This window comes from Pempheris klunzingeri, chromosome 5 (assembly GCF_042242105.1).
Source record: "Pempheris klunzingeri isolate RE-2024b chromosome 5, fPemKlu1.hap1, whole genome shotgun sequence".
NCBI lineage: Eukaryota > Metazoa > Chordata > Actinopteri > Acropomatiformes > Pempheridae > Pempheris > Pempheris klunzingeri.
The window spans coordinates 10,496,206-10,620,635 of record NC_092016.1 but is presented as its reverse complement, the minus strand read 5'-3'; the positions used below and the strand labels follow the sequence as shown (position 1 = coordinate 10,620,635).

At 40.1% G+C, this 124,430-nt stretch overlaps 10 protein-coding genes and 2 pseudogenes across 12 annotated transcripts; 9 read left to right on the top strand and 3 right to left on the bottom strand.

The window, feature by feature from the left end:
* Positions 1-3,148: 3,148 nt before the first annotated feature.
* ube2q2 (ubiquitin-conjugating enzyme E2Q family member 2) lies at positions 3,149-13,654 on the bottom strand. The gene is made up of 13 exons (XM_070830634.1): positions 13,436-13,654; positions 10,935-11,039; positions 10,658-10,780; positions 10,507-10,563; positions 10,259-10,411; positions 8,249-8,333; positions 8,082-8,142; positions 7,905-7,995; positions 7,753-7,811; positions 6,897-6,945; positions 6,701-6,796; positions 6,211-6,277; positions 3,149-6,117 (listed from the first exon to the last, which is right to left on the bottom strand). The coding sequence occupies exons 1-13, from the start codon at positions 13,592-13,594 to the stop codon at positions 6,086-6,088; spliced, it is 1,137 nt and encodes a 378-aa protein (XP_070686735.1). The 5' UTR covers positions 13,595-13,654; the 3' UTR covers positions 3,149-6,085.
* Positions 13,655-16,087: 2,433 nt separating this feature from the next.
* On the top strand, positions 16,088-18,917 carry LOC139201445 (UDP-glucuronosyltransferase 2C1 pseudogene; annotated as a pseudogene).
* A 6,573-nt stretch (positions 18,918-25,490) lies between these two features.
* On the top strand, positions 25,491-39,346 carry LOC139201509 (neuroplastin-like). Its single transcript, XM_070830840.1, has 8 exons — positions 25,491-25,757; positions 32,471-32,639; positions 32,754-32,848; positions 33,782-33,915; positions 34,906-35,179; positions 36,757-36,778; positions 38,127-38,203; positions 38,365-39,346. Exons 1-7 carry the CDS (start codon positions 25,667-25,669, stop codon positions 38,185-38,187), a joined length of 846 nt encoding a protein of 281 aa, XP_070686941.1. The 5' UTR covers positions 25,491-25,666; the 3' UTR covers positions 38,188-38,203; positions 38,365-39,346.
* Positions 39,347-43,218: 3,872 nt separating this feature from the next.
* LOC139201529 (potassium/sodium hyperpolarization-activated cyclic nucleotide-gated channel 3-like) lies at positions 43,219-56,252 on the top strand. The gene is made up of 8 exons (XM_070830867.1): positions 43,219-43,874; positions 47,997-48,420; positions 49,269-49,430; positions 50,352-50,570; positions 51,721-51,867; positions 52,695-52,935; positions 54,002-54,166; positions 54,706-56,252. Exons 1-8 carry the CDS (start codon positions 43,219-43,221, stop codon positions 56,250-56,252), a joined length of 3,561 nt encoding a protein of 1,186 aa, XP_070686968.1.
* Positions 56,253-59,593: 3,341 nt separating this feature from the next.
* pkmb (pyruvate kinase M1/2b) lies at positions 59,594-67,296 on the bottom strand. Of its 2 annotated transcripts, none has more exons than XM_070830066.1 (11): positions 67,198-67,296; positions 65,300-65,478; positions 65,055-65,146; positions 63,510-63,641; positions 63,187-63,373; positions 62,798-63,068; positions 62,567-62,717; positions 62,332-62,484; positions 61,174-61,340; positions 60,363-60,544; positions 59,594-60,203 (listed from the first exon to the last, which is right to left on the bottom strand). In XM_070830066.1, the coding sequence occupies exons 2-11, from the start codon at positions 65,448-65,450 to the stop codon at positions 60,097-60,099; spliced, it is 1,593 nt and encodes a 530-aa protein (XP_070686167.1). In that variant the 5' UTR covers positions 65,451-65,478; positions 67,198-67,296; the 3' UTR covers positions 59,594-60,096. The 2 variants fall into 2 exon arrangements, with proteins under 2 accessions (XP_070686167.1, XP_070686166.1); XM_070830065.1 differs by lacking the exon at positions 67,198-67,296 and adding an exon at positions 65,895-66,064.
* A 4,756-nt stretch (positions 67,297-72,052) lies between these two features.
* On the top strand, positions 72,053-78,130 carry LOC139201221 (protein mono-ADP-ribosyltransferase PARP6-like; annotated as a pseudogene).
* Positions 78,131-80,107: 1,977 nt separating this feature from the next.
* Positions 80,108-80,776, top strand: LOC139202015 (ribonuclease P protein subunit p25-like protein). Its single transcript, XM_070831476.1, has one exon. The coding sequence runs from the start codon at positions 80,108-80,110 to the stop codon at positions 80,774-80,776; it is 669 nt and encodes a 222-aa protein (XP_070687577.1).
* A 2,617-nt stretch (positions 80,777-83,393) lies between these two features.
* Positions 83,394-86,429, top strand: cox5aa (cytochrome c oxidase subunit 5Aa). Its single transcript, XM_070831339.1, has 5 exons — positions 83,394-83,530; positions 84,374-84,490; positions 85,846-85,967; positions 86,069-86,190; positions 86,281-86,429. Exons 1-4 carry the CDS (start codon positions 83,458-83,460, stop codon positions 86,180-86,182), a joined length of 426 nt encoding a protein of 141 aa, XP_070687440.1. The 5' UTR covers positions 83,394-83,457; the 3' UTR covers positions 86,183-86,190; positions 86,281-86,429.
* A 2,249-nt stretch (positions 86,430-88,678) lies between these two features.
* LOC139201076 (AT-rich interactive domain-containing protein 3B-like) lies at positions 88,679-98,715 on the top strand. Its single transcript, XM_070830297.1, has 9 exons — positions 88,679-88,705; positions 89,370-89,987; positions 94,450-94,524; positions 94,631-94,703; positions 96,112-96,295; positions 96,773-97,023; positions 97,408-97,680; positions 97,778-97,867; positions 98,576-98,715. Exons 1-9 carry the CDS (start codon positions 88,679-88,681, stop codon positions 98,713-98,715), a joined length of 1,731 nt encoding a protein of 576 aa, XP_070686398.1.
* A 3,097-nt stretch (positions 98,716-101,812) lies between these two features.
* On the top strand, positions 101,813-105,252 carry syt18b (synaptotagmin XVIIIb). The gene is made up of 5 exons (XM_070830485.1): positions 101,813-101,957; positions 102,262-103,274; positions 103,759-103,915; positions 104,832-104,992; positions 105,106-105,252. Exons 1-5 carry the CDS (start codon positions 101,813-101,815, stop codon positions 105,250-105,252), a joined length of 1,623 nt encoding a protein of 540 aa, XP_070686586.1.
* An 884-nt stretch (positions 105,253-106,136) lies between these two features.
* On the bottom strand, positions 106,137-113,134 carry LOC139201217 (uncharacterized). The gene is made up of 23 exons (XM_070830484.1): positions 113,102-113,134; positions 112,952-113,016; positions 112,558-112,843; positions 112,294-112,388; positions 112,072-112,207; positions 111,842-111,967; positions 111,571-111,696; positions 111,305-111,409; positions 111,057-111,206; positions 110,750-110,976; positions 110,368-110,632; positions 110,210-110,277; positions 110,052-110,115; positions 109,812-109,920; positions 109,634-109,676; positions 109,474-109,543; positions 109,057-109,194; positions 108,915-108,990; positions 108,741-108,823; positions 108,553-108,651; positions 107,601-107,744; positions 106,693-106,753; positions 106,137-106,339 (listed from the first exon to the last, which is right to left on the bottom strand). The coding sequence occupies exons 1-23, from the start codon at positions 113,132-113,134 to the stop codon at positions 106,137-106,139; spliced, it is 2,772 nt and encodes a 923-aa protein (XP_070686585.1).
* A 1,313-nt stretch (positions 113,135-114,447) lies between these two features.
* edc3 (enhancer of mRNA decapping 3 homolog (S. cerevisiae)) lies at positions 114,448-117,478 on the top strand. Of its 2 annotated transcripts, XM_070831118.1 has the most exons (7): positions 114,448-114,490; positions 114,726-114,891; positions 114,996-115,222; positions 115,307-115,645; positions 115,740-115,893; positions 116,347-116,564; positions 116,673-117,478. In XM_070831118.1, exons 2-7 carry the CDS (start codon positions 114,728-114,730, stop codon positions 117,005-117,007), a joined length of 1,437 nt encoding a protein of 478 aa, XP_070687219.1. In that variant the 5' UTR covers positions 114,448-114,490; positions 114,726-114,727; the 3' UTR covers positions 117,008-117,478. The 2 variants fall into 2 exon arrangements, with proteins under 2 accessions (XP_070687219.1, XP_070687220.1); XM_070831119.1 differs by lacking the exon at positions 114,448-114,490 and having other exon boundaries at positions 114,677-114,891.
* The last annotated feature ends 6,952 nt before the right edge of the window (positions 117,479-124,430 follow it).

The window sequence follows — 124,430 nt, the reverse complement described above, 5'->3', positions numbered from 1 at the left end:
TGTAGTTGTTCCTACTCAGCTGCCAGATCTTACAAACAAAATGTCCTGAAAAACTTAATGAATGATTTCCCATTAAAGGAATAGTTCAACAATTTGGGAACTATGCTTATATGCCTCCTTGCCGAGAGTTTGGTGAGAAGACTGACACCACATGAAGCATATTACTATATTAGCCAAGGAATTCATTGCCTTACTCTGTATGTAAACTTTGTTAAACTTGGCCAAAATCTCGACAATAGAATCAGGACTTGAAAATAGAAAAAGATGAGTTAAAAGTATCAAGTAATTTCCCATCTCTGTGAAGTTTTAAATCTGTTTGTTTTTTCTTTTTTACTGATGGGAAGTTGCTCTGCATCAGTGAACGTTTCAGTCTAATTCAGCATTTTTTTTTTACATTCTCAGGAAAGGTGTGATAACTGCTTTTAAATTCTACCTGTGAAGCCCTTTAAGTGTCATCATGTCGGGCTTTTGTCTCCTCTTATGACCTTTATTCAACCATTCGGTGTGTTGGGTTTCGTCATCACGTGCTGATTATGTGTTTAGCAGGTTGATTTCAGTGAAATAAATTAGCATCAACATGTAAAAAGGTGAAGCACATGCAGTGTTTGGGATTGCGGTTCATTGGATAAAACATTCCAAATCAACGTTATACAGGTCAAAAGTGAAAGAAAACCAAATCACTTGCAGCTTGGACATGCAGTAAATATTAATAATCATTGTTGTAGGTGGTCATAGCAGTGTATGAAGTGATGGATGTTTTCCCCCCTTCGGCAAATTCTCCCACTCACCCCTCCATGTCAATGCTTAAATGACTACTTGTTTCTGAAGCTCTGGATTTCAGGCCTTAGTGTGTCATTTCGTGGCTGTTGGTGTAATTCTATGAGTAGCTGTTGTATGATATTTATATAAAAAGAAAACAGAATATAAAACTCAAGCAAATTATTTCTTTATGAAGTGAAACGGAGAGAGAGAATAACTGTGTGTTGCCCTCGTGAGGCCTGACGGTGTCATTGATTTCAGTGAAAAAATTTCTGCCTCGTGTCACTCGAGTCTTCTTTGGAAACCTCTTCGAGATTAGATGGTTATTACATTAATACAGTGTTAGACCTGAAACAGATGTGATGATACGTGTCTGAATGCTCGTTATTTCAAAACCTGTGAGTTGTCTTGTCTGATTGTGATGATGTGGTATTCAGTAGACTGTTTGTTGTTTTTTTGTACCAACCTTTTTTCTTTTTTGTTTGTTTTGTATTTTGGATGATGACGTGCGAATGAAGTTCAAGCACATGTTCGTCGTGTCTTTCCATGGCTGTGGGTAACAGATTTGAGTTGTCTTTTTTTAATTCTAATACTTTGACATTTTTAAGTAATGTTTGCACTGGGTTGACTGTTGACGTCAATGCAAACTATATTCACAGAGAATCACAGTGGAGCAATACTAACATACATGTATTAAACAGTAGAAATATTAGGATCAAGTGGGGTCCCGGTGTGCAGGCTTCACATATAGACATGAATAGTAAGTAATCATAACGTAAAGTGTTAGGGAGTGAAAAATGGGCCTGTTTTCAAGTTGGACACCACTGGTATAATTTTACATAACATTTTCACCAGCAGATGCACATACAGTAGTCATGGAGTATAACCCTGCAACCCGTACCATTCACTCGCTCATCTGTTAGTAAATGCACAAAGTTTAGCCGAGCGGTTCTATAAATTACGTGTAAAATATGCACAAAGGTGAACAAGCAAGCTACTTCTCTCTGTGTGGAGTATGTTATCGTGGTTTTGTGGTGAATTTTGGATCAGTCCAAACTTTTTGCCATGTGTACATACAGCACAGTTGACATGACGATGGAAAGAACAGCTGTATAGTTATCGTGTAGCGCGAACTGCAGTGCTAATACTCTGCATTTCATGTCGCTGTATCAAAGCTTCTGAAAGCCATTTCTCATTAACTCCCCCATGTTCCCACATGTACCGTATGTTGTTTGATATGTATTATCATGTACTATATCATAACTAGATATAAATATATAATTACTTGAGGTGAGGTAAATATCTGCCATGGATAAACACGTTCAGTAGAAACATGCTCTAATTAGGTGAATGAAACGTTCGAGGAGGCTGTGTCTCCATGAGTGAAGTAAATGAGGAATACATTTTTGTGTATTACTTTTGTATTATTTGGTCTTACCCTAATAGATATTAAACAGTTCTTGTTGCATCCTGTTTTGTTATTTTATGAGCACCAGGGTGTTCCACACACACCAGCCACCAGCTACAGCTACACTGCTGTGGATGTGGAACCTTCAGTCTCCATATGAAGTTGAAGTTTGAAAGAATAGAAAAATCTCCTGCACACTGTCCTTTTACTTCCATTCATTTATCCGATGAAGGTCTAAGGACCGAAATGTATCTATTCAACTTTATAGCAGTGTCCATGAGCCTTAAGTGAAGTATAAGTTTGAAAGAATGAAAAATAGAGCAAAAACAGTAAAAACTAAACTTTCTTATATTTTGGAGATGTACAGTTTTCATGGACACAGCTAACCTAGACACCCTCCAGTCTGAACAAGGTTCCTAAGCTTCATTTGCCCTTCAACCTAATCTGAATTATTACTTGTGCCTTTGGTTAAAACTTAAAGTGTACACTAAACTGAACAGAGACTCCTACTCATAATCAACGCTGATGTTTAAGTGTTGAATCACTGCGATAACCTCAACAGCTCTTGTGAATAGAGGACAGGAACATCTGTTTTGCAAATAAGGTAATAAAATTTAAGAAACATTTTCCCTGAGGACAACTCTCTTCATCTGATGAATCAGCCTGGCAACATATCCAGTTACTTCTCTTATTTTTCACAAGTTGGGGTTGAACACAGCAACAAAATGCAGACAAATCTTAACCTCTTCTTCAAAGGAAAGATTTGGGCTGATGCTCCTTATTGTTGTCAGTGGTGAACTAAGGATATTTACTCAAGTGCTGCACTTCAGTTCGGTGCTGACGGAGCTTCTAAAATCATAATTTTCTTAAGAGCCACAAGCGGCCTTATTCTTGTCTCAAGATACAGACAATTTTATACAAAAGGACTTAAAAGGCAGGTTGAAGAATTCACACGGCACTGCAAAATAACATTTTTAGGACTCAATTATAGACAGAAACGTCTTTATTGAGAATGAGGGTTTTGCTTTGCTCTGATCACACTTCACAAATGCTGCTCACACATGAATCCTTTCCTCTATATACATATATATTTAGTTATTGTTCCTTTAATTAGTACCAAATTATGTAGTTCATTCCAGAGAGCCTTCTTGGAAATCGCAAAAAATATATTACTCACAAAGTCCTGAAAACTTGACTGTTGAAAGTGGATTTGTAGCTGTGAGACTGAACACATGACTGAAACTAATAACTGTGTGATCCATTACTCACTTAAATTGACAGCATCATACATTATCAAATTAGTACAAAACTTGTGTCAGCAGTAAATTATGTTATTCATTTAATAAAATATCAGCATCGGCCCAATACACCTGCATCCATTAAGAGACAGGGAAACCAGTAAAACAGCAATAATCTTAAAATTCTTTATTTATAAACTTGATGCAAGTTTACAAATTTCTGTACATGGTCAAAATTTCTTCAAATGGAAAATGAAAAATAAACAAAAACCAAAGCCAGCCAACGGCGCGAGACCTCATCATGTGTTGGTTGGTGCCAGAAAATGAATTGACAATTGAGATAAATGAACCCTTTCAACACACAGTCCAGTTAGAGAAGCGTGCAAGTCTATTCACCACGGCATGACTATCAAACTTCAACCATCTCTTAATGTCCCCTCTGACCAGAGTTTTGGCATTTTGGAGGGAGGCGATCACACAGGTGGATAAAGGCTGTGTAGCGGGGGAAGATGTGCTCAAAACTTCCGAGAGTTTACGGTCCAGCGTTTCCAGACACAGCAGGCCTTCTAGAGGTGACGACACTTCTTGATACCTGATAATTCCTCCCCCCTCAGCTGTATCAGACATGTAACAACAGGATGTGGAGGAGTGTGCTCAGAGAAAAACACAAAACAAACATTTTCCTGATATTAAAATATTTACCCCAGAATTTAATTTGTTATAGTTGACCTCTCCAGGCACATTGTTGCCAGTTATGCAAACATTTTCATCAGGAATATTTAAAGATCACAGCCTGAAATCAATTCTACTTCAGTACTTGAGGGGAAAAAATAGTCAATAAAATAAAAAAATAAAAAATGTACTACAGTTGGTATTTATGAGCCATTAAATAGGGGGGGGGGGGTGTCATCATGCTACTGCAATCCTGTTAAAATGGCATCTTTCTGTAAATATCCTTCCACTTACATTGCTTCATTTTAACAAACATGTGGCTCATATTATTGTAAAGCTCATTACGATTTTTTTTTGTTTCTGACATCAGATCAGTGGGGTGAGTAAGTTCAAACGTCAGCGTTACAGAGCGTAAATTAATCCAAGAAAACGACCCAAAACCCAACGTGTGCATGTACAGATTCACCTCCTACGTATTGTTTGTTACCTGAGTTGCCATTCAAACGTACTTTTGCAGACAGTGTTTACAAATAAACTGCAAAAGAGCCAACAGATAGATAGAGAGATACAGTGTGTGTCCTGTAGTACGGGGAGCAGCAGTACTGATGGTGTACTGCCCTATATTGCATGGTCAAAGTCAGAGCAGATTGTTTCAGGTCAGTTCTTATCGCACTACAATTGATCCTCCCGGATCCACATCTGTGGTATACTGTTGTGGCAAAGGAAGCCCTGCAAGTGGTGGGACGTTTAAAAGCTGACTGAGAAAACGGAGACAGCAGAGAGAGGGGGGGGGGGGATTGTTAGTCCAGCTGTAACAGGGTACAGCCACCTTGTAACTGGGTAGCATTTTCAAAATCTAAACTGGGCAGATGCAAACCACTGCAAACAATGTATGTCAGGAAGATATGACACACAAATCTGCTGCAAAACTGGGCAGAATGATGGAAAACCCGTCCAAACGCCTTAATGTATTCCCTCTGTAAAGCCTTTCCCAACTATGTTTATGCCTGCTGTTGAGACGACACTCCTGTGCAACATGCTGTTGACTTTGCACACACGGGAGTCCGTTTTCAGCATCAAACTAGCCGTGAACCTCTACAACTATAATCAACAGAAAGACCAGTAGCCATACTGAACTCTTTAGCTTCAACATCAACTCTGTTAGACCGTCCAAAATGGTGTCACGATGCTCAACTTATTGTCTTCTGGTGAAAATATATACTGAGTTATTTCGTGTCCTTTGGCCCTTTCATTGTTAACCACCGGTGGATTTGTTCACCGACAACTTAGTTCACAAAAAAAAAAGGAAAAAATAACGCAGCATTTGGAATCTGCTTGGCCCAATATTCTTCATGCGCTATAAAAAGTAAGGGCTAAAAGATGCCGAGTGGTAGGTCATCTCAATTTTAAGATAAGCTTCCAACATATGAAAATTGGCTCATTTGTTGACTAGGATGCTCAAATAATAAAAACAATCCCCAATAATATTTCTAAAACAATACTTGCATTTATGTACCAGGTAATTTCCAAAAGAAAAAAAAAAAAAAAAAAGGAAAAACAAACTGCGCTCAATAAAAACAGGTGCAGTGAGGTGCCACTTTAAGAGCTTCAGTATCAATCTTGTTTTAAATTCCTGTTTAAAGAGCAGTAACTGACTGTTTGTGAAGCCCACTTTGTCAAAGCAGCTAAAGAAAAAAAGCATTTCCCCACATTTAAAGGGAGAAAAGTTTTTTTTTTGTTTTTAAAGACAAATGAGCATATTTAGAAAACAGGACTAGTGATACCCTCATCATCTTCACTAAAACACTGAGGGGAGAAGCCAAGTGATACCAGAACAGAGTCTTTCCCGGAGCGGGGCGAAGGAATACTTGTCAGATGAGCCAACGAGATGGTTTCCGCGAGAAAGATGATATATCCCCAGTTAAGTCAGAGGGGAGGGAAATATTCCAAAGAAAACAAGATACTTTGACCCAAAGACATGTTCTCAGTGCATAGTGGTAGTAGCTCCTTATCCGTCCTCTTTAGGTGGTGTGTACCAGCCTGTGAAAACAGAAAAGAGAAAACCCCCTTTGCCAAAAGATCCAGACCACTGTGTCTCTGCTGAGCCTCAACCATTTAGAAATGTTTACTCACCATTCTTTTCATGAATCTGCACGAGGGATTTGTACGACTGTTGTGCTCTGGCAAGATTGTACTGGTTCTGAAAAACGAATGATGCTCTGTTAGTTGCACTGAAATTGCTCGTCAAGTATTAACAACTATATAAACGAAACATAGAAACATTAAATTAAGTTCGAGTTGAGTTGGGTTATGGATTTTTAAAGGAAATAGAATTTAAAAGTAGTCTGGGAAAGAACAAAAGGAATCTACTGAGCTCATGTTTTATTTGAGAATTAGTCTTGTGAAGTCAGACTAATGTTTAAGGTAGAAATTGACAAAAATACAGCGCAGGTTTCTTCTGTTTTTAGAGTGAGTGGTGAGTTATTTGAGCGGGGCGGGGTGAAATCCGAGTTAGGTGTGGACCGATATTGAGCAGAGCTGCCTGAAGGGAGGGAGCAGAGGGAGCGAACAGCCCCGTGAGCGGAGAGCAGAAATTCTTGCTGCCCTGAATGACATCAGTTACCTTATTGGCTCCGAACTGCACCCTGGCTTTCCCTTTAACCAGAGTTGCATTTATCTGCATAATGACAGATTCTATGGAATAGGCACTGCTCCAGCCCTGAAAACACACACACACACACACACACGCAAAACCATTAATTCTGCTGTTAAAGTTTAGCTAAATTATGTCAGAAGATGCATCAAACTCATCTACGTGCCTGTTTCGTGAGAAGTTCCATGCACAAGGCTCCTCCTCCTAGAACATAACTGAAATAAAAAGTAAAAACTTCAGTATCAAATATTGTATATTAAGGCAGTTATGAACATTTGGTTGTTTGATTTGTTCACTTGACTTTTTACAAATTTATTGTGCTTCAAACTTATTTCACAATGTCTTAATTTACCTTGTGGGAGAGATTTTCATTTCCGCAAAGATGCAATTTGAATCTAGAAACTGTTGTGCAATGACATTTTGGATGTACCAAGAAATGCAGGCAGTAATTTTCAGGCATCTTTTTATACCTATTATTGATGATCAGAACAACAGACAGTATGATTTGAGATGTGTGATCGATAGGTAGCACAGCGTTAAAACATTGAATCGACTGCCACAGATTCTTGTTTAAATGCATTTGATAGCCTACCTGCGGTGGCGTATGGTGATGCTTTATTTACTTTTAAGAGTCACAGTCAATAATTTGCAGCCAGTCATAAGCAAATCACAAAGCCTGTACTACATAGTACTGATGTAGCATAAAATCAAGCCCAACCATCTAAAGCATTAAGTGATTCATCAAAGCATCTGACGTTGGCTTTGTAAGCAAGCAGGGCGCAGTATCAACACATCTGCAACAGCTTCAACAACCACATATGATGGGAAACATTTGGAGTTATTTATTTCAAATCTGTGTTTTCTGTTTCCATTAATATTATGAGTAAATCTCTCCCAACGATGTCCAGAACCCATCTCCAAATTCTGCGCACAACAAATGTGGGCCAAGTCCCAGTGAGTCAATACTTTCTCCACAGTGTTTCATATGCAAACTGGGCAGGTGGAGATCACCACACACTCACCCTCCGGAGAGCACAGGTGAGACAACCCGTACAAAAGGTGGGTCAAAAGGAAAATTATCCTGTCATATGAAAAAGAAAAAAAAAATTGAGTGTCAAGAAAACTCTGCCCCCGGCCCAAAAGAACAATTGACAAATATTATCACAGGACTCACTTTATAAGAGAAATTGAGCAGAATGTAGTCCACTCCTTCTTTTTCTTTTAAGACCTGCAAGTCGCTATGTAATGGACTATCCGGGTCTACCCTGTAATAAAGAACAAGTCAAATCTGACAGAAAACACAATACATCAAAATATTTGCAAAGTTGAAGAACTGAATGTGAGTACTTACGTCCTTAACTTGACATGCCATTCATAAAGGCTGTCGCTGACTAGTTCGACTGAATAAATACCTGTGAAATAAGCAGCGCACACACAGAGAGTTTTTACTACTATCTGTTGATGAGATGCTAGAACGACAAAAGTCACTACTGTAGGGAAATGTGTCATCGTAGTCACCTGTCTTGTAACTCTGTGATCTGTAGATCTCCCTGAGTTCCTTCATTAGGCGGTCTGAGGCTTGCACAGAGCCAGACACTGCGCCCTGCAACATTAATCACAAAGGTGAATTACACAGATGGTCGGACACCTGGTCAAATAATCAAACAGACCGTGCACTGTAGAGATGGGCAGGGCTACATCAGGGCAATCACAGACCTTGAGGTGAAAGACCTGTTCATTTCCATCCATCAACAATGTTGCTGGATTATTGAGACTTGAAAGGAAAACCAACTCTCCAATGTGGAACAGTGATCTTTTCAACTGTATACCCATAACAGAAACCTTGGATCATAAAGCAACTCAATGCTCAATGCAGTAATGACACCAGTGATTTAAAGATGTTTTAAATTATAAAACCAATTGCTTCTGGCAGGCTTAGATTGCTATTTTAAGTGCCTGACAACATTATGGAAAAGCAGCCTTGCCGAGACAGACGTGTAAGATCATTTCTGTCTAACCAGAAGCAGTTGTTATGTTGTCGGTTCAAAGCCACCACCAGACTCCATTGACAAAAAAAATAATTTTACCTCACAGAACACAATGTTGCTTCACTGGTGCCTCGGTTGGTTAGTTGGTTTGTGTTATTGTGCGACTCTGGGTTGTTGTTTTTTTAACCCTTTAACCTTCTGCTCAACCATATGGTAGAGCACATTTTGACTCACTATATCTTATTGAAAACATGTTTTCAATAAGATGCTCATAAAAAATGTTCATAAAAAAAACATTGATTTTTGTAATTAGTGCCCCAAGGAAATAAAATAAGAATAAATTTTTTCATTGCTTTTTTCTTGGTGAGGACGTTAAAGGGTTAAACACGTTAGTCACAGCAACTACACCAGCAACTCATGTGTTGTTTGAGGTATAATTGCATAGTTTTTGTCAGTGAAGCCTAGTGGCATTGAAGAGAGCGATCTTATGGCTGTTTCTGTTTAAATAAAAAGGATCTAATAGTTCAATTTCTGTATGGATCCTTTTCTGTAATGTTGTCAGAGACTTCAAATAACAATCTGAGCCTGTCTGCGGCAAAAACAAGCACTTTTACTGGATGTACTTAGACGGCGTGGGTGCCCAAAGGATTACATTACAGCCACTGTAGCGCTTTCTCTGAAGGCTGAAGCGATCTACAGGAACAATTTAAAAACTTCTGGTCATTTCAAACCCAAAACATAGAAAAAACAGGGCCAGATGATGATTTAGATGATGACCTTTATAGAAGGTGAATAAATCCAGCTATTTGAATTGGTTTACTTTTGGATCATTTCACCAATGTATCTGGTGTTTAGTTCCTGATTGCAAAAGATCAGATGCTCTGATTTCATGATTCCAGCTGAAATCTTTATCATCACTGAGGCCACGTCGCTGCCTGATGATGTTGGATTGTGCTGCTGCGAAAAGTTGACAGCCAACTTAACTTTTTGCTGGACAGCCTAGCGGTTCTTTCCTAATGGAGCCCTCTGCGGCAGCAGCCACAGTGTCAGCAGTCAAAGGAACGCTGAGTCTGCATTTTGAACGCAGTGCTACTGTTGATCTGAGCACGGCCAAACTGACTGAAAAAAAATTTTAATTTGTCAGAAGGAAAAGAAGAGACTAATTCATGAGCCGGTCTAATCATCAAACTATCCAGGAGTGGGTTTGTGATCCAATAACTGGTTCCATTTTGCCAAATGGTTTCTGATTGGAAAAATATCCACATTTGCTAAACTCCAGCATGAACAAATCGCCTTTTAAACCTTTTTTAGTGCAAAAACTTAAGTACCTTCAATTGTGAAATCTAATTAGATTTGAGAAGACATTTGAAAGAATTTTGATTAAATTAGTAGATTTTATACTAGATTCTGATTCACTAAAATGCTCTTTACTTTCAAAGAGAAATTAAAGGGAAAAGTAGCTCCGCTGTTTCTACACTCTATTAGTCACTAACTCAGAAAAGAAAAAATGGAAGAACGGAAGAACTAAATGTGCACCCACATTCAAATGATCTTGTCTCTGGTTTTTACGAATCTTCTCCAAGATGGCCAGATTTTCTTTCTCTATTCCGTCATCTTCTGACTTTTTTCCATTTGCTGGCTCCTCTTCTTTCATGTCGTAGTGGTCCAGGTCTTGGTCCAGGTCAATGTCCTGCTGTAAATGTATCAATTGTGTTTAGAAACGGCACATAAAACAAAATGAGCCATTAAGCTATAAATAATATGAATCCTCTGAGCTGAAACTAATACCTCTGCCATTTCTTCCTCCTCTTCCTCTTCAGACGTCACCTCATCTGATGGCCCGTGCTGTAGAGTAGTGAAACATTGTGAGCTGACAAACACACAAGTTCTCACACACAGCAAAAACACATTGAATTTTACCCTCGTTTTAGGTGAGTACCTTGCGCTCTTGGGTAATCGGTCCAGCAGGAAGAGGCTGGTCGAGCATTTCGACATCTGGATGTTGTGGCAGATTGTAAAGCCGACAGAGATCACAAATGAGGCGCTTCAGCTGCTGGAGAAGCTGCGGGTGAAATCAGAGATGTAAAACAAATCAATAATGAAAACCAAACTACCATTACACCGCTCTACAACATTTCCACTGTTATAGCGCTAAACTTATGAGACATTATCATTAGTTAGTGTCTGTGACGTTGGATGCACATCAGTCAACTTACCAAAGTGCTGCCTTTTCTCACATCCTCTAAGCGCTCCAACACTTCCGCCAGACTGGGATCATCGGAGTCAACAAACCATATTGGGGGTGTTGAGGGATAAGATTCCTGCAATCAGAACAGTTAGACATGTAAATTCAGCAAATCATTCTTGTACGTCAATGGCTGAAGATTATATATTAACACCTGAACTCTGTTGCTTTTATGAAATCAAAATGGTGCCCGGGGAAATATCATCTGCATAAAAAGTTAAAGTTTATTCTGAAGCCACAAATGAAGACAGACCAAATGTCTTAGCCCACACAGCCACCCACTGAGCAAAATGACTTGTCCACTGCCAGATGCAGAGCAAGAGCATCTCCAGCACTGGATGACGAGTGGCTGAACCTTCAGTTAGGCCTTAATCCAGTTGGCAAATCATGTGTGGACTTCAGTTTACGTGACTGAAGACACAAGAGACAATTCAGAATTATAAAAGGCCTAATTTATCACCAAAAACTGCTGACCACACTGCCACTTAGAAATTGTGTGTATCATATTCCTGGGTCACAGACCTTCTTCCTTTCTCATGTCTATTTACCCTTTTAATCTTACAGCTATGCTCGATACTTTTCTTTCATGCTTATAATTCATATCTACATTTCATCTCTGTAGCTTGCTACTGCACACTGAATCTCACTGTACAACTAGAATGACAATAACGGCATTTGTATTTGTGGGGGGTTATGGTATAGTAGAGGAAAAGCTATACCCGGACCGTTGTGTATTCTAGCAAGCAGGCTCAAATGTGTGTGGTACATATGAATAATTTTCAGTGGGACAGATCCTGTCAAATTTCCAGAAAGAAAAATAAAACACATAATTATACTGCAGTGGTGATGTTTCATATTAAGTTACAGGTGAGTCAGGGTTTGCCAATACTATGAGATTGAGGCGCTGACAATAAAGTGCTGTATCCATTAAATTTGAGTGCACTTACTTTGGCTAACACAAAGCACCAATGTTTGTCAAGTTTTCAGACACTTATGTGTTATTAAGTGTCAAGAGAAGATACACTGGAGCTTTCAGAAAAAATATAGGCATAATTATGTAAGCAAGATTTTTATGTTGAGGTAAATGCTCTCGCCAAGTTGGAAACTGGCCTTAACAGTAATTCATATATGATCAAGCCATGAAATGTGTTTTGTGCACACTGTTGTTGCCTAGCACCTGTAAAAATGTGTGCATGTACAAGTGCCTCCCTATGATTGCATGAACAAGGCGTGAGTCTTTGACATTTGCATCACTACAGATAACAAAGGCAGTGGTTCTCAATCCTACACTTGGCAAACACACGTCCCGCTTTTCCTATTACTGCTCGACTAAATAAGCTGGTTTTCTAAAGGGGAAGACCGTAATTCTGGTTTCTCTGACAATGAGCTGTCTCAAAGGCGATGCAGACTGACTCAGCTTGAGTCCCATGACATCTCCATCATAACATTTAATCCGTAACCACGTAAAGAAAAAAAAAAACGAGACTAAGGTGAATCATGCATGTGGATGTTTTTCTTACAGATGAGGATGTGCTCGTGAGGACATTTAAGATGGTAAAGTGAATGATCTGCACCACACAAATACAAGTGCCACCACTAGACTGACCCTCAGTTGTTGGTGACATCGCCTTTACATTGTGACATCCTGTGTTTTGCACATGTTTGGAGATAATTCACCTTACTAAAAATGCATATGCACCGCTTCAAAGGAGTTGGTGTTTAAATGCATAAAAATACCAGGCCCACACGACGATATCCACGTTAACAAAATATATATATATACACAACTAAGCTCACATTATTAGTCTGTTGAAAGCAATGCAGACTCCTTCGTCACTACGTCGTATCGCTTTTTACATAATTTGTTGTCCAGCTTTAATATATGTCAGTAAGTTCGCCAGTGGGATCGGTCTATTTACTGAAAAGGCAGAAAACACAGTACAACAACATTCCATTAAACCGCCTCTATTTAACGATAAAGATGTGAAAGCGACACTCATCGGCACGTCTCTTCAGATTAAACATGTTCTTTGAAATATAAATTTAAAAAGATACGTGATGTTGTGAAAGTTCCCCCGTTCCTAAACTGAATAGGGTTACGATTAAATAAATACGTAGTTCAGTAGTTAGAAAGTTAGCAGCCGTAGTACTGCCAACAGTAACGCAGTTATTTTGGCTAACAAGCTAGCGTCAACGTTACTTTCAGTTAACAAGCTAGCAAAAGCTACCGCAGCGTCGTTACTAATCGACGTAGACTTTTACAAAGTGAATTTCACATTGGAGCCGTGTTGTTTTCTTTAATCGAGGAGGTTGCTTTAATCTCGATGGCTGAACACAACGTGAAAATAAAGGCGAGCACTTTATTCGTGATTAATTTGTAAACACGAAAGCCTCCGCGGAATGATTTGGTTTCAGTTGATAGTCAGTGGCTGGGTTAACGCTAGCTTGTGCGCAGAGCTGGCCTGGACTCACCGTGATGTTGCAGTGAATGATCAGCAGCTTCTCTCCTGTTACATTGAATTGGCAACTCAGCTCATCGGGTTTCCAGTCTATTATTCTGAATCGTTCGTGGTTTGGGTCAAAAATTGACTCCAAAAACTTCAATTCGGCCTTCAGCCCCGAAACCGACATCTTCTACTCATCTCAAACCACCAGGCCGCTGGCAGAGGGGAAGTCGGGGCGGGATGTGACCGCGCAGTCGAGTCGGTCTACGGATCTCGCATGTTAGCGTGAGAACAACAACAAAGGGCTGGAGGGTGAGGTTCATAATGTAGGCTACACTGTCAGGGCTATTTGACAGTTCTGCCACGACACAACTTTCATTTAACCGCAATGTACATCAGTAAATTACACTTGATTAAATTTTATTATTACTGCACGCCATAATTTTATTTCGTCATACCTCCACCTGCAGCAGAAACCCCAGGTTTGCTGTGTGTTGGTTGTTTTTTTTCCCATTAATTGCAATTTTGTTTGGGAGTTTCCACCCTATCAGTACAATATCAAGTGGGCACTAACCTTTTTATAGTTTAAGTTTATATTCTGCTCACAGGGTTTTTGGTTTTGGTCTGGTTAGTTTCTATGTCTGCAAAAACATAATAAAGCTGCCATCTATATTGTGCAGTGTGCTCTGTACATGACACCCCTGGTTTTAAACTTAGGATAAAGGAGGTGGTTACTGACAGCTGTGGTTGTTTTACCTAACAAACACACAGCTAAGTATTGCCACCTTGTGTATGCACTGTATTATGTAACACTTTATTTTGTCATATGTATTGTTGCCATTATGTGTTGGATGCTGCTTTTTGACCCTGTCTTTGACTTCTTAGTTAAATAAAGCATGCATATTATATTATATTATATGCTTAATGGGAACTTGCAGCCAACAGTGGCACAACAGCACATAATTGCGCTGGGGGCCCCAAACAGGTTAATTCAGCATGTAAGAAAATTATAATCATAATATAATATATAATCGCATAATCATAATCAAAAGAATTGCTCAAATTCTACTTTATCGAAGGGTTTAATTACCAGACAAGATGTTGCATTGGTAAGAATTAAAGCCCCTCATTTAGCTTTCAGATTTGATATTTATCACAGTAACACTGGGAGAGTCCAATGTCATCTAACAGAAACCTGTCATGCCTTTGGGCGAACAAAATTCAGATTTTGTGCTCTGTCATTGAGGTGTCGATGGAGGAACATTGATGAATATTATCAATATGGTAGTTTTTAGTAGGACACCTATAATGTAGTGCAATATGCGGCACACTACAGCCTCAAAAATGTGTATGTATTTGCAGATTAACCAACCAAAGTAGAGGTTGACCGATAGTGTTCTTTTAAGGCCAATATAATAACCATAGTTTGGAGCAGGAAAAGGCCGATAGCGGTCGATTTAATCAGTCGATTACACTTCCCACGTCCATAATCCGGCTTCTATGATGCTGTTGACTCTTGGGGATGGATGGCCTGGAAGTGGGGAGGCTTGCTCGTGGATTTACAGAGTGGAGGGTAAAACTACATATGATGAACCTTTGGTAACCAAGGGTTTAGCAAGCCAGGCTGTCACTACCACCTCTTCCTCTCTCCAAGCAAAGCGTACACTGCGCTGCCATCGGCCACTATCACAACCAAGTTCCACCAATAGTTTGTAATACGTGCATTTGTACCACCCAGCCCCATCAGCAAACAAAGAAATGGTTTACTTGTTATACATTTGAATTTACTTCCTGTTTACAATTTTTTTTTGCAAAGGACTTTTAAAAAGGCAAAGGGCCAAGTGTTTTTAGAGGTCAAAATAAAACAGTCTAACAGCTTACTGAGTTGCAGCACAAGAGAAGCAAATATGTGAAGTTAAAATGTCACTTTTTAGTAACTTCATATGCAACTTTAATGCCCAGGTATCGAGATGTGTATGGCATTGGCCTCAGAGATGGAGATGCACATCCCTACAAAGATATAGGCAGCCTTAAAGGTAAAGTGCTGCCAATGGAGAGTACCCACCCAAGTGTTTGCTCACACAGCACCATTAAGTCTGTTTACATCACTCATGTAAAATAGAAAAGAACAGTGTTTTACATTCACAGGACATTCAAACAGTTCTACCACACAAAATTATCTTCATATATTAATATCTACAGAGTTATCTTTTATAATTTTTCTAATCTTTGATTTTTCATTTGAATTACTGTGTGATTGTACGTTTTCAGGTTCCTGAAAAGTATCAAATTAAAGCATTCTGGGAAAGAATACTCACTTTTTCCCCCCTATATTCATATGTGAATGTTTTTAAGTAGGATAATGGCATTTGCAGTGTAATTTTCTGTTGAAAAATAAGGTGTTGTATGGTTATCACAGATCTGTTTTTTGGAAAATTGAGTTGTGTTTTAAGACATGGGTGCAGCAGCTGTGAAAAAATATGACTGTTCTGTTCAGGTGAACAATTGAATAAGAATTTGTTAGCTAACTAATGCTAGGTGCACATACTTGACACTAGATGGCACAACAGATAAATGTGTTTTGTTAAACTAAACCATGAACTCTTGTTGCAGCAGTGCCGTGAGCAGCAAACACAGTTTACAACAGGGCCCTTATCTGCTGCAGTACACACCTTCATTACACAACAGAGTTGTACATAGTACACTACATGTAACAAGATGCCACATTCATGACTTTGAAGGATAGACCCGGAGGTACATTCACCACTCTTTCTTATTAAATAGGAAATACTGTAGTTGAATCAACACTTTTAAATTGGATTGCCTCTCCTGCATCAGTGGATCTGAGTAAGTGTTAATAAAATTCTCTTTTACGAGCACATGTAAAGTAAAAACAGCCATGGAATATGTGTTTTCTTGAAACATGGTGTAAACATTTTTTTATGCAATCTTGGTAGTTATGTGTAAGTGTGAAGTTTAACATTGCTTATTATAATTAGGAGTGATTCCAGTTTGTTTTTCATTTCAGTGTAGTGGCTTTTCTTCATCTGGTCAACTGATTATGCCTAATATAAACTTTACTGTCCAGTGCTATTTTATCAGCAGTGGAAGAAGTATTCAGATCCTTCACTTAAGTAAAATTATCAATAAAACAATGTAGAAATACTCCAAGTAAAAGTTAATTCAAAATTTTAAGTATTATCAGCAAAATGTACTTAAATTATCAAAAGTATTGCATCAATGTTTAGGTAGATTTTACTGTTTACTGTCATTTACTTTACAAATACTTTAAATACTGTTTGGTCATTCAGTCCAGTGGGCCATAATAGTGGTCAGGTGTCTTAAAACAGTCTGTTGCACAAATCTGTGTTAGTTTTTTAAACTTTAATCATTAAGCTTTTTTTTGTGAAATATTTTTTAATAATGAAATAATTTGTCATCTTTTGGCTTCAAGCTGTTATGTTGACTGAAACCATCTAAAAGGTTTAGAGAGGATTCTCAACGGAAATGTGAGGAAATGCGCCGACCATTAATTTAATTTTTTAACAATGCAGTGTATTTTACAAGGGGGTCATATATTTTTATGTAAACTTTCTATCTACAAAGTAACTAGGAGGCCCAGTTACTGCTGTCAAATAATATAGGGTAGGTAAAAGTGCAATATTTCCCATTGAAATTTATTGAAGTAAAGGTATAAAATAGGATCAAATGGACATACTCGAGAAAGGTACCTCAAAATTGTACCCCAAGTACAGCACTTAATGTACTTTTGTGTAAACACAAAAATGTGCAGATCAGACACACAGCGTACCCTTTTATTGACTTGTCTTTGTGTATTTTTAAGGCCTCTGTCAGCATGAAGGTGCGTCATTCATCTCTGATCACATTTGCTCTATTGTTGATTCAACTACCCAGTGCATCAGGGGGAAAAATCCTGGTGTTCCCATTGGACGGAAGCCATTGGGTCAACATGAAAGTACTCATAGAAGAACTGCATGCCAAAGGCCACAAGATCACTGTGGTTCGGGCGTCTGATAGCTGGTACATCAGTGAAAAGTCTCCTCTCTACACTTCTGTCACCCTTGCTGGGCCTAATGGATTTGAGGAAAACTTTGAAACCTTTTTGTCACAACAACTAGAGCTCCGGCTTCAGGGTAAGGACACGTGGTTTTGGTCACGTATCTGGAATCGGATTCAGATGGAGCGAGTGGTTGTGGACCAGTTCTCTCAGTTCCATAAGGGAATGAGTGAAATGGTCGTTCGGATGTTTGAAGATCATGACCTGATGCAGTCTTTGCATGAAGCCAAATATGATATGGTTTTGACTGACCCTGGCATTGGCGGAGGGGCAATGCTGGCACGCCGGCTCCAAATTCCTCTTGTTTTTAATGTGAGATGGACCATTCAAGGTGAAGCTCATTTCCTCATTGCCCCCTCACCTCTGGCATACATTCCCTTCACTGCAACAGAGCTGACAGATAAGATGACCTTCCGTGAAAGAGTAATGAATGTTATCAGTTATATCTTTGGGATGTACACTCTATCGTACATCACAGAACCTCAGTACAAACCAATAGTTGAGAAGTACTTTGGCCCTGATGTGGATTACTCAACGTTTTTCCTGGATGCTGATATATGGCTTATGAGGAACGATTTTGTCTTTGAATTTCCACGTCCCACAATGCCAAATATAGTCTACATGGGTGGATTTCAGTGCAAGCCCCCAAAGCCACTCCCTTCTGACCTTGAAGAGTTTGTCCAGAGTTCTGGAGATCATGGGGTCATTACGATGACCTTGGGAACTTTAGTTGCGGAGCTTCCTCAAGACATCGCTGAGGAGATTGCTGCAGCCTTTGCCCAGCTGCCTCAGAAGGTTGTGTGGAGGTATATGGGACAAAGGCCAGCCAGCCTGGGCAACAACACATTAATGGTCAACTGGCTGCCACAGAAAGACCTTTTAGGACATCCCAAAACTAGAGTGTTTGTGACCCACGGAGGCACTAATGGGGTTCAGGAGGCCATTTACCATGGTGTTCCCATAGTTGGACTTCCTTTGTTTTTTGATCAGCCTGATAACCTCTCCAGAGTCAGAGCAAAGGGAGGAGCTGTGATTGTGGATATTGCAATGCTTGATAGACACCTCTTTGCAGATGCCCTTAAGAAAGCTCTTTACAATTCATCTTACTTGGAAAACATGCAGACCCTCTCAAGGCTGCACAGAGATCAGCCCATGAAACCACTGGACCAGGCGGTGTTTTGGATAGAATATGTCATAAGACATAAAGGAGCCCGTCATCTGCAGACATCCTCCCACAAAATGTCCTGGTTTGTCTACAACTGTGTTGATGTAATCGTTGCTTTGTTGACAGTAGTTTTGCTTATAACATTCGCCTGCATTTCAATAATAAGGTTACTGTGGAGAATGATTTTTGTTGGGAAAAAAGTTAAACATGAATGACGTGAAAAATAAAATGGTGGTTTTATGTGTGAAATCCAAGCATTACCAGACATTAACCCAGCAACTCATACACTCTGTGTTGCTGAAGTCGACCACATAAGAAAAACGACTATATGGCAATGACATTTTTTTGAATTCATAAAAAGGCTTATAATCTCAGGATACCAACAGTATTGTACTTCTAAAAACTCCAATGAATGAAGAATGTTTTGGGTAACAAATGCTCATGTGCAATATGTATTGTTCATCAAACAAAAATATAAATAATACTGTACGGCAGCGATGTGGAGTGCAGGCGTTCATCTACCTACTTTTGATTATAAATTTTTTGGGACTTACTAAATGTGATCGCCCATTCAGTAAGCACACAATATTTGCCATTGCTAATGGAAAATAGGCCTGAAATGTACATTGGCCTGAACATGCAGTATGTGTAAGCGAATATATGACTTACGGACATATTATGTGAACTTGATCTGAATATGGTGACTAAAATCTTTTTTGAAAATTCTGTCTGTTTTAACTTATGGAACTAAATGTGAATTCCTATTACAATTTCACTTTCACTTTATTTCTTTGTTTGAGTTTTTTATTAGACATTTAAGACATTTCAAATCTCCCATACACAAGGACCAAAGTATCATATAAATGGTAAATTCACCACGAAACTTAACTAAAAACTGTATTGAGACAGCAATTTGAAAAAATGAAATTCTATGATTATGTAATACACAAAGACAATTACAATAAGGATTAGGAACTCATGTAAAGTATATGTAAAGATCCAGACATGCTCCAATCAATGTAACCATGTGATAACGCCAATGAAGGGGTTTTCTTATCCAAGATTTCTCCTTTAATAAATGATTTATACAGTAGTACTTCAATGCCTCTTCCGCTTTTGAAGTTGTGCCCATTTTTTAGCACTATTTTTATAAGGGTGAGGAAACTTAAACGCTATCATCACCGCCCAAGGCCTCGTCATCTTTTGCTTCAGATATTTGGAAATCCTGATCGGCTACGACACCAGATGAGTTATCTTCTCCTTGGACTTGCTCATCCTTTTTGACGTGCTTGAATACTCCTGCTCCTATAGCAAGCAATACGGTAATCCCAATACCAATGGCCTATACCACAGATCAAAGAACAAACAAAGAAAAGGACAAGTGAAATTAAGTTTAAGTAAGTGCACAAATCTCATGAGACTCACTAATCTTATTTTATCTTAAATCATGGTTACCATCTAAACACAACTGCTTGTCATGCTTAGAATTCAGCATGCTAACATCTGCATTTATCTCAAAGCAGCGCTAGCATGACTCCTTGTCTTGTTTGCAGATCATTTTTAAAATGATCGTTACAAACAACGATTACTAACAAGCTATTTTTAGAGACATTCGATTGTTCCTTACCTGAGACTCAGAAAACCAGTGTTGAGTTGTGATCATTAAGTCCTGTGGTAAGGTGTGGTTGGCTGGCACACACCATTTCTGCCAATCACTTTTGCCAACAAATACAAGCCTGCCAGACCAGGTTGTCCTTGCACAGGCATAGTATTGGCCATCAAGGAACAACAGGATGAGCCACACTATGGCAGGGACACTGCTGTAGAGGGCAGTTCTTCTACGCTCTGTTGAACTCGTCTTACACTTGCTGCGTTGAATGTTTATCATCAGCAGAAAGGCCAGAAGTGCAGGGACAATAAAGAATGCAGCTGCAAACACAGCATTGAATCGAGAAATGCAAGGGCATGCAAACTCTATGTCAACTAACTTTTCCAGGCAAATAAGGATCAAGCCAAAAACCGTGTTGGTCACCAGGGGACTCTCTTGAAATTCATTTTTCACTTTAGAGATCCAGGCTTGTTTCACTCTCATTTTGAATTCTGCATAAAGAGAAAAATGAAAATAAGAAATCAGAGAGCATTTCATGTCAAAGAGGGACTCTATTACATTTTTATTACAGAAATGTGAATATACATATTTATGCATATTGTATATTGTTATATTGATGTGTTTTTTTTTCCTTAATAGTAGCTATTTTCGCACAGATGACAACAGTATAATTCAGACAAGACAGATGGACCAAATATAATTAAATGACTGAAACTTCCATTTAGTCCATGTTCCTACATTGTTGTATGACAAGGGAGAATAATGTTGGTACCATTTTTCTTCAATTTTTAATTTGTAAAAGGTGTTCACCACTGTTCACCAGAGGTCCAGTCAGAGAAAATGTATTAAAGCAAAGGTCCGGAACATCATAATGTCTAACTTGAGTTAGTGTGATATATGTTGATGTAGCCTAGTAGTTGTTTGCATGCAATCAATAACCAATAACTGATAGTCAAAAATAGAAGGTTAAAATAGAAGTGTCTCATCACATTTCAAATATTCTGTGATCTAATCCCAACAGTGCTAACTACAGACTAACTCTCTGTTTCTATTTTGAAGATTTAGGAGTGGCTTTGCTAGTCCTATCTATCTATCTATCTATCTATCTATCTATCTATCTATCTATCTATCTATCTATCTATCTATCTATCTATTATATTTCACAGATGAATGATGGTCAGTTCTCTTTGTTTTAAAACTGAAACTACGATTATATTTCTTAAACTGATAATTTACCTGTTTACAGTAACTTGTTTTTATTTTGTGCCACTGCTTGTCTTGATCAAGACTCCCTTGTAAAACAGACTTTCAATCTCGATAGGACCTATCCTGGTTAATTGAGGTTAAAATAAAACACATTCAATACATGAATCAGGAGCATACAGGTGCTGCAATGCTTTGTGAATGTAAAAGTAAAAGTAAAAGTGAAAAACCAATCATTCAATTCAAGGGCATGAAGTAGCTTAAAAACACATATCCAACAATAGACACAAACCAACACTCACAGTACAGCAGACGACATTCCCAGATAAAAACGCATGAATAATTTATATTATTTAACACATCATGAATAAATGAATTAAAAATCAAATTTGTGCAAAGCAGCTTACTTATATGTGATAAAATATGTGATCTTGATATATGAAAACAATAAAGTTGTTTCATTCTGAAGCATATGCATAATTTGAGGACATTATGAACACAGTTTACTTGGTTGATTACCTGAAAATATACTTTACACTTCAAAGTGATGCGCCACATTGTTAAGATACAGGAGGCTAATGTTCGTTCTGAGAAACACAATACAGCAGATCTTCATTACTGATTGAATGTTTTCTCCAATAAAGAGTTTACCATTTGTATTTCTGATCTGTGATAAAAATATTTAAGCTGTGCGTAAAATGGAGCTCACCGTTGGTGTAGCAAGAGTGCTTTACAGCTGTCCTCCTCTCTGTCTGTAAGACGTTAAGCAAACAGATTTTACTTGATTGCCTTTAGGAAAAGGGAGTGTTAGGATCAGATAAGGGCAAATGCAGTCAGGATGTGACACAAATCCGTTTCAAATGTAGATGATATCCTATCCAGAAAACATGCAGCCAGGATGGCTGCTCCAACAAACTTCTTCTCCATATCAGTCAGTAGCAGTCAGCACTCCTGGACTTTCTTTACCTTGGGTGTTGCTTCTTAGGCCATGTGTTGTACATCTTATTGATGGAGATAATTGGGGCAGTCAGAAATACAGCCAGAAATGATTCCCTGCAGACAATAGTCTGTGCTAAAAAACAATGCTGACTAAAAAAATAATTGTGTAGTATGATATGCAAATACAGCAATTATCTATCATTAGTGATCACCTATTGATATAGAAAACTAAAGATGATTTAAGGATTACAATAAATAAAGGATTACAATAAATAGCATCACACACACACACACACACACACACACACACACACTTCTGAAACCAAACGTATGTCATCTAATTCATATGTGTCTCTTTCTCTCTACACTGCACTTTTTGGTACAGCTGCCCGGAGGAAATGTCTCAGACAGCTCTAGCCTACAACTACAACTCAAATGCACTTTATAAGAAAGGGCAAAGCAGACTTTATCCGTTCAGGAGGCTGACGTCTTTTCGAGTGCAGGGGGCACTGCTTAAGACCTTCTATGACTCTGATAAGGCATCAGCCATCTTATATGCAGTGGTCTGCTGGGGGAGCAGCATCACAGCTGTGGACAGGAAGAGACTGGACAAACTCATCTAGAGTGTCAGCTATGTCCTGGGTGTGCCCCTCGACCCTCAAGGAGTTGGTGGAGGATGACGCTATCATCCATGAGACGGAACGACTCCCACCCCATATAAACACACTCACAGCACTGGAGATCTCCTTAAGCAATGGACTCCTCCGCCCTCAGTGTGTGAAGGAGTCCTTCCCAGTACACCACACTACACCAAAACTGACAATAACAGCACTATAATTCATATAATTCATCTTTTTACCTCACTTCACAATGTGCATTACTTCCCCTGAGTATATTGTTTCTATTTTCATATTTCCTCTGCCTAAACTGTTTGCAAGGTCTTGCAAAACTTTTTCAAGAGAGAATGCAAAGGTTTGTGAGAAAACACAGAAGTTTCTTGGGAGGATGCAACCTATTTATTTCAGCCAAGAAGCTGAGGTGGAGCAGATGAACAGCTATAGGTTCCTGGGAATCAGCATCACAGAGAACCTGCCTCACATCTCCACCGTGGTTAAGAAAACTCAGAAACGGCTTTATGTCTTAAGAAAATGTAAGAAAGCAAAACTCCTGTGCCAAGTTCTTGTCAACTTTTATGGAGGGGCAATAAAAAGCATCCTGACTGGAAACATCACAAACTAGCATGGGGTGAGCATGGCCCAGGACAGGAGGGCTTTGCAGTCAATGGTACCCATTTATCCCTCAGGCTGTAAGACCTCTTAATTTATCCTCTACATGCCATCATAAAAATATTTTTTCCTATGTAACAGTTAAATAAATGGAAAGAGCCAGAGACCTTTTGTCCCTGTTGTGATATGTGATAATGCCATTCAAATGCTATTCTAAGCTTTATGTCAAAGTGTCTGCCACAGTTTTCATTTTACTCAGTCTGCCCGCCCCAGGAACCCTGGACTTGCTATTCTTCATCCATTACCCAGATGTTCTCAAACCTTTTCACTAGTCCTGATCACCTGACTCACTCAGTCACCTGCTCACCACTTTCCTCTTTGCCTCATTTTGTAAAACTTTTCTTTTGTAAAACTTTTTTTCTGTCAATTTTCATTGCCCCTGTAATGCTCTCTTTGGACATGCTGTTCTTTTTTTCTATATTGGCAACAGAATCAAGTATCACACCAGTGAGTCATGACATAAAGAATGATGAGGGGCAGGGGTAAAAAAAAAAAAAAAAAAAGGCCACCAAATGAACAGAAGGTCTTGATGCATAATGGGGAAACAGTCCCAAACCCTGTGTAAGATTAAGAAAAAATGATGATATGCTTTTGATCAGATATAAAGCACAATGACTACACACAGGGAACTAATAACTATTTAGGCAATTAGAGGCACATAGAGGCCGACACATTTTCTAGCGTGTAGGGCAAACTATAACGCACTGGATGAAGTTTTCTCTAATGGAAGGGCACCCTCGAGGGCACTTTATCACATTTTGTTGCACATTTGGCCATTGTAGAGGGCACTTTGGCATGTTTCACCGTTGCAGCTTTTTTTTCCCTGAGCGTGTCTGCACAAGTAAAGACAACGACACAGACTTGTGGAACCAAGCTGGTTATCAGCATTGTTATACAAATAAACCACTTTTTTTTGAGGAGGCTCAGGAATTATTTATCCAACAAATCAATTCCTGATAGATATATGTCAAATAGTTTGTGTTCCTGGTTCATTATATAGGTCCTCACCTTAGACAGTAAACAGTGACAGGCTGCCTGACCAGTACAGTAAGTCCCTACATTGCAATGTAAGAATGTATATAAGTATAAGGGAACACCTGGTTGTATATCTATTTGACTAGTTAATTTAGGCCACTTTACTAGCTCCATTTAGTTTAGGGACAAGGTTCACACCGCGTTGCTGGTGTGAGGCAGCCATTACCCTACATTAGTTGAAAGAGAAATAGGATTAAAAGTCTACTTAAAGCCCCAAGTCCTGTTGAGGTCAGGGCTTAGTCGGCCTGAGAAAAAGCTTGACCCACGGCACAATTTAAGACCTGGTAGCGTTTTGTTAATCACTGCATATGATTACTTTGATTTGCAGGTGGATAAATCTGTGTTCGTACGTGAGAAATACTCGTTCCTGATTGGTTGGCTGATTAAAAAAAAAAAAAAAAAAAAGAGTCTCAAACATAGTTCCGGTCAAAAGTTTAATCACCATTCGAAATCACTGCGCTATTAAATGGATGTAACCATAGTAACAAGACTCACTTAATTCTTGCTAGCTAAATTAGCATAGCTACAAATAACATCAATTGTCAAACGAGTATGGTATGATCTTGTCCACTATTTTCGAATAACTGATCTCTGCTACACCTCAGTAGTCTCTCCCTCTCTCCCCCTCTCTCTCTCTCTCCCCACTTTCATGATGGGACGATATGTGATGTAGCCGCTTGTTTCGAAATCTCGCGAGATTTGAGATTAAACGGGTGGTTTAAAAAAGGTGGTTCCCTTGCTGCACTGGGTTGACAGCGGAGAGCTGCACAGGTAGCCAGCAGTAGTGCCGAGGGCTCCCGCTAGTCTACCCAGCGACGCTTCCCCTCTCTGCGTGACACGACTGGGGTGTCTGGAGCCTCGGCAAATCCTCCCCGGATCATCATACCCCGCTCGGGTCACCTTAGCGTTCGCCTACCGGCATTTTGCACCTCCCGTCTCCGAAGATGATACCTGTGAAACGAAGAGCTGCAGTCATGTCCTTCTCGGTGGTGATATTTGGAGCGCTGATGCTGCAGTCCGTCTCTTCCCAGTACGGTAGGAAATGAGCTCTCCCTGTGGAAGATACATGGCTGTAATGGCAAGAATGCGGTTTTTTAAAGGGAGGGATGCCGCCTGCATTTCTGCATTGGGTCATTTTGAATGAATCATTGCAAGACGTCTCTGTTAGGAGGACCGCTGTCCATCACAGATATATCTCCAGCAGCCAAGTCTCATTAGATAATCCCCTTAACGCCACACTAAAAGAAACCGATATTATTCGATTGAGGCGCTGTTTTTGGCTTCCTAGATGAAACGAAGAGCCCATAAATCATTAATAGGCTGCAAGCTGTATTCGTTAGGCTGAAGTGGGCCACACGGAGGCCTGTGCGATGTCCCTAAAATGTCCTTTGAAGTGTGGAGCTGAATACAGAGTCAATCAGCAAGGACAAGTTTTGCTTATTGGGTAGGGGAGAGGAAGGGAAAAGGTGGACAGAGAAATGGTGTCACGCTAAGGTTCAAAATCCACTCTGCTTTCCTCATGAAAACACACACACACACACACACACACACACACACACACACACACACACACACACACACGCAATCAACATGCTGCCAGGCTTGGGTCTGCACAGGTATGCGAGGATAGGGCTCAGGAAATCATCATCCAGCACCCAGCAGTGTTATCATCAGTGTTGCTCCTCTCCCACTGGGTGAGACATTTCCCTGCATCAGTCCAGGTCCCTGTAAGAGAGCATAACATGCATGTAATTAGATGTGGGACCTCTTAGAAGATGTGCGGCTCTGTAAATAGCATCAGTCCATTTTGCTGCATGCTTCTATTTTTAGAGCAGAGATGCTGCACTGGGAACCATGGCTTTAATGTCCTCTTGCAACAGTGAATCTGTTAACTCTTCGCTGAGACGCACTGCACTGCAGAATGCCATTGATTTCTCAGGCTACTTGTCTGAATGACCCCTCTGCTCGTAAATCACATCCCCACCAAACAGTTTAGAGCAGTGTAACCCTGTCTCTGCTGAGGATTTGTGCATGCGTGCTGTAAGTGTGCAGTGTAGCTTGTAAACCTTTGCAAGCGTTGTGTGAGAGCGAGTGAGAATTTATTCAGCCACGGCCTTCGCTGGAGTTGACCATGTGTAGGAATGCATTACACATCACCTCCTATACTGCACACCCACTCTCTCTCATCTCTTTTTCAATCAGCACTTCAGACTGCCAGATAAATTCTATTTATCATAGATAGATATTATACCAACAGTGTATGTCTTATTTTCCTTAATTCCTTGTCCAGAGTCTGGTAGTGCCAGATATTAACGCTCACAGCAGCAAACCACATAACAGAGAAGCCATTTGTCTCTGCTAATGGTTGTTCACATGAGAAGGATGTGTATTTCATCTAAAGCAGAGTGGCTTTCACCAAGGAGGCTGCTAATAGTATAATTCAAACGACTTTTTGGTAATTTACCATTCATAAGCAAGAAAAGCAGCTAATGACAGAGGTCTCAATGGGTGAGCTGATCAGTGATTTTAGATTTTGCTGCTTTTTAAATGGTTTGAACTATTCATTTTTCATTTAAATGATCAAACTGAAAATATACATATAGTGAGGTTTGAAGATGTACTGGCAGTGGAGTAATTGTAAAAGATAAGGTGCATTGCAAATGTAGTGCTCATCCACAATCACAAGCCTGAAATGATTAGGTCCCATTTGTGTAATTTGCACAAGGGCTACAAATATTGATTATATTCAATATCAATTAATGATTATTTCCTCAGTTTGCTGATTAATTATTTGGTCAATTCAATGCCAGAAAACAGTAGAAGTATTTAAAAAAAAAGTCTTAAATGATTTATTATGAAAAAATCAGTGCAGATCATCTTCATTTCAGTTCCAATTTGCATTTTTTTTCATATCTAACGAGGGAGTGTTATTGACTTTCATTATATTTCAGCTTTGTCTTCTGTGTGATGCAAAATATCAAAATCCCAGGATAGATAGAAACAGAGTAGAACGTTTTAATCCAAGACTTAAAGTCAGCTGTTTTTAAGCACAGTAAGACTAGATGGTATCAAAACAATCAATCTAAATATTTTATCTTAAAATGATGTTTATACTCCGCAAAACATTTTCATTATCTAATTATACTCTAAATGTTCTGATCAGCATGTGAATGTACGCAACATTTGCCCTCTGTTGGTTATCTGCTCTAATCTCTAGTTATCTCTGTCCATCAGGACCCACTTCTGCTCTGATGGACTGTTCATTCAGCATCCAATTAGCTACTCAATATGTGCTGCAGTAGTTATGGTAGATTAACAGGGAGAGTGGCCAGAATTGCTTCATAGTATACTGGTTTATATGGAGAGAAAATATCAGCAAGGAATCACTGAGGACTATTCGAGGCCATCTGTTGCCAGGCTGTTAGATTTACAGTTTGACTAATTAATCAGAAATTTGCATGAAATTTAAACTCAAGTCAGGGTGTTAACTTTCAAATTTATTCCTATTTTTCTGGTTTAAGTCCCATATCAACAATCATCTCCTTCATTGTAACTAGGGCCTGAAAGGCAGATTCTGATTGGTCCTCACTGAAACATCTAAGTGTCTGATTGGAGAGCTGGCCCACTGTGTAACCTTATAGATGATGATGCTGCTATAATGATTTTGACTCTAAAAGGCTTTATATAAAAGATACACCTTGAAGTCACATTTAGAGCTGAAACAAATGGCTGAATAATTGAATAGTAGATCATCAGAAAATTAATTAATATTCTAATCTTCTAATCAGTCATCAAAGTTGGTCATTAAGCTCAGACTCCAACTATTCTCTGGTTCCTTCTTGGTTGCAGCGCAGCGCATCCAGATGTTTAGAAAAGGTGGATAACTTTAAATAAATCAGGTACTCAAGTGTCCTGAAAGCAAAACAGAAAAGTACAATGCGGCCTTTGTAGTTCTAAGATCACCCATGAGCCACACGCCTAAACTAACATCAACTTGACACGAGTGACGTCAATCAGACGTGTACAGCACAGTGGCGTGCGGGGACGTCGCTGCTGGCTCAGCACTTTTGACACATCCACACTATCCGAGGTGGCAGGATCCGTCTCTCCGCAGTTCTGTTTGAAGAGCTGAGGTGTTCGCTGTAGTTTTCAGTCCTTATATACAGTATGTAGGAATCTATATGCGCCTGCAGTAAATGTGCTGGTCTTGATGAACCAGCTGTAGGCAGGGTTATGATGATGATGATGATGATGATGGTGATGATGATCTGCATGGTCTGGTTGGCTGTCTCTTCCTCTTCCTACTTTGTTGCCGTACGGTGCTTCTATGGAAACGGAGGGGGTCTATCACCATGCGCCCACACGCTCCCCAGAGACCCAGAGCTGCAGCTTCTATAAATCTCCTTTCAATCTTATGTGCTCTCCATAGTGGCTATAGACCATACTTATGACTACTGCCCACGTCCTTCTCCTCCTCCTCCTCCTCCTCGCTTTCTTCCTCCTCCTCCTCCTCCTCCTTCTTCTTCTCTCTGTTCAGCCATGATCAATTGTTTCACTTTCATTGCATTCAGCTCAGAGATGAGAGGATTTCAAGGAGGAGACATTTCAATCCAGTAAAATTAACAGCACAGTTTGTCCAGTGTCTTTGTTCGGAGCATAATAAAGACTTTTCATTAAACAGACAAGATGTACTGAAAATGACAAGGTCACTTAGAGGACTTTGGGATGTGAGCACTGTGCGAGCCAGGCACAAATTTATATGATGTCATTAATTGGACAAAACCAAGTGAGAGCAGCCGTGCAAGGACGTCCCGGCAGAATTGAATTAAAGCTTCCTAGGAATAGCTGCAATAATGGCTTTGGCAGATCTAAGGTCTCTCTCTCTCTCTCTCTCTCTCTCCCTCACACACACACACACACACACAAAATGTTGATGTGACCACTCCTAACAGCCTGATGTTGATTTCACTGTTTTGTGTTGGTCGGCTGTCATTTTTCCAAGCAAAGAAATGACAAAAATGTTCTGTTTCCACCTTTTCGTTTTCTCAGTCTTCTGTCATAGGAAATTGAATATCTTCACATTTCAGACCAAAATAAAGGTTCAGTGTGTCAGCTTGGGCTCTGGAAAATTGTGAAATTTTTCACAATATACAATTAATTCATGAATCAAGAAAATTAGGGAAAGATGAATCAGTAATGAAGATAATCGTTGGCTCAAACTCCATTATATATTTTACATTTACTTCTGTTTTTTTCCACATTAATCAGCCTTTGTTTCATTTTAAGATAATTTGTCTGTCAGTGTCTTTTTTTAATTATTTCACATTATCTTTTTTTCTTTTTGTCTTTCTGGTTCCCATTTAACGTACCCTGTTATTTTCTTGCCTTTCCATCCTGCACCTGTTTTCCTTTTGTTGGGGTTTATCTCTGGACACGCTTCCCCCTGAACTACCACCAGCGGGCTTTGTGAAATCACCTCTGTCTGAGACTAAGCTCACGGGCGACACCTTTGAGCTGTACTGCGACGTGGTCGGAAACCCCACCCCAGAGATCCAGTGGTGGTACTCTGAGATCAACCGAGCCGACTCCTTCAGGCAGCTGTGGGACGGCGCCCGTAAGAGGCGAGTGTCCATCAGCACGGCCTACGGCGCCAATGCCGTGAGTGTGTTGGGTGTCTCTCGTCTCACCCTGGACGATTCTGGGACCTATGAGTGCAGAGCCAGCAATGACCCGCGACGTAATGACCTGCACCAAAATCCAGCCACCACCTGGATCCGTGCTCAGGCCACTATAACGGTGCTGCAGAGTGAGTGGTCAGCGTAGAAGAGAAACCACCATTCCCTCCCGCTAGTAACCAAATTTAACAGTTCCTGTGTGATTCAGCCTCCCTCAAACCTCTCCAGAGGGCTGCCAGCTTCCTCTGTAGGTGCCATCCTCCCCTCCAGAGTTGAAAAATGAAGAAAAACACCATCAACTAGTTGAGTAGTATTGTACATTGTGCTCATCCGTCGGTTCAGTATATCCGTCAGCCTACAGTAACACCCCCTAGAGCCTCGTCACCTCCCCGTCTCCATGTCCTGTGCTTCATTTTTCTGTCCCTTTTGCTGTCATAGTCTCATTTCCCTGAACTGACTATCATTGTATTCAATCTCATTGTTTTCTGTTGATTATTATTGTCATAACCTGTTTTAAAATGTCTAATTTAATTTTGCAGGCTGGGTATGGGTATACACACACACACACACACAGTTTTATTCCAATAGTTGTTTCCAAATCTTATGAATGATAGCCTTTTGTTGTTCTCCCTCTAGCAGCAATGCTTTTGTATATAATTATCATTTTATATAATAGTTTCTTTTTAAACAGATGTTTTTTCCCCAAATCATGCTGCACCAGAATCTGAAATGCACAGGAAACAAAATGGAAGCAAAAACTTGTGGTTACTGATCTTGGGTGTTGAATCTTTTCTTTTTTCGTGCCATCTAAAATGTTTTTATAGCATAAAGTCACTGAAAGCTGCCTTCTGGCCATGTAAGTAGTCTCGTTGACTTCTTATAATAATATTAATAATAATAGCTTGGATTTATATAGTGGCTTTCAAGTACAAGTACTCAAGTACACTTTACACTTCTAGGAACAAATATATTCAATTTTGGATAATTTTATGTAGGCAAAGTAGTTGTACAGCTGATGGCAAGTCAACATTTGGTGTCTATTGTTGAATTCCTCACAGTAAGATGTAGGAAAAAAAAAATGTAGGCATCAGTACCAAAACTCAGGTCCTTGGTTGGCGCTATCTGCACTGCATATATGTGCTCACCAAAATTGTCTGTTTCAGTTTGTGAGTACTCAGATTGAGAGGTTCACTGGTTCTGCATCTACAAACAAGATGTAGATAATCGGGATTAAGCAGAATACAACACTCCAATTAAGGTCCTCATGGTTTAAAACCTAATCCAAGTGAGGATTTTTCAGAGGTTGAATTTCAGCCTGACACAGATGTATGATATGAGTATGTGAGTTTCTGTGTTTATTACAGAATTCCCTCTGAGCTATTTCATATGTCTCTAAATTAAAATATCCTCCCAACATGAGTACTCCTTTTATAAAAGTGATAGTCTCAGCTGCAGAATTACAGTTTGAAGACTAAGGCTTAATTTTTGCCTTCCTTGAGTATATTTTAGCATAAAATAATCAGCATTTAGAAAACTTCTAACTTTATTGACCTGTACTCCAGAAGTGTAATAAAAATATCTGCATTTCCTGTACAGAAACTAGTCGCATTTAAGATGCAGATTGTGCTATAAAATTAGGGAAAAGTGGTGCATATAAGAGGAATTTAAGCTCAGGGATTTGATGCTTCTTACTGAAATGCACACAGGCTTGTACGTTAACTTCTTTTTTTTATTGAAGAATTAGATATTTTCTGATGTATTTGGTCATCTTTTGTGCTGATGACTCAACCGAGGGAGTTTCATGTCCATCCGAGCCTTGGAAGTGCTCCCACTTCCACCTTCATATAACAGTACAAAGAATCACAGACTTCTACTTAAGGAACCCTGGATGCCCGAAATACTTCCTCCCACTTTACAACTCTATTCCTGTGCTGTGCTGTATAAAGTGCGGTTGGCTGAGGTGTCTGTCTGGACCCTTTGTGCGTTTTTGTTTACATCTTCCAACACACCCTCACCCACGAACCCTAGCAAGCATCACTTCTGTCGTAGCTGAGCCGTGCTTCTTTCTTACAGAGCCGTCAATCACCGCCTCTGAACACACCACACTGCCTGTGGAAGGTGACTCTTACACACTGCAGTGCAACCTGACCAGTGCCCACAGTGTCCACCAGGAGAGCTACTGGATGAAGAACGGAGAGGAGATCGAAGAGACACGCAGCCCAAATAGGAACACTGAGTACAGGTGAGAGTCATGACAAAACCATATGCAACTTCTGTGTGTGTATGTGTGTGCACGCTAAACACAGAGTTTAGCAGCCTGGTGCGGGTTCACATGAGGCGTGTCTCTGCTCTGCAGGCTGAAAAAACCGAGAGGAGAGGACGCCGGAGTGTACATGTGTGTCTATACCTTCGAGGTGGCCCCTCCAGCCAACGCCACCATCGAAGTTAAATGTAGGTGTTGATTTGTGAGCTACAGGCGTCTTTGTCTAGTTTCAAGGCCACATTAGAAATGTCACCAATAAAAATGGCCCAAGTGGCCTTGAGCACTAGCAGCCCTGTCATGTGAGGACCTGTGATTTCAAACAGCTCTGCGGGCTGCTCAGGGGCAGCCAGCGCCCTTGACACCTCCATCTAACCAATGCCCGGCTCAGTGGCAGCAGATGGTGTGTTGTTTGTCTGATGGCAAGGGATTATGTCTCAACGGTAAAATCTGGTCAGCCTTTTCTGCTGCCGCACGCATAGCTATGGAGGATTGGATTTTGAGACAGTTTGCTTTTATTTTATGGGGCATTTCTGTTCATTTGGGAAAAATTAACAACCATAACTTGTTATAATATACAGAATACACTGAATAATACAGGCAGCTTAATGTTACATTTGATCACACATTCCTGATTAGATGAAATGTTGTGAATGAAATGAGGACATGTTAGCTGCATTATTAACCCCCTGCAGCTTTTTTTAATGGCAGTTATAGTTTCTTTTATCCTCCTAACTCTGGAAAGTGCTCTGTTCATCTTGCATGAAAAGCACTCTATAAATAACTATTATTATGTCTATGATCTGAACACCATAAAGCAGCTGTTCATTGCCTAAAAAACATTTATGTAGCTGTTTTCTCTGAGCATTGCTTACTTATTATTATTATTATTATTATTATTATTATTATTAAAAAGACACGTGAAATAAAAAAGATTATTCTTTATCATCAGTTGCTACTTTAGTTTGAAAATTACAAACTAGTAACATATATTACTTTCATGCAACTCACATGACTAAATTTTCACTTATAAATCACTGCACACACAGTAGACCTGTTACACCTAAAGTGATGTGAATTTGTCAAGCGTATTATAACAATTAATCTTTGTTATTTCATTGTAGCTGCTCCTGAGATTACAGGCCACAAGCGTAGTGAGAATAAGAATGAAGGCCAGCGTGCTGTGCTCTACTGTAAGTCTGTAGGCTATCCTCACCCTGTCTGGACCTGGCGCAAGTTCGACAACGGCATTTATAGGGTATGTGATGTGAATTTGCTCTCCCTGGCCACTTTATTAGCTACACCCATACAGTTTAATGAAATCCAATACAAGAGATCTGCAGCAAATTCTACACGGAGGAAGATTATAATTGGAATAATCAGAAAAATCATTATTCTAGAAGTCAAATGTTATTTTTGAGGTCATATGTTAGTGGTGGGGTTATACTGTGTGTGTTGCTAATATAAACATATAGTTAAATGAATATGTCTCAGAAGTGAAAATTGTTCACCCTTGTAGAGGTACAAGAATTCATGTCTGGGTTGTTGTATTGAATTGCATTAGATTTTACAGATGTACCTAATAAAGTGGCCACTGGGTGTAAAATAAATTGGTAAATTTCTACAAATGTAAATGATTTGAGAAATCCACCGGTGCTGCATTTTCTTCTTGTGAGATGCAGTAACCTCTAGATGCTTTTCAAAAGCCTGAATGCACAAAACTGTATCATTACTGTTAACTTAGTTATTCCAATATCCTGGTTTGTGTCGACAAATGTAAACTGATATGATATTCTAATTATAAGGTACAACATGAAAATGCCTGAAAAAGTGTGGTGTGTCACTGGTTACTGTGGTATGTTGAGTTGAGTTAAGTTTTCTTGTATCTGAACCTAAATCTGTATTTGAAGAAGTCTACCAGTCATCTACTGGTGACCTCAGCAGAGGGGAACATTTGAGGTCAAAATACATGTTTGGTTTCAGCTAATTTATCTGTCTGTTTCAAGGATGCAATACAATACTATACTTGTATTGAGTTGCTATCAAAATAAAAGCCCAAGAAGCTATTTTTGATGACTGCACAATTACATCAAGGGAAAATGTAATGCAGCATTACAGCGAGAAATATTATGTACTGTTTGGAAACTTAACGACCTTAACTAGACTATAAAACCATGTAAACACAACCAGTGACAGACTGTCAAACCCTAAACGTTTTTCAGTACATTTCTTTCTTCTCCCTCGATAGGAAATTGACAACTCAACTGGACGCTTCTTCATCAGCAGCAGAGACAACTACACTGAGCTCCACATTGCCAACCTGGACATTGGCTTGGATCCAGGCGAGTACCACTGCAATGCCACCAACATGATCGGCAGCCGCGAAGAGAAGTCTGTGCTCAGGGTTCGCAGCCACTTGGCCCCCTTATGGCCCCTTCTGGGAGTTTTGGCTGAGATCATCATCCTGATCGTCATCATCGTTGTTTATGAGAAGCGTAAGAAGCCAGAAGATTTACAAGACGGTGAGTCACCAGCAGTGGCAGTAAGGACTGTTTTATAATTCTGCTGTTTTTTAATATATCTGAGGAGAAACTGGCTTTATTGTTCAAGTTTTGACATGAATCTCTCCTATGAATTTTGTGCAAAGTCTTTTTGCATCTAAAAAAACATGGCCAGTGTGGTGTAGGGCAACGGGGCAACTGTGAAAGGAGCCTCACTTTCTTTTTCGGTGTCTGCTTTAAGTCATTCCTTCACCAGAGACACCAACAGAGTCACCTGACACTGTGCTGTGCCTACATTCAATAATTCAGTCTGGCGAGGTTGACCCAATAGGCAGACAGTGTTGCAAGAGGTCGCACCTTGTCAGGACAATTTCAAGCATTTAATATTCATGAGAAATATGATACTGCAGTGTTGCGGAGGTGGACAGTTTAAATTATTAATGGCTTTCCAGGGACCTTGTGCTGTCCCCAAGCTGCTGCAAGCTTAACCACATCAAATCATTTAGCTATACAAGGTGTGTATGCCATCCTGGGATTGTCTAATACCTTTGAGTACTTCATTTTCAAGAGACCAACTATATCATAAATTATGCATTAATGGTATTTCGGTGACCTTTTCCTCTCAAACAGAATTTTGATGTTGTCACATGCTGCTTAGATGCAACGTGCAGCGAATGACTGACAGCTCAGAGGTGCCAGTGACTCTCAGAGACACTGCACACGAGTATACCCACATTGTGGTTTATTGCATGCTCAGAAACTGTTGTAGAATTTCAGTTTAAGTCTGTTGTAATATCTCCCACCTCCCCTCCCCTTTTCCCCAAATTGCATAACCTAAACCATGTTTGTGGTAAGTGTGAGACTTTGCATGCTTCATGAATTTCAATAAGCGTTCAACCTCATCTCCTTCCAGTTCAGAGAACAGCACACAGTTCAGTTTAACTGTGCAGCACAGTAACTTTGTATTTTTGCACCAAACTTCACCATATAATACGCAGCAGTGAGACGGCATGCAAGTCTCTGTAAAGAACTGGAAATATTTTGTGTTCCTCAGTCATCCTTACTTTTACTGTTTCACACAGCTTCACTGAATTTGTTACCCTGAGTCGAGGGCTAATATTGATGAAGCTGCTTCTCACTGATCTCTCTGAGTTAACAGCTGTTTTTTGTGAGCGCTGCTTGTCCGTGCATGACGACAGTATCTTTTTAATTGAGATAGAATTTTGCCTGTTTGTAATCGTTCTGGCTTGCTCATGCGTTTTAATGTGGTGGTGTGCTGGATTCAAGTGCATTCTGTGTGTTTGAGTGACCTCATGAGGTGGTTTTTCTGCGGCATGAGAGCCTATTGTTTACTTTTCTGTTAATTCATCTCGGCTGCGATTTCATCCCATATAACACCGTCTGCACACACCGTACTGCTGAATCATTAAAATTCTCAAAAACCTCAGGGCTAAGTGCACCATGTGTCAGTCACATGTTACATGTTGCCATTCTTTATGCTCTGAGAAAGAAAAAAACCACTTGTCACTTCATCAACTTCCTTGCAATTCTTTTATTTCCTGGTCTTCATTTCTGCATATTTTTCCTTGTTGCCTCAGATGATGAACCAGCTGGACCAGTGTAAGTATAAACATTTTACCTTCAATACCATATATTTGTTTAGCTTGGTAGTTTTGTTGTAGCTTAGATCATGATGTATCCCGGCTGTCTTTAGACCTCAGTGCGCAGTACCCCCTAAATCTGGGTCACAAGCAACTGGGAGCATCATGTGATCGTGCATTGCTGCATTCATATAAATCATAGGGAAAATATTTTAAAGTCAAGTAAGGACGTTTATGCTGTCTGAGGTGTCCTGATTAGAGAAGCCCTGCATAGGATGCTACAAGGCCACACTTTACTCAGAATTCCCTTATTATCAGTTTTAAGCAGTATCTAAACATTTTATACATGATTTATACAGTTGATATATTTGTCAACAACAAATAACTCCTCCTAAATGCGCCCATAAGGAGGCTTGTATATAAATAGATAATGAATCACAGTTGTAATAATATGATATATGTCTCAATGGAGAATTTATCATTGTTGACAAATACTGTACATTAGTTAACACTACTAATGTCCTTAAAGCTGCCTACAGTTACAGTGTAGTGTGTTATAGATGGTTTATTAAATGTTTACATACTGCTTATAAATGCTAAATAGGACTTAAAGTACACTGTTACATTTTTAAAGGATAGAGATAATAATATGCACCTTTTATTGTTCTCCAGAGGGAAAATAAATGTGACAGAAAATAAGTACAGATAAATAGAGGCTGTTTGAAAATACACAAGTAGAAGTGTATATAAAATAAGAATAGAAATACAAATGGATATTATACAGGAGCCAGCTCCCTTTTTATTTCTATTCTTATTTTATATAATGTTGTCTCATAAATAATGCTATGAATTGTTTAAAAATATAAGTGGTCCCAGGTCTGATAACTCTGATGTGAATCTGTTCATGTAATCAGCTGTTTAGCACGCACTAGAGCTTTTTAAATGATTGATTAAAAGGGCATTCTACTGATGACTCTGTTATATCAACGAGGGAATTTTCTCCGACTTTAGAAAGCTTATTTCAAAGCCACAGAAAACATACAACTGTTTTCACAGACCGATTAGCACTAAACTTGTTTGAAATCAGTGGCATGCCCATTTTAATCCACTGCTTTGTTTTGTTTTATTTATGTAATATTTAATCTATAAAAGTGAGAGATTTTGCTAAATTTCCATCACATCTCATCAATCTCAGCAACCAAAAGTATCTAATTCATAATGATGTGAAACAGTGAAAAGCAAACCTTTTTATATTTTTATTTGATAAACAATTTAACAGTTGAATTATTTTCTGCCAATCAACTAATCAGATTGTTTGAGCACTGGTATACACGTCTTTCATTTGTGTTACTTACCTTTGGCTACAGGAAAACTAATTCTACCAACAACCACAAAGACAAGAACCTCCGCCAGAGGAATACAAACTGAGCAGCCTGTCTGCTGAGTAAGTATTAAATTATTAAGAGGAAGCCTGATGATAAATATGTATTACAACCCTGTGGCCACAAATTACAAGATGCTCCACCATATGAAATTATCACCTAAAGAGAAAATAAAGGTACTGTCAGATTGGGCTAATGAGATGAATTTTCTCTTTATTTACAGGTTTCATTACTCATGTATTGACCATATGAAGGTAAACAAGAGGGGAATCCATACCAGTTGTTAATAGGATGTGTCTGCCATTAAAAGTATGGTTGTGGAGGAGTTCAGTGAGGCATGCCTTATGATTTTGTTGTATGAGGGTGCGAGGTCAGGGCGTATTCTAACCATTATGGAATTGTTAACATTATAACCATTGTTGCTGCATGCAGTCGTTGACGTTTATGATTTTTCCCTCTTATCCACTAATTTAACATTTTTACTACTTCTAAAATAATGCATGCAAGATGTGGACCTTCCGATTGAAGGCAGAAATGTTTTTTTTGTTTTGTTTGGTTGCTCTTTTCTCCGAGAGTGGCCTCGTGTAGATAATCTGTGTGTTCTAGAGGAAAAACTAAAGTGGGCAATGTAAAAAAAAAAATGCCACCATAATCTGGTATGACAGTTGTGTATAGTTTTATCATTCTGCTGCATACTATTTTCTAAGTTTCATCGTTTTATCAGACAATATCTATTACATTTTAAGGGCTTTGCAATGTCCCTCTAAATTTGGTTAAGGGTTACTTTACTGTATGTACTGTATGTGATAAATCACTATAACTATGTATCAGATCACCATTAATATAAAGACTATTCATATTATATGATGCACTTAAATGTTGAGAATAATGAGAAACTGTATAAACCTACTTTAGGAGATCTGTACTAATCATTCTAACATACTGTTTTATAATTATGTGTATTGTATAGCATGGCTACTATCCTATGCAATTATTATCCATATCAGTATATTAAAAATCATTGCAGCTTTTGATTTCTCTGTGACAAAGCTTTAAACTAGTAGGATCACCATAGAGCGTTGATGGCATACTACACAGCTGCATGAATTCTACAGCTGACGTGGGAGGCGGTGGAAAAAAAAGCCCACGTCAGGACTGACATTTGAAGCAATTGCAAGATCCCGACTCATTTTTAAGAATAAATATCTCAAAAAGGAAAGTGTGTCTGAAGTATTTTTTTTTTTTGTAAAACACACCAGGCATTCAGTTCAGTACCATCAATGATGCCCACAGGAAGTCCCATGGGAGTACAGAAAAATAAAAGCATGTGGGTAACAGCACCATCTAGTGAAGTTAAGAGTGACACACAGCAGACATGTTGAACATGATCACAGGCAGACATTAGAGGAACAGGGACAACAAACCATGACTAAAAAAATCCTCACTTGACTCACAAGAATCCCAGAACTGTCGGTTCTGAAAAACCTGAGTTCAGACTCAACACTTCTTTAAACTATATTTATATTTTTATTCTACTTGTTGTGGTTACTTCTCAACACCTGGCCAGAGTTAACAGTTTTTGAAGAAAACCTTCCTTTACACTCCTTTAAACCCAATAAATAAATAAAAATAGAATACTCTAACACCAGGCCTTTTAGTTCAAGAGTAACACTGTATTAAAGCCCACAAAATGTGTTTTACTCTGTCTATACTGTCCACGTTTTTTTTTAAATTATAATCTCCAGATTAGATGTGAAGATATGGAAAATGAGACATTACAAGCAACCAGGGTTAAATTCCAGGGATAAAGTTGACTTTCTGATCAGCATTATATAAAGGTATATCTAATATTTTGTCCAATCCATTTATACCAATGAGGGTAATAAATATTAGAAACACTTCTCAGTATAACACAATAGAATTCAGCAGCAGCAACACCTACAGCCTCTAAACTAGTCATAACCTGAATCAACACCTCTCTAAAACGGTTGGTGTACCTAATAAATTGGCCTCTGGCTGTATTTTCTCCCGCGTTATTCTCATGTAGTAGTGGGCAGCACAGCCAGTACATGATGTGGGACGTTGCAGCAGCACACCAAAGGGGGGCGCTATTTCATCATGCCTGCTGGCTGTTAGCACCAGTGGACAAGTCTCACTGTTGGGCTTTTGGCAACATTTGCACAATTATTACCATCTGGAGAGTAATGAAATATAGCGATGTGTTTTTCATGCCTTTGTAGACCGACCTTGTCATTGTCTGGACCTGATTCCCACGATGTAATGCTGTGCCCTGGATTAATATGTCAGTGGGATTCAAGCAGTAATAAAAACAGTCCATTTCTAGAGCAAAGAGACATCTGTGACTTTGTGAACCCTGAGGAGAAAAAAAAAACGGGAACACAACTTTTGACAAAAATGATTTGTAGTTCTGTCTGTGTGGATTAATCTGTAATTCAGGTAGTGAGATGTCAGGTGAAGTTCAAATAAATCTGATGAACTAGTTCTTAAACAGGCCAGTGGGTTGTCTTTGATAAATTCAGTTTGTAGATTTCAATTTTGTGGGAGAGGTTTATGGTTTTATTTTTAATGTATTTTAACAGACTTGTTCCATTATGTGCACTATTCACTATGTTGCCAGTTTCTTAGGTACATTTAGCTAAAAGCTAATATTTAGTCTTCCCTCATTGAGATAGAAGAGGTGAACATAATAATAATGGAAACACTTTTTTTGGTATAGTGCAATACAATAGCACCACAATCTACACCCTCTTTCTACAGGCGAGAGAGATAATTGTGTTAGACTGCATTGGCTTTAGTTTGGTGTACCTAATAAACTGAGTATAAATCCCCCATAAGAAATGAAGAGAGGGATTTCTCTCACTTGGCTGCAGTGGATGTGAATCAGCAGTATCCTCTCATCAGATCTGATGAACCATTGTTAGGGTTTTTTTCTTTCTTCTGTTATTGCTTCCACCTGTGATAACATTTAATTTAGATATAAAATTACATTTTCTACTACTTCTTCCAAAAGTTCTGCAGTATTTAGGTGAATGAAACAATATTGAGACGCATGTTAAAGATCAGGAAGAGTTGCCCTGGATGATTTAATCACACTTTAGTAAACTCAGCCAAATCCACACATACGTGAATATAATGAGGATACAAATAACAAGAACAGAGAGCTCAACCCTACAAGATTTATTTTGCTGCTGGCTAACGCGCTGGAGAGTGATGACTGGAGTGTACTAAATAAGGCACACAGTGTGAAATCCTAATCTGGGCAAATCATGATCAGGAGACACAAAAGTTGAAGCGCTGAAGCCGAGACACAGATCATTATGGGCTTTGTAGGATGATTACTGAGGGAAAGAGACACAATTAATAGCCTGCAGACAGATTCATAAATTTTTTTTATTGTACTCAATTTAATGCATGCCATTTTACATCCCCTGGTATGTGACTACTGAAGAGAAAACTAAAAGGAGTAGATTTAGGTGAAAGGAAAGAAAAAATCGTCTCTGTTGCACCTCTCCCTGTCATGTGGCATCATGCCATATGAAATTGCTGTATGGTTTAAATCAGTTCAGTGAAGTTTACATTGAATCATACAACAGAATAACGCACCCATCTGCCAGCAACCTTTCACTGAATTAACTTACCATGTTGGTCTTTGCCAGGGAAGGATTTCACCACCTTTCAGTGTGACTGAAAGTGTCTTCATCTGGACATAAAAGTGAAACATTGCAGACACCGAGAGCATTAATGCACCTGCCACAATACAGAGAACAGGAGGCCAAACAGGGCGTAGCTCAATGTAATATCATCACAGTAAGTGATGAGGGTATTTAGGATTATTCACATTGACTCCAGTCACGCTGTATAGGTGCAAAGGTTGAAGATGTGGGGGAAATAATCAGTTATAGATGTTAGCAGGTGGCTGGAGGGAGGCAGTATTTTGGCTTGGAGGGGCAATAGATTACCAAGATGTTCCCCTAGTTTGTTTATTGGAATTTGTAGTTTTTAAGATTCTTTTTAAAAAATGATTTCATCATGCATTCAATTATTCATTCATTTATTTAAATGTCCCTCATATCAAAATGTGACACTTATCCTATAAAACCCCTGCCTCCAGTGCAGTAAGAGTCCTGTATACAGTAAATGCATTTCAATGAGCTCGTAAGACATTTAAAGAACAGCAGGTTTCATCCATTTTGTGTAAGATAAAAAAAGACTTTCATGCCAAAGTATAGAGCACTTATAAGCAATTCTGAGACTGAGTATTATGACCACACTAGAGCTGCTCTCTGACTGATGTTGTAATATCATAATGTGTCTCAAAAGCGAAAAACACTCTTAAGAACCATTACGCGTGCTTAAATAATACATCATCCAAGTAACATTTGGACGATGATGCTATAAAGATGAGATTCACCGCAGTCCCGTCGCTTTTCTTTCAACTAGTTAACTATCAACTCCAAGGCTGGATCGCATCCTTGAATCATCCTCTCCAGTTGTCCTGACTGGGCGGGGTGAGCGCATGTGCCATCCTGGCTCCTATGGCAACCCGATAGATTAGTTGCATCAATATTCACGTTATTGGAAAGCGGGAGGCTGATGGATCAGTGATGTCAGCGCTCTTTGAGTGCAGCCGCCAGCTGCGTGCATGTGTGTCACCACCTTGCACTGACAGAGAGCGCGGATATTTAGGGGAGGTGGGGATCATGCTTTGTCATTGAGCAGCAGCATTTCTCCCACTCCGGCACGTCCGACGCTCAGCATGCTGCATCCTGATGCGCTCTCGTCTGCACGCCGTGGGGTTACCTGGATTTACATGCTTCTGCCTTTGGCCGCTTTTACATGACCGTCGGATTGAAGCGGCCACGTATTGTTGACACATCTCAATGTTTGAACCGGGGAAGAGAGGCACGTCCCAGGTGTCAAATAAGATACAACCTGTCCTGCGGATGCGCCGTCACTGTTTTGCCTCCAGTGGCACCCCAAGTGTATGAGATTCATGATTCATCCCTCTGTTTTCACGGGCTATCCTTAGAGAGCGCATCTCTCGTCCTTCTTCAAAATGGAAAGATTCCAGTCTTCCATGCGCAAACGGCTGTACAGCTTGCCGCAAAACATTGGGCAAAAACCCTTCGTGATTGACGAAGGAGACAACGGCGACAAGGACACCAAGAGGAAAAGTATTCGGCTAAAACATTTGTCCTCTCCGTCTCCTGCAAGCAGTTGCAGGAGCATTGAGGAGGCCAGGAGCGAAGACTTGGAGAGGGACGTTATTGTGAAGACCAACTTGAACGGGGACTGTCGCTTATTTAGGGGCAGCGTCTCTTCCATCACCGGACGACACCCTCCCGGGTCAGATCCAGCGGAGCAGCGGCGCCTCATCCCCGAGGCTGACGCCGGCGTCAGCGAGAGTTTCCCCGGTGAGCACGGCCCCGGGGCCCAGCAGCGGGCAACGGGTGGTCTGAGTGGCGCAACCGGGCAAGCATCTATGTTCGACCAGTCAAGTTTCATCAAGTTGGAGGGCACCGAGCAAATAATACCTGAGGACGACCGGCTGTACCAAGCCGGCTTCATGCACCGCCAGTTTGGGGCGATGCTCCAACCGGGAGTCAACAAGTTCTCCCTGCGGATGCTGGGGAGTGAGAGGGCCGTGGAGCACGAGAGGGAACGAGTAAAGTCTGCAGGCTTCTGGATAATCCACCCCTACAGTGATTTTAGGTAATTTGTGTGCTTGAAAATCTTTCTTTACAAGCAGCGTTGTCGTTCAGAAAAGTGCAGCCGTGAGCACAATTGAGGCTTGTGTGATCATTTTGTTTTTTTTAGAAAAGCCTAATCTTGATGAGATACGAAATGCAATCAAATGTAATAAGATCACCATAAACTTAATATCATGGAGACTCACTAATCCCCTATATATCAGGAGAATTTTTTTTTCTTTGATCACTGTGATGATATCATGATAGCAACATGATAATCAGGAGTGTGAGCTTGTGCAGAATAGGTGTATAATCAGCTGAATGTGATTCAAATAATCCATACACACCTTGAATAGATAAATGGCTTCATTTCTGAAAATGATCCTTTTCTAAAGACTTAACCACTCAAACTGTGGGGCCATTCTTCCTTGGAAACATTTGATCTATCATAAAGGAGTTGACCGGCATAGAAAATCCTCTTATGAGCACAATAACAGTCAAATTATATCACACATATGTAGGATATAAGTCCCCCTTTTGTTTGGCTGAGAATTCTGTGTGTGTGTGTGTGTGTGTGTTCATTCACACAAGAATAGACTATGTGCTAATCTAACCAACCAATTTTCTGCACAATTCTCTCCATCTATAAATTAAATTTGTGCACCAAACTAAGCCAACCTGTAATTCCCTAATTTAACTGCCATGCTGTGTGATGCATACGTGCACGTTCTACATTTCATTGCATGCTGCATAGAAACCACCATTCTGTTCATCACCGCCATCAAGGGATTTTCATGACATTTAACCTTGAGGCTCACTGTCATCACATTTTTACCGGCCAGTTGTACGCCAATGTGTGTCACTGCAGTTTTTTTCCACTCATCTGAATTACACTTTTTTTTTTTTTTTTTTTTTATCATTTAGCGAGGGCAATGGATTACAGAGAGTGCAGCAGGGGCTTGAAAATGGGGTAATCAAAATAGGGTAACATGACCATTCAAGATATTAGAAGCACACATCAGTGGAGATTATTACAGTACAATTAGTCTAATGGAGCAGAGATGGTGTGGACGGGGAGGGGACATACCACAAAACACAGAGAGAGAGAGAGAGAGAAAGTGAGATTGAAATGAAAATGATGTGAGGAATGAGGACACCCAGCTGTTAACTGTGTGTATGAGGTATGAGGTGTCATTACTTCATGCTCGGTTTGGGTCACACTTTGAGCAGGTTCAGGCCCCTTAAGGTGAACACTGCAGATATCACATTACAGGTGTAGATAACATTTGAGTCTTCTTGGTTTATGAGACTCTGATGAATCCTAATCCTGCAAATGGTCAACTTCACCCCCTCATATCTGTAAGAGTTGTGTGCTGACATGCTGTGTGTTTCCATGACCACTGTGCATCCACTCAGTACAGTGAAGCATCACCTTCTATTCTATTCTATTATGAACACACTGTGTTGCTCGTACCATAAGTAACTACTGACTTTTGTTAAAGCTTCTCATGGATTCAACAACATACAGCAAACTGAACTGGCACGCTGCATAAATATGGTTAATATGATTGCTGGTGGGCCTGAGCCTCAGTACAGGTGTGTGTTAAGCCACTGAGCTGCATGCAGGCTGTTGTGCTTCAGCCGCGCTCTGGCAGTAAGAGATAAGTATCTCTAGTACAAATGTGATCCCTTTTTCAGCTGTCCTGATTGATCTAAGCTCCTTTCACCATTTTAAGCCTTTTTGTGTTCACTTTGCTTGTAACTCCCCTCTCTTTGTGCTCTCATGCTCTTTAACATAGTTGCACTCTGACCCAAATAGCGTAAGATTCCTCTCTGGACCACCAGTAGAGGTGGTCACAGCACAACTGTTGATGGTAACGCCACATTACACCAGTGAGTTGTCTGATCTTTGTGGGCTTTGAATGCTGCGTGCACAGTCAGCTGGTGGACAAACGGGATGGTCTGCAGGGCAGTAATGTACTGTTCCCTGCAGACCTTTTTTTTTTGTGGTCCAGCTGTTCCAGTGTTCTGCTGCACAGTGACGTGAGCAGAGCAGTAATGCTAACTACTCAACATCTGGCTGATGGGAGCTGACTTCTGGAGATGACATGGATTCCCAGGAGATAACGGTGGATTTAGCTGGAGAGGGGAAGTGCAATTAGGACCAGTGTGTCACTGCAGAGAGAACAGGCAGATGACAAGAGGAATGCAAATGCTTTGTTTGGCAGAGAACAACAGAAAGCTGATTAGAACAAATGGCCATCTTAACCTCACTGGTTCCATCTTTTTTGTGATGTTCTCCAGTGAAGGCTTAGTGTGATAAGTTTAGGTTGTAATATACCCTGCTCATCTATACAGTTGGTTGCCTCTTATCGTCATCCCTCAGTCAATCATGGATCAATGCTTTGAATCATACCTGTTGACAAGATGGGGAGGCGTTTATCCAATCAGCGCTTCTGGATGTGACAAACACCTGCCTCATGCACTGTGGTTACTGCGGTTACTCACATGCCACGAGGACACTTAAGTGGTATAATGCAAGCACCCTCATAGGTCTGCCCCCACGTAGTTTGTGCCGGCCCTCTAGGTGTGTCAGGCTCCTGCTGGATCGATCAGTGGCTAATTAGGTGTCTGACATAGAGTGGGCATGCGAGCGCATTCATGCCTTCTCATCTCACATACACACGCACACTCAAGATGGTAATTGGCCAATGCACACTCTCCATATCGAGGCAGGGCTCTACATTACCGTATGTGTCCTGTGAATTGTAAGGTCCTGTATAACAGAGAACAATATCAGTATTGTTCTCTGTTATACAGCAGCTACAGCAATGAGAGTTTTAAAGCAGTCTGCAAAATCAAGCAAATAAAGACATCAGTCAACAGTCAATATCAAATCTCACGATAGTAAACAGTGATTTAAATGGCTAGATATGGTGTCAGATAACATCACATCTTGTGAGAATATTTTCAAATATTTTCAAATGCAATTTGCTGACTTCACTGTAAACAACAAGTAAAATCCCCTTTTTTTTCATGCAATTATAGATGAAATTGAACACTCTGCCGCTGATACTTGAGGATTTAGTTAGTCGTGAAAATCAATATTTCCTCTTGAGCAATTCAGATGAATTCCAATAGCACATTTTCCTCTCCGTCCCTGCGGACAGGCGCCTTGTATTGAACTGAGTTAGAGAACCAGCGCTGTTTTCTAGAATCAGCATCTTTCTCTCCTTGTTAATGTTTATACTCGTGCAATTTGTATGAATCGTTTCTGCTCGTCTGAACAAAAATCTACTGGATTTTGAGTTACAGCGTGTGACTGCAAGTTGCACACAGATTAATTTCTATTTGAAGTTCCTACATGTCCAGATCTGCTTTCAGTATGCAGCACATATTCAGTTTTCACGGACACACATTCAGATTCTTGCTTTAAACGTCTTCTGTGTGAACAGAACACTTACCCCTGATAAAATTGGTGGCGTTCATAATCTGTCTCTTTCTTCCTCCCTTCATTTTTTCCACCATTTTACTGAAAGAAAACAGACCAAAGAATTACTGATAATCAATACTTGTACTAGAGCTGCAAATAATGATTATTTTCATTATCGATTAGTCCGCCCATCATTATTATTATCCCAGTTGCTCATTTTTTCTGTTACATTTACCAATATGGTGAAAAACAGCAATTAATACCATTTTCCCAGAGCCAAATTTATCATATTCAAATAGCTTATTTTAGATCACAACTAAGACAGACATAAAATCCTCGTATTTGAGGAGCTGGAACCATCAAATGTTTGCGTTTTTGCTATAAAATGATTGAAACAATGAATTGATTATCAAAACAGCTGCTTATAGGGTGCAATGGTTTGGGTCCAGCTGGGGACCTTTACTACGTGTCATTGCATATCTCCCCTCATTATCTGTCATCTCTCCACTGTCAGATAATAAAGGCAGAAAAATACCACAAAACACCCTAAAGATCACTTGTGCATCCTGACATAAAATATTCAGCTCAGTGGTTCTGCCAAAGGTATGACTGAAGTTTATAATGATTTATCTTAAGACTGTTTCTGGGGCTAAAATACTTTGACCTGCTGTTGTCAACAATATGAGTTACGTGTGTTGACGTTTGTTTCAGGTTCTACTGGGATTTGACCATGCTGCTGCTGATGGTGGGGAACCTCATCATCATCCCTGTGGGCATCACCTTTTTCAAGGACGAGCACACGCCGCCCTGGATCGTCTTCAACGTAGTCTCGGACACCTTCTTCCTCATGGACCTGGTCCTCAATTTCCGCACGGGCATCGTCAAGGAGGACAACACGGAAATCATCCTGGACCCGCAGCAGATCAAGATCAAGTACCTGAAGAGCTGGTTCGTGGTGGATTTCATCTCCTCCATACCTGTGGACTACATCTTTCTCATCGTAGAGACACGCATCGACTCTGACTTTTACAAGACGGCCCGAGCCCTGAGGATCGTCCGCTTCACTAAGATCCTCAGTCTGCTGCGGCTGCTGCGCCTCTCCAGACTCATTCGTTACATCCACCAGTGGGAAGAGGTAGATCCTGCAGGATAGACTTCACACCAGCTAATAGAGCCGTAATAGTTCGATGACTACTTGCCAATTACTCATTAAACGTACAAAAAAATCCAGTTTTTTTAAATGTAAATTAAGTATTTTTCTACATTAAATGTTATTGCTTTGGGTTTTGAACTTGTGGTTGTACAAAACAAGCACAGGGCTTAAAGCAACCATGACTGCACATATAATACTTGATTCAGTATATTATACACATTTTAATATTTCTTGCCTTAATCGCTGCAAGTTCTAACATTTCACAGAACAAACAGATTAATCAGCTATGAAAGTAATCATTAGTTGTAGTCCTACTCTCTGACTGTATATCGTGAGAGTTCCCTCGCATTGGCAGATTTCTCATAATGTACAATTTTGTCTGGATTACTACTTTTTTTTTCATTCAGAGAAAAGATACATGATACTGCTTATTGTAAAAACAAATGTCCATATTCTTAAAGCTGCAGAGCGCATTTGTTGGTTCTCCCCTGAGGCTCAAACACACTCAAACAATCAACTTACTTAATAACAGATATTTTTCGTGCATCATCTTATTTTTATAATTCCAGCTGAATCTGTACTCCCCATAGGCCATTAATGTGGTTTGCAGATGGTTATGCAACAGTGAAACAGCCTCTGGTGGTCTATAGAAGATTAAGAACAATGTGGTCTGATATAGGACCCCTGTGTCCACCAGCCCACACTGCACCGACTGTATATTTCAAATCCTCTGCTCGCATGAGAGAGAGTTGAAATTTCATACATTTATTTACCAGGGGATATGTGTTTTGTTGTTTCACTTCCATTAATGCTGATAATCTGTGTTACAGGTTTTCCATATGACCTATGACCTGGCCAGTGCCATGGTGCGTATCATGAACCTGATTGGTATGATGCTTCTGCTGTGTCACTGGGATGGCTGTCTGCAGTTCCTGGTTCCCATGCTGCAGGACTTCCCTCCCGACTGCTGGGTCACTAGAAATAAGATGGTGGTAGGTGGATTATTTATGAGTCAGACACCATCCAAATGTGTGCCTCTTAAAAGTCCAGAAAAAAAAAACTTACTTTTTTTAATAACCCACTTTCTAGGAGACATGGTGTCCTGCATGAACACAAGATTTTCTCTTGCAGTTGGAACAGTTTTGTTTGTTTCATATGAGAGTTTTATGTATTGTTTTGCTTTGTCTGTGATCTTCTCTCTGGTTTGAAAAAGGTTATGTGCACTAATCAGGATTTAGCAACATTCGAATAAAAAAATAATGGGAGTTGAGGTGTTGTTTTGTCACTCAAAGCAGATCAAACCACACCCACAATGTCCTGATGAAGCAGAACAGCTGTTTGGTTTTCTAACTTTGAGTGCTATTTATGTAGTCATGGTTATTTAACATTATGGAGAAATACTTGAAAATTAGTTTTCAAAAACTTTGAAACCAAGCAATAAACATATTTAGAGCTGCAAAGATTCAATTAATCGATTACTTACTCCCTTAATTGGCATCTAATTTAATACATGATTAAATGTTTTCTTTTTTTTTTAACAAAACATTTAAAAATTCCTGAGTTTCACTCTCTCTCTCTCTCTCTGTGAGGATTTGAATATTTTCTCTGTCATAATGATAGTAAACTGAGTATCTTTTGACTGTTAAATAAAACAAGCAATTTGCAAATGTATAGTGAAAACAATGGTTATTTGGAGCCCTTATCACATTCAAGTATTTATAGATAAGCTTTATTAGTTATTGGTCTGACCACAGAATATGTTAATCAGTAAACTGGTTATGAAGTAGGATGCTTCAGAGCCAACAAACCTGGAAAAAGAAAACTGCATCACCTGTGGTCTTGGTTTTAAATGCTGAATGGATGTGCTGCAGCATGAATGTTGCTTCCTCTTTCCTTCTCTTCGTCCCCAACAGAACGACACCTGGGGTCAGCAGTACTCCTACGCCCTGTTCAAGGCCATGAGTCACATGCTGTGCATCGGGTACGGTCTGTACCCCCCCATCGGCATGGCTGACGTGTGGCTCACCATCCTCAGCATGATAGTGGGCGCTACCTGCTTTGCCATGTTTGTGGGGCATGCGACTGCACTCATTCAGTCTTTGGACTCTTCCAGGAGACAGTACCAAGAAAAGGTGGGTGTTTTTGTTCTCTGCATGGCTGATATTTGTCAAAGAAAATCAACTTTATTTAGCTCTAAGAGAGTTGATTTATGGGTGGAGTGTAACTAAGTAAATTTACATCTACAGGTCTGTACCTAAGTACAATTTTGAGGTTGTTAACTGTAGTATTTCCACTTTTTGCTACTTTATACTTTTACTCCACTATAATCATTTAACAACTTTAGTTACTTTTCAGAATACAAACGACAAGATCAGCCCATTAAATATGATGCATTGTTACAGATTAACCTATCCAAAAGTATAATTTAGTTAAGATTAGCTCTGTGCAATCAAACTACAACAGTTAAATGCCACTTACACATAAATGCATCAATTGTATAATACATAATAATATAACACTTATTTATCTGTATTATGAGTACTTTTAGTTGTAATACTTTACGTACAGCTGATTTTTTAAAAGATTTTGAACACATGACTTTAACTTGTAAGTAACTTTACTTGTAAATATTTTATCCATTCTCGTATCGCTGCAAGTGAAGGATCTGAAAACGTACTCATGACTGATAGAAATGCAGTTTAAAATATGATGATTATAAATGACAAAGTGATGAAGTATTTCATGAAGACTTTACCCACCAGGCATAAATCTTTAGGCATTTAAGTGAGAAAAGAGTCCATTTAAGCTGTAAATAGGTAGAGTAGCATATAAGCACATTTCATATGTTAGTGTAAGATCTTTGAGCTACTGTTGAGGATTTCTTAACACAGAGAAGAGAGAGATATTGGAGAGAGGTGAGCAGGACACAACATACATACATACAGTTGGCACACTTTTCTGGTAGAGTACACCGCTGAAGGACACAGTGGTTAATGTTATTAGCTGCAGCCTACATAGCGCTGTCAGATTGGACAGAGGCACAACATCGCTCTGTGGGCAGGTTTCACAGATGGCCTGACAGTTGACTGTTAACATAATGAGGCACATTATATTCCACCACTGAGCCAACACATCAATCAGTTTAATATATTCATTTTGACAATACTTTGCAAATTGTCGCAGACATAAATGCATTACATTACAGTTACATGCATTACACTTCGATAGCTTTTAATTGATTTCATCATGCTAATAATTGGATTTGTTGTGTTGTTGTTACAGTATAAACAGGTAGAGCAGTACATGTCCTTCCACAAGCTCCCTGCCGACATGCGTCAGAGGATCCACGACTACTACGAGCACCGTTACCAGGGCAAGATGTTTGACGAGGAGAGCATTTTGGAGGAGCTGAATGAGCCGCTGCGAGAGGTCAGGAGTCATCTGCTTTGTTGTTGCTGTTTTCTTGATAATAATACTGCTGTGTCATCTTGATGTTGGCCTCAACATCTGTCACAGCTAAAAGAAACACTAATGACCATTATACTTACTCCTATTTAGCATTTATAAGGATAACATTAACACGTAATGAATGCTATATGAGACCTTATGATGTAATTAGCAAATATAGGCATTAAATAATGTGTCAAAAACTAGCCCGTCCGGTGGTCACCCGTAAGAGAAGCTCGTGTATAAATGGATGATGACAAAAACAATATGGTAGAGCACAGTTGTAATAGTATAAAATTATATTATTCATAGGAGAATTGATGAGTTTTGAAAAATGCTGTGCATTAATAACCACATCAAAATGTCCTCAAATCTACTTACAACTACATTATCTTGTGTTATAAACCGATTATTACATGTTTATATACTGCTTATAAATTCTAAATACAGATGTTACAATAATGTGTTGTTGAAAATATTTTAAATTGTTTTCTTTTTATTTTTTCAAAGGTTTATGGTTCTTATTGTCAAACACGTGAATTAATGAAGTGAGCATCCTTTCTCTAAGTGGTTTACAGTTAATTATTTGTGTAATCTAATATGGCTCTCTTACTTTGCACGATAACGTTAATAGTCATGTAATCTGATAATGGCTGTATGAGGACAGAGAACCTCATTAACAGAGCATTAGGCTGTTAACCTTCGTGCTTTTATAGTGATTGAAATGTACACATGCAGTAATGCTGCCATTTGTGCAGCATTGCGTTGGCTACAATCCAAAAAAAAACCTTTGGTTGTTTCTTCTGCAGGAGATCATCAATTTTAACTGCCGTAAACTGGTGGCCTCCATGCCTCTGTTCGCCAATGCGGATCCAAACTTTGTCACCTCCATGCTGACAAAACTGCGCTTCGAGGTCTTCCAACCAGGCGACTACATCATCAGAGAGGGAACCATCGGCAAGAAGATGTACTTCATCCAGCACGGCGTCGTCAGCGTCCTGACCAAGAGCAGCAAAGACACCAAGCTGTCTGACGGCTCTTATTTTGGAGGTAACGTCTGCACGCAACCTGCTGTGTGTACTGCATGCTAATATATTCTGCAGCTGGCAGTGGGTCAGTTTGATCGTATGCGAAGGAGTGGTGATGGTATGATTTGTTTTGATTTATTTTTCTCTGGCACTCAGCAGATTAACTTCTTTGACTATTACAGCTGGGGAAAAATGTCCACATCATCTCCTTAAAAGGGCTCGGGACTTAGAGGAGCAAAGCTTTGTGATCTTTGATTCCATCTGTGGGGTTTTCCCGTTTTTTAACACCATATTTAAAGCTGAAATCCAAAACTTGGGCTGAGTAGCAAAGTGAAATTTGATCATCAAATGTCAATCAGGAAACAAAGATATATGATTTACTTTACCTGTGTTTTCAACCAAAAGCCACTTTTTTCAATGAAGATCACATCAAACCATAGTTTAATGTTTAATCATACATTCAGGATGCATTTTTGATACAGGAATGACACGGTAGTGACTAGACACACACACAAATATGAAAATGTTAAATGAGGTCAAAAATGTGTTTGAAACAAACACATGGCAAAATAAATGTCAGAAATCCCACGTTTTCATGTGTAATAAATAGATTAAAGTGACAAACTGAACCAGGAGGAGAGAGTGTGTGTATATCCTCAATATGTCAGTCCTGAAAAATATCACTTTTTTTTTTCTTTTTCCTCTTCTTTTTTTAAATATCGCATTATTTTATTTGTCTGATCTGGCACGGCACATGAGGTCAGGACAAACTGTAAGCTGCAGAAATTGCATTAAGTGCTCCATCTGTGGGGTTCAGAGGCATCGGCCTTTTCATGTTTTATCGTCTCACACTAATAATACTATTTTTGCCTTTTCTTTTATGAATGGATCTAAAACATTTAAATGTGGCTGTAATGCATCACACATATGAGAAAAATGGAAAACCATCATATAGCACTTAATATTAATCACCATTTTTGTTTTGTTAATTGTTGATGTTAATTCCTGATTTGCACTCAGCAGGACATGTTTTAAAAAATGGAACAAATAATTGCTACAAAATGATCATTTTCTCTCTCTGCCTGCAGAGATCTGCCTGCTGACGCGAGGCAGGAGGACAGCCAGCGTGCGGGCAGATAACTACTGTCGCCTGTACTCTCTGTCGGTGGACAACTTCAATGAGGTGCTGGAGGAGTATCCCATGATGAGGAGGGCCTTTGAGACTGTGGCTCTCGACCGCCTGGACCGCATCGGTGAGTCCTTTGCCAAGAAATAAAACCTGGATCGGTTAAATATTATTTATTATTCATGTTAATATTTCATTTTATTTTCTTCTATTCCTCATATATTACATCTAATCTGAATAAAGGAAATTGCATTGTATTTATATGTTATTGGAAGTAGACTTTGACAGAACATGCGGTGTGAGATGCATATTTTAAAACAGGATCCAACAATTTATCAATAGCAAGCAAAGGTGAGTGATGGATGGATGATTTTCTTCATAAAATGTCATTTAAAGGTTTTTACTCTGATATTAACTTTTGGGAGCCCTGATGACTTCACTGTTTCAGCTACACTGTGCTGTAGTGTAAGACCACACATAAGAACGCAACATTCATGTAAACTGCTTACACATATATGGACATGTTATGTTATGCTTTTACATTCACATAACGCTGCAGTTTTAAGAGGCAATTCTACGGTGCTGATTGAGTTGCTGTAATAATGTGCAGTATGTGCTCATTAATGAAAAAGAAAGAGCTTGGCCTTATTTGTGTTTTCTTAACAGGGAAGAGGAACTCTGTTCTGCAGCATAAAGTCCAGCATCACCAAAGTTCTGGCACACTAAACTTCCAAGAGACGGAGATCATCCAAAGAATAGTGCAGCATGACCGTGACATGGCCCAATGCACCCAGCTGATCCAGACCAGCCTAAACCCTCCACCTGCCCCCCCGTCACCCACCCCGGTCATCTGGGCCCCGCTGGTTCAGGCCCCGCTCCAAGCTGCTGCTGCCACCACTCCACTGGCTCTAGCCTTAGCCCACCAATCCCAGCTGCCTCCCATCCTCTTCCACCAACCTCTGGCACCAGGTTCTGGCTCCCTGAAGGACCCCGTCAGCCATCCAAAGAGAGTCTATGTTGGAACAAACACGTCCAGCAGCTGTGGGTCGGGGCCCAGTTCTCCTATCAGCTCCACCAAATTCAGATCTGGGATTGAAACTCCTACACTGGCGTCCCTCAGGGTACACCAATTCTCCACTGGGCCCATGTCACCCACGCTGATGTCCCAACCCATCTTTACCAGCAGCCTGCAGCCACTAGCCTCACACCAGCCCCTGCCCCATCCTCCCCACTCCGGCATAGCCTCAGTGTTCCCCATCAGCCAGGCCACTGTCTCCTACACCTGCTCCGCTCAGCTCCACTCTCAGCCCTTCCATGGTGCTATGACCACCCCACCACACCCCATAGGTTTACTCCAGCAGGGGGCACCAGGGAGGCTTGCAGGAAGATTCCCAGCCCCCTCTGCCTCCACCATAAGCCCTCTGATCTCCAGCTCAGTCGGGCCCATTCTAAGCCAGCTGCAGCAGACCTCTCACGCCACCATGCAGCAGATGGGGTACAGTCATGACAGAGTAGGCAGGACATCCAGTGGCCTGAACCTACCACATTTTCCCTTCATCACCAGCACACAGTCCTCTAGTGGATTTATTCAGCCAGGCTCTACAGTCGGAGCCGGGGCCGCAGCCTCTCTGGCGCAGCACAGCCTTGCAGGTCTCCAGTCTGTTTTCCTCCCCCAGGTTCTCCCTGAGCACTCTGCCCTCGCCTCCCTGGCCCAGTATGGCTCTGGCGAGGCCTCGCCCTGCTACACGCCTCCAGTCCACAGTCCCAGCATTCAGAGCCCCGTGACGGGAAGGACAGTTCATCACAGTGAGCTCCCCTGCACCGTGAGCTCTCACAGCCCTCTGATCCCCCAGACCTCATGCCCTGCCAGGGTGGCCTGTTCCCCCAAAGAGAGGGCTGAGTCCTCGGTGGATCTCTTTACCCAGGAAATAAAGACTATCTCAGGCTCTCACAGCTCTATACACCAGGAAAGGCCTTTGGCCATGAGCGGCCCCTCAGAGGGGGTGCCAGGGGTGTCGAGCCCCTTCTCCTCCCCTGTGGCTGTCAGTAAACCCTACAGGCCAATCGTGGGTCAAGCCACTCCTGTCAGTCGGACACATTCAGGGTCTGAACCTCAGAACCAGTCCGTTGGTGTTCACTCCTCCCACGCTAGAGCCCCTGCTAAGATGTTAGAGACCGAACACAAACAGTCCAAACTTCCATCCAACTTGTGAGGTTCAGACACACCCTCCTTTAACGCCTGAACAAAAGGGAAATGTTCTCCTCTTTGGCATTGTTTTAAGCACTTTGTCAAATTTTAAAGTAGGAGGGTGTGTTATTCTAATGAGATTGGAAATCGGTGGTTTTGTTTTTAATCAGAGTGAATGGATCGCGGATATCAATGGACAATTATGGATATTTTTTTCTACAGGATATTGCATCTTTGAATATAATAATAAAATCCAAAACCTACTGATGGGTATATATAGCACCTCATGAAAATATCAATTGTTCTATGTATTGTATTATAACCACACTGTGTGATTTGTCATAAGTATTTGTTTAAACGCCATAGTCCTGGCAATTTTGTGTAACCTCTTAGCCACACCCATTTAGTTGGAACTTTGTCCACTGTATCCAGTTATGATTGAAACCAAAAATCGTCCTTTTTTATATCCTTTTCCACCACCGGATGTGTCGTGTGAATGCAAGGGTACCCCACAAGAGATTCGAGGAGAGACAGACTGTGCACTTTGCTCGTTTCAGAGATCACCCAATGTAACGGTTTGATGACGGCATGTCTTCCAAGATGGCGTTTCAGCAATATTGCACACCCAAATGGGTCACACAAATCAGATCACACTCGAAAAAAACTGAAGTAATGAATGTAATGTAATGTTTGTCTGCCTGAGTGGGATTCATTTTTGAATGTGTTGAACTCGAGGGCGATGATGGTTTTTCCGTAGAGTACACTGGAAAGTGTAACCAGTTTAAGAAACAATGCACACATTTCCATTTCGTTCCCCCACAACTGCGTGTGGGGAGGCACACAACCGATGCCAACTCATTTCAGTCTGACAATAACTCCCGTACTGAACATACACCTGAGCCAAGGTTTGTGTGCCATCAGCATAGTATGCAATAATCTGTGTTCTTTTTTATTTATGGGTACTGTGAATCGAAGCACTTGAGTCAATGAGTGAGATTCTGTTTTTAGTTCAAACAGATTAAGACAAGGGAATTAAATGGAATAAAAGCAATTGTGGATAATCAAACATCCTGAAACCAGCAATGCACTAAGACTGATCTGAATGTTTCTTGCAACAGTCAAAGGGCTAAAAGCAGTTACTTGGACACATGGTTAACAAGAAACCCTGATGGGTCATATTGCTGCATATTTACCTCTTTCATTTCACATTATTTGATTGTAAAATTTGACATCTGTTGTTGAACAATTGCTGCTTTGTGATGCTATGCTGAATCAATAAGACGTGTATCACTGACTGCTTTTTTTAAAAACCAGACTCTTAATGCTTCTACTTGTTAATAACTTCATGTGTTTAGATGATACTTCTCTCTCTCTCTCTCTCTCTGGACCTGTGCCCGGCAAGGAACTGTGAGCAGCGAGCCGGTCAGCAGGCCAAACCATCGGAGGATCCTGTCCAGTGGCTTTAGCTGCCTGGTTACTGAACCTGAGATTTGCTGTGACTCTGACCCCCCCGAGGGAAGAGAGATACTATCAGTCACTAGCCAGTCACTGCCAATGGGCTCGATCAATCCCTCATTATTATTCTCCTCCAACAGCGCACCACCACACCACCTGCCAGAGGCATCAGCTCGGATTGAGTGTTACTTTGAGTGCATTCAAGTTAAAGGTGTGTGTGGGAGAGGAAGTGTCAGTCATTCATCTCTTTATATATTTATATCTCATTTTGCTGCCTTTTAACAAATCTGAGGATTCCATTACCTATGTATGTTAGGCATATTTTATTTTAGCTACTGAATTCAATGCAATAAAATAACATATGGTCAATGATGCTTGTCCTAGCTGTTGATTTTCTTTTCTTGATCTGATAAAACGCTGGTGAAGTTTCAGACTTTAAGCCGGATTATGAATTCAGAACTACATGGTGTTGTTGGGTGCCGGCATTCAAAATAGCCAGGATTATAATCTGCCAAATATTTGACTCGTTAATACAAAGATAATTATCTGCCATGTTCCTGGAGTGACAACTGCTGGATTAGTGTGTAAATATAGATATTTAATTCAATGCTGCTGCAAGATTTTATTAAATTAAGATTTTTTTTCTTTAACATGAAGCTGCCAGTTTGAACCAAAGCAGACAATACTTTCCTTTTTCAAATTACAGTTGGCAGACCTGATTTTCCCTGATGTCCTGTAATAACTTCACTAGATGAGCTTTTTTCTTTTTTGAAGGATGCATTATTATATAAAAGTCTGGTGTAATTTTCCATTGGGATAATGCATTTACCTTTTCCAGCCAACACATCAACAGTTTATAATACAGTGGGATTAGAAATGATGTAAGACAACTCACTAGAGCTTTCTGGAGGGATAAGAAATTCTGAAAGAAATAATCATATGACCCAATATAGGTAGAATATCTTCTATGACCATCTAATGGAAATGGCAGGTTTTCATTATCATGAGCAAAGTTTTAATGTTATTTCTTGTGGCTTCTTTTCACTTTTCTACATTTTATTCATTATTTAGTTTCAGCAGTTTTTATTTTAAAGTGTCAATGCACAGAGGAGACAGTTCTGTGATTGGCTTGAATGCTTTGGCGTGAAAGAGCGGACAGCCAGTCACATGATAATCTCTGACAAAAAGCAGCATTATTAAAGAAAATGGTCAAAAAATAAACACTGACTTTTGAAAAATTAAAAACTGCTGGAGTTACATAAAAAAATACCTGCAATAAATGGTAATATTGAATAGAAGCAAAATAATTGCAATGAGCTTAGTTTTAAAAATATATTGAATTATTTCTCAATATTATGGTTATATTTTCTCTCTACTTTTATGCATTTATTTTTGTTGTACTTATTTGTATTCATATTTGTATTTGTTCAATATTCAACTCATAGTGTTTGTAGGGGCTTTTGTTTTGGCCTTCAGTTTGAGCTGACTTGACAGAGACTAAGTGCTGTGGTGTCCAACTGTGATCTCGTTAAAAGTTCATCTGAACCGGCGGTAATTTGTCTAATTTCGTCCAAGGCTGGCACATGCTTTCATTGTCTCCTTTTTCATATTAGATAATTTAACACTTTTTCTTATGACTGATGCTCTTTGAACACTTTTGTACAACTGATTGACCTTGGACATACCGCCATTCAGACTAATTATTTTTTACTTTTGTAGTGTGTATTTCAGATGAGTTAAAATCCTTTGTTAAGTGGTGTCTCCTTTATTTTGTACATTCACTGCACATACAGTACATGTAGTCTGTATTGGGATACCCTGTCGTCGTTTAGAGTTCTAAGAGTTCTTAGCATGGAAAATACTGACTGTTGTCTCAGTTTGGTGTGACAGTAATTATGAGAGGACGACAAATAGAGTTGAACCAAGAATTCCTGTTAATGGATGAAAACACAGTCATGCCAGATCACTTCACAATGACATTTTGTACCAACTATCAGTTCAGCATGAAACACTGGAGAAAACAACAACTGTACATGTTTATGCCTATCCCTGAACCAAAAACCAAGGAAATGACAAAATGTGTACTTGGGTTTACAGTGCATACAGAGGAACACTGACTCCCTCTGTGTTCACCATGCAAACATAGTCGGCACAGGCGTGACAGAAGAATTTCCACTAAAAGGTTTTGAGTTCAGTCTCTGGCAGCAGGATTTATATAATAAATTAAACATGTGAATGACAGGAATCAGGGGGTTGTTGTCTGTTGTCTGTGAACGAAACCATCAAAAGTCCTTTGATGGATCGGCTTGGTTTTGAGTTTCTGTTGTTTATGAAGACTGAAAAGTCCGACAGAGGGAGGAGCCGTGTTACAGGGAAGGTGTGGAGAAGCGGTTACTAATGTCCTTTGATGAAGTTCAAGGCACCAGCACAACTCTCATAGTGTTGGTGTAACCGGAACCAGGACGCCAGCCGGTCACAACAATAGCCACATCGCCAGACTTGAAGAATTTGCGGTGCTTGCCTACGGATAGAGAAAGAAGAGGTGTTAGTAAAAAAAAAAAGGATTTGATTAATTATATATAAAACTTTGTGACTCCTGGCAATGTACACAATTCTTCTGCAGCGCTTCACTTTATTGCTAAAAGTCCTTCTATTTGAGAATAAACGCATAAACACGTACCAAATTCCAGGGCAAAGTTCACACGCAGATCAACATCCTCGGCCCAGACGTCGTTGGCTTGCTTGGTGTAGAGCACTGGGTAGACACCACGGTACAGGTGGGCCTGACGGGCGGTCTGGCCACAGCGGGTCACAGCAATGATGGGAGCACGTGGCCTGTACTTTGACAGCATGTGAGCAGACCTGCAGGTGACATGTACAGATTATTACAAACCTGTAGAAATGTAAATCTATTCAGTCAGTTCAATCATCAATTCAACTTCAACACCGATTCAAAAACAATTGTGCCAAAACTTAGACCGGCATGATCTGATTCTATTGCCACTTTTAAGATGACACTATAAAGCTACACAGGGTTGAGAGGAACAGCAGAGTCGGGAGGTAATTCTCTGTGCAACTCTTTATACATACATGTAGTCTTGTAATCTGTCGCTGATATAGAAATATTACATAAAGCAGCTTTAATTATGCCATTATCTTTAGGAATTCCATCCAGCAGACAGCAGTACATCCTCTGTATCATGTGTTGTGAGGATGAACTCCCCGATGGAGGGGAATGAACATGGAGTTAAAATTAACTTGTAAAATGTCAAGGTTCATATCTCAAAAGGTCATATGTGGAGTACTGACTGTGGGGGCCGTGAAAGTTAGCACACTTCATGCGACCTGAGGACTTGTGTTAGTGAGGGAGCAGAGGCGGAAGAATAGAGAGATATTAGAATTCAGTTTCTTTGCCAACAGTGGACACTGTGGATAATATGACTCAGAGCTTTACAGAGGAGATTTACAGGATGGACTTATTGGAATCTCACCTGCCAGTCTTGGTGAGCACGATGATGGCGCTGGCGCAGCACTTGAAGGAAGCCTCGACGGCACCAATGGCAACACTCTCTGTGGGGTCGCGGGTCAGGTGAGAGGTGCGACGAAGCTCCTCGAACATCTGCCTGTGGAACATGGCTGCCTCGGCCTCACGGGCAATCTGAACATATGACAACAAAAATAAAGAAAACTTACTACAGTTGTGCCCGGCTACCAGCCTGCGTTAACTACAGGAGTTAGTCTGTATTTCAAAGGGCAAAGCAAAGGGGGCAGTTATGTTCAATGCAAAGGTCTTCATACCTGAAAGCACACTGAGACATGAGGCTAAAAAACAGCGGCAGCCATGATGTCCAGGGACTGTCGCTGTGCACTGCAGATCCTCAGACACATGCTATTTGAGTAACATGATCACACAGTTAAGGCACAATGCAAGACGACAAGAAGAGATGGTAGCAGATGGACGGAGGGACAGATGGGTGTGACAAGGATACACAAAGCAAGTTGAACAAATACTAGAGGCTGTTTGTTAGTGAAGCTGATACCAGTGATGTGCTCACAATGTTAAAGCTGCTTTTCTGCTGCTTGCTTTTCTACATGATTTAGAAAATATAACTTACACCACAAAGATTTGAGAACATTATCTTCACTAGAAACATTCCCTTTCTTTCTGGACTGTTTGTTTTTCCATTTTAAAGTTAATTTCTATCAAAGTGTTGGTTACTTGACACATTGATAATCACCCAACTGGGGATGCACCACTATATAACTTGTGGTTAGTTGATGGTTATAAATGATCAAATAGTTTTGGATTGCTGGACACACCTCAATGCACTGCTACAGGATGGATCATTGTGTATTTTTCGTGGTCAAAACATGATCAAAATAGACCGATATGACAATTACAATGAAATACTAAGCCTATGTATATTAAGTCCTGTCAAAGATTAACAGTGCAAAGTTTCCAGCGCCAATGTGTTGCTTGATCATGTCAATTTGGTAGCTTTTGTCATTAAAAACCACTGGCACAATTTTCACAGAACAACAAAATGATAATTTAACATTGCTATGGAAGACGCCTATATTGTGCACACATACACTGAACACTATACAACAGTTAAGCTAAGGAGAGGGATCAGTCAGGGGGCTCTTACCTTGTGCTGTGTCTGCACAGCCTCCAGGGGGTAGTCTCCCTTGGCGGTCTCACCACTCAGCATGATGCAGTCGTTGCCGTCCAGCACGGCGTTGGCGACATCATTGGCCTCAGCGCGAGTAGGGCGAGGTTTTTTGGTCATGCTCTCCAGCATCTGAGGAGAAGAAAAACTCTCTGACACAGTTTCCTTTTTGAAATATTTTCCACAAAAGAGTCGTCCTGCTGATCCCACTGACCTGGGTGGCACAGATGATGGGCTTGCCGATCCTGTTGCACCTGCCAGTCATCATCTTCTGGGCGATGAAGACCTTCTCTGTTGGGATTTCAATGCCCAGGTCTCCACGGGCAACCATGATGCCATCACTGGCCTCCAGGATCTCATCAAACCTATCCAACAAAAACAAATCTGTTTAACAGCTCTCCAAAGATTCAGATCTGCGTAGAATCAAGTCTGTGAATCCACCAACCTGCGCACACCCTCGTGGTTCTCCAGCTTGCTGATGATCTTGATGTCCTTGCCCTTCTCGCCCAGCACTTTCCTGACAGCTTGAACGTCAGCAGCCTTACGGATAAAGGAGGCAAAGACCATGTCGACACCCTGCTCCACACCAAACTGCAGGTCCTGAATGTCCTTCTCAGACACAGCAGGCAGGTCTACAGCAGCTCCGGGCAGGTTGACGCCCTTCTTGCTACCCAGCGTACCACCATTCTCGATGTCGCACATCAGGTAGTCGTTGCCTTAGGACACACAGAATGAAGAGAAATGTATCTTCAACCAGTAAGCAGTAAGATGAAAGCAAAATCTGCACGACAGACAGGGAAGAGGAGCTGAACAGATGATTGTGTGTGTGCTTACCAATTTCTTTAACCTTGAGGGAAATCAGACCGTCATCAATGTAGATGTGGCTTCCAGTCTGCACGACCTTGGTGATGTTCTTGTAGTCGAGCCACAAAACTTTCTCATCACATTTGTCCATGTACTGGTTATCTAAAGTGAGCTTGATGGTTTCACCCTTCTTGAGCTCAACCTCAGCAGTGCCACTCTAAACACGACCAGGGGAAAGAGAGAGCTTGTTCATTCTCAGGACGAAAATCTATTCCTGAAACCTTCATACAAATATCTATGCAATAAAGCAAAAATGGCCTGATTAGAGCCTTGGACATTTGGCCAGAACTCACGCCCTTGATGAGTCCGGTCCTGATTTCTGGCCCCTTGGTGTCCAGAGCGATGGCCACTGGTCTGTATTCGACAGATCCTGGCCCGAAGCTCTCAGTAGCATCACGGACATTCTTGATGGTCTCAGCATGATACTGTATGAGGTGGGGTGTTAAACATATGTTAGCACACTGAAAACATCGTAGCATAAAAGGTGAAAGCATTTGCATTTGAATTACACTGGTTAATTCTTATCAAGTCATATTTTATTTAGGTGGAGAAAACATTATCTCTAAATGTGTTAAATCCTTAAAAAGCTAAATGAAGCTGGTACAACAACAGGTGGGAAAACTTGGTTGTGCTGTCATACAGACAGCATGGCACTAGTTACATAGCTGCATGTAATAAATTGTGAATGACAGCTGTAACACATTTTTAGCTCATGACATTGTCCATCTTTGACTGTACTTAAATAGCTGCTCACACACTACCTGGCACTGCATGAATAGTTTCCCTTAAAGCAGGGAGTTTGACAAGTTGAACAAAAAAAACAAATACTACTAATTTCCTATGGCTGTCAGTCTGCAGCTACGGGTCGATGAAATGCATACAACATGCAAAAACGCAGAACAACAAATTCAAAGACTAATCTGCACAATTTCCACTTTCACTTCCACTTTCCTCAGTCAATAATGAACGCCTCAGTGTGGTCTCACCACATGCCTGCTTGTCGTTCTGTTGCTCAGAGGCTGACACTCAGAAAGGACCTATTTATAGCTGTACCGACAGCTGACACACCAATAAGACAGAGGTCAAATCTATTTTGCCCTTCTCATAACAAATCATATATCCACTTTGTTGTGATTTTCTGGAGTTGTGATCATCAATTTTCTTATTTTTTCCTGCTAAAACTCTGACTACATTTTGCATTTTTTTTTTTTTGGTTAGTAGTGCCAATCAGTAACACTGCTGAACTCAAAAGCCACTCTGAGAGTTGAGTTACACAGCAAAAAAAGCACTGCTGTTAACCTTTGAAGATCCAAATATCAACTGTGGGCGTTCATACTACAGCTGATGATAGAACTGATGCTTCATGCACTCAGGTGACAGTGACAAAGGTGAAGAGGGATGACTTTTAAAGGTGAGGGGTCAGCAGTATAAGGTCGGCCAAAGAGCTGGCTGAGATGCAGTTGGGCCGCCAAATCACAAGCTAGAACACAGACCCAGTGTTGAGGGGGCAAGTATGAGCTCATAGCTCACATTACAGGTTAGCCACAGAGAGTTACCAGGCCTCAAGAGTAATGTCACCCTGACGTTTGCAGCTGTAAAGGGCAAATCCTGACTGAATCACTTGCAGAGGGTAAAGAAACTACTACTGTGCCGCTCTGTCAGGGTTCAAACTCTCAAACATGTTGCAAACACTCGAAACAATGTTTTGGCTTTGAGAGCCGCTGGTCTTGTTTGTGTAGTGCAACAAGATGAAAAGTTTAAGTGAAGATTTGGAGACGCAAAAAGGGGAAAAAAAATAATTTGCTGTATTTGGAGAATGTTTCCCATCCCTGACTTACTTCGTGGGTGCCATGAGAGAAGTTCATTCTTGCAATGTTCATCCCAGACTTGATCATTTCCTTGGACATGTCCACAGATCGGGAGGCAGGTCCTACATTGAGACAGGTGATTATTTAGAGAAACACTGAGCCAAATATGAAGTCAACAGGGTCATGTGGCTGTTTTAAATGTAGATAAAAGAGATAATCTTTGAATGGAGTGAGTGGCAAGAGATGAATTTACAGTGTTTGTTAATGAGTCTAACCGATTGTGCAGACAATGCCGGTGTTGCGAGACACAGCAGGTTCGGAGTCAATGTCCAGCAGGCACATGTGCTCAATGAACGTGTCCGCCATGGCAGCATGCATCTGCTGCGTGTGGATGATGGAAGCGCCTTTATCCTTTGACTGCGACATGACTGGATCTGTGTCTGCAGGAAAAGTCCTGTGGAGACAGAAAAGGAAACAAGTTTGATGATCAATGAGTACCTGACAACTCCACCTCTGACAGGTATCATCGGTCATACGGGGGAGTTTTTTTTCATGGGCCACAGACAGAAGTCAGTCCAGGTAAAGACACTTAAAATCAAGAGCTTATAATAGAAGCTACAAATTATCACATAAAAGAGTGTCTGTGAAGATTCTGAGTCATCCAGATCATAGTTATTCCTTAGTTAGGCTTCTTCAGTTCTGGCAGAACTGAAGAAGCCTCTTGGATGGGAGGCGAAACGTCTTCAAGTACCTTCAACAAGTCCAGTTGACTTTTGCTCAACTCCTAAGGAATCACATAAAAGAAAGCATGTATATATTTAAAAACTATAGAAACTAAAGCAGAAACTATACTAAGATTCTGTCAGTTACCTGAATGGTAAAGTACAAAGTAAGGAGTGACCTCTCTGTAGGTTGATTTTTAGTCTCTGCCAGTGGAGAGTGCCTGTACAAGCTGAGCGAACAGCCGGTGCAAAAAGCAACAACGACGACAACGTATGTGCCTGCCTGACTGCACTCTCCCACATTCCAGTGGGAGTTCATGTGCTGCTGAAGAGGAGGAGCTGGTCACTATCAACAGAGTCTAAAGGCAATTCACACACACAAAGGACAACTAATGGAAAACATTATTTATGCTTCCTGAAGTGCAATGCTCATTGAGCAGCAGTAGCAGGCTACAGAGGCAGAGTTATCAGGTATCAGCTTACACTTGGCAACAATAAAGGTATTCAGCATGCATGACAAACGTGTGTTGTCAGTCAGTGCATGGAAACATGGTGTGTGTGTGTGTGTGTGTGTGTGTGTGTACTGGGACACGATATCTGCCTATGGCATTCACCGAAAATAACATGGCCAGCCGAGAGTATTTATGGACTGAACTAACTAATACTATACTATTACATAACTACGTGATATAAAACACAGTGAATATATATGTATATATGTGTGTGTGTGTGTGTGTGTATATATATATATATATATATATATAAATACAAAAAATTGCAGGATTTTACATATTATAACAAAAGCTCATTTTAATTCATGTAACTGCTGATTACTAAACATTGATTACTATGTAATTGTTTACAGAGTAACAGTTCATACATTAGGCTGCTACTTACTTCATTAAGTCTTTATTTCATTAATGATTGTTTTGCCTACCCAGTTATCAGCTACTGAGGACAACTACAACAAACTTTCTTAAACCCAAAGAGGGAAATGCAACATTACAGTAACATGAGAATCAGAGCAGATATGTAATATCAGAACAGCATACCGATAAACAGATGAAAATATATACATTTCAGGAATAAATCAAAGTTAGAGAGCTGCATGTACAGTGTGCATAAATGAACTGTATGATCAAAAACAAAAGTGCGATTCAGTTATTTCAGATCAATGTGGCATTAAAGTAGTCTGTATTTGTGTATATGATATATATTACATATATAAAGACTATACAAACGGATTGTGATCATGCATAACACTTTAGATATAACATATATAAGTGAAAGATTTAAGAAGAAAAAGTTTGATTAGTGATAAACTTTCTTTTTTACTTGTTTAAAGCATGATGGGAAATGATAAATTGATTTTTAATATTCAATCAAATCTATCAATAACCCTTCCTTCCTCAGTCTGTCTCAGTTATTTGGGTCTTCTTGCTGTTACTCACCTACTGGGTGAACTTCGCTGGGACCAACGAGCCTCAGCTGGAGCCGTTGGTTTTATCCCCCCTCTCCCCGACCGGGACTACTTTCCTGTGTGACGCGAAATGTAGGGCGTGACAGTTAAGGCGAGATTCACCGCTTGGACGGCGAGTTGAAAGTATATTTTTCACACGGAAGGAGCTCACTGCAGGTAAATGTCAAATGCAGTGTGGAATGTCCTGTTAAAGTCACAGGAGTTGGAGAAATATTGAGGGAGGATACAGCGCAGGTGCGAGTGTTGTTCGGCCATTGACGGAGCTGTCCGCCAATATTCAGACATGAGCCAAGTCACTAAAATCTGAAGCACCTCAGATTAAGATCAGCAGGAGACCTTTCATCTGTAATCCACACTGCTGATTTACTGCTTTTAAAACAAATCTTATAACGATCATTATGGTTATTAATATGGTTTTATTCTCTTTTGCTTTGCCTTATTTATCTCAGGAACCAAGGAGTTGCTACATTGGCAATAAAGATGTGCTCAAAAGAGAAGCTTACAATTACAATACAAAAAGCTATACAATTTTAAGTGATATTATATTTATATTATTTGGGCTTCTTATGAGGATCATCTTTCATTTCATATGCTGACCTCTGAACTCTGAAATCTTGTTAATTTGTCAGGATCACACACTGTTTCAGATACATATCTGGTTGCAACTATGACATGATTTTTGTTTCCTTTAATTTCCCTCACATGCATTCACCTATTTTTTAATATATGTTCTATTTCTGTTCATTTGGACATCTCCCCCTTCCTTTCGTGGTTATAATATGCTCTACATTTTGAAGCAGGTAAATCATCTCCTTATTGCACATGTTAAACCTCATGTCACGCCATTGGACAGGCAGGGCTGCATAATTTTAGGTTGTTTCATGGGCTCCACGGGGGTGTGTGTGTGTGTGTGTGTGTGTGTGTGCGTGTGTGTGTGTGTGTGTGGGGGGGATCATCTGCCCTCCTACAGCATGATACTGTCCAAATGCATTAGTGCAGAGTTTAATATACAGTAATAGATTTCCAGAATGAGAGGGAAGGCAACACCAAGCTCCAAATGACATGTAAAGGAAGATATGATAGATGATCAGTTGAAAGAAATGGCAGATGCTCGCAGAGATGCAAACTTAATATCAGCCTGCTGACATATTATACAGATGCAGAAATGCATGCATTCCACTCAGTGAGGTGAACTAACACATGACACTTTAACCAAAAATAGACATGAAACACAGCGTTATATGGTAGTCTCCCGCTGTCAGCCATGTTATGGTATATGTATAGTAGAGGCGTGCTGGGGTGTCGAACATACTGTACTACACAATAAAACTGGATCCACCCAAGGCCCATGCTCAACATGTATTAGCACTCTCCTCAATGTTATTTAATACAATCAAAATGTGCTGTCTTAGCCCTGCTCAGTAATGCAATCATATTTATCTACTGACAGGTGTAATCCATTTTCAGGTGCATTATTTTTAGGTTCCTCAAGTTTTAGCAGCCATGTCTATGCAAATGACATAATATTTAGACATTGTAAAAATATTTGTCACTAGGCCCCTTGTAGCTATAAAATGGATAGGAAAGCTTGAGTTTGCTCATGTTCTCGATTTGCTGACAACTAATGGACTAATGAGCTGACAAATGTTTAAGTGTTAAGTATAAAAAAACCAACCTTGGCCAGAAACATGTGGTGAGCCCCGAGTTTTAAAACAACAAGCTTATTAAAACATGAATGTCTCTAAATGTTTATGCCCTACATAGCTGTTTGGTGAGGTAAAAATAAATAACTTGCACAGTATGAGCTATGTGGCATTTATTAGTCCTAAATATTCTTGTTACATGTGGATCCTGCGATCCTTTAGGACGTAGAAATCTGACTCCAAACTGAAATTCACCCACCTCCCATCCATGTAAGGATAAATATATAACCTTTATATGTGAAAGATGGTTTTGAAGCTAGTGGGGCCACTGGCTGCAGGGAAATGGCCACAGCATGGGTGGAAATTATGGGGGGGTCTGGGAAAACATGACTTGTCCCCCTCTATTAAGCATCAATACATCATTTTTGATACTTTGATAGCATTCTTTGAAAACGCTTTTTTTGAAAAACCTTTTTAATTTTCAAAGGATTTTGCAACCCAACCCGCCCCCCAGATATGGCTCACAGTGGTTTGGTCCAGAGCTTACCATCCACACCATGAACTGTCTGATCCTCATACATCATTAGCCGTCAGAGTCTGTGAAGGGGAGAGGCTCTGAAAGTGTGCCAGTGGTGGCTGGCTGCCAGTAAGTAATAATTCTGATGGGGTGGATTTAAAACAAAGTATGTGTCAAACATCTTGTGCCATGTGAAGCTGAGAAGAGTTTTAGCAGTTTTAAGGGTGGCTGGGGCTTAGGGTGTTGAGCCAATGAGAGGGCTGGTGGTTTGATCCCCTCCTTCTCCTGATGAAATGTCTCTGAGCCCCAAACTGCTCTTGATGTTCAGTCCAACGCATTGGTGTGTGAGAGAATGGCTGAATGAGCGGTAAAACCCTTGCAAAGCACTTTTTGCTATTATATTATAATGATAACAGTCATAAAACCCTTGGTGTCCCCTTCAGGAATTGGTCTTGAGATTTTTTATCAATGTTGTGAAATCAACTGTGAAATGAAATATCCACCACTGGCCTGCAGTATTGACTTCCAGTTTAAAGACAGGTTAAAGGCTACAATTACAACAATAAATTATTCTTTTAAAATGACACCCAATGAAAAGGCCTCACCTCTCAGATCACCTGCTCCAGCGGCACGTGCTCAGTTTTTAAACATTCACAACACGCGTACTTAGTCTGCTTCACTTCTTAGTATACTGGTCTTGGACACTATTCTCCCATGATGCATTGCACAAAGGAAAAGTTGGTGTTACTCACAGTTGCAAAACATTAAAACAAATGATGTTTGGAAAATAAGCTTTGTTAACAGTATCAAATATGGAGGAATCATTGTGTTGTCAGTGACATTTCAAAGTCACAGATTGAGAGTATTTAGTACACTGTATAGAACATGTACATGTATTAGTACAGAGTATGAACTGGGACACACTGTCTGTCTGCAGGTATTTCTCCCAATTCTGTTCTATTGGTATGAAAGCTTCGGAAACAATATTGCCAAACCATCAAAAAATGATATAAAATATAAAGAAAAATATAATTTGTGTGCGTGTGTGTGTGTGTGTGTGTCCAGGTCATTCACTGTCCCTCTGGTTGTAGCATGTTGATACATATTGGCCGGTGAGATCTGCCCTGTTTCCTCCTCCTAGAAGTATTTTTAATTATGAGAGCTCATTCAGCTCTTTGAAATCAGAAATTACAGATGTGAATTTCAAGTTCCTTGTTTTGTTGAATATTGCATGAATATTACATGTTAGAAGAAATTGTAAATTTCCCCGTCGTGGAACTGATAAAGGAATATCTTATTTTATCTTAAATACATTGTCAAAATCTGTCTGCTTTCTATCTCGGACAGTAGAGAGATATTCTGCCAGTTCATGATCTCTGATTGGGGCCAGATAACGTTCTGATCAACTTTGGCCTTTAGTTTCTTCTTTTCAATGCTTTATAATTTGGTTTATTCTGATTGGTGGTTGAAAAACAGTGTTTTTGTGAGACCGGTGAGTCTGTGGGGGTGCAGTGAAAGAGAAGAGAGGCTCTCTCTCTCTCTCTCTCTCTCTCTCTCTCTCTCTCAACAACAGCTCTCTCTTGTGGACAGCTGGTTGAAGTGTCATAAGCTTGTTTTCCACAGAAAATCTGCTTGCAGTTTCAATTAGATAATTAATTTCCAACTTGTATTTTTATACAGTTTACTCCCTGACAGTTCTCAATGTTGAACGTTCGGCGTCTACACAGATGCAGCAGATAATATATAGAGCTGGTTGCCATGGAAATCTAATCCCTGTGTCTCTCACTGTGAACCTGTTGCTCATTTATCTTGTGGGTCTGACAGATAAGGCCTGGAAGTTATGATATAACAGTAGGTGTGTAAAATAAGAAGGGGGTGGATAGGACAACACAAAAACTGCACAATACAATACACTATAAATCAATTTCCCTGCAACAAATACTCGCTTTGTGAGGCTCATAATGTTGCTCACCGTGTCCGAGACACGTTGAGTCACCTCAGCTGAAATTTCAGTTACTTTGTATTTGATTGCTTCATATTCTTACTGTTCTTGCACAGCCTTCAGAATGGCAGCATACAGTACAGGTGTTCATGATATTGTGCCCACCCACTATAAATAAACACAGTCACATAACAAGCGCCCTCTCATGTCTAAGTGGATTACTCTGAGAAAAGCACTTGTTGAGAAAAGACTTGCAGACAGATGTATGTCCTAGAAGTGTCTAATCTGGCCAGACTGCAGAGCAGCAGGCGACTGCTAACAAGGGTAACTGCCGATTAAGGTCAGACTGCAGCACAGCAGGCAGACGGGAAGACTAATAAATGCCAAACATCACCTGTATCACCATCCTTCAACTCTGCCACCAGGGGTCTTTGCTCTCATCGCAGTCTTAAATCTGATTCATGAGCCTGACTTTTCAAGAGTCTGGATTACAGTATGATACATGGGTTTGCTTTGTTTTTCTTCTCTTTCACTAAGGAATATATGCACCGTGGAAAGGGAAGCACTTATATTACACAAATAGGACAGAGATACTGTGAGAGTGCATAAAAGCCCCGGAGCTGCAGGTCTTGTCCTCAGCCTGTCGTCTGTCTGGACCAGGTTCAGCTGATCAGGCTGTCTGTATCTGCAGCCAATCATGTGACACTGAAGTCAGAGAGTGAACATGTGGGACTTCCTGCTGTTCAAAACCAGAGGGGGAGAGGACAGCCAAACACTGACAGCCAGCCGAGCCAACAAACAGGAATATTCAGTGTTTTTATTGTTTCGGGGTCACATGTGGACTTGAGGTTTTATCTTTTGCTGATCTTTTTATGTCATTGCATTGCTTGTTCAATGGTAATATGTGGAAACTCCAAGTTTTTCCTCAGGAGGGAAAGGTAAGCGCACATTATTACCAATCATTTTCAAAAATGTGGCTGAAGCTAGTGAGATAAAAGCAGGCTAATAAAAATACTCTTGGTAATGATGATGTTGTTTAAGTTAGGAAGAAAATACTGATAGTAATATGTTCATATATTTATATTGTTAGGGTAGCTGAACTAATTAAAGTCAAACATGTTTTTCCAGCACAGTGTTTAATTTTGTCTGTTACAGTGCAGTGAACAAATTGATGATTACTGCTGAAGATGTTCCAACGAACTGAACACATGGTGAGTCTATAAGTCCCCATCTCCCCCCTCCTGTTCATATTGTATAATACATTTTACACAGAGTGGGCATGTTTGCAGGGTAGTAAGCCGTTTGCATTGAGAGGCAAATAAACACTCCTATATATACTCTTATATGTATTACTCAGTAACTCCTATATATATTACACTGTATGCCCTGTACTTAAATGTTTATTGTCTGGATATATTTTATGACCTGCAAATGTGTGGAGATCAGCAACAGTCTGAGCAGCATTCTTAGCTCACTTTGCTCGGGTGGACTGAAGGTACAAATTAGCTGTGTAAATAAGAGGATCTCTCAATTCCCATTAACCTGACAGGAGACTGAGTGCCAGCAGTGGACAGACAGCCCGACTGAGGAGGACAGTGACACAGACGAGATCCTGTGGGGAATCCATGTAAGCATTACTCTGTAGTGGTCTGAATATTATTTTAGCACAATCTCAAGTTCACATCACACACTTGAGCGATGGCTTCCTTTGGTTTGCATAGCTTAGAGTTTATATGAGGACTTGATGGGTTATAACACTGTAACGTAGCTGTAACCAGATATAAGGACATTTTAATTGAAGTGTTCATTAATTTATTTGCTCAAAATTATAATGCTTCCTTTGAAGCAGATAAATGATTAATTACACACCATAACATACTTATTAACTGTGATTATGAACAAATCCTTACTGCGTGTTATAAAACATTTATCAAACATGTATTGATTATTCACAAGCAGGTTTATAACTTACATGTTGAGCTGAGAAATAACTTGAAATAATTTGAAAATTCTTAGCTCAAGGCCCCCTCACTAGCTTTCTTTATTGACTTTGAGCTGCATCTTGCAACCTTAATTTGTAAGTGAAGTTTATGAGAGTAAAGATGTATCAATAAATTTAAAAATACATTAATAAACACTTCCTAATGTCCTAATCCTAATATCCTAATATCTGCTAACATCTACAGTATAGTGTGCTGTAAAACCATTAATCAAGTGTTTATTTGTTTACACATTTGTACTTTTGTATTTTGTTTGCTTATAAATTTCTATATTTGTCTATATGGGTGTTCACTACTTCCTATAAATGCTAAATAGAAGGTCTTTTAGATGAAGTGTCGGCCACATTTTAAATCTTAAGACACTCCTTGTCATGATGGGAATACTAACATTCTTCTCAGACACTGTTGTAAAAACCTGTCAGTGGTTTTATCCCTCGGCCCCCTGTGGTGCTGAGCTGTTTGGTACCATAAGGTAAGTGTGTTAGTGTTTGTCTCGGCAGGAGAGCTGTGCCACTGACCTGTATCACCACCCCCAGCTGGACATAGACATCGAGGCAGTCAGGACTTTGTATTCAGACTCTGCAGTCTCCATCAGGTCAAACATCTTTTCTTATTCATGACCTTAAAACGAGAGGAAATCTGCTGCTTTAATGCATCACATGTTCACTTGCTCTTCTTCTGCTACAGGGAGTACGTGTCAATTGATGACGTGGATGTTGACTTAAACATAAATGCCAAGCTTTTGGATGTAAGTTGAATTTATAATAGACTGAATTAAACATGCATCCAGTGCATTGGCATGTTTGCTGTCACAGCATCTTGTTCTGATTATTCTGATCAAACTGTTCAACATCCACAGGAGGAAGTGGCCAAGGCCTGGAGGATTAATCCAGCAGAGCCTATCGTTATCCGTCTGCACTTTTCTCGGTCTCAGTATCTGGACGGACCTGGTGAGCATCAACAACAATTGAGCTTAAATTTAAAATAATTATTAGTCATGTGACACCTGATTAGATGATGTTTCTCACCACAGCACCTTCGGTTGAAGTCTTTCAACCATCCAACAAAGATAATTTCAGCTTTGGGAAACAACTACAGAAGTGAGTGTTCATACTATGTTTTATGGCAGCGACAATCAGATTTCTTAATGTATTATAACAGGTGTCACTTCAAACTTTATAGTTTAAACATGGATTAGGATTTGAAGCCCTTTGTCCGTTGTCCATAACACATCTACTGACTATTTCACCAACTTTTAATGTCTGGTCTCCAGTGTTCTCACAGTCTTCATATCTTGGGGGTGGAAACACCTGACCAATGAGAACATCATAGTCCGACAGAAGAGCAGACAAAGCTGGTTCAGGCCAAGTGGAACCATCAAGAAATTTCGTGCAAGGCTTAACATCTGGCTCCCACAATCAAAGTATGTGACAATTTGATTAATTCAGCAGTTTTATTGCAGATTCAATCTGTTTTCGAGCCTCTATTAACTGCTTCTACGCTCACGTGAGCAGGTCCAATGAGCTCCAGGAATCTAGTGTGAGAAGAAGGATTACTTTACCAGCGATTAAACTGAACCGTTTCACAAATCATACAACTGCCTACACCATCAAGAATCCCACAGGAGAGCTCTTCACCTACACGCCCAGTGGAAAAGTGAGGACTATCTTATAGCTGCGCCTGTGTTTACAACAATCTTTCCAGGTATTCTCTCTTCTTTTACTTAATAAGTCTGTAAGTGTTTAATAATTGTGTTTGTGTCCCTTCTTCTACAGAGAGTAGTGGTGTCAGCGGTCAAGTCATCAGCACAGCTCAGTACCAAACAGCTGATAGAGCTGCTTTTCTCCTCCCAGGCCATCAGGCACTGTAAGACCACGCCAGGTCTGCAGCATGGCTTCTTGGTACAGGTAAAACATAACAAATCAAGTAGCCTACTAATCTATTTGGTTAGAAAGGGGATTTAAAGAGTCTCATAATCCAGCTCAAGCCGACAGCTAGTGGTGACCGCATGCTCTTTCTACATCTTGTGCAGCAGCGATTTAATGTGACGCTATAGTGCAATGCTAGTACTTCTGTTGGTGTTACATTAAAAAAGTAGAGTAGAAAAACATCTGAAATTTGAAGTGTCATTTTCAGTGCACAGACCTGAACATGGACAAAAGGAAACTAATAATGATGCTACAGCAATAAAACAACCATTCTTTGCCATAATGTAAATTGTGTTTAACAGCAAAATGGCATATCCCAACAATTAAAATTTCAGTTTCAGTAGTTTCATTACCTATAAATATAAAAAGGTTAAGGTGGCATACAAGCAAACTTTAAAATGTTTGTCATTGTGCACACAGATAATGAGGTATGCTGAGCAGAGAATCCCCACACTGAATGAATACTGTGTGGTCTGTGATGAGCGGCATGTGTTTCAGAACAGCCCTACATTAAAGGTACCCTCCTACAAAGAAATTAATCCTTGGTTTAGTGGCTAATCCACCAAAGCAAGGCCAAAAGTACAGTTAGCTGTTAAAATATTGTCACTATTCTGCTTTGTGTGTGTTTCTAGCCAGCAGTTTGCACCAGGGAGCTGTGTGTGTTTTCCTTCCATACGTTGGGGGTGATGTCTGGAGCTACAGAGGAGGTTGCCACCGGTGCAGAGGTTGGCAGCATACATATACTTTTTTAAGGTTGTCTGGATGATCATAATATGAGATTACTGTATCGCAGTAATGTCTGTTCTACAGGTGGTTGACCTGCTGGTGGCCATGTGCAGAGCTGCCCTCCAGTCTTCACGAAAGAGCATCATATTTGAACCGTACCCTTCTGTTGTTGATCCGTGCAACCCCAAAACCCTGGCCTTTAGTCCCAAGGTATCACCTGAACTAAGCAAATTTACTACTGACTTGATTTGTAATGTAATTTTTATTTCTAATCTGAAGCAATCGTGTCTTGTTTTTGTTGTGGCAGAAAAAAAGCTATGACAGGCTGCAAAAAGCTCTGGACAGTGTCTTGTTAATCAGGAGGATGGCACAGGTGACTTATCCTAAAATAAATCCTACATTCATGACACCATTTTCAAGGTTCTGAAAGCTGGTGAATGTTTCATTGACAGCTTCATTAATATTTGATGGGTGAAACCGTCTTTTATCATACCCAGGGTCCTTATTCTGAAATAAAGAAGCAGATGGACAAGATAGACCCTCTCGCTTATCCCTTACTCCAGTGGTGAGTGACACAATCTAATCAGGCACTTTTATTCTCTTTCATAATCTTGATATGTTATCAAATCCAAATGCTTCTTAGATTCATACCCAGCTGTGTGTTTGTATGTTTGACAACAGGATTTTAGCAAGCAACAGATCACACATTGTCAAGCTTCCGCTGAACAGGGTATGATAGAGTAGTTCACAGTTCGAGTCTGATGTCTTCACACAGTAGCTTGTTTAACAGCAGTTGTAGTTCATAATTGTCAGAGAAATATTAGATTATATACTGTGTTTTACACTTGATATCATTTTAATCTGTTCTTGCGCTCTATTGTTTATCACATAGCAACTTAAGTTCATGCACACGCCCCACCAGTTCCTGTTGATCAGCAGCCCTCCATCCAAAGAGGCTCGTTTTCAAATGGCCAAGAAACTTTATGGCAGCACCTTTGCTTTCCAGTGAGTAGAATCAAAACTGTGCCAGAAATATAACACATCCATATCAACATTATGTACGGATTATGATCCCTGCTTCATTCACCTGGACTCTTATTTTCTCTTCTTCCAGTGGTTCGCACATTGAAAACTGGCACTCTATTTTGAGAAACGGACTGATTAATGCCTCTTATACAAAATTACAGGTAGAGTATAAAATAACAAGGTTTTGTATCCTTTGAGCCAAATTGATATAAGCCTTTAAATCACAACTCAGTTTGGAGTTTATGTTTTGTCAGACTTAGATGAAACATAAAGTTAGACCTATAATAGCTAAATTAGCTATTATATAATCTCACATTTTCAGCTTCATGGAGCTGCATATGGGAAAGGCATTTATCTGAGTCCTATCTCAAGCATATCATTTGGATATTCTGGTATGAACGCACACTGTATATTTCTTTTGTAAAATGCTGCATTAGTAATGACCTTTTTATACAAACATTACCATTTTTTAGTGACGCTTACTTGCATGCTTTTGAAACACATCCTCTCTCTTTGTTCAGAAATGGGTAAAGGACACCACCAAATGCCCACCAAAGAAGAATTAATAAAGAAATACAACCAAATAAACAAAATCAAACAGGTAGGTTAACATTCATACAGGTTGGTCTTCTCTTGTTTTTTGTATCTCATGCTGTATTTCATATTTGTACCAGGAAGAGCCGAGGGAAGCCAGGTTTATACAAAACAGGAACCTAAACTGCATCGCTCTCTGTGAAGGTAAATTTTTAAATCTTACAAAGAGTCTTGCTTTGATAATTCAAGGAATGATTCTGAGACATCTTTTTATGAAAGTTGTCCGCATGTCCTGACAGTCATTACTTCAAAGGACCTTCAGAAACATGGGAACATTTGGGTTTGCCCGACAGCCGACCATGTGTGCACACGTTTCCTCTTTGTGTGAGTAACATGAAGGAGCAGAGATAAAGCATTTTTCAGACTGTATTCCTGATTTCTATAACTTTCTTCTGTTTTTCTGTCTCAGGTATGAGAACGGCCAAGTGGGAGATGTCCACATCAACACTCAGGATGCCAGGGTCCACAGGGAAATTTTGCAAGTAATTGCTTCAAAGCCATGCTGAGAAAATAACACACACACACACACACACACACATTTCTTAACGATGACAGTAGATCTTATATAAAAAAAAACATTGAGGAAAAATACGTCTTAGTTTTTCCTGCCGATAAACACATTTTGGAATTTATTTGTTTGGCAAATGAACATAGAACGAATGAATTGTATTGAGTGAAATATGTCGACTCAAAGGAAGGAAAGTCTCAAACCTGAGGAAGACTCTCTGCTTTCTACTGCCAACTATAGCATTACATGGATTAAACTAGTTTGTGTGTATTGCACCTGTACAAGCTTTTTTGCCTTATATCTTAATTTGCAGTCTGGTGCAATATGAATCTGTGTTTACCACCAGTGTCATACCTCTGTACTGTAAGCAGATATTTTGTACATTTTTATAACTGCACATTTTTAAAATAAATGTTTACAATATTTGTTTGACCACAGCTGGAAGGTTCTCTTTCTCATTTGTGTAATACGTGTGTTGTACCACAAGATGGAAGTGTTATCTATAACAAATACTCCAAGGGCTTTTTCACAGGGGCAATAAAACCTTGTAATTATTATGTTGTGACAGATACAATTCTACATGTCTGTGAGTTGAGACTTTTGCAGGTGTTTAAATTAGATAGCGTAATAAGCATTCAGACTTGGGTGAGAACATGAACTGGACCACTGCATAACACACCAGATGTGTTATCATGCGCTCTATCCTAAAAAAGAAGGAACTGGGAGCTTTCATGGCACACAAAGGGACTCCAGCGAAACACAGCCTTTGTCCAAATTCTCATGATGGGTATTAGATTCACAAATTTTACCAATATTTGTCGCCACAAAGTGATTCCCCTGGTAACCAATCGTAATTTGCTCTGAACTATATTGACACCACTGAGAACCACATCTTTGTGTTCGTTGTTCGAATCAGTGAATATCATGGGGTGCTGCCATCCTGTGAGGCAGAAATGCACCATTATAACAGTGTACTGGTTCCACATGAGGCCCACAGCTGCCTCCTGATCTCCTCCCTCGGCTTAGCTCCTTTAAAGAAAGCTGTTTGCATCTGGATACAAATATTTTACAAGTTTGCGTTTTATGCAAGTTCGGTGTTAAAAAGCAGAGAAGATCCAAGTTATGATTGTCGTCGTAAATGTCACTGATTCAAAATAGGCACTGAGGTGCTAGCTTTTCTGGGTCAGCCCAGCAGGCGATGGGCTGAGGGGAGGAGAACTGTGAAGTTGCTGTAATAGCCCAAAGGAAGACATTTCTCAAGGACCATATGGCTCTCTGATGATAGTGCAGAGGGGAAGTTGTCTTGAAAACCATGACTGTATGTTTCCATAAATATTATATTTTCTAAATATTTTTGCCCCAGTGAGACTGTAGTTCGGTGCAATATCTGCAAAAACGCACATTAAGAATGTCAACATTCAAAACCAATTCACTTCAAACAAAGGATTTTTTCAACTGCATGCCTTGTTAAATCTCATTAACTCATGCTTATTCATCCATATAATTCAAGCAACTGCACGGACAAATAAAATCTCTAAGCCCTCAAGGGTTTAGCAAAAGCAACCCTGCAAAACCAACAAACTAGAATGTGATACATATTATTAAATGTTGCATGTGCCTTTAAGAGCACTATGTCCCACTCTACATGTCTCTCTCTGAGCCTCATATGTGTTTGTTGGCATCAGCTGTCCTCAGTGCTGAATAGAGCAAGGACATCTTTTCCTTCACATCAATGGGATTAGAGGAAGAATTACCCTCTTCATACTGCTGGCTGTCGTCTCAGTGCTCAGAAGACAAAATGGAAATGCAGTGTGGACTGAGGACAGGAAGAAGATCAAGATAAGTCACAAGTTTTATTACAAAGCTGATCAGTTTTTAGAGTCTTATTCTAAATGAACAAGAAATGTGATTCTGATCTCACGGGAGGTATGAAAATAATCTGTGGCGGCAGACTCAGAAACACCATCCTGCACTGCTATTTCACTGCTTTTTAAGCAATGACTGAACCCAGGGGTCAGATGAAGAGTTCAGAGGGAGCGAGCGGCACTATAATGGAACTACAGTCTGCTTCATTCAACCCTGACGTCCCTTCTTCATCCTTTTCTCCAAAACTTGCCCGGAGCAACTTCAGGAGAGTCACACGCACAGAGGACAGCAGCCCCTATCCGTTCCCCGGCCTGGCACCAGATATACTGCACATGCGAGTGAAGGAAGGAAGCAAGATCCGCAATTTGCTGCAGTTTGCAACAGCTCGCATGCAAGGTGAAGGAAAAGACAGCAATGGGACATCACTGAGACAAGTGGTGTTCACTGGCTCAGGTAGAGGAGTCACCAAGACCATCACCTGTGTGGAGATTCTGAAACGTAAAGTGGGAGGGCTCCACCAAATCTCCAAACTCTACTACAAGACTGTGACTGAGGTCTGGGAGAGTCCACAACAGGGAGCACCGGGTATAACCATGCAGAGGACAGTCCCTGCTATCTGTATCCTGCTCTCTAAAGACCCTCTGGACTCCCAGGAGCCTGGATACCAACCTCCTGACACCCGAAGTGCTCCCGCAGAGGATGCAGAGAGACGGAGAGCTCTGCTCAGGCCAGCTCACAGTCCGTCCTCACAACACACAGCCAAGAGAGTCTGTCTGGATGACTGGAGTGTATCATCATAGCATCATGTTAAATATCAGAAAAATAACATTAACATTAGGCTTGAACAGAGGGTTATCTCATCATGTCTTTTTAGCAGCATCAAGTTTGTCTAAAATATGAAATGCTTTGGAATTTAAACTTTTATATTTTAATTTCCTCTGGGTCCAGTGGGCAAAATGAAAAACATTCAATTCATAAGCACACCACCGTTGATGATATTATGAATGATTATTATATTATAGCAATACATATGTATATTAAAAATCAAGTGTTTTGCAACACTTTGTAACTTTGTTATGAAAAATAATCCATGTGTTTTATTAGTTACTGGCAGCTGTGCATAAATAGCCACTTTAGTAGTTACAGTATATGGTCGTAATATCAGAGCTTATTGTGATGCAAAAGATCAATAAGCACTTCAGAAGTACTTGAAGTTGGTTACAGTCATTGTAAATATAAACATCAAATTTTGTGTCAATAGTCTTTTCTTTGTTTTCTACTTTTGGAGGTAGTTAATATATTGAATGGTTGATTTGCATAATGATGATGTCCCCTTCTTTTGGATCTGATATTGCTTAAATAAACTGAGTAGTTTGGAAATGTATTTTTCATCTTTGATGTTTTAGGCTGTGTTGGAGATTGTATACGCATCTTTAATTTGAATAAAAGTAGTCCTTTTGCAATAGAAGCAGTTTAACCCGAATGCTAGCTGGCTTGTATGACAATGGAGCGCCGCTCTCGTTTAATCAGATTCAGGAAAAAGATGATGTACTTAGCTCACAATTTTTTTTAGATTTTTGCAATTGAGAAGTTTTATTCAACACAGCAAATAATGGAGGAACCAAAATCTTCCATAATAGAGGAAACACTACAACAATCAGAAAAATCATCCAATTTACTGTCAAAACTTTACCAAGGCTTAATAGAGGCTTTTCTGGGTGGTACTCTTCCTACAAAGAGAAAATGAGAGTTGATCTTGAGGTAAACATTAATTAGATAATGAGGTTTCACATTTGTTTGCACTCTGGTTCATTTAGATGGAGGCACAGGCTTTTAAAATTCAACACTCTGCACAAAACATACTGTATTCCAGCAACAATGAATGTCAGGCATCCAGAAATGTTTTCCGCATTCGAGGTACAAGAGACAAAGGAGGTATTTTTTAAATAACCTATATTCTTGTTGTAAACGTACCCCCTTTTGGGAGGAAACGCTCTGTTATTGCATCAAGCTTGGCACTTAATCTAATACCCACTCCTTGTCTCTGTCTCCTTGTTAACTTTAATTTTGGTGATTGCTGCTAAAGTGTAACCTTGACTTTATTGCCACAAAAATGTATCACTGTCAGCTGAACAGAAGGAGGCAATGTCAAGCTATATTCCACTTGAATACGTGTATTACAAATTGAAAGGAAAGCTGGACTTGAGGTTATCTGCCAATATGGATGGACTCTATATATAATATATTGTAGTTCATTCTTGGAGCTTGGAATGGATCTAAACTGTAACTTTTTTGAGGTCTCTTTTATGGATTTAGATAAGAGATCAAATAAGAGAGACTTTATTTATCCCACAATGGGGAAATTCACTTGTTACAGCAACAGAGGAGACAGAAAAGGTGCAGAAACAAAGTGTCAGTAACAGCAGTAGTGCAAAACCAGGGAATATAAGAAATACAAAAATTAATACAAATATAGAAATTAGTATGTTTTCAAATTTACGAATAATCATTAACTTTTGTTATATTTTTTTCTGTAGCTGCATCTCTAGCTTTGCTTTTATTTGTCCTGTTAGTCTTGCTCTGCCTGTCCAAGGGTTAACCCACCTCTGTCAGAGAGAACATATTTTCAAATCCAGAGTTGTAATGTAGGCTACGTTTTCGCACTATAATCTCTTTTGCACAGACCATAATAAAAATGATGATAACCTATTAATCAATCCTTATTCATATAGTGCCAATTCATAACAAACGTTATCTCAAGACGCTTTCCATAAAGAGCAGATCTAGACCAAACTCTTGAATTAAACTTTAGATTCAAACATTCAAAATTAAGGTTAAGATTCAAGATCCCCACATGAGCAAACATCAGGTATTACATGATGATAACAACTCATAGTAACAATAAAAATTATCATTACTATGATTATAATAATACAAAACATACAGACTTTTTTCTGTGTTAATGTGAAATGCAGCAAGGAGAAATATAATTGTACATCACAAGCTCTGGGACTATTAAACTCTCAATCTCTCATACTCACTTTGAGAGAATACAGCCTATAGGCAACATTTAACACAAATCTGATAATGCCTTAAGGACTAGTGTGCGTGTGGTGCTTATCAGTGGGGTCATAGGCGGGAGAAAGCAAGGTCCTGTTTGTACAGTACATTTTCATACACATGTATCCCATGATAACTGAACTTTTCTGTTAGACAAAAAATGTATACAATGAGCTCATTGGTCCCATTTCATGTGGGGGCAGCTCGACTTGAATAAAGACTGAAGAACATCACAAAAATATTCGTTTTTCTGGTTCAAAGTCAGATCCAGGAGGTCAACAACACAGGAGAAAGACATGTCAATGAGCTGAGCTGTTTGCACATGCGCAGTACGGGGTTGCGTACGTGACGGGCTAAAATAGTTAGCATTAGCTTCCTCCTGCCAAATCTCACCGGTTCGTGTAGCTGACTGTCCCGCAACATGTTCAGAGCCGCCGTCCGACTCTCAGCCTCCGGTGTCCGGAGCTTAACCCGTATTCAGCCACGATGCCAAGGTATTTGTCCTCTCATCTCTGGGTGTTATTTTACAACATTATTGTTGCGTTATGTGGTGGCTCGTGAAAATGTCAGGGCAAGGTTGTAACGGAAATCAAGTGTGGCTGCTAAGCTAGCTAGCTGGTTATCCTAGCCAGTGTAACCATCACCTATAAATACACGCTATATTAACTTTTTTAGTTACATTTTCAGTCAGACCACGTAGACTTTTCTCAATGCTACCGTCGTCCTCATAACCTGGGTGTGTGCTGCAGTGAAAATGCCCCAGTGCAGAGCCTGGTGGTGTCTGTGTCCTTGCCGTGACCCAGATGTAAGGCTCAGTCTGGGGCCCTGTGCTACTGCTGCTGATACTAGTAGCTAACAAGCTAAACAGGTTAGCTGACCATAGCTGTGCTCAGCCGACTAGTCACTTGTGTTCTTGCCATGAACGTATGGATCTGTGCTGAAAACAACAATCAGGAAATAAATGTAACTGATGATTTCTCCATGTGTTAGCTAGCTCTTAGCTAACCTTATCTATCAGGACAGTTAAACTAGGGTGTAGTTAGCTAGATGTAAGGTAATCACGATTTAGTCTAACTAAACGCGCACTGCCGGATTCCTACATTCTTTTAAATGTGTCATGAGAACCACAATATAAAAAGAGAGTTCCTACATGTGTATACAGCCTGGTAGGTCATGGCAGGAGGACGTTGGCACTGAACCAGCTGCAGTGCACTTCTAGACCTGTCCTTAGATATCCCTGACTGCCCTTCTACAGTACCTGACGTTAGATGCCACTGCATCTGCTTTAATTTATCGGTGAGAGATTGTCCAACTAAAAAACAGTTTTTGTCATGCAGCTGTCTTGGCCTCAAGGTGCTACTCACTTGGGAAGCAAGAGACTGAGGAGGAGTTTGATGCCCGCTGGGTCACATATTTCAACAAGCCAGACATTGATGCGTGGGAACTGAGAAAAGGTATGTTTGTGGATGAAAGTGTAACTGAATCAATACATTTATGAAACTTAAAGACTAATACTGAATACAGTTATTTCCACACTTATTGTAGAGCAGAGCATAGCATAGCATAAGGAAGTGTTTTTCATTAGTTAAGTTAGTTGAAGCAAGGAATTGATGATAATGCAGTTCAATAAAATCTGACATATGGAACAAAATAGTGAGGATTTTGATACAAAATTTTATTTTGACATTAATGCACGACTGATGAAATGTTAAGATACTCTAAATTTGGCTAAACCATAATAAAAGAGTAAGTAAAGATGTATACCAATCAGAGCAAGCATTCAGTGCCAGCTTTTGGTACTTCAAAACTATCATGCTATGGGCATGTTTTTGGTTGGTACCAAAATCTGTTGCAACTTGATTTGACTTCTGAATGATTCAGGCTACGCACAAACAAAAAATGTCAGTGTGAATAAACACTTCTCTCTTATTCAAAAGATAACATTATTGACTCAGTGATAACTTTCCAGAGCAATAAAATCCTGTCTTAAAGTATTATAAACAGCTGTGCATTATTTTAGTGTCTGATTAGCCTTCAGATGCAGTAGCCTGTTATTGCACAGCACTCAAGGCTATTTTTGGTCCGACACCCACTAGATAAGATAAAATTTAAAAAAATGTTTTGGCATAATAGACAGTCCTATTGGTTGAACATTAAACAGAAACATGTGCAGGAAGTCAGTGGCCCCCTCCCTATTCTTACCCCATTACTCCCGGTGCCCTTGCTTTGGCCCCACCGGTCGCTCAGCATTCATTGTGATCCAAACTACACACCTGTAATGTTTTGTGACCGAAGCACAACATCTGGCAAAACCACTTCTGTGGTAGTTCCCACTACAACAGGTGTCTCAGCACCACATTTTGCCACGATGACCCCACACATAGACTCACAAGGTGAAACAATACCAGCCACGCTGTTGCGACTGGAAATAGATAGTTCAATGACTGGGGACTATTTTCAGCCAGGGATTAATACATATTTACGTACATGGTGAGTATTTTTGACTCCAGGATGGTGCGTGTGGGATCAACTCAAAATAAACTAAACAAAATAAGCGCGTTACCCACTAAGCGTGGCTAATTTATGGAGGTCTTTGGTACAGAGGAATACGATATAGTACACAGAAAATACTTTTTATTTGGACAATTTAATGATTGGTCATTTTATGGGATTTATTCACACAGGAAGAATATAGAATGCCACCAACCGTACTCTTTAAGCAACAGATGAAATGAAAAAATATGGATTACAGTAAAATGTTGATTTCTGTCTCTGTTCTCCACTTAAAAAATATAAATCCTTCCTCCAGGGATGAACACATTGGTTGGTTACGATCTGGTACCTGAACCAAAGATTATTGATGCAGCACTGAGAGCCTGTCGAAGACTAAATGACTTGGCCAGTGCCATCCGAATTTTGGAAGCTGTGAAGGTGAGAGAAAACGGAAGTTGGTAATAATTCGAGGAATATTTCCAACCAGTTTCTTTGCAGTTGGTTGTCATATATGAATAATGAATGTGTTTTTTCCTCAGGACAAAGCTTACTTTAATAAAGACATCTATCCATACTTGATCCAAGAGCTGCAGCCAACATTGGACGAACTTGGCATCCCAACACCTGAGGATCTCGGCATTGACAAACTGTAGATCAGCAGGTATTAAGACTCTTTAAAATTAGTCATAAATGTTTTTCTCCTACTTAAGAGGACAGTCTAACTGAGGTTTTGTTTATTTGGTTGTTTCAGATCTTATGACGGTGGATATCCCCAGTACACAGATCCTTGTACTTAAATGTTTGCCTCATATGTAATACATGTGATATTTAATTTGGCCTTTATTAAGTTCTTATGCTTGTAAAATATTGATGAACCTAATAAAGGAAAATGTATCTTTATTGAGTGTCACAAGTATTTTGGGATATAATGAATAGTTTGAGGTCTCATTGAAGCGATATATTCAATCCATTACAAGTTGCTTTTAGCGCCACTTTCCGGTACATGTTGTCTGGGCACACCAGGACATTCTTGTGAGAGTCACATTTTGCCACCAGGGAGCAGCATTTTCACATGAATGTAAAAATCATTCTACTGTATTCAGTCTATATGGCATCTGTTTTCATTTCAGGGAAAATTTACATGCTGATAAAATAAAATTGTTCAAATGGCAAATGGTGTAATCTTATTATCAACACACAACTGGCCTATTGTTATAGTAAATACTACAGATTATGAGTTGGATAGCAGGTAATTGTTACGATCCAGGGACTTTTCAGGATTAAAAAATATGTATGGATTGCATTAAATGGATAATATTGGATCATTTGAGTATGAATTATTGTAGCATGTTCTGCTTATAATGATCATGAATGCTGCTTTTATTGGGGGGGGGACCTTCCAAGGTCAAAAGTTTCGCAGGCCAAGTCAGTCAGCTTCTGTTAAACTAAAGTAGTACCATTTTGAAATGTGCACGACTATTATTTATTTTCCTCTTTTAAGAACAAAAAATGTAATTGATCAGATTTTTTACTTTTTCTTGAAGTAACCAGAGATCTACTTTCACCACAGTCCTGGTGACTACTTACAACTATTCATAAAAAGGTCAGCGGAGTTAAAAGGTATTAAGTTTAAGTCCAAAATGTCTGTGGTGACTTCCGTGTCATTTTTTCAGTATCTGCTGACGTGCTGAACAGAGGAGACTTTGTGAGATTTGTCTGTTCTGCTTTTTTTTCCAGTTTCAACATCACTGATACTGTGTGACAGTTATTAATCAGTACCAGGTAAACCACTGACCATTGACCAGGCAAAATGGGACTAACTGCTTATACTTAATAATTAATTGAAAAATTTTCCGCGTCCTCCTACTACAACGTTGCTTTGACTTGGTTTGACTTAATCTATATGAGAAGGGCAGACTTTAGAAAAGAGTTTAGGTTTTATAAGCAAAGTGCCCCTTTGAAGTCCATGAATTTGGCTGCTTGTGTGAGTAAATTATGTGTCGTACAGTATTTCTCATTTTAAATTTAATTTCTTCCTACCATTATCTCCTTATAAGACACTTGAGCTTAATGAAAACGAAGTCTTGGCTTTGATTTTCACATTTATCTTGTAATCAATCAGGTCAGGTCACAGCATCTATGGCCATGAGCATTTTATAATAAAGCGGTGGCAGTCACCATGACCAGCAGTTTCCATGAAAGCAAGATCTCCATCATTTTCACCGCGTGGTATTAGACTGTTCATAATAGAAGCACATTAGATGTTCATTTAGGTGCCAAATTGCAGTTGAAATTGTTTTTTTTATCACCAAGCAAAAGTCAAAAGAGCCCAACTTTTCCTGTTTAAAATCTCCTGATAAAGTTAATTTAACTACAACAGCTGGTACCTGTGTGTTAATGCTATCATGATAATAGGTATTAAAGATGGACCATTTGGGGAAAATATTTGTAATAATAATTATTAATTATTATTATTAAATAATAATAATTTTCATTTAAACAGGTGACCTCAGCCCACCACTCAATATCTGCAATTTCTCTGTCACTTTTACGCATTTTCTCACCATCACCAATTAATGACCTTATAGCCAATGAATGTATTCATGGATTTCCACGCATGTTTCTACTGTGAAATGAAACCAGTTCAACAGTGGAGAGAAAAGTACGCATCCTGTGTGTGAGCGCCGAGGCCCCAGACCCATTTGCAATGTGAACGAAGCAGCTCCAGACTAAAATGTGATTTGTTATATTTTTAGTAGAGGTCATGCTGCCTTAAATGTGTTGGGTAATGGCAGTGGGTGGGATTTCCTTGTGAAGTGGGTGGGTATAGCCTAGTTCCACAGAGGTGCGGGTAGGAAAACCCACTTTATGAGCTTTACGCACGGGGCGGGCCTTTCATTCATCCAAGTTGGGGGTGTAGACAATCAAAGATGTTTGAGTTTCCATGCGCAGCGACCAGGGAGGTAAAGAGCAGGGCATTATTACCCCTCCTCCAGCTCCGATCACCTCGGCCTCCACACCGCAGGGGCTGTTAAACCCCATTTGATCAGGACAATATTTTCTGTTTTAAAAAAAAAAAGAAAAACCTGGTCATGCGATGTGATTTGTTTCTGCCGGAGAAAAGAAGGAAAAACTAAGACCTGTTGGCGATGATGGATTACTCGAAGGCGCAAATGGTGAGTGTCGACGACTGCTGGGTATCGCTCCCACTCGTGTTTGTTACAGTAACAAAGCGACTGACGATTAATGTTTTTTGGAGCTTTTCCATTTTATCGGATGAAGTTTTAGTTGTTGATAAGGTGAAGTCGTTTTTCATCGTTATTAATGTGGGCCTTGTGCTAGCCTTTTTCTGCAATGTGAAATAAAGTTGATTTTCTGTTTTGTAAAACGGAGTATCTACATAAGTTTTTCGTTTTTTCATGTCTAAGTAGCTTTCAACAATGTGAGGACAAAGACAGTCATAGTGAGAAATGTGTGTCTCCTTTTAGCAGTTTATTCTCAAATGAATTACTGTATTTTGTCTGTATAATTGCCTCAAGACATCAAGCTTTGTTTCACTTTAATCCACCATAAATGTGCTTCCTGTGGCTGAGCCTCTTTTTTTCAAGCTTTTCACAGATCTATGTTTGGATTAAAAAAGAGAAATGTGTATAACTTTATCCAGACAATTTAAACATCAGTTTGGGAAATGTTTAATTTTCCTAATCAGCCTTTTTGTACTTGTTGAATGCAGTTTCATTATGTATAAAGCCAAGCAAAAAAACATCTAATCAAACTGTGAGCTGTGGAGGAAGACCTGAAAATTCCTCATTGAAGTTGATTTGCATTTTTTCTTCATAGTCAAGCTTGTCTGAAGAGGGCAGTTCAGCCGGGTTTCCACAGTTCAGTCCTGCTGGGGTGAAGCTGGAGGCGGTGATGGAGCATCTGCAGAGACAACAAGAGGCCAAACTGGAGATGAGCCTCCACGAGAAGCATCTTCTTCAGGCCCAGCTCCTGTTTGCTCAGCAGGCTGCTGCAGCCAGAGCCTCCGGCCCCAGACTGGAGTCTGCACTGTTCGGCAGAGCAGATGGACAGCAAGCTTTGAACAGCCACCTCAGCAGAACAGATCCAGATGAGAGAGATGAAGATTTGGACGAGGAGGAACTGGAAATGGTGGGGCCTGAGGAGCACGATGAGGTGGAGGAAGACGAGGAGGAGGAGGGGGGAGAGGAGGAGGAGGAGGAGGAGAACGGGCCTCATCAGCAGGCGAAGAAGCCTCGACTCCAGCAGGTTGAGGGCTTACCCTTCGCTCCTTATTCCACATCTCAGTCGTCTGCTGTGAAGCAAATGTCCGAATCTCAGCCTTCAGCAATAAAACAGGAGCCCGAGGAGAAGGACCTGCTGTCTCCCGCAGGGCAACAAGCCTTCACATCACCCAATGGCTTTGCTGACTGGGGCTATGATGAGCCATTCAAACAAGTAAGTTATCTTTTATTATGAGTGCTGTATTGTTTACCATCTTTTAAAGTGAAATTTCAAACACTTTCTCTACTAAATTGCAAATCTTTGTCCTTTCTCGGATACATTAGTGATTAGAACTCCATCTTGAAGTAGCCAGAGCCTTAATTAATCTTTATAGAAATGAACATCTGTAACTCTTTTTTTTTTTTTTTTTTTTAGCTGGCTCTATGCCTTATTAATTGTTGACTTCTTCCTGCTGAGTCAGACCCACTGCTGCCTGGTCGGCCTCCTGTTTTCCCACATGTGGAGGAAAGGAGCGTGTCACTTTTGGCAAGATGCCCAAATTTGATAGTGTTTAATTACTGGCCAGGCCAGAGATCTTTCCTTCTGCTATACTTAACCTCATGTCTCACACTTTTGAAAAGGCTTTCTCACCACCTGCAGAGCTAATTGGTCTTGGCTGCGGTCCAATCCAAACTTTTTGAAGCAGCTGGTTCAGGCCTGACAGAGATGGAGTTAAAATGAGAGCGGAGTATTAATGAAATGGCCTCAAGCATGTATTTCTGCATGAGATTAACTACTGTAAGGAAATGCTGGGCATTGGGTGGACTTTTCTCACACTGATTCAGTTGGATCTCATTTAAAAATGAAAAAATGGTATTAAAAATTAGATCTAAAGCAAGAATTTAAAAGTATATCGTCCAACAGATGTGTTTGACTGCTTACAGGAAACAGTGGGTCCTCTCATAGATTTTTTTCTTCTCTATGGAGACCAGTTTGATTGGTTCTTCTGTGTGGGTTTCCCTTGAAAGGCCCCACTTCAATACAATACATTATGATTAATGAGGCCTGTTTGCAGAGGGGCAGCTGGGTTAGTGCCTCACAGCAGACCAGCAAGCAACTACCCATAAAGTTTACATACAGTAGTTTCTGTGGAGCAGAAGCAGATTTTGGTATTTATCAGAACTTTTGCACGCCTCTTGTTCATTATTTAGAGATGTTTCATATTTTTTTGTGTTTTTCTTTCCCATCTGTTGCATGGGCTTTTAGTTAAAGTTACACGCGGAGTGAAAAGTTGCTGGCTCCCCATAACAAATCTAACAATTCCACAATTGTTCAAAATGTTATGCGCTCATTTGTTTCCTCTAAAACCTCGACAGGCTCAGGAAACTCATTGCTAATGTAGCTGTAGCCCAGTGGGTAACTTTGCATAATTACAGCTGTCGCCTGGCAACACTAAAAGGCAGCTTAATTCAGCTGCAAGCAATCAATACATTATATGGCTTCTGCAGTGAGAAAGCATTTCCTTTTCTCAGAGCAGCACACAACACCCACAGCAATGAAGAACATTACTTCTGTCTTTGTTTCTCTTGTTAAAAGAACTCAATTGCATGCGTGAAATGGTTTGGATTCTGGTTTGCCATCAGAACATCTCAGAACATTAATTTATCACTAGAACAAATGTATATAAGGTGTTTGCTGTGACCCTTTGTGTCAGGGTTTGTGGGCATCTTTGTATGTGGTCAGATTACCTTTGGATGCTGTTTAAATAACTTTTAACAGCTTTTGCTTTGGATGTTTAGTTTCATCCTGTTTACCTATATGTTAATCTTAAAAAGTACTGAGCTTAGAGAGGAGTAGTAAAATGATAGGCAGCTTATAACCAGAAGATAAAAATGTGTTCCACTTTGCCTTAATTGTAGATTTGCCCCCATTTGTTTTATTAATGTCTGAATGAATTTCAGGATAGTCCTATGAAGCTGTCGTATGTGACCTGCATGTAAATCATTTTACTTTGAAATGGGGTCTTTTGCAAGTTAATTGGCGGCTGTTCGAAATGGTTATAATAATTTACTCTTGATACTCCCCTTTCATCCTAAAAACGTGTCCCTCTCCACTGCTTCTTTATCCTTTTCTCTCTTTCATTTCATTAGTCAAACATCTTTTGAAGATGTGGACATGCTATGCAAACCTTGTCATGCTAGACAGCCATTGTTCGCTCCCTGTGTGCGGTCTCACTGTACGCCCTTAAATGTAGTATGGGCGGGAATAAAAGGCCCTCAGTCCCTGCTCACAGCACAGCAAGGGGCCAGATAAATGATCTTGACTTGTTCGGGTGACTAAAGGCCAAATAATTTGATCTGGATTAAAAATTTGTTCCCCCCTGTGGTTACACTAAACTATAAAGAGGGATATGATTTCACTGATGCTCTGCTGGAGCAGCTGAATTATTTTAATGAAGCTCATTATAAGACGTAGTTTCCGCTTACTGTTAATGTCATTTATTTTCTTTTATCTTGACTGGTTTAACAGACATGCTTTACAGAGCCTTTGTGTGTCTATGTATAGTAATATGTATTAATCTGATAATTTGTAATCTAGATCTATAAAATCAGCTAAAAGCCTAATAAAAACTGGCCTTTTTTAACAAAACAAAAGAAACCTTTTCCTGACCTACATACTGAATACTATCAGGATTCCCAGGGCTGGATGTGTGAAAACTCTGTGAGCAATTAACTGAAAGCTCTTTGTTAATAGATCCACAGTAGGTCTCACTTGCTCATCAATAAGGGGGGAAGGGTTTTATTTCCATGTGATGGTGAAAAGACTGGGATGTTTATCTACCTTCACATCAATAAGCTCTCTGGTGGGGGAGCACAAGTCCTTTATTAGAAATTCTAAGCTGACGCCATTAGATGTGTCAACGGCTCTGCCACCACAGGGGCAGCGCCGTGTTTAAAGTGGATACATACAGTTAAATTGTTTAACTGGTTTGACAAAACAGAGGAATGGAACAAGAGGAAAGGTTGGTGTTGAGAGGGGCCAACCAGGGGTATTTACTCCTGCAGTTGGGGATGCATAAAAAGATCCTGGTGTAGCTCAAGTAATTAAATGAATAGAAACTACACATTGATTTTTAAAAAAATATGTCTTTGGATTTAGCCACAAGTGTCACCTGTGTTGCAATTTAGAGTGAATAAAAGCTAGCGAGCGAGCAAAGCAGTTGAAACAGTTAGATAAAAGTATAAACAAGTGAAATAGCTAAAAGTAATGGATAAATGATTGAACTGTCCGGCTTCTGCCACTACAAGCGTTAGTACACGTGCAAAGGTGACCAAACCAACCTAAACTTTGAGAGTTAAAATGTATAAAAGACAAATGTACACTTTTGTGTATTTATGAGTGTAAAATAACATCCAGTGTAAAATCCGTTTAATTGAACCCACACAGCTGACAACAAAAGTTGGGTTACAATGTCATGCAGCTGTTTGTGTTTCACCATATGCAGTTGGAATCGTGTTTTTACTGTAAACACGAAGTGAGAGCAGGGAACCAGCAGATCATTGGTTCCCATGTATTTTTTAGGTGATGTGTTTATGGTTATTAACGTGTAGGTTGCATCATGTTGCCATGCCAAACATTTAGTGAATGGGATATACATCTAAAGAGTTAAATGCAAGTTTCAAGTGAAGTTGTTATGAGGGAGGACAAGAAAAGACATCATTTTACATTTGAATTATATGAACCACACGTACGGTAAATGAAGCATTCAATTCCGTCAAATAAAAAAAACCAACATGTTTTGTAGTCTGAAATACACATGATTGTTTTAATATATCACATGTTTACATAAAAGAAGCGCATGAGTGTAATGGCATGCGAGCAATGCCCCTCAAAAGCCTGCAGAAAGCGAAACCATTAGTAGATATTCTAGAAGAAAACTGTGACGTTTCATAAACCACAACTAGATCAACAACAGACCTAAAATGATTTATTTGCACTGTGAGTTTTGAATAAAGATACGAGAGATTATAGGGAAAAAAAAACGAACCTTCTTAAGACAGGCGTCATCATGCAGCTCTCTGTGAGCGTCAGCAGGACAATAACCTCTCAGCAGGCTTTTCCACACGGTTGCACACACATTGCCCTCAGCTTGCATTTTTAACCTTTAACTGTCCTGTTATGGGGGATGTGATGGAGGCATAACATGTCATATTAAGATACCCAATGAGCACGACGCCTTTGATTAATCTCCCTTTTACTGTGCCTGGCCTTAAATGGACACTCCCTTTGAAAAATATGCATACACAGTGCTGGCAGCCAGATGTTTACAGTGACCAGCTGTTTGCCGCCTGTTTGTGCAGCAGTAAACTGGTTTCAGTGCTGAGAGAAAAAAAAAGCAGGTTTGGACACATGAACACTCTGAACACAAAGTTCAGAGTCCTTGAGGATAATTGTCAAAGAGAAATCGTTTCTTTTTAATCATTTTAAGAATCCTAATTACCAATCTTAATGTCTATGTATTGCATGTCAGTGTATAAAGTAACATCATCCATAGGGATGGTGTCAAGTTTACTTCTAAACGTGCCAGTGTTTTTTTTCCATGCTCCCCTCATTAAATTCACAATATAAAGCAGGCTGAGGACAGTCTGGAGGACAAACTGTTCACCAATGTTTCTCTCTGTGGGTGAATTTACAGAGAGGAAGTGTCATCTGGGCTGAGGAGAGCGACGGAGGAAAAGTAAGGGGAGAACCATCCAGGGACTTTGCCAAGGTCAGTAGATTTGGTAGATGTATGTAAACAAGAAAATGCCTGAAATAAGCACAGATTAGCAGTTGACTAACTTGTTGCTGATGCTTTTTCCCCCCCTAACTTACAGCTTTATGAACTGGATAATGACCCACAACGGAAGGAGTTTCTAGACGATCTCTTTATCTTTATGCAGAAACGAGGTAAGATTCAGCGTTTTTAGAAATCTTTTATTCTAGTTTATATCTTTTATTAATGTTCCTTTCATAGTGTATGAGCCCGAGACTTTGTGGATCCATTTCAGCATTAAATAAACCATGTAGGGTTGCTCTTGAGGCAATTTTAGCAGCTACGTTGGTATTGTAGTTGACATTTTACAAATTCTACTGCAAGTGAGTGCAACAACACACTTTAGTTTTAAACCCACAATCATAAACTGATTGTCAAATATGAGGACTGACTCTTTGGATGAGCTTTTTATTTTGTATAGAATAAAAATAATGTTAAATTCCGATGCAGATTACAATATATTCTCATAAATTGGCCCTATGATAGAATAAATTCACTAATTTTGCAGATTTGCAATTACGTATCTTTGAAAACATTATTTAAAATACCACAGGAGTTCAGAATCAAATGTCAGAGTGCTAGTAATTGTTTCCAAAATGTGCTCAGTATTGTAATGTTTGAAAAATAAATACATACCATAAAAACGACAGAAGTGCATATTTACATATAGGATACCAGGTAACTCACAAAAAAGCTTTCTTAAATTATTCTGCCTTTTTTTTCCTCAGTTGAGAATAGTTTAAAGTGGCTACATTAAGTTACTATATTGCACGTGTCATTTTCAAATCTTAAACATTTTTTTACATTCTTTAATTGGCTAAAAATTGCGAATTTTTCAACACAAACCCCATTTAGCAATAAAAATACTGCTGAAATAACTTAAGTCTTTTACAGTAGACTTTAGTCCACAACTTCAATCCTGTAGTTGTCTAGCATTGTCTGGCATGTATTGCATGTTAAAGACAGTTATTAATTGGATCCAACGAAAACAAATCCCAGTCAAACAGAAATAGCTGCACTGGTAAACTGTAAGCAGTCTTTATTCATTTGTGCAAAGGTCATGGCCATGTCAAATGTATGCATGTGTGTCTCTGTGGCATGTGCTCTTCCTAAGCACAAAGTAATCTTATTTACAACTACTTTTTGGTCTCCCTCATTAATTGGCTTTATTCCGAAACGGGATTGGAAGGGTTAGCTGTCAACCCTATGATTGGCAGGCACTGCTGGCTCTAAAAGCACCCCTCCCCCTGCGCTCAAATCAATGCAGCAGCAGCAGAGCTGTGGAATTATCCCCACCCCCATCCATCTGAAATGAGCTTCATTAGAGAAGTCTATCCACACAGATTATACATGCTAAGCCATATTACCTAACATTAACCTCAGGCCTGCAGGTGGTTAGGTCAGAATACATGTACCTTCCTCCTCTTCCTCCTTGTGCATGTTCTTAATACTGCTTTTACAAGACCTCTCTTGTTTTATGCCAAGGTTTGATGAGTAGAATAAAAAAAAAAAGAAAACATTTCATTTTATTTTCTCATTTAGGAACACCGGTGAATCGTATTCCCATCATGGCGAAGCAGGTGCTGGACCTGTACAGGCTTTATAAGCTTGTGACAGAGAAGGGAGGCCTGGTGGAGGTTATTAACAAGAAGATCTGGAGGGAGATCACTAAAGGTCTCAACCTCCCCACATCCATCACCAGCGCAGCCTTCACTCTCCGCACTCAGTAGGTGTCTCTCTTGTTTGTGACAGGGAGGCTCAAAAGGTTGTTGTATTGGCAAACGTTCGCCTCAGGAACAACCTGAGGAATAAAATGTGCTCCAAATGTGACACAAACGTCTCTCTAAATAGGTTGAAGTGTAAAAAACGCTTTGAGTAGTCAAAAATGACTAAAAATGTGTTATACAATACAGATGATTTACCATTCATTTGCTATTTAATATATACTCTCTGTTAGTTTAAAAATGGGCATTTCAGTGATAGTTGGCTCAGGATTATTTATTTGTGAAATGTTGAATTCATGCTCTTTCTAGTTAAATAGTTTCTTATTATGAAGTGCTACTAGTTTTATGATACAACTCGGAAGGGAACCCACTACATGGATGAATGAAATGTTTGATCTTTTACACCCAGATCATCTTTATTTTGAAATGGTGCTCATTTGCACCATATCCTGTGACTCAAATGAAGCTTTTCCCTGTAGGTATATGAAGTACCTGTACCCGTTTGAATGTGAGAAGAAGGGCCTGAGTTCTCCAGGTGAGCTGCAGGCCGCCATCGACAGTAATCGCAGAGAAGGCCGACGTACCAGCTACACCAACAGCCTGTACCGCTACTCTCCCTCCCCGAGCTCTGCTCCGCACGCCCTCCTCTCTTCACCCACGATGCAAACCCCGCCGACTGGACACAATGGCCTGAACACATCCGCTAGCCCAAATCTAAAGAGAAGCATGGGTATGACAGATGCTGTGCTTTGCTACATTTGTAATCAGACCGTTATCCCAGATTTGATTCATTGCTTCTTCGCAAATTGTGAAAACGTCACTGTTTAACTACTTTCCTCATCATATTCAGTCATAAATAACTCACTACCCTGCCTCCATTTACTGTGGCTGCCTTGTGGGATGTGAGATACTTGTGACCTCTAGTGGTCTACATCTTCCCATATTTAGCAAGTGATGATGAAACAGATTTTTATATAAATTTTTTACAGTTTTAATGCAGATTACACTGATATAGCCATTTTCCATTGTTTTTTTTCTCTGTGTTGTTGTTCAGATTGTTTAGTGTTGTCCTGACATGTTTAAACTTATTTTCACTTCAATATTTTCCAATCAGATGAGATGTCAACCCCTGTAATACCCAGCCGGCTGCCCATGGCTCTGGCACTGGGGCAGCAGCAGCAGCAGCAGTTGGCACAAGCTGCCACATTAGAGCATCTGAGAGAGAGGCTGGAGCGAGGCGCAGGAGGCGCAGCCGATGGTCCGGAGAAGAAAATGATGCAGCTGGCGGAGGAGCAACAACGCCTCATGCAGCAGGCCCTCCAACAAAACCTCCTGGCCATTGCCTCTCACTTCAACCCCATGAACCTCAAACTTAAAAATGGACATGGTGAGTCGTCTTTGCTGTTTGCTATGATAGCGGCCTTATCATCATGTAACATGATTTTAGGAAAGTAAGTTAGGAGTATTTTTTTTTCCTCCCACAGAAAGCAAACAAGATTTGTCTCTGAATATCTCCACAAATGGAGCTGCCAGTATCAGTGTATCTGTGGAGGTCAATGGCACTACTTACTCAGGTGAGTAATTCCATTTTTTCTTCATGAATGTGCATTCTTCAGTGTGACACTGCTCTTTACTATACATGGGACTTTATATAACACGCCCAAATACCAAGAATAGTTAAACATTTCCAGATTTACACACAATCACTTTGTTACTAAGAGTTAGATGAGAAAATGTATATCAATATCATATCTGTGCGTTGGCTTAGTTTTGCAAAGAGGCTGGAAAAGGCTGCTCTGTCAGGAGGTAAAACATTTTGCCTAGCAACACCACTGAAACCCATTCATTAAATTAGATTTTGTTTGTTTAATCCATACAAAAATCTCATTTTAAAAACAACAGTGTGTGGTTTTACTTAAATATTTCTTGGCTGGTAGCAACAACATGTCATTTTTACTGATGATAATGAGCTTTAGAGGTGCTGGGAGGCGGACAGAGTCAAGCCAGTCTCTATGCTGAACTAAATTAGCCTGCTTTCTCTAGCATTATATGTAGCATACTGGCATGGTATCTTCTCCAGCATGGAAGCAAATAAGCAACTTTTCCAAAATGTCAAGATTTTCCATTAATTCTACTGTATTTTACTGTCCTTTACAATACTTAATGACGTTACATTATACCTTGGCCTTGAAATTTGTAATTGCTGCAGATTTGTCAGGTTAATCATACAATATGTGCTCTTTAATGTATATTATTTTTAATTTTCTCTCTGATCATTGCAGGAATGCTGTTTGCCCAAAAGTCAGCTACTCCCGTGGCGTCACAAGCCATAACTCCAGCGGGAACAAGTGGTTTCAGTGCCCTGTCCTCCTCACACAGTCCCTCCTCTTCATCTTCCACTTCCTCAAAGGGACCAAATTAAGGCTAATTTCAAATCTGTTCAGTTCAGTTGTCTTGTCAGACAAGAATTCTAGGGGAAAACAGCTGCAATTCATAAAGCAAATCAGTTTTTTATTCCATTGCTTTGATAGTGTAAAATGCTTTCAGGAGAATATTGATGTTTGACCTCAAACGCATCAGATCACAGTTTACCTTTAGTGCCTGTTATAATCTTTTTTAAATGTAGCTGCATTCATGTCTAAAGGGCTTTACAATGATTGTTCAGAAGTGTCTAGAGCTCATCTGAGCAGTGAGAACCAATTCTAAGTCTAAGTCTTTTTGGGTGTCACCATTTATAGCTAATTATCAAACCGTTCTGTAGCTGCCTTTTTTCCATAGTAGAACAGTGTGGAAGAAAAGTGCAGCTGCTGAAGACCAAAAAGCCTTACCTCAATGTCATAGCTCCAGTCTGTAATTACTTTACTGAAGCCATTTTGTATCCCTCTGGGTAAACATTTGGTTAAACTTGAGTGAAAGATCATAGTTTATACTTTTCATAGCAGATTTCAGGGATAATGTACACTATCGGTTTCCACAGAAATGTTGTCTCCCCTAAGGAATCAAATAGAATTTAATGGAGATTGGTTGCAGGTTTGTTGGATTTTTTTTGTTTATGTTTGCATTGTGTGTTATTTTACTTTTTTATTTTTTATTTAATCATTTGGCTCGACCTCAGAATTATAAAAACATTTATTTCATGTCAGCTGTGAATCAAAGCCAAAATGTGAGAGACAAGGTTTATGTAGATAGAAATGATGAAAAAAAAATTACCTCAACTGACTTCCCGTATGGGTTTCTTGTTAATTTCTTCTGGACTCAGGAATGTCCCATCAGTGGACTCATGGCTGTTAAACTGTATCTCATAATGTATTGCTGTGTTGTATTTGTATAAACGCAGAGAATGTATCGCCAATGACCTCAAGCTTTTCACAAGTGAACACTGAAACAGTGCTACCTCACTCTTCTAGAGAAATATGCAATACTTAACGCAGCATGTGTTGATTTAACCAATCTTTTGATACACATACTGTATGTGGACAATCAGGTAGACATATCATTGCAAACAAATGTCACTGTGAACTTGACAACTGTTAAAAAAAATGCTTGATGTTTAACTCTGTTTTGGTCTTTGATTAACATATTTTTCTTGGACATGTGGCCATGAGGAATAAAACAATCTTGTGTGCTGTAGGAAGTTGGTAGTTTTTTTTGTTTTGTTTTTTGTACACAAAGTCAGTGTTACTTTTGTGCACCCCTCAGTGCTTTTACCTTTGTGTAGATAAGTTGAATATAATATTCCTCAGAATGTTAGCTGTTATGATAATTCACTTGGCAGGCATATGATTTAGCATTTATTTCAAAATGTAAAGTAGTCTTTTTGCAGTTGTGTTTCGGCTTGAACAAATCCCTAATAAGTGAGTAACATTATCTGCCATGTGTACCAAGAATTTCACCACAAAGTCCAATCACTCTTTAAGCCGTTTTTGCAGCTTTCAACTGCATCTCACAGTCTTCATCAGCGACAGCACTGACTTTGATCCCAAAGTCGAGAATGAACTAATTAATTTAGGACTTTCTAAAACCCAGGTTACAGCGTGCTTTACACTATGTATGTATTTACACTATGAACTAAGATTTTACACAGAAAACACATGATTAGTTTATGTATGATCAGTATGATGCTTTATTATAGATTGAACTAATTGGCTCCATCATGGCTATAACTACAATATTAAGATACTAGTTACACATCCTTGCATCAATAATACCAACACTCACACACTTCTGCATTATGAGTATTATGAGTACTTGATGTCCCAATTTTACTTTTTACTTGTTGTACTTTTGATATTTTAAGAACATTTTGCTAATGATACCTGTGTACTTTTACTTGCATGCAGTACTGTTACTTGTAATTGAGTCTCCTTTATTTCATTGTTGCTACTTTTACTTAAGTCAGTGATCTAAATATTTACTCCATCACAACAAAGTACATATAAAAGGACAAGAATGCACAAGTCCGTGGCCAGATGGGGGTGGTATTTCTGCCTTTTGCGGAGGACACACACCATTTAAAGTTCAGGGTTCATCCATAAACACACACGTTAATCAGTCCTTGATCATCACATTGACGTTTCTGTTCTTACTATCTTTTAACCTGGAACCTGAATCTGAAAACAATTAAGAAGTTCCTTTTAAAAAAAATCCTGTCCTGGATTTTGTGGTCACTTAAGACCAATCAGTAGATTGCAACTTTGGTGACAAACAGAATTTGTACAACACAAGTATTTTACATCACAATATGTTTATCAAGTTAAAATCTACATGCGTTTATGGCAGAGGAAGCACAGAAAGACCATTGAGATTTAATTCCTGAACTCAGCAGCAGAGGCTGCACTAATGGAGATAAGAGCTCAGGGGTCAGAGGATGATGGCGGGGGATGGGTTGTAGGAATTACTGTTGGGATAGTTATTCTATAGTGACACTGCTGGATTGGCATCTGGAACACTGTAGAGGAAAGATGCTTCAGGCAAAATTAAGAGGTATTATGAGGTGGATATCTCCGCCCACGGCCCTGCCTGTCAGGGAGGAATAATACTGTTCAAGTCACCCTGCAGATGACAAGATCACTGCCCTGGGGCAAAGACTGGAATACACTCTGAGCCAAGTCGGAACATCAGGATGATTTTTCAGCATTGAACAGGAAAACACATCCACAGCTGCTAAAGATTGTTTGATTATAACTTCTGCACGGAGGTACATCCTATATGATAAATATTTTTTTAATGAAATCTGGGGATATCATCTACTGTGCTGAATTTGTTACTCATTTTGTTGCTCAGACCTAAACCCTGTGAGGGATGCAGGGATTTTAGTGCTTCTGTGACGTGGCACTCAAAACAATGGCTTTGCTTGATCCCGTGGAGCAGAATTGCGTGGGGAGATATGTCCAGGACTGAAAGCCAGAATGTGTTTTCATAAGTCCGGCAAATGATCTACTTTACTGGGACTTCCGGGCTTGTACTTGTGGATGTTTTAAAATAGTCTACGACAAACCCTCAAGCACACAATTGGCACCATGCCCTACCACGATGAAGAGTACCCAGGTCAGCCTCTGTGGCAGTCTGTGCTGCTCTTCTGCTGTAAGGGTATGATTGAGGGCATCATGGTCATACTCTTCTTCTGGCTTCTGGTGCAGGTCCTTTTCACCAAACAACTAGAAGGTATGGTCTTAAAGGATGGGTTCACACACACACACACAATACCCACATGCCTATATTTACTTTAATAATAATTCCTCCTGTCCATGACCAGTAATGTCTTTAAAGTACATATAGTCAATACTGTTTTAAAACAGATTTAAAAAGAGAGCCAGTCCCTTAACTTTACTGGGACTATGCTATCAGGCAATTCTGGTAAAATAGTACATACTTGTTGTGTAATCCAGGGGATCCATGAGGATAAATTTCAACAGTTCGCAAACTGCTGCCATCTGTTTGATTTAATTGTTCTCTCTTATGTCTGCAGTTCACCTCCAAATTCTTCTTTTGGTTGGACTGATAATCTTTTGTCTGTGTTTGGTCCTGGGATGTTTTCTGTGCTGGAGGGACATGTCAGGGACATGTCCAGTGACAGACAAAGATCCCGTGATGTCAACACTAGCTCCGACCGAGCCTGTGACCTTTGCCCAGAGCCCGCCACCCTCAGCAGCGACGACAGCATCTAGACAGCATTATGAGGAGCTGGAGGGAGATATACTGGACTACCCCTCCACTTTCACCAGCCCTGCCTTTTCAGAGGATGAAATTACCTCTCTGCAATTCTCTAATCGGTCTGCCTCTGAACGGACGCAGCCAAAGTCTTATTTTTCCCTGCGGCGCCTGAGCACACCACCACTTTCATCACCCCTTTATAAACCCATAGATCAAAGTCATGCTTCCCTGCCTTCATTTCCCAAACTGGGACTGTTGTCCAAAACATGTAAAGCTCTGCAGAGGCGCTGCACGGTGTCTGGAGATAGTATATCTTATAGTGAACACAGCAGGCTTACGAGCCCCAGTGCTGCGTCTCCGTCTATGCCTGAAGAACCAATCCCGCTGACTCCACTGAGCTGTGGCTCCAGTATCAGCTGCCAACAGCCAATATCACCAAGACCCTGCCTCCATTTCACTATGGCCTTCTCTCCAGAGCAGCAAACCCTGGCAGTCACAGTCCTCAGCCTCACAGGGACACCCCACAGACTGGAGGACTTGTCTGTGCTGGGCAGTCTGCCGCCTCTGTACCCGTGTCCCATACAAGCATCTGGCCAGAGCAGCCTCAGCCCTGAGACACACAGCCTGGTGCTGCTTTTGAAGGTGAGCTCTGTGAGGGAGCTCCAAAGATGCGTACTGAGAATAACCATATACACACAGGAACTTCCCAGCCTGATGGGCACCACACTGGGTGAACTGGAGGCTGAATGTGGAGGAAGAGACTGGACAGCAGAGCATCCATTTCACTTCATGAAAGAGCTGAAGTCAAGCAAGTGGAAGCGAAAAAAGGTACTGGTCTATGGACTTAATATCTGTTAGCAGGTGCTGACTTTATTGTTAAGATGCATACATGTGTGGCCAGATTAATGTGTTTGGTTTTCAACCCCCTTTTGAGCAAGTTTGGCACTTCAGTTTAAATTTAAACCATATATTATATGATCTTGGTTTCCAAGATCAAGAATGAACATTCAAGCTCTGAATATAACAGTAACTGTGAGCCTGAGGAATTTGTTGTCCCTGTGGATCAGGGGGCCTGAGGAAAATAGTGTCCTGCTGTGCCCAGTTTCTAGGAGGTAAATGGAGGTAATCAGTTGAAATTGTGTGTTGAAACAAGCAAAGGGCCAAAAATCAATATTTTGTTTGATTTTTGTTTTGCTGTGTTGCTTCTGTTTGCTGTGATTTTTGTGCACTAAAAAGCAAATACCTCATGCTGTGTTTCTTGCTGAGTGAGGTTTCTCTCTCTGCTCTTTGACCTTTTACCCTTCGACTGCAGAGCGTGGTGTCACAGAACGTGCTGATGTCTAAGGCGCTTAGCTGTCCTCCACAGATCTTCATTTTGCTTCAGTATCAGACTCTGGCTCACTGCGTCAAAGCCACGGTCCTCAGAGCAGATAACCTCAACAACCTGGTTAACAAGCTGGCAGCAGCAGGTAAAAGCAGCATTTAATGTCACTGGAATTGGATATAACTCCCATAAGGACACCATGCATCATGAAAGCATGCGTGGGCAAAACTAACTTTTGCCTCACAGGGGCAGAGGTAAAGTAATTCCCTATGTTTGCTTTTAATGTTTAGGGGATTAAATGATGTCTTACAGGGCCGGAGTGCAGCAGGAGATCATCCCTTTTTTTTAATGACATTGTAGTTTAATCCTTCACTATTCACAATCCTCTGGAAAATGTTTCAATCTCCGCTGGATCTCTGTTCTGACAGATCTAATCTTTGTTTGCATTAGCCTGTCTAGGCACTATTTTTTTTTTTATTGCAGACAAGCATACCCTACATACAGGGCCATTAGATTTTATGATATCTGTTTCATGTACAGTATGTCACATAAATCTGAGGATAATCTGATACCAGATTCTGACAGTGTTGACAGTAGACTACAGAGAGTGGACAGAACTGTATTACTATGGATAAGGACAGGGGAAAATATTTATTTTATGCTTTGTAGCTCCATGTTTTACTTTATTATAGCTTATATTGTATTTACAGGGGGAAAGGTGGTATGAGGACTGTAAAAAAATCTTTGGTATCATTTTATTTTCAAATTTTTATCCAGTTTATGTACCTGGACAGTGTGCATAGATGGTCTTGTGTGTGTTTTTCAATAGTTTCACCTTCTGAAAAGTGTGACCCCTGAATACATACAAAAGCCTGTTTTTCAGTTTTGTGATTTACCCAAGTTAGTACTACATTTGATTTGCAGTTATACTTTGCAGTGTTGTCCTACCATTGCAAACAGTGGGAAAGTCAGTGCTTCCCCTTCTCCAGCTTAATCTGAATCTTCATGTTTAATGTTTATACTACCATAGAGTTGTTCACACTGTGTATGTTTGTGTTCAGAATACAAGGTGAAAATCAATCTGCATCATGATGGAGTTGTGATCAGCAGCAGAGAAACTAAAGGAGGGTCCTGCACTGTGTGGAATACTTCTTTCCTGTTTGACCTGCCTCCAGGAGACATCAGCCAGCTGCCCCTCATGCTCGAGTTCATAATCATGCAGGTAAAGATTGTTTTGGGAGCTCAATCCATCACAGAATGAAATTCATTTCATGACTTTCGTGTGTTGTAACTACCTTATGAATTCCATGTTCCCGCTCCTTTTTTACATAACAGAATCAAGTCCTTTCAGAGGATAAAGTTCTCGGTCGAGTCCAAATCGGTGCAGCAGCAGCAGATGCAGGACGTGCTCACTGGAGAGATATGTGCAGCCTGCAGGTGGAGCAGGCACGGTGGCACACTGTACAACCAGAGCCTCCATAGAGCTCTGACACGCTGTGTGTGTGTGCTGAAACAAATTGTTGTGACCAGTGGACTTGGCGCACTGTATGAACTCAGCTGGCATCCAAAATATGCTGTTATAGGTCATCTTTACCATGAAGTGCACACAGCTTATGTTTCACTTCACACATCAAACGATGTGTTTACTGACGCTGCACATCTAATGGATGGATATATGGACACTCAGCAATAAACTTTATACAATGGCCTTATTTAAATGTATCAACCTGTGAATTCTCCCATGAGAGAAAAGACTTTTGGAACAATAGTCCACCTTTGAACAGACTTTCTAAATGGATCTTGTACAATTTTGGATAATTTATCAATCCATTTGGCCTCTCAGTGAACAAATCAAAAACATGGCAACATGTAACTGACCTGTGTAATATAGTCCCTGTGACTAAAATGCACTTTGTCATTCATTGAATGTGTACCATGTAATACACACAAATGTATTTTCTATATACTCTCATGTACATCTGTACATTCACATTTTTTAAAAGATAAGTTTAAAATATCTTGTTGGCTGTAGGTTCTGAATGTACAAGTGATGTGAAGAACCATATCATGTCATATAAATAAAACACCCTTTTGCCTGAGGTAGCTTGTTGACTTTTATTAACACTATTTTCTGCTTTATAGATGTACTCTGTTAGACTGTATACAATAACATCACAATCCTTTTCCTAATAGTTAAAAAGCCTCCCCTAAGTGTTTCCTTGAATCACATCATTAAACTGCTGTAGTAAGTTAGTCCTGACATTTCATTTGCATAAAATGAACACACACTATAAGCTATAAGGCACAAAGTTGGCTGGTGAAGCACCCTGTAATGACTGGTCTATGTATAGTCTTATCAAAACAGCTCATTTGTCCTCTTCATCTTCATCAGGGCTACAGACATCTACAAGTTTAGCCATGAATATTCCATCAGGATAGAGGGAAAGTGGCTTCTTCCGCTGCGAGTCAATCTCGTCTGAACAGTGAAATAGGTTTAGCACTTCGGCATCAGAGGACTTGTCTGCAGCAGGTGGACAGTCCTGGATTGGCTGCTTGCAACTTAGTGAGGCTAAATAAAGAAAAAAGAAAAAAATAAGGGGAAATAATTACACATAGACTGATAGTTCAAATATTACAAATCAAGTTTGTTCTCTTACACATGCAGAGGATCGAAGACCAAGGACAGAAGAAGATGAATTAATTGAGATCAGGGATTTATCCACAAAATACTGATGTCAAAAGTAGCTTCTTACTCTATTAAACAATGTGCCCTACATCATTTAGTCCACTTGGGCATTTGTGGATATGTCCCTGTCTGAGATAAAGATATGGTAGTGTTCCCAAAGGCTACAAACTAAAAACACATGACACATCACGGCACCTACGTTAATGATTATTTCACTAATTCATGCACAACTTCACCTTGCAGCAGATTCTCATTTATTGTCTTCAGATTGCTGATTTCTGCACTCATAGTTGACATCTGGGAGAGGAGAGAATGGTTTGAAATCTCTCATTTCATCTTAATATTGGGAGCTATAGGCTTGCTTGACAGATATTTTCTATATTGTTTAAATCAATGCCTCTTAAAGTATATTTTTTGCTAATTTCTCTTTTTGTAAATAGCAATTTAAATTTAAACACATTTTGTATAGATGTAAAGACTTTTTACTGACTTTAGGACAAACTTTACAACATTATGTCTGGATGTTATTGTTACTGACACTACTGGATCTCTATTGTCATACAATGGTGGTCACTGTACTGTAACTCCTGCCTATCCTCTTATGGTTGAGTCAGATGTGTTCCAGCCGAGTGGTTCACTCCTCAGCTTCAAATCCGATTATTTACCGAGCAGAAAGAGTCATACGTGAGATTATAGCCGAACTACATTTGACATAGTGTTTAAGTGGTTATGCCACGTGTGCTGTATGCTCTTTGATTGAAAAAGCTGGGATTAGTGCTGTCTGCACATACAATATGTGCGTATGTAATGAATGAATGTGCGCGTGGTTGCGTTAATTTCATGATATAATCTGTATGCCGCGATTATACCATTAATCATATTAATTTACATCAGTTGCAGATGCTGATTTATGAAACATCCTAGGATTCAGACAAACAAATATAGATGATCAGTTGAGTGGTGTGGTGATGGAGGGTCTTATGTTGATGTTTTAGTCATTTAGCTGCTGCTCTTAACAGTGAGGTGTAGGGTTTTGAGGGACATATGGACAAACTGGCCTCATGCATGCATAAACTGCTTGCTCAGGCTGGTTACTTATGGATTTGGTAATCATTCCACTTTGTGTGATTTAAGCCTTTACAACCTGTTGGCTTGGGTTGTGGGGGTTTTTCTCCTCTGCTGGGTCTCCCCACTCCCCTCCTGGCCAGTCACTGCTTTCCTCATCCTCTTCAACCACCGGCATCAGCCCTGAGCCCTTCTGCCAGCTCCTCCTTTCCACTGCATTATTCTGAATGACAATTAAAGTACAAGGCATGTTCTTTCTGCACATGTGCACATTAGCGTAAAACATTTAATCTGTGTTTGTTGGTCAGTATTCTATGTCCTTGCTGATTTGTTGAAGCTTCTTACTCGTACAACTTTCGATGTTTGGGACCTCTCGTGTGGTGAAGAAGCTCCAGTCTGAGCTGCTGCTGATCTGTTGTCAACCTTTCCTCCCTCTTTTCCTTCTCGCTCCTTAAACAGACTCTTTAACTATAAATATGGTAAGATACAGTACATTCCTCTTATGAGGCTTGTTGTCATTTATAGCAGCTATAAAACACGAGCAGCCCTACGAGGCTGCACTTGGACACAATGGTGCTTTGAGCTAATTGCTTAATGTCAGCATATTAACATGCTCATAACAACAATGCTAACACAAGGATATAATTTTTTATCTTAACCACTCTTTGCCACTCTCTCTCTGCTTACTAGCACTAAACACAACTTATAGCTGAGGTGGGAATGCCATCGGTTTTGCAGGCTTTAGGTGACCAAATGTATGCACTATATTAGATACTTTTGTCCAGATTTTGACCTGATAATGGTCCAATCCATTAAATAGTTGAGACATTTCACTGAAAACCACAGATGTGAGCCTTCTTTTGGCACTAGAGAAGACGCCGGGGGATCATCAAAGATTGATCCTCTGAGAAACTACATTTCATGGTCAATCGATCCAGTAGTTATTGAGGTGTTTCCATCTTAACCAAAGTAGACCAACATTAGTTTCCCTAGAGACACACCACTGGATAAAAAAGGTGAACTGTGTATACCTGCTCAGTGACCATCCTCCTCTGCTGGTCCGTCTCCAGATTAACTGGGTAGACAGTTTTATCCTTCTTATCTTCAACAGATGATTTCTCATCTTTGACCTGCAGACAAAGAGTCTGTCATTTATTATGTTCACAACATCCACAGCAGGTCATCTTTAGAGGTGTTACTTTTATATAATTTAATTCACCTGGTAAAGCTGCTTTATAGTTTGAATCTTCTGTACTGCCAGTGTTTTCTCCTGTTGCAGCTGATCTACCCTCCTCCTGGTCTCTGAAAAATATGCAGCAGGAGTTTTAGCACTGAACAAGAGAGTAAAGTCAACATACTGTCCTCTGTAGCTTGTTCAAAAGTAGGCTCACACCTTCTGGCTGGGTCCTCAGTGAGTCAGTGGTTGACACATTTGCTTGACTTCCGTCTTCTGGACCACATTCAGAGGCCTTTTCATGAGAAACACAGAGGATAAAGGAGAGGAGATAAGCTGGTTCATTCCCCAGTCAGCGCACCTGCTGGTAGCACAGGTCCGTGTGTTTGAGACTGTTTAGGTGCAGCGACTGCACCTTGACCTCCAGAACAGAAATCTTGAGCTCAGCCTCATTTATTTCCATCTCTCTCAGCCTTTCTACGCTGCTCAAAGACTCTTCCTTGTGAAGATGAAACCTGTTACATACTCACTCCCTGTCTTTAAAACAATAAGTCATCAGAAAGCTTACTTTCCACTCAGTTCCTTCTCTTTTTCAGACAATTTTTGCATCAGCTTTTGAAACATTAGCAGCCAATATTCTACACACAAAATATTTACTCTAAATATTTACTCTAGAATACTTTATTTCATGTCATGTATGTACAACATATGTATGACATATGTAATTGCACCGTGACTGTTGGATATTCAGTTCAGTGAGGGAGGAACATGTCGTTACCTGAGGGGATTTGTTGAGGCTGCTCTGGGAGTCTGATGGTGGTACCCAAAACAAAGAGGATTCTGATAAGCTGATAAACAGAGACAGATCACAGAATTTCATTTTAAGCATTTGCTGGTGGTGCATTTTGAAAATGAAAATCTCATCAAAATCTGCTCACTCTGTCACTGTCTCTGTGTCCTCAGTCTGCATGGCTTTGCAACCTGCAAATACAAGGTCAAAGCAGTTTTACACCCCCTAGTGTTTGAAGAATAAAACGACATGTATTCTCTGGAGTGGGACACTTCACTGTGCAGTGACATTTGCAGATGCCGTAGAGAGCTGAGACATAGATTCACCTTCACCTTTATCTTTATATCTGTGAAACAGCGCCTGACTCCTGCTCTTTTCCAGCTCCAGCTCTTGTTTGCACGCGTCAAGCTCGAGCCTTAGCAGTGACTCAGATTCCTATTGATATAAAGCATAGAGTTAAATAACCCCTATATATATATTTACTACATTTTAACAATTAGATAATCTCAGTGCCATCACACTGAGAATAAAAGTTCGCAAGCACAAGCTTTTCAGGGATATGCTACCTTGGCTCTGGTCAGCACTGTCTCCATATTAGCCTTGTGCTGCAGCAGATTCTCAATTTCATGTCTGTCGGAACACAAATATGTATTATTACAGCAAGATGTGTGAGATTGAGAGTGCAATTAATTAGTCAAATTCATGATTTACAATATTGACTCACTTGTCTTTCCGGCCCTCGTCCTCAAGCTTCTCAATCTCACCTGTCTGATCTAAAGCTTCTGCTTGGAGCTGAAATTAGATTTTTCATTTTGTGATTTGGATGCATCTGAATGCACTGTTGTGGTATGAAGTTGTTTTAAGGAGGTAGTAAAGTCTTACCTCATTTCTGGACTTGTTTTTTTTTAGCTTCTCCAGCTCTTCCTGCGTAGCCTGCAGGGTCAAAGCCACCTTTTGCCATTTCTCTGTCCAGTGTGACACCATAGCTTTTAGGTCCTTGGTGATCTGGGAACTCACTGCGTCTTGTTTACGATACTCTTCCTCCTGTAGGTGTAGCTTCTCCTCCCTCTCAAAGACCTCGGCCTCCAAACACAGACACTGATCCTGCAGTTTCAGTTTTTCTAGTTTCAAACCTTCCAAAGATTCTCTGGAAACATAATTTGAAGGTCTCAGTAAAGAGAGGTTATATGATAGTACATTGCATTGCTGAAAATAAAAAGAATTATCATATATTTAAATATTGAAGAATAGCGTTGGATCCCACCTGAGCTGGCAGCACTGCTCTTTCATCTCTGTTAGCTCCTCATGTCGAACTTCATTCATTTTACCTCGTTCCTCTTTTTCTCTGAGCAGCTGAGAGCATGTTGCCTGCAGATCTTTGATCTGTTTGGAGTTGACCACCCTCTCTTCTGTTATTTCCTGTAGCTCAGACTGTGATGTTTTCAGTTTCTCCTTAATCTCTTCAGTCTCAAATGTCAGTTTTTCATTAACCTGGTGTACAGACACAACAGGGATCATTTAATAAAGGAGTCGGAAAAAATGAAACTTAACAAAAAGATAAATCTTTCTACCTCTCTGAGAGCCTTTGACTCCTGCTTCAACAGAACAATTTCCTGATCACGTTTGTTGTTTGAATCAGTGTCGGCCTGAATGATGAGGACCTCGCAACCTTCTGAACTTTGTTCTAGGACCTGGACCCTGTTCTGCAGATCTGCTTTCTCCTATAGAATTCACATGTTAGAAAAAGAAGTCATTACTTTATAATATGACATTGTGATCTTAGATGCCTCAGACATTACTTAAACATTACATATGATACCTGGATCAACTGATCTTTGTAAGACACATCTCGGCTCAGTTTGGCCTTCAGTTCTTTTATATTGTCCTCCAGCTTTAACACTTGAGCCGACAAGATGGCTTTTTCCTGAAAAGAATGAAATATAAATTATATATATATATGTGTGTGTGTGTGTGTGTGTGTGTGTGTGTGTGTGTGTGTGTGTGTGTGTGTGTATATATATATATATATATATATGTGTGTGTGTGTGTAGATAGATAATATTGAATCAGATACAGAGAACTGACCAGGCATGCTTGGCTGATCTTGTTGTTAGCTTCACTCAGCTGTTCTTGCACTTCAGAGTGATTCTGTCTTGTGTTGCTAAGCCTCTGGGTCAGCTCATCTATTTCATCCAACTGTGTCCTCTGTGTCTATGTATGAAGAAACAAAATGCACATAGCCTGAACGTGTAATTATGGAGTGACAAGAAAATGGCTAGACAAATGCAGTGTGACATTTGAATGACGAGTATCAACAGAACATTTTGAGATTTCCAGTATACATTTTTAAACTGACCTCTGTAAAAGTCTTGAGTTTCTGGAGTGCCTGGTTTCGTTCTTCTTCTTGTGTCTTTGCTCTCACCTCAGCATTTCTCAGAGCTTCTCTCAGCTTGTACACCTCTGTGTCGACCCTCTGCTTCTCCTGGATTAAAGCCATGCATAAAAGCAATACTTGGCAAACAATTAACAGAAAAATGCATTATTTAGAACACAAGTTCATTTCCATAACTTGCAAATCTAACACACCTGTCCGTTAAAGTCTTCTTGACTGATTGGTAACGTACTGCTAAGTGAGTCGGGAGTTTTTTCAGTTGGTTGAGCATTGCTCTCTCTGTCCAAAGTAGACCTCATTTGCAGCAGGTCCCTCTCCAGCTGTAGGACCCTTGTGAGTGAATTTCACATGAGGAATTTAAAGCTTTTTTTTAAAGACATTCAAAGTTTCCTTTCCATGTCTTTTGGTTCTCTTACTTTTCATGAAGCTCTTGTTGCCGACTCTTTTCAGATTGGGATAATTTAGCTGCCCCCTTCTCCTCCTTAAGAGCACTCATTGCTTCTGACAGCTGCTGTGAAACACATCAGTGCAAAATAAAGGGTGTGCAACTGAAACTCATACCAAACACCTATTCAAAGCAGAGAAACAATTAAACCGTCACCAAAACAACCACAGGCAAGGGGAGGGGGAAAATGCTAAAAGGTAGATCATAGAATTTGTTCCCATAGACATTTTTTTACCTTATATTTCATGTCCAGCAGTTGTGCTGTAGTTATATTGTAGCTCAGATGTGAATTTCTGGCCTTCGGTCTGTTCAGCTGAATGTCTAGATGCTCATGAGCACCCTGCAGCCACTGCCCTACTTCTGCTTGTCTGAGGCTACTTTCACCTCTAACAGCCCTTAATGCAGCCCCTGGAGATGGAGGAAAGGATCGTGTCGCACCTCCGGGCGCCAGATGGGACAATGATTGCCACTTCCTGAGACCAGGCTCACTCTTTCTGAAGCTATCGGTGCTCCCTGATGTGCTGAAATAAATACAGAAAACCAACCAGGATGTATTACACCACCCAGACTTGGAAAATGATATTATTGGGTCTTTGTTGCTTAAAAACTTGTATGAATTATCCCTTCACCTTGTGCTGACTTGGGACACAAATCCTGTCCCAGAGACAGTCGCCATACCACACCATGCTGAGGTCTAACAAAGACAAACACACGTTTTTAAAATAACTACACTTTGAACCTTGTTTTCTACCTCAAATAAGAGTATATCTGGGTCTTACCTGGGCTGTAAAGTGAGATCTGGTGTCCCACATGTCGAGGTCTGTGAGAGAAAATGGACTTGAACTTCTGCATGAGGGTCTGAACATCTTGTAGTGTCTTCCTAGATCCAAACTATCACTTCCCTTTGTATGGGAGAGGTGACAATCCTCATCTCCCCACATGTCTGCCCAGGCAACAGGGATAGATTTTCACACAAAGGTGGCAGCTCGAGGAGTGGGGCTATTCTTGGATCATGTGTCTTGATAGTTCCACTGCTTGCTTGATGGTAAACAACTAGTTTTAACACTGTATGATTATTACAGTGAGCTTGTGATCTACAGAATCATTTGCTCATATTAGAGATTTCTTGATTACTTCCTTTTTCATAACTAAATACAAATATGTCTGATCAAATGTATAAAAATGTGATTAATAAGAAAGACAGTCTGAGGTACCTCGCTGCAGAAACTCTCTCCATTCTCTCCACTTTCCTGTCCCAGCTCATTTGACCTGTTTGTAAGCCTCACACAGCTTTGATTGCAAGCTTTTCAGTGTACAGCCCTTGAACTGAGTATCTATGGTAACCTCTGTACACAGGATGCAGTGGGGTGGGTGTGTCATGTGCCAACACTTCTGGGATAGTCTCCACATGATCTCACTCAGTCTGCTGACGAGCTCGGCTGACATGAGCTGTTAAGAACATCACCCAGATTGAGAAAATAACACACATACCTTACCCATGGTGAATTATTTATGACAGCAAATGTGTCAAGGGTTGTAATGAATGTCTTAAGGCACGCACAGAGGAAAAAATGCTTTAAAATTATATTCTTTGATAGGTATTTTTTATTATTTATTTTTATTATTTTTTAATTATTTTATTTTAGCTCTAAGGATAAGCAAGCATGTGATCAACTGTCATATGGTATCATGCCAATATAAGCATGCTAATACTCAACAGCTCAGTGTGAAAAATTGCACGCTGCTGACTAAATCTAAATTGTACCAGCATGTGCTGGTCAGTTTTTCGATGCTGTCTTTCAAAAATATTGTACATCACAGATTATGATCAGATTGTCAAAAGTGTTACATGTGACACAGCATTTGAAATTAAGCAAAATAAAACATTAAACAGCATAAATGTCTGATAACCACCAGAAATCGTAGTGTGTCAGATTTCACCACTGGGTACAAATGTTTCACAGTTAAGCTCTTATCTTGAAAAATATTTTATTGTTGGAAGCAACCGGAAGCCGGAAGTAGTCATCCAGACGTCAACAGCAGCAACAGCTATTGACTATTCAAGAAGCTAAAAGCTAGCAAGGAGGAACATTTTTCTTTCAGCACTTAGCTTCCTTATTCATTTGTGTTTTTGAAAAAAAAGTGTGCTTCGCATTGATTCCGGAAAGGTACAACACTTTAAAGCCAGATGTTTGAGGAAATACAGCGTCCTGAAATCAACGTTAAATAGTAACTTAGCCAGATAACAGGCCGACGCTAAGGCTAGTCAGTTAGCATAACTATTCGGTAACATCAAGCAAGGACTATTTCTGATGTCCTGCTGTCAGAAAGTTTACTGGTTACTACAACGCGTCTTTGACAAGTAACGTTTAATTAACTTATATATTTTTTATCTTTGTATAGTCATGGCTGCGGATTGGTTGGGTAGTTTGGTGTCAATTAACTGTGGGCCAACACTGGGGGTCTATCAAGGAGAGGTGGTGTCTGTGGACCAGTCCAGCCAAACCATCTCCTTAAGACAGCCTTTCCATAATGGAGTCAAGTGCCCTGTGCCCGAAGTCACATTCAGGTAAAGCTCAGCCACAAATTGTCTTCTCCCATGGGTGTTTCTCACAGATGGAGTTGATTCATAGCGATTGTTTTTTCCTGTTGCTCTTCCCCCCTTTTCTGCAGTGCCATTGACATAAAGGAATTAAAGATTTTAGACATCAGAAATGGCAATGCAAGGAATAGCTCTTCTGCATCTACAAAGATAAGTAGTGCCCCAGTTTCAGTCCCAAAGGCTGATCCCAGATCTGTGGAGAAACTTAACTCCCCTCAGCACTGCTCTAAAAGCTATGGAGAGCGTCACCTGGATGTACCAGGCCAGCCAAAAGGATTCCGCCGAAGACACAACTCCTGTAAGTACAATGTGCAACTCATTTACAAAAAGTCTATTTCAGATTGTAGCTATGTTGAGATTTACTATGTATTTTCCTTATCAGGGTCATCTAGTAGTCGAGGGTCAAACCAAGCAACACCCAAAAAGAACGGGGTGAAAAATGGTCAGATGAAGCACAGAGACGACGAGTGTTTTGGGGATGGTATGGATGACGGGCTGGATACAGACTTTGATTTTGAAGGAAACTTGGCTCTTTTTGACAAAGCAGCAGTTTTCTCAGAAATCGACATATCAGAGCGCCGAAATGGTGCAAGGTCACGAGGTACGCCTCAAGAGCAGACGCCCTCAAGGTACCGTCATGACGAAAACATCCTGGAGGCAAAACCTATTGTGTACAGACAGATTACTGTACCGCAGCCTGGGGCCAAAGAGTACTGCACTGGTAAGTGTTTCACATTGTAATGAAATAAATGGTAGTGAAGGCAAATGATCTAAAGTAGACTGGTATATACCTTTGTCCTTTTTTTTCCATACAGACTCTGGGCTTGTTGTACCCAGCGTATCCTATGAGCTACACAAGCGTCTGCTGTCAGTCGCTGAACGTTATGGTCTCTCACTGGAGCGAAGACTTGAGATGACTGGAGTGTGTGCCAGTCAGATGGCACTTACATTGCTGGGTGGGCCCAACCGGTAATCATGCACTGATTGTTTCTAAGCACAGATGAAAACAGCCTCAGCTAAATGACAGTCGAGTCCTACTTGTAATTTATTGACTGCTCACCTAGTATCCTCTAGTAACCTCTCGCCAGTATAGTGTTAATTTTTCATAGAAAGTAGTGACTGATTATAGTGGCTTAGTGTTTTTAGCAAAGCACATTATCAGTTGTGCCAAAAAATGTCCAATACTGATCAAATAAGCCAACCTTAAATAATCAGAGAAGAAGCATGATGACATTTCACATTTACATATTACATATTTTTTCTTTACATATTTACATGATTATGTAATGTCTTGCTCATTTATTTAAATATTAGATACTGTAGATTAGAAACTGATACTTAGGAATTTTACTGTTTTATATGCCAAATATGAGTTTACAAAATTCAGGAAAGCAACTTATTTTCTTTCCATGTTTCTTCCAGATTCACTCCAAAAAATTTACACCAGCGTCCCACAGTGGCTTTGCTGTGTGGCCCTCATGTTCAGGGAGCCCAGGGCATCAGCTGTGGTCGTCAGCTGGCCAATCATGAGGTGGAGGTCATCCTGTTTCTACCCAATTTTGTGAAGATGATTGACTCGGTCACCAGTGAGCTCACACTTTTCAACAAGACTGTTGGCAAACAGGTGTCAAGTATCAAAGGTGGGCATATTTTTCTACCTTTTATTTTTTTACTTTAGGTCATAGGTATATTAGGTCAGGTAAAAAAAGCTATACCTTGAGATTTTTCTTTATTTTCTGACTTCACAGACCTTCCAGACACGCCAGTGGACCTAATCATTAACTGCCTGGACTGTCACGAGAACACATTCCTGATGGATCAGCCTTGGTACCGAGCGGCAGCAGACTGGGCTAACCAGAACCGAGCACCAGTTCTCAGCTTAGACCCTCCTGGTAGTGGACAGGGGCAGGCAGTCGAAGCCAAATGGTCCCTCTCTCTTTGCCTCCCCCTTCCCCTGGCCGAGGGTGCTGGCAGGGTTTACCTGTGTGACATAGGTATCCCTCGCCAGGTGTTCCAGGAGGTGGGAATCAAGTATCGGTCTCCTTTTGGGTGCAAATTTGTCATCCCCTTGCACTCTGCATAATGGGACTAATGGTCAACATGACAGATTGAATCTTTCACCCTCCATGACCATTTTGGTTTTGGCGCCTTACTGTGTATTCCAGAGCCTCAGCTCTTTATCACTTCATCCATTAAGTTTCTAACCCATCAACATGTGAATGGGACTTTTCCTTCATTCCGAAGGACCACTGCCTGGTACATTAGTTCTGCAAGGACTGAGTGCAAATGGGTGGGATAGGAAAGAGCTTTATTGATAAAATGATTGTGTTGATCATTAGAGGCTTCAGCAGTTGTGTAGATATCGTTGTATTTACGTCATCTTACAAGATATTTAGAAGATAGATTTTCAAAAATACAGCTGAAGTGTCAAAAGTAATACCACATAGTGTTTAGTTTTAAGTTTAATGAGACAATCTCAGAATTTTCTGAATGTCATTGTAATCTAACCTCATTCCAAAGGCCATCCAGTAAATAAAGATCCACCATATAATACATGCAAATGCAATGTTATTGCGTTAATGTGGATCCAACTTATATTGGTGTTACCATTGCTAATGACGTTGCCAATACGCTGCAGCACTGTTGTCTGACGTTTTATTAGGATAGAAAATTCAAACAAGCTCATGTGGAATATTTGTCATTTATGTGAGTAATGCTGTGTTTTCAAACTAAACCAGAGTTGAATGTGGCAGCTACTGGAGAGAATCCAGATAACAGCAGTTTTTCCGTGAAGTTAGACACTGGTGATAAGGGCTTTGACGAGATGAAACGGCATGCAAAACTTCTAGTGATCTGGTTTTTTAGTGTAGGAAAATTTTTTACTGATTATATTTTGCTACAGTAGAGAACCACAATGATTTCACATCCAGGCTAGCATTTGTAACTCAGTTGTGCAGTTGTGCATTCATTATTCCTTTCTGTGGTCTTTCTGAAAGAGTTCAGCTTGTTTCTGGAGTTTACAGTCAGTATATTAGAATTTGGCATCTATGACAGCACTTGCTATAAGAAATTGAAACCTGGCAAAGTTAAATTATGATTACTTCACTACTACAGAAAAAAATACAGCTCCAGTGAAAAAACAAGCATGGCAGTACAAGTATGTAGGTCATTATAACTGGGTTTCATCCATATCCTTAAAACATCAAGGCCTTATGGGGATGGTGTATGTTAAAGGCTGCTAAGAAAATACATTTTGAAGAAATGATATTGGACAAAAACTCCCATCCTTGTTTAAACCCATCATATAACACAACCTCTTGTTGAGAAAGTCTTTGTTCCAATGCTGTATTTTTAGTTATTAGCATTGTTACAAATGCCAGTGAGATTTTGAACGAGTTTCTCTGATTTCCTGGAACAGAACCTGGAAGTTCTGCTTTTCATTTTGGCTCTCTATTGTATCGGGTAAAGGACCATACCAGAGTATTTGGAAATTTGCGTCCCTTAACTACAAATCATGTATATTTAACATTTGTGCTAACCGTTTTAAATGCAGGCTGCAGTTTTTCTTTTAAATTTTTTTATATTTTCCGTTGGTCTCCAATTATCACTAAAAATCTATTAGCAGACTCTAAGAAATATGTCAGTCATGTAATCCATCACATTGACCATCAGTTCATATTGACTGTTGTGTGGTCATGGTTTAATCGTGGATTTCAAAAGCCTGTGCTGCATCACGCTGAAAAAACCAATGCATACTTGACCCTGTCTGTGATGATGGACTGAAATGTCAAGAGTGTTCTAGTAGATTTTTATGTTATATTGAAATTAATAGAAGTCAATGGATTTCTGGAAGGACAACTGCATCTAAATTTATAAAATACAGCAGCATGGTTTGCAGATGGTTAAATATGATGTAAAATGCAACAGCTTTTTAATAAATTAGCTAAAAACCACTGGTATGGTCCTTAAAGTTTAAAACTGCACGACTGAATATTTACTGTGGAGGTTTGAATGTAGACAGTTATTTGAGAAAAGATGTGTTGGTTTACAAAACAAGTAGCTCCGTATGTTTGGGATGGAAATGCATTTTTGGGTGAATTGTCTTGATCCAAACTCAGAGTGATCAACATCCAACATCCTGCACTGAGTGTCCTCTTTGAACCAGATTGAAAAAAAATTGCTGATTATTTTTTTCTTTTTATGACATTGCCATTCCCTCCTACTCCTTTTTGGGAGTAATTGGTTTTATATAACATAAGTGGTATTTACCATGACATTTAAGTGTAGACTGTGAAATACAAGAGCTGCTTGCTTGTCTTGAGGCCCAGACAGACGGGTCACAGACGTATCTACTTCCAGATCTTTACTTGTTTCACTGCAAGTCAAACCCTTTTGCTTGTTGTGTAACAAGACGACATTAGTTTAAAATTTGAAACGTGACCAGAACAGAGGCTGTTTTTAGTTCACCGGTCTTTACCTGAAGTGCACATTGTGCACATCAACATGTCCTTAAATGTTGTATCATTGAGGTCAGTGAAGTCTAGAACAGGCTGAAGTGAAGCAGATGTTAAAAACATCATCTAGGACATGGCTCATGGTGAGATGATGTGTCCGAGCACAAAGGTCTCAGGAGGATTAAAGAATACTAACATTTTACTTGTTTTTTCTTTGTGCACACGAGCCTGCACAGGCCTCTTAGGCTGATTTAGTGAAAATTACTTTCATGCACAATGGTTTTGTCCTTTCTCCAACATTCCTCAGGCCTGATGTGTTGTGTGTCATGTGTTGAGACAAGTCTGGCCTGGAAACATCTGCCAGTTACTGAATGTGAACATGAGATGAGATGTGTTCCTCCTTGGCCACCAGGGGGCTATCAAACTAAACTTTTGGTGGCACTTCCTTATTCTGGTGTGTAATGGCAGCTTTATGTACCTTGTACTATTTCCTGAGAGTTATTTCTCTTTGAAATGTGAACAGTTCTTTTGGCAGGAAAAAAAATCTGTATAAAGCATAAGTTGTTTATGCTTTTTAAGAGTTCGTTTACATGTTTAAGATTCTCTGATCTGCACTGGATGTTTAGTCCAAAGCGAGATCAGTTTTGCAGTTCAGATAAATGGCATTAAATCAGCCAGTGGGAGGTTTCCTTTTGAGAGCGAAGTTCACATTGTGCTAAAATACTTTGCAGTCCTCTTGTGTCATGTCTGCAGATTGAAACAACAAATAAATAAAAAAAAAATCTTCCACCATTTTTTTTTTCTTTGTGGGCTTTCTTTGAAAACATTGATGATCAAATTCCTTCACCAACTTGACTCAAATAGACCCGGTGATCCATTTTTAGCCAGACTGGTTTACCATTAACGCGCATGTGCACTGCAGAATCAAGGTGGGGCAAAAAAACTTGAATGTTTCTGACGGGGTGAAGGAGTGGGGCAGCCTGAAGTTGACGCAAATTACTCTGAATCACATTTATTTCATCGCTGCATGTTTGTTTAATCCAGTTGAGTTCTCGCGTTTTTCTGACTCACTTTACATTTTCCACCGTCGAGGCTGCAGCGGCACGCTGGTAGAAAAGCTCATTTTCCTCCAAACAAGCCTACTTTTCCAAATGATGTTGACAGGAGGCGCACCAACAGCAGTCTGGTTTTATTGAGGCACTTTTGGACTTGTGAAGTTTCTGGTCACCTGAGACAGATTTCACTTCCTCGTCGGGACTTGATGTGTTTTGCGCTTCGACATCGACAGCCGCTTGTTTATTTCGTGAATGGGGATTTTGCTTGCTGTCAGATGAAAACAGGCGCCAGACAGTAGCCGAATCACCTGTTAGTGACTTAAATCTCTCGGGTTTTCCTGCAAACAGGTAAGAGTTTTATTTTGAAATAGACCCGTTGCTCATAGATTCAGTGAAGCTGCTGTGCTCTGGTGTGCTCTCACAAAACATAGCTACCTGTGTAGGCTCATCGGCTGGTTTGTTTCACTCCAGATGGAGTTAAATTCGATCAGCAGAAAGCAGTGGGGTTTGGATTGGCTGTGATGTGTAGGCTGCAAAATAATCAAGCCTTTATCTGCACTTTCTATTATGTAATGCAGCTCAAAGGGCTTTACAGTAAAGCAAAAATAGATACATGTGTGATTTCATGACAGACGTGGCATTATTAACATCCTCCTCCTTCAAACTTGTGCTACTTCCTCTGGCTCCTGGGGTGCAGCAGACTCACCGTGCAGCTGTTCACATTGCACCGTCACAATGTGGTGGATAATGTTATTAATAATGATGACGGTTTCCTGTTGACTGGGGAAGGTGAGCATGCAACAGAGCCTCGGAGCTTTGACATTTTTCTGGGAACTCTCACCTGTTTTGTAACTCCGGCAGCACTTGAATGTGTGAAATGTGTGACTTGCAGAGGGTTGATATTAAATGCTTCTCAGTTTGATGTTGCCTATTTGTCATTCAGCCTTGCTGATGGCTGAGTTGATCAAATAATGTTGAAAAGGCACCAATGCATTTAGAAGCAACTGCCAAAAAGAAAACAAAAGTTCACTGAAAGCAGTATTTCTAAGGGGAACTGAGGACCTCTTGGCTCTGTTTCAAAGTGATGGCCACTCCGCCTGACATAGGAATTCCCTCAAAGGTCAGCATCTTTCTGGAAAAAGAATGAAGCCAGTCTGGTAGTGGCACAGCCTTAGAGCCTGATCTTCTAATACTGTGTGACAAAACTGTGAGGAAGAATTAAGCTGTTGGAAGAAGAAGAAGAAGAAGAAGAGCTTGTGAAACCACAGCAAAGCAAAGCTGCTACCCTGTAATGTGTCATGCACGGCTGCATGAGCAGAGCAGCGGTGCACTGCATCGTGTGCATAACGCCTCGGCAAGGAAGTGTCCGTCCACTACTCAGGCATGACAGCTTTGGCTTGCATGGTGTTCTCTGATGCATTTACTATTAGATTATCAGTTACCCAAAGTGCCATCAGTGTCAAGACTTTCGTTGTGCTGTTTGAACTTTGGGCAGGTGTAAAATGCAAAGTGTGCTGTAATGTCTGGATGCTAAATTAAGGTGGATTTTCCCCTGACTAACAATCATTGATTTTTCTTTTCCTGTTGCTCTGAAAACATCCTTGTTTTTCAGGGTTGGGTTTTATGTTTATTTATGATAAGCTGGATGCTTTTTAGGTGTATGGTCTGTCATTTGCTTTCATGCTTTGTATTACAGAGCGTCACAAGCTAAACTGGCAGCCATTTAAGTGATACAATGACGGCTTGTGCTGCAGGGCCTACCACTGGACTCGCACTTCCTGCCTTATATCTTACAGACAGTTGTTTCAGTGAGCGCTGCTGCTGCACCAGAGTCCAGCTGTTGTCCCGGAGGCAGAGGTGATTTGCTCCTCTGAGGTTCCTGAAGAACATCTGCAGGCTGTCAAATCCAGCTGGGTGAACTGTTGGCCTGCGCTCTTCCTCTTTCTGTACATTTCTCATTTCTCACCACTCTGTGTGTTGGTTTGTAAACCTGCCAGATAAAAGCTCAGTGGATATGGACAGAAATCATTATTGGCACTTGGCCCTGCCACCCTGCTGCTGTAATGGCGGTGATAACAGGGAAGCAGCATCAAAGCAGCCGCAGAGCATCCTGAGGCTGGAGGGTCAGGATGAGGGGCAGATTACCCAGAACCTCCTGCTGCATGTGGAGGAGAGATGCAGGAGCGCACAGCTAAGAACACAGACATGATGCTCATTGTGACTTTCTTATTACAGGATATCCAGTGGTGGAAGAAGTATTCGGATCCTTTACTTTAGGAAAAGTACCAACACATTAATGTAAAAATACCTTATTAGTGAAAGTAATTGCATTCAAAATCCCTCTTGAGTAAAAGCACAGAAGTATTATCAGCAAAATTCACTTTAAGTATGAAAAGTAAAAGCACTCAACATGGATAAATCTGTGACTGTGCTATTACATATTATGTGGTTAAGGTGGAGCTAATTTGAATTACATTGTGTACATAAAACATTAGAGAGTTTCATCCAGTGGAACTCAAACTAAGCTATAATAAATAAATAAACAAATGCAGTATGAAAGAAGAAAATCAAAAAGTTCTGATATACAAACATTTATTAATTTTTTCAGACTTTTCTGTTACCTTTGCAAGAAAACCCCAAGTAGACACTGCTTATTTGTAAGAGATCACAAGCCAAATAGCATTGCAGCCACTGATTTAATATTTAACAAGCCTTTTTTTATTTTTGTTTTATGAGCTTATTAGATGAAATAGATATTTAAAATGTTAATCTGAAATCTAACTTGTAACTTTAGTCAGATGAATGCAGTGGAGTAGAAAATAGCATAAAATGGAAATCCCCAGGTAAAGTACAAGTACTTAAAAATCGCACTGCTGAGGAAATACACTTTTTTATTTTACGCCACTGAGGATATTTGAAGTTTGCCTTTTTTGCATTCCCTTGTAATGTTTCAAAGACTAGTGCATGAAACCGTTTTTAAGTGACAAATTTGCAAATCTGTCCATCCGGCCCTCCAGCCCTCCTCACTTAACTATATAGCAGTGGCTTTTGTAACACCTAGCATGATCTGTGTTTTCACCTCCCATTTTCTCTGCAGATAGACGAGGGAGTGGCAGATCTAAGAGAAGGCCAAAGAAGACATTTCTACATTCCTGTCCTGTCTTGCTTTGTGCAGTTAGGCTACTATGATTTGTACAGTTTAGACTATGACTGACTTGCATAATACCAAGAGTCGAATGTTGATCAACCGGTTTGGTTTGAATAAGAGGATTGTTATGGTTGCCAAGAATATGTGAAATAGGACTATAACAGCTATATGAGCATTATTTGAAGAGACGTGACTTTGGATTAAGTTTGTGCTCTTCGCTTACTCCATTTAGATTCAGCCTGTCATTGACTTTGCTGGTTTCCTGTTACCCTCAGCAGCTTCTCCTGTAGCAGACAGCATCTCTCAATTGGATGTAGCAGAGCAGTAGACACAAGCTGATTCATATATCCAGACCTGCAGAACTGAGGCATTGCTTCTCTTAAAGCTACTCACTGGACATACTGATCATGATGGACTTCTCAATGAGACGGGAGGTCAGCAGAAGCCCAGGGGTCAGTAGAAACTTGACCGACTCACAATGACAGCCTTGTCCGCTTCCTGAAAAGAGCAAGCTGTGGTTCCATGTAGAGCTCTCTGGAAATGGCAGTGTGACACCATGACAGAATGAGTTCTGTCCCATTCAGTCAGCTGCTGGCGGCCTGCTGCTGAGATGCATTCACTGTCCCAAAAAAGAGCGAATTGAAATGTGCTGTTGTTTGTCAGCCTGGGCTTGATGAAATATTCCTGACTTGATGAGATCACTTTGCTCCTTCACCGAGGACTCTGTCCAGACAAATTCTAAATTCAGCATCTTGTGCATGACATACTGCTTCAAGTTAGAACTCATGCTGACACCTTAGTTACAAGGTTGGATTTCTCACCTGCACTAAAAGAGTTTTTAACCACGCT

What these genes read in the sequence shown, in the direction of transcription:
- syt18b (XM_070830485.1), top strand. Translation starts at nt 101,813, where the DNA reads ATGCCCTACCACGATGAAGAGTACCCAGGTCAGCCTCTGTGGCAGTCT. An exon ending in TTTCACCAAACAACTAGAAG is followed by an intron (nt 101,958 to 102,261) that starts GTATGGTCTTAA and finishes TTATGTCTGCAG; the next exon opens with TTCACCTCCAAATTCTTCTT. An exon ending in GCAAGTGGAAGCGAAAAAAG is followed by an intron (nt 103,275 to 103,758) that starts GTACTGGTCTAT and finishes CTTCGACTGCAG; the next exon opens with AGCGTGGTGTCACAGAACGT.
- ube2q2 (XM_070830634.1), bottom strand. Translation starts at nt 13,594, where the DNA reads ATGTCGGTTTCGGGGCTGAAGGCCGAATTGAAGTTTTTGGAGTCAATT. An exon ending in TGAGAAAAGGCAGCACTTTG is followed by an intron (nt 10,781 to 10,934) that starts GTAAGTTGACTG and finishes TTTCACCCGCAG; the next exon opens with CTTCTCCAGCAGCTGAAGCG. An exon ending in AGAGACAAGATCATTTGAAT is followed by an intron (nt 8,334 to 10,258) that starts GTGGGTGCACAT and finishes TTAATGTTGCAG; the next exon opens with GGCGCAGTGTCTGGCTCTGT.
- LOC139201529 (XM_070830867.1), top strand. Translation starts at nt 43,219, where the DNA reads ATGGAAAGATTCCAGTCTTCCATGCGCAAACGGCTGTACAGCTTGCCG. An exon ending in ACATCCACCAGTGGGAAGAG is followed by an intron (nt 48,421 to 49,268) that starts GTAGATCCTGCA and finishes TCTGTGTTACAG; the next exon opens with GTTTTCCATATGACCTATGA. An exon ending in TGACGGCTCTTATTTTGGAG is followed by an intron (nt 52,936 to 54,001) that starts GTAACGTCTGCA and finishes CTCTGCCTGCAG; the next exon opens with AGATCTGCCTGCTGACGCGA.
- pkmb (XM_070830065.1), bottom strand. Translation starts at nt 66,049, where the DNA reads ATGTGGGAGAGTGCAGTCAGGCAGGCACATACGTTGTCGTCGTTGTTG. An exon ending in TCTCTCATGGCACCCACGAA is followed by an intron (nt 63,642 to 65,054) that starts GTAAGTCAGGGA and finishes CACCTCATACAG; the next exon opens with TATCATGCTGAGACCATCAA. An exon ending in GTGCTCACCAAGACTGGCAG is followed by an intron (nt 60,545 to 61,173) that starts GTGAGATTCCAA and finishes TGTCACCTGCAG; the next exon opens with GTCTGCTCACATGCTGTCAA.
- LOC139201509 (XM_070830840.1), top strand. Translation starts at nt 25,667, where the DNA reads ATGATACCTGTGAAACGAAGAGCTGCAGTCATGTCCTTCTCGGTGGTG. An exon ending in AATAGGAACACTGAGTACAG is followed by an intron (nt 32,640 to 32,753) that starts GTGAGAGTCATG and finishes TCTGCTCTGCAG; the next exon opens with GCTGAAAAAACCGAGAGGAG. An exon ending in CGCCACCATCGAAGTTAAAT is followed by an intron (nt 32,849 to 33,781) that starts GTAGGTGTTGAT and finishes ATTTCATTGTAG; the next exon opens with CTGCTCCTGAGATTACAGGC.
- LOC139201217 (XM_070830484.1), bottom strand. Translation starts at nt 113,134, where the DNA reads ATGTGGGACACCAGATCTCACTTTACAGCCCAG. An exon ending in AAAACAAGTCCAGAAATGAG is followed by an intron (nt 110,278 to 110,367) that starts GTAAGACTTTAC and finishes ATCTAATTTCAG; the next exon opens with CTCCAAGCAGAAGCTTTAGA. An exon ending in CCCACAACCCAAGCCAACAG is followed by an intron (nt 106,754 to 107,600) that starts GTTGTAAAGGCT and finishes CTCCTCTCCCAG; the next exon opens with ATGTCAACTATGAGTGCAGA.
- LOC139201076 (XM_070830297.1), top strand. Translation starts at nt 88,679, where the DNA reads ATGATGGATTACTCGAAGGCGCAAATG. An exon ending in ATTACTCGAAGGCGCAAATG is followed by an intron (nt 88,706 to 89,369) that starts GTGAGTGTCGAC and finishes TTTTCTTCATAG; the next exon opens with TCAAGCTTGTCTGAAGAGGG. An exon ending in CAATGGCACTACTTACTCAG is followed by an intron (nt 97,868 to 98,575) that starts GTGAGTAATTCC and finishes TGATCATTGCAG; the next exon opens with GAATGCTGTTTGCCCAAAAG.
- cox5aa (XM_070831339.1), top strand. Translation starts at nt 83,458, where the DNA reads ATGTTCAGAGCCGCCGTCCGACTCTCAGCCTCCGGTGTCCGGAGCTTA. An exon ending in TATTCAGCCACGATGCCAAG is followed by an intron (nt 83,531 to 84,373) that starts GTATTTGTCCTC and finishes TTTGTCATGCAG; the next exon opens with CTGTCTTGGCCTCAAGGTGC. An exon ending in TGCGTGGGAACTGAGAAAAG is followed by an intron (nt 84,491 to 85,845) that starts GTATGTTTGTGG and finishes TCCTTCCTCCAG; the next exon opens with GGATGAACACATTGGTTGGT.
- LOC139202015 (XM_070831476.1), top strand. Translation starts at nt 80,108, where the DNA reads ATGACTGAACCCAGGGGTCAGATGAAGAGTTCAGAGGGAGCGAGCGGC.
- edc3 (XM_070831118.1), top strand. Translation starts at nt 114,728, where the DNA reads ATGGCTGCGGATTGGTTGGGTAGTTTGGTGTCAATTAACTGTGGGCCA. An exon ending in GTGCCCGAAGTCACATTCAG is followed by an intron (nt 114,892 to 114,995) that starts GTAAAGCTCAGC and finishes CCTTTTCTGCAG; the next exon opens with TGCCATTGACATAAAGGAAT. An exon ending in ACAGGTGTCAAGTATCAAAG is followed by an intron (nt 116,565 to 116,672) that starts GTGGGCATATTT and finishes CTGACTTCACAG; the next exon opens with ACCTTCCAGACACGCCAGTG.